This window comes from Panthera leo, chromosome F2, assembly GCF_018350215.1.
Source record: "Panthera leo isolate Ple1 chromosome F2, P.leo_Ple1_pat1.1, whole genome shotgun sequence".
In the NCBI taxonomy this organism is placed as follows: Eukaryota; Metazoa; Chordata; class Mammalia; order Carnivora; family Felidae; genus Panthera; species Panthera leo.
Window position 1 is genome coordinate 54,466,677 of NC_056695.1, and position 144,179 is coordinate 54,610,855.

The following is a 144,179-nucleotide window of genomic DNA, read 5'->3' on the forward strand; positions in this document are numbered from 1 at the left end:
GAAGGAATTCAAACCAACCCTAACATGGTTACATGGCCCCATATGAACTAGCTTCCTCTCCACTTCTCCCAGTCGCCTGCTTACTCCACTTCTTCCTCCACTCTAGCCACTCTGGCCTCCTTGATGCCCCATCACATGCCCAACCCCTTTCTGACTCAGAACCTTTGCTTTTGTTCTTTTTGCAACAATTTACTCCCATATCTGCACATACCTGGCACTTTTTAATCCATCAGTACTAATGTTATTTCTTCAGAGATTTGTTCCTTACCATTATTCCTGTTACTCTTGGTCAAAACACTTTATTTACTTGGAAGTACTTAGCACTTAGTACTTACCTAAAATGATTTTCTTCATTTATTGGCATGTTCTGTGTCTTTCACAGACAGAACCTAAACTCCCTGAGGGCAGAAACCTTATCTGTCCCCTTCAGTATTGGTGACTGATCCAGTGAAGTGCCCAGCACCCAGAAGTATTTGTTGGGTGAATTAATTCATTCAACGACAATTTTTAGAACCCCTACTATGCATACTGTTTTAAGTTCTTGACATACATCTGTGAACAAAACAGAACACAGATCCCTGCCCTCAGAGACCTAGTATTTTAGTGGGGGAAATGGGCAATAATCAAGACATAGAAAGTCAAAATACAGTATGTTTAAACGTGGTAAGTGCTATGGGAAGAAGAGTCTCTGGGTGAGAACTTAGGATATTCTCTTCGCTTTGTGGTAGAGTGGAAAAAACCATTTGCTTTGCAGACACTTGAAATCCTGGCTTCTAGAGATGAACCATGAAACTGTGAGCATTTTACCTCTTTGAGGTTTAGCTCCCTTATCTGTAAAATAGAATAATACCCCACCTCACAAGGGACAAATAAAGTAACAGAGATCAAATATTACCTCATCCTTCCCAGCCACCCTATTATTCCAAGGGGAGGAAGCATACGGTGCTAGCACATTCTCCCCCTCTGCATCCCTGACATGCTTAAAGAAAATCAACCCAACTTTTCTGAAAATACTCAACACATCTTAGTGAATAAATGTATGAACAAACAAATGTATCAGTAATTTCAGAGCAATCAAAGCTACTTTCAGTCAGAAACAATGCTTTTTTAAAGACAGAGTAGGAAATCCTCGCCTCTTTTAATCATTCTTTTCCCTCTTTCTCATTTCTTAAGTCCATTTTTTATAGACCCCTACTGATAAAGAAGAAAGTATCCATTTAGCCTTTCTTACCATTTACAGAAGTAAAACCACACAGGTAATTATTTTACGGGAGGATAAAACATTTATTTAAATGTAAACACTAATCTTTATTTTCATCATGCTGAAGTGTGTGGTTACAAACAATTTCCAATAAAACACTATATAATAAGCAAAAAATAAGTTAATACATCGTAAACTTACATACAGTCTCATCAATTAACAGGTTTAGGAACAAACAAGCCATTTCACGACTTTGAAGCTACATTTAGTAAAAAATTGCAAACACTCAAATCTTATCAACCCCAAGTAAGACGCTAAGGAGCTATTCAAGACTTCTTCAAACCAATTACACAAGTACAGTTTTATTTTTGGTTACAGTCCCCTGCTGTGCACAAGACCATTGGAATGCTGTAACAATTACACATTTTAAAACGGCACAAAGCAAAGCAAGGAGATAACATGCCAGCCTTACAGAAGCTGTCTTGAAAAGTGCAAACTCTGCATTTTCTCTTCCTGAACCACTAGGATAAGAACGGGTACCTCAGACGACACGGCAGGGTCATGAGCATGCTTTCTCTACCACTGGTGGGGCATTTACTTGAACCAGGTCTCCATGCCTTTGAAGATACCTCCGGTTTTAAACAGTGAACAGGCTTCAACTAAATATAGTGCAAATCAAATACCGAGGAGCAAAAACGACAGACTAGAGGCCGCCGCAAGTCGACCTGCTGTTTCTCCACCTGGCACGACGCCACACGGGACAGATTGGCACACGGAAACGACGACTTCTATTTTAGGTTTTGATGTGAAAGGCGGAGCGGCGGAGCGAATGCAGGGCGACCACACAGCAGCCCCGGAGCAAGGCCCCGATGTTGTAGACGGGATCTGTCCCCCCTCTCTGAGTACTGAATGCCCACAGAACAGTGGGGACCACGGGGGCAGCCACAGCCAGGAGATCCACCAGGAAGCTGCTGCTCCAGTACTGCGTCCCGACGGCCCCGCGCGACAGCGGAATGATGCCGTCCAACCTCTCTTCCGTGGGGCCTGCAAAATCCAGCTCGCTCATGAGGCGGGTTGCGGGAGCTTCCGGATCCACCGTGGCGGAGGGGGTCTCCACGGGAGACAAAAGGATGGCCGAGTTGGGGTTTCTTGGCGTTAAATCCACCATGAACGCAGAGACGGACTCGGGGAAGCTTTCTGTCGAGTCAGCCCCGGACTCGTCAGGCGATGCTGAGCTCGAGGGCCACGGGTCCCGGAGCTGGAGCACGTGCTGGATGAGCTCCGAGACCGCGGGGCTGTAGGGCACCACGTCGGTCTGCACCGCTCGCTCCACCACCGCACTGCCCTCTTCCTCCCCCGCCGCCAGGGGGAGGCCGTCGAGGGCCGCTGCCGCGGGGGCGGCGTGAAGGAGCTCCAGGTCGCCGGCCTCTGCGGTGGCGGCGGTCACCATGCCATCCAGCAAATCTGTGCGGTCGGCCAGACCGTCTCCCACCAGCGGCTCGCCGTCGGCCCCTTCCTCGGTGCCCTGCTCCTCCGGAGACAGCCCGTCTGCCATCTTGCCGAAAGGGGGGCCGAGGGGGAAGCTGTTCTCTGGGGAATCGCATGGGAAGTCCAGGCACAGTTCATCCCTCAGGGAGCCACTGTGCGCCATCTCCATGCTCTGCAGTAGAGACTCCAGCTTCTTGTTTTGAATATTTATGTCCACAAAATACTTCTGAATGCCTTTATCTTTATCAGCCAAGCTGCTCCTCATAGTTTCGATGACCTGTTTGAGCTGTTTGATCTCCTTCCTGGCTTCCTTCAGGGCCAGCTGGGCCTCCACGCGGTGGCACTCTTCTTCAATCCAGTCTTCCCTCATCCGGGCCAGCTGGGACTTGAGCTCCACAATCTCGCTTTCCCTGCAGGGAGAAGGCAAGGTCAACTTCCAAGCGGGCGCCTAGCGATTCTGCCCCAAGGCCAGGAGCCCGGGCTCTTGCCCTTGAAACTTGGAGGTTAAATCGGTTTTGATTTTTTCTTTTCTCTCACAGGTATTAGCCGGGAACTGCCCCCCTTAATTGCAAAATAGCAAAAATGAGAAGAGTAACTAGAATCAGAATAAAAAATGTGACTATTGTCTGCTTTTCTTTTCGAGTGCTGTCAGGCGATGCGCGAAGTGTAAGCATTAGCCTCTATTCGGTATTTAATATTTGAAATTTCGTTAATAGGACACATTAGAGTTTCTCAGCCTCCTTTTATGTCCGTAGACCACCTTTTTCTTATATCTACACTTTCTGGAAGTAAAGTTCATTTCACTTTTAATTACCGATCAAAGATGGAAGGCAAACTGGTAAGTTTTAGCCTTGCAGAACTGTTCTGATCATATTCCAGTAATAATTTGAAATTTTTTTGAATTATAAAATGCATATTGCAAGGACTTTGTGAAAAGTCAATTATTCCCTCTCTTCTCAGGGGAAAATGCTAGTGGATCCATCCTACACTGAAGAAAATCTATCCCATTTTTTAGATCCTTCACAGGACCCTGATTTCAAGATCTTTGTTGGCGATTCCTCCTGATAGATAATTTCTTCACAGTCAATGTAAATACAAGTCCTCATATTCTCAGTGGATATGAAAACCAGGCAGTCAGGATCCTGATATACATGAGAAGATGTTGTTAATTTTGCTTCTCTAAGTTTAGACCGGAGTAGTCTCCAGTTTCATTGCCTTCCCGTGCTTCCCTGCCATGACTGCTCAAACCCTCACAGGGATTCTTCAAATCATAAACAAAGCCTTCCAGAAAGTAAGGTCTGACTCACGCCACCCCTGCCCTGAACTCTCAGCCACCCTGGTCAGAGCTCCATTCGTCTATCCCAAAAAGTTCCGAGGGAAATCATGAAGCAGAAAATCTGGCCTGCCCCAAGATGTCAAAGGTCTTTTCTCTGTGATAAGATCTCTTAAGCATCGGCTTTTTTTTTTTTTTTTTTTTTTTGGTTTTTGTTTTTTACCTTAACACTTAGCCAAGAATAATGAACCTCTTCCTTCGGCCCAGAAATAGCTTGCAGGAATCATAGTGCACATGGCCGTCCGCGCTCTCAGAGAGATAAACAGGACTCGATAGGGGCCCCATGTGTGACCCTTACTGCTGGAAGTATGGGATTGTTCCTGCCAGTGTTCCTGCCATTTAAAAATAGCCACGCACACACCCAACCCTTCATGTCCGAGCTGTACACACCCAGAAGCAGAGGTTCCTCTCAAACCTTAGAGGGTCCCCGGTGCTCCTGAAACAGCAAAATCACTGAGGAATAGGAAATGGCTCTTTTGAAAGGCTGATTTCAGGAATTTACCAAAAATGAAAAAAATTTTCTTTTCTATTTCTCTATAGTGTGGGTTTGTGTTTCATTTCATGGAAAAAGAAACCATCCTTAGCTCAGCGTGCAAGGAATGCAGATTCACCTTTCATGAAGCCGGCGCTCTGATTCCTTCAGCTTGGTCTTCAGGTGTCTCACTGTAACCTCTTTTTGCTGCAGAGGAGTCAAATATTGCTCTGGGTTTGGGGGTTTGACACCATGATTTTCACCACAGGACATGTACCTTCCAGACCGCCTGAAACAATCCAAGCAATGAAATGTTACTTTTTCTATAAAAAGAAAAGTGACGGCACAGCTCACAGCTAGGGAAGGAAAGACAGCTGGGTACCGGGGTCTGAAACCTCAATGATGCAGGATTCACTTAAGAAGGGGGTTGTAATGTTACCTGCTGATCTTAGGACTGCTCATCACTCAGGAGAGTGTGGGGAGGGTGTTTGTGGAGAGGGTGTACACAGTGGAGAGGGAGGAGTTTTCTATGGCTTAAGAATGACCTCATACAAAATAATACATGATTGTGCACAGGCCTGCCTGTGGACTGATTCGGAGTAATGCACTGTTAGAGGACAATGAGTGGGACGGGTGGAGGGGGGAAGGACTGGAGCGAGACGGCCTGACTTTCCACACAATGTGCCACTGCCTAAACATCCCGATTGTTATTAGTTGAATTCAAACAGTTCCAAAATCAATCCCTGGCAAGAGTGTGCTGATTTGGTGGAAAGTTTCCTCATTCCAAAGGGGAAAGGCCACTCCACTGTCACCAGAGCGTGTGTTTTGTAAGAGAGATGTCTGGTGTTGTAGAAATCTTCCTGAGCTGGAATGTCGGCCCCTCTCAGGCCTGGCCGGGGCTGGGCATCCCTGCTGGAAGACAGCTGACTAACGAGAATGGCCACCCAGAAGGAAGAAGGCCGAGGAAGGAGGGCTAGCAGCTTTCTCCCCAGCGCTGGAGCCCTCGCCCTGGTCCCGCTGAACCTGCACTCCATCCAGATGGCCTGTGTCCACCTCCCAACCTTCCAGTCCCCCTGTTGTGGCCCCTTTGGTTGTGGAGGTCCTTTTTTCTGCAGCCTCATGCCCCCCCCCCCCCCAGGGACTAATTAATTCCTTGCTTGACTTTCGGATTTCATTTCAATGTCATTTACTCTGATCCCTCCAGACTGAGTTGGACAGCCTCCTGACCTCTTACAAACACACGCAGCAACAGGTACTTGCAGAAAAGCCTTAACATGTCTTTGTTACTAGATGAGCAATGTCTTTGGTATCGTCTGGGCAGTTGGCACACGGACCCTCCCTGCTGTCTACTGTCCCATTTCCAGTGCTTTACACGGTCCCTGGCACAACATGGCACTCAACACATACCTGACATTTGAATGAACACGTGGATGATTCTTTCCTGTTCTGGGGACCCTCCCCCTGCCACAGTGCCATTTTTCCTCCCTATCCAGTCCCTCCCGGGGCTGCTGAGCCTTACCAGAAATCATGGTTTGAGTGCTTTCTGCAGCTGCCCTTGAAAGATCAGCTTAGTGCGGGAAAGGAAAGAGAAGTGGCTTTCTACAGAATAAGGCAGGAGCTCAAGAGATGCATAACTTTTTTTAAGTTTTTAAATTTTTTGAAGTTTATTCTGAGAGAGAGAGACCATGAGTAGGGGAGGGACAGAAAAAGAAAGATAGAAAGAGAGAGAGAGAGAGAGAGAGAGAGAATCCCAAGCAGGCTCCGCTCTGACTGGGCAAAACCTGATGTGGGACTTGAAGTCACGAACCTGAGAGAGGTAACCGCCTCCTCTTTTTTTCTAAGTTTTTTAAAGAAAACTTACCAAGTAGGACACACTAAGCCCCACGACCTGGGAGATGAACAGCACTCACCTCATGACTGGGCTGCAGTCACTTCCTTTGTAGGAGCCGGAGTTGCTACTACTTGGGGAAGAAGGCGCATAGCTGGGATGGATGTTAACGGGACTCAGCTGATTCCTGCACAGCATGGACAGGAAGTCCTTCTCCCGTGGGGAGGGGGGGCTGTTGCCAGACTTGTACGATGAAGCTCCATTACTCCGCCCATGGGGACCTCGGCTGGGAGAGAAAACATGAGAAATGTTAAAATGCTTGGGGCTCCCAGTGCTCAAATGCTAATACTTAACTCCTGCTAAAAGCCAGTTACTACTAAGGAAATCCAAGCTTCAGAGTCGAAAGGGGCAATATAATTACCGTCCTCAGGGACGGCCTTGTTGCCGCCTGACTGATACTTTCTTTCCTTCTGCCATTAGCACAGGCAACCTCACCCTCTGCTGTTCTTTCAAATAGTTTCTGACCATAAAGCTTGTTTTGAATTAATCCCAAATGCCTAAGAACACAAACCATGTAAAATATTGATTTGGTTTAGGTTCACTTTAGAGGCTGTTTTGAAGATGTGGTTTTCATTCCAGTACACCTGTTTTAGCTTAAAAATGTTTGGGTTTGGTTCATGCTGGTGGAAGAAAATGAGGGTGGTTCATTTGGAGTGTGAGGGAAAAACGGGGTTGCCCGTAAAGGAAGAGGAGAAAAGAGGACAGATAAACAGCTCATATAAGTGTGTCAAGCCTACAGTTTTAACCACCTATTTTCTTTCCATCCCCGATGACTTAACACAACCTTTATCGTTTAACTGCTGAAATGTTTTAAAGCTGTTTCTTCATTCCCTGGCCTGTTATTTTGCCCCCTAAGCAAGGAGGCTGACTCTCTGGCTGGAGTGGCCTTTCTAAAATGGAATTGGATATCACTGTCCTCAAAGCCATTCAACAGCTCCCCAGGGCCTCAAGGGGACCGATCCCACCTACCTATCGAACCCATCATCTGCCACTCCTCCCTTCCCCCGCTGTATTCCAGAATTCCAAACAACTTACACTTTCCTGATGATCCATGCTCTCCACCATTTTCATGTTTTTCAACTTATCATTTTCTCTGCCTAGAATGCTCTCCCACTCCCTACCCTAACCCTTGGGATACTTACAACTTCGAGACTGATGGAAATCCACTCCAAGCAGCCTTCTCTGGATTCTTCCTTCCCTAGGCTTGTATACGTGTGGCTCCTTAAAGTTCCCTAGTACTCCATGAAAACTTGCATCCTGGGGTTTATTGCATTGTCTCACAACTACACAATTGTTTGTCTTTCCCACTAGACTAGGGCCTTCTGAAGGCAGGAACACAGTCTGTTCTTTTATATCCCCACTACTTCATGGCACATGCTAGATGCTCCCTAAATGACAGCTAAATGAATAATTTGGGTTTGAGCCTTAGCAATGCCACTTACTAGGAACTTGAGCAAGTAAGCTACTAAATATATGGGGATATATAATAATAACCTTTTTTTTTTGTCCTCACAGAGTCGATGTGAAAATCCAATCAAAGAATGCATGTGAGTACATCTGATAAGATGTTAAGGGGAATTCAGCTGTAGGATATTATTACAGGAAAAACTTGTTCAGACATCCCTATTAATCTCGTTTCAGAGATGTGGCACCTACTACGTAAGGCAGCATCTTGAGAATGTTGAAATTACTTAAATAGGATAACAGTTCTGTGTCAGAAATATTTCTTGTTGACATTACAAGAAAACGAAAGAGAACAAGATACCTTTCATCCAGAAGTACTGCTTTTTGACAATCCCCTCTTTGCAATTCTGATTTACATCTGTACTCAACTGACACGTCTCAATGAGAAACGTGCGTAAATGTGAGTGTGCGTGTGGGTATACTTGGCTCCAAAACCACACTTACTCAAAATCAAATATAATTTCAACTAGCTGTCAACCCAGTAAATCACACATAAATGAAACATCACCAAATTCTAAAGTTAAAAAGTTCTTTCCTTTTGAAATCATCCAAAGGGACTCTGCCTCCTTTTTGTGAGAAGGGGACACTTTATATGGAACAGATGGGCTGATGGCTTTGTGACAAACCAACTCAGCAGCCCAGTGGTGCTGGGCTGAGCAGCAGAAAAGAACACGACGGGCTCTGGCTTGGATCTGCTTCTCCACACTTCACTTCCGAATCTACTGCAACCAGCCTATTTCTCAATGTGACAATGAGAAATATGCAGGATTCCACACTACAAGTCAGGAGAGACAGTAAGGAGCTAACCCTAATTTTGACCTGGGAATTCTCTTCTGAGTCAACCTTCACCAATGACCTTCTGTGCCCCAGCCCTGTTCCAGATGCTTTACGAACACAGTTTTACATTGATTTTGAGCTTCATGCTATAAAGCTGGTACCTCTCGTTTACATTATGTGAAGTGTGTGAAGTATTCAGTTATGTGAAGTGAGTGAGGTTCAGGGAAAAATCTGGTCCAAGAACACACAGCCAAACTAGGATTTAAATACAGATTTTTGAATGCTACAGAAATGCCTCCTTCTTACTTTACACAAATAGAATATATTGTTTGGAGCTTGTAAACAGGTATATTAGGTACTATGTATATGGTTATTACCTGAAGAATTCACCACTGACTTTTTACTACAGTGCAGTCACTAAGATACAAATTAAGTTAGATGGGAATTTTTAATAACTCACCTGCGATACTGAATAAATAAAATCTCTTCAAGTATTAAACATTACTATAGTACAATAAAATCTTCAAATATATTTCAGGAAATGAGTTATTAGACTATAATAGTTGACTTAAAAAAAAAGAAACTACATGCTTAAAAATATCAGTCTTGGGGGGGGTGCCTGGGTAGCTCAGTTGGTTAATTAAACGTCTGACTTCAGCTCAGGTCATGATCCCACGGTTCTTGAGTTCATGTTCCCATCAGGCTCTTCACTCTCTGATCTTCGGTCTCCCTCCCTCTCTTTCTGTCCCTCCCTCATTCCTGCACTCTCTCTATCAAAAACAAATAAACATTAAAAAAAATGGAAAAGCTTCTTTAAAAAAATATCAGTCTTGCTCTTTACATTTAGTTTAGTTCAAGTGCTAACACATATGGGCACAAAGTCATTGCAAAACATTTTCAAAGGAGAGGCTAGGGTTCCATATTTGTCATGGCCATGAACAGTCAAACTCGACGATACCTTCCTCAGTCCAGTCTAAATCCCTTGGTGGTGGCGGACAAGAAGAATGCCTTCCACAAAGAGGAGACAGAATTCTGTGGACCCTGCCCACTTCCCGAATACCTGAATACAGTAAATGGAAAGTGAGAGAAAGGGAAAAGGGAAGAAGGGAACCAACTTCATAAGGGGCCTAGGTGAATTTCAGTCCCTCCCCCAACATTGTCCTTTACTTCCCGGTAACATTATCATCATCATCATCATCATCACTGTTATGGGTTGGATCGTGTCTACCCCCCAAATTCATAATGTCGAAGTCCTAACCCCCCAGTACCTAAGAATGGGGCTGTTTTTGGAAACAGGATTTTAAAGAAAGGTAATTAAATTTAATTAATCCCAGTCCAGTCTGACTAGTGTCCTTATAAGAACAGAAAACGTGGACACAGGAACAGAGAAAGGTTACGTTGAGGAACAGAGACAAGATAGACTTTTATAAGCCAAGGAGAGAGGCTTCCGAAGAAGCCAATCCCGCTGACATCTTGATCTTGCACTTCTAGCCTCCAGAATTGTTGAGAAGGTAATTCCTGTTGTGTAAGCCTCCCAGTCTGTGATACTTTGCGCCAACAGCCTGAGAAAACTAATATGAACATCATCACCACCATCGCCGTCTTCTTCATCATGTCCACTAGTATCATTTTTACCACTACTGACTAAAACCCACTTAGGACGCTTTTACTAAATTCTGGACACCATGTTAAGCACTCATATATTAGCTCATTTAACTCAGTGAGGGAGATGCCACTATTAACCCATTTTCCAGAATGGTAAGTCTCAGGGCTCTGGGTCATGTACCTAATAAATAATGGAGGCTAAACTAAAGCCCATGTTTCTCTGACTCCAAATTCCAATCTTTTTTTTCCCTTCTCATTTCTATCTGCCTCTGATCCGATTAGGATTTTAGTTTAAGAAACAGAATTCTTCAGAAATGTTTGCAGAGTTGGCCTTCATTAAGAAGAGATCCTTTGTAAATCTTTAAGTTTTGTGTTTTAAATCCCCTGTCAAAAATATTCTCACCAACTCCACTTGTTTATTTCTCCCACTCCTTCCCCAAATGTTCCTGCTCACCTTCCTCCCAGGAGCTAATTTTCCACAGAGAAAATTCATTTATTACAGGAGAAGCAAGCCATTTAAAAGGATCATAAGCTATTATTATAAAGTTTGGCATGAAAAAAAAATTAAAAAAAATAATAAAGTTTGGCATGGATACCCGGCCCATCTAGAGGAGCTGTTCTCACTGCAAGATCCTACAGAGCACAAATATTACGTGAGATGCCCAAGATACCCCATCACAGAAATCTACTGACAGTGCTCTGTGCCTGGGTCAGATAAAAAGAAGAAAAAAAGTGAGGATCATGGACAGAACATTGTCAATTCCAATTTTCCATTGATGACGCCTGTATCTGATTTGCATGTAATTCTATTTAGCTATTTTATGATTAACATGTCAATTTTTAGTCACTTGGAGAAACCATGGATTCCAGACTAGACAATTTTCTGTAAGGCACTCAGTATTGTTGACATTAGCTTGGAAATTAACCACAAACACAAACTTCTTTGCAAGGCTTAATAAAATTGGCCTCTTCCACAGGCCATTTCTTTTTTCCTTTGCTTTGCTCTTTGATACCTTGTACCATGGTATGTGCTAATTTTCTTGAATGGGTTAGATAAATGGTTTATTCTCAGAGCAAGCCACATCTGATTTATACTGAGAATGTTTATATTCATGTTCTGTGATCCCAGAGGCACTTTATTTCCAAATTAGATTGTGTTTGGGGATAGAACAATTGTGCTTTTTCATTGTGGGCTTCACGCTTTTGTTTGCTTGTCTGGCTTCAGCTTTGTTTTTTAACAATAAAACTTCACCAGAGAGGGTCTCAGGTCCCTTTATAAACATCAGTTAAACGTTCTGCTCACCCAAGAGGAATGGGAAATATTTGCTTGCTGAATCCTGGGAATGCAAGTTTCCAGAAATTAGCTAGTTTTTCTCCAGGAAGAGACCTTAAAAATTATGTGGTCCAACCCTTTTTTTGCAAATTTGGACACTACGGCCCGGGAAAGTCCAGTGACCTGCACAAAGTCTAAAAACAAATCATCCCCAGTGTCTTGCTGCTCACTCCATTGAACTGTTTGGGTCCTGGCTCAGAGCTCAGCTTATCACAGAGCTGTCCTGGAACCAGCCTATTTAAAATGTACCACGTATCCCACTGCTCTCAATATCCTTTCTCTCTGTGTTTTTTTTTTTTTAATTTTTTTTAACGTTTATTTATTTTTGAGACAGAGAGAGACAGAGCATGAACGGGGGAGGGTCAGAGAGAGAGGGAGACACAGAATCTGAAACAGGCTCCAGGCTCTGAGCAGTCAGCACAGAGCCCAACATGGGGCTCGAACTCACGGACCACGAGATCGTGACCTGAGCCGAAGTCAGACGCTTAACCGACTGAGCCACCCAGGCGCCCCTCTCTCTGTGTTTTTAAAAATAATTCTATTATTTATGTATTTATTGTCTTTTTTTCCTACTAGAATGAATAGAATTTCCATGGAGTTTTGTTTACTGCCATATCTCCAGAACCTGTCTCATAGCAGAAGCTCAATAAATACTTGTTGAATGAATGAAGTCACTGACAGTAGGAGAGAGTCCTAGGGCTTACAACCTTTCCTACCAAATGTGAATGGTGGGTCATGATTTCCCACAGTTCCTCTCTTCCCGCAACCCAAATAGCATCCATGGTGAACATCTGTTGATGCTTGGTATGTTCTAAGCACTGACCCCACACTATGTGTATATAAACCCTATGAAGTAGGTATGGGTATAGTCCTATTTTACATATGAGAAAACTGAGGCACAGAGAAGTTAAGCAACTTGCTTAGGGCCACACAGCCTATAGGTGGTGGAGCTGGCATTCGAACCAAGGCAGCCTGGCTCCAGAGCACAGATACTTAGCTATTCTGCTCTAATGTCTCTTTATGGTGGTGGCCACCCACGCCATTAACTTTAGTCTTTTTTCACCCCCTTCCCCTAGTGACTGTTGGGAGTATTCAGGGGTCACTATGAAGTCAGAGGTTTCACAGCCAAGAGACGACACAGTCATGAAGGAGGGCAGGTAGGAGGTGGGTACCAGGTGAGTACACGGGTGAGCAAGAGAAAGAGAAAGCAGAGAAGGACGAGCAGACACACAACCAAGGACTGGATGAGAGATAGCCACCGGGTAGACACATATTGGTCAAGCCCTGTGACCACAGTTGGTAGGACAGGGGAAAGTTTCAATTTCAAACCATTATAAAAACCAAAACCTACTCACTGAAAAATAACAAAATCATGAACGGACAGTAATCCAGGTGGTTCTATAGAAACATAAAGTACAGGTGCGTCACCTGCCTAAAGCGTCTCAATAATTACAGAGCAGGAGACGGCGCCTACTTGCGTGAAAAGGAGGACCGCTTGCTTCCAGCAGCAGACATATGGACCTCAGGAGCGGAAATGCTGCCCGTGCTGCTCGAGGAGCTAAAATCAGCTTCGCTACCTGAAAAACAACAGGGGAGTGAGAGAGAGGCCTGAAGGAAAGGAAACCTGAGAATGTGCTGGCCAGCCTCCTGCCTCTCCGGTCCGGCTCCCGGCGCGGCGCGTGCACACTCGAGCGCAGCAAGTGGCAGGATTCCAGACCTTCTAGGCTCCCAGCCTTTCCCTCAAAGCAAACAAGAGAATGTGCAAGTACAACGACATCATGTCATAAACACAGCTTAGAAGCACGGTGAGGCCAGTTTCATAAAGACACCCATCATCCGGCTGATCCTGCACAGTGACCCAAGGTTGGGGCAGAAACGCACGCCTCTTCCTGTGTGTCGGGCACTCCTCGACAACATCAACGTGCAGGGCCCAAACTTTAGGCAGAACGAAAAGCAGACTTGTCAGTCCCAAAGGAGTTTTTCCAGGAGAGTTTATCTTTGGGCTTTTGCAGTCAGCTAGCCATACTTGAATCTGGCACATTAGGGTCTGGAGAGAATCAGTCTGTTAGAAGCCGTTGGGAAGAAAGCCTGGGTCCGGATAACTGCTTGAACCAGCACTATCTGATCAGTGACTCTCTGACTCCAGCTGCTGTTTTTCTATTAAGAGCACAACCCTAACAAAAAGCAGAAATGGAACATTTCCAAACAGAATGAAGAAAGTTCAGTGACAGTGATGGAAACTGGATTATACTGATATGTGAAGTTTTACTTGTTGGGGGGGGGGAGCGGGTAGGGGGATTGTTCATTACTTTACAAAAATCACATTCTATTTTGAGCGCAGACTACAGTTCAGTATGTAATTAGAAACATGCTGTGTTGCAGAATAATTAATATGAATTCATTTCTAACAAAAAATACATAGTTCTGGAATAGTAATAATGGAAATATTCCAAGGATTGCCTGGGGAAGTTAAGGAGAGTGAAAGATGCAAAAGAGAAGAAGTGGGAAGAAGAAAGAGAAGATTTAAAAAAAAAAAGATAATGTTCCATATGCTTTTGGAAAATAAATCTAGGGATACAATTTTATTTGACCTTATCTCTCAACTCCTACAACACAATTTATGACTCTTCTGGTCTAGAACCCAGAGCCAACTCACATTTTTGAGTTGAGGAAAATATGAATAATCTAAATCCTTTGAGATCCTAACAACAATTATCATCACAATAATAACACAAGGCCCTATAAGGACATGATTTCTATTCTTTGTTTCTGTTAATCTTGACAACTCTGTAAGGCAGACATATATCTCACTATTCTACACTGAAGAAGTCAAAGCTGATTTGTCCAATGCTTGTGGGGGAAAAGTCCTGGCCAGGACCAAGTTCCCCTGCCACTTCTCCATACCAGGCTGCATCCTCAGGAAGGCAGCGGGAAGGAGGGGCGCCAGGGAGATTCCTGGGTAAACTATATACTACCATCTGCCTAACTGCCAAGATGACCCATTGGTACAAGACACAGCCAGACTGGCCCACTGGTGAACAGATCCTCTCACTGATGGGTTGTATTTGTTTTGCCAGGTGATGGCAAGGCAGAGAGAGAAAAATCCCTTTCCTGGCTTCCAGGACCTCTCAGGAAGTGCAGCCTCTTGTGGAAAAGAGACCAAGAATGACCTCTTAGCACAGATGTCAGCAGTGAATCCCAATTCCCAGCAGAATTCTGGGAGAACTAGGGTGGCAATTTATCAGGACTGAGACCGGCTATTCCTTCTGGATTTCAGAGACTGTCTAACATTGTAATGAGCTCCCCAAATGTAATTAGTTGCCTCTGAGTAATGCACTGGCTAACCTGTAGTATTTTATAATCTCAAGGATTCATCATTGGTAGTGCTGTCCAGCAATACGCCAGTCCTCATGGCCTTAATCAACCAGCCTTGCTGGCTAGTAAATTATCAGGTTGGTTATTAAGTGATAAAGGCAGATATTTTTCAAAAATAGATCCTGTGGTTGCAGCCACCAGGTTTGAGATATTCTTTTCTAACATAAAATTATGGCTCTGAAACACCCCAATTTTCATTCCTTAAAAGAAACACAAAAGCCCATCAATTATAACTTTACTACCTGAATAACAAGAGAAATTCTAGAACAAAAACAGACAACTGCTGAAAATCCATTGTTTCCTCAAGATGACTTTGATCTTTGGTAATTATGTACTCTGAACCGAAGGGACAAGTCTGTTCCATGTTTTATTGCTATTGGAACTCAATATATTGACTCTTAGGTATGGGCAGGGTCCAAGGTCACTTTTTTCGTATACTTCTCTAACATACCTTCTGCACTCTGAAAGAAGTTAGAAGACTCTTTTGGGGTACCCAGTGGCTGCATTCAGGACTGAGTAATATTATAGAGAAAAATGTCTATGCTACTTACGCCATTTCAGTTTCCTATTTTTTAAAATACATTTCCAGTTTGGTTAATGCAATGTAAAGTCAATACACTCTTTTGAAGGGGTACAAGGAAAGGTCAATTTTACTACATCATTTACTAAGCAAGACAAATAAGAGGAAGACCGGAGACCTGAAAAGCCCCGATTTATCTACTAGCTGGCAACAAAGACTCAAGGAAGGAGAGGCACTCTGTTTCTTTTGAATTTGTATGCAACTAGGTTATTGTTGTGGGTGCTGTAGTTCAATGCTCATTTGTATTATTAAAATCATACAAAGAGAGTACCTAACCTAAAAACACAGGCCCTGAGTCAGACAGACCGGGTTCAAATCCTATCTCTACCACTCACTTTAGGCAAATTACTTCACCTCTCTGTTTCAGTCTCTAAATCTGTTAAACAGAGATGATAATCATGGCATCATGTTACTGTAAGCAATGAATGTGTGTGTGTGTGTGTGTGTGTGTGTGTGTGTGAGATGTAGTAAGGTCTCAATAAGTGTTAGCCATTATTACTCCTATGCAGGGGTTAAAAGGACAATTTTTATTACACATTTCCTTTGTAGAAAATTTAGAAAATAGCAATGATTCATAGGACAAAATGTAGTCTATTATTCCATCACCAAATAAATAAATAAATAACTATAGTTAACCTTTTGGTATATAATTACTCAGCATTCCTAGTAAATACATTACTATGCAACCTAATTGCTTTTCTTTTAATATGTGAGTATCTTTAAACATACTACATTTTGTTTTATTAAATCAATGAATATATAGGCTATGTCCAATTATTATATTATTAGTAACAAACACTACGTGCCAAAAACCATTCTAAGCATATTTACTTATTTATTTTTAAATGTTTATTTATTTATTGAAAAGTTTTTAACATTTATTCATTTTTGAGAGATGAAGAAAGACAGAGCATGAATGGGGGAGGGGTAGAGAGAGAGGGAGACACAGAATCCGTAGCACGTTCCAGGCTCTGAGTTGCCAGCACAGAGTCTGACATGGGGCTTGACCTCACGAACTGTGAGATCATGACCTGAGCTGAATTCGGACACTTAACCAACTGAGCCACCCAGGTGTCCCACATATTTACTCACTTATTTCTCATGACAGTACAGACTCCAAGGGGTAGGGGACAATTATCAGCCCCTCTCACAAATGAGGCCAAGAAGCTGAGTGACATGCACAAGGGGACACAACTCCCAAGAAGTAGGGGCAAGACTTGAACCCAGGTCATCTGACCAGAGTCCATGCTCTTAAAATACAGGCCTAATGTTTCATGGATATTCCAGGGAATGCAAATTTATACCCTTGCCTGCTAGTCTTTTTTTTTTTTTAACGGTTATTTATTTTTGAGACAGAGAGAGACAGAGCATGAACGGGGGAGGGTCAGAGAGAGAGAGAGGGAGGCACAGAATCTGAAACAGGCTCCAGGCTCTGAGCTGTCAGCACAGAGCCCGTCGCGGGGCTTGAACTCACGAACTGTGAGATCATGACCTGAGCCGAAGTCGGATGCTTAACGGACTGAGCCACCCAGGCGCCCCCTTGCCTGCTATTCTTTAGAGTAAACGCCTGCAGGAATTTTTAAGTCAAAGGATATGCTCAATTTCAAAACTTTTAATATACATTGCATCATATGTATTTTTGGATGGCATTAGCCTAAAGCTGTTTTTGTGGTCAAGAATGTGTTTGCTCCCATGTGCCTGTGAATAGATACCCAAAGGTAAATCTCTGATGTCACAGAGAATACTCTGACAAAGCAAAGGACACAATATTTGGCTGTTGAAGACTTGTGCTTGATCAGCTAAACAGGGTTTGAAAATATGCATATCTAAGTCATCCTCATCAATATTGTCTTCGATCAGCTGCTGGCATTTGTGGAGCAGGATTTCAGGACTGAAAAGGGGAGGATGAACTTGTTTTGTCAATGTCCTAGTGACTATACATCCTGCAGCAAAAGGCATTCTCCAACTATCAAGAAGCTCAGCTCGCTGGCCTCCAGAAGCTCTGGTGGTTCTTGTTTGGTAGGTAGTACCACTGTACTCTTGCTAGGGTAATAAGCATTCTGTGCATGTGATGGTGAGGCCAGGAGTTAGAAAAGGAAAAATGGAAACAAAAATAGTATGTGCAAAAACTAATAACTAGACTTATTGTTTTGAAACACTGCCTGCAATCTGGTCTCTTTGGACATTATTATTTTTGCCTGCTTTCAGGAGACTTTGGAGTCCTCCTCAAACATCAGAGCATCACAGGCCTCTGAAGACAGTTGACTAAGCCGTGTTAAGCCATTCTAAACCACTGATTGAAGCAACCCCAAACCTTCCTTTATCCTTTGTCATTACAAAGCTATCGAATTAATTCAGGTTGGCCACCTATATCCCCACCTCAAACAGAGGCAGCAAACTAGAAAAGAAAAAAATAACAAAAAAATAGTTCCCCATCCTTTCATCCTCCCCCTGTCCCCCCAACACACACACAGATACACAGATATTTTATTTCAAAGTCTCTAGGGAGGAGAGGAGCCATTTTCACTGAAGCCAAGCAGAGCGATTAAGGGGCAACTGGGGCGGTGGACACATGTAATTACAGAAGACACTCTAAAAAAAAAGCTTCTCTAAAGTAGATTTGGTAGAACAGACTCTGAGCTGCGAAGCCTTGGGGCACCTAGCCAATGAATCCAAGAAATGCTTCACAACCTAAAGGATTTTTAGTTTAGTTTTTGCAAACTATTCCCTAAAACCCCTATAGATGTTTATCTTAGAAAAGGAATATTTGATCAAAAGATCAATAAACTGATTGAAAATATATACACAAGTTTTCTTGCATTTCAGAAGTCTTTCTGAAAAATTTTAAGCATCATTTTCATTGAATTACAGAAAGGATTTATCTTCATTCTGAATGATGTTCAATAGATGGAGACACCGTAAATTTAAAAAAAATATATATATATAAACAATTAAAAACAAAAGGAAGTTCAAATTTAAAGTATTTAGAGAATAATTTTGTATTGAAAAATATGACTACATAACTGTAAAACTGCTTATGGGAAAGCGGCAGTCAAAAACAAATAATAAACTGAAAGAAAATATTTACAACATATGACAGACAAAGGGCCAATCTCTTTAATTTACCAAAAGCTCATACAAATAAGAAAAAAAAAAAAAAACTAACAGAAAAATGGGCAAAGGACATGAACAGGCAGATGGCAAAGAAAAATAAATGATCAACCTACACAAATAGCCATTCAATCTCATGTATAACATTATAAATGTAAATGTAAACAAGGGTTTTTTTTTCATCTACAAGACTGGCAAAAAATTAAAAAAACAGTTTGATATCGCTACTTCTGTTGAAGGTTTGGGAAAAATACTCCCATAAGAGTTAGCAAGAGTGTGAGTTGGTGTAATATCCATAAAAAAGAAAGCTGTATTGCTAGGAATTTGTCCTGCACCTAAGCATCAAAAAAACAACCTAACTGCCCATCAATAGTGACTGGTGAAATCAGATGATACAGGGACCTAAGAGTATAGTCTACAATCATGACAAGGAGTGAGTGACATGAAGCTGTGTGTGCTGGAGTGAAAACATCTAGAAGACCTGTTGCTACATAAGAAAACGAAGATGCAGAGGCGCCTGGGTGGCTCAGTTGTTTAAGTGTCTGACTTCCAGTTTTGGCTCAGGTCATGATCTCACGGTTTGTGGGTTCAAGCCCCATGTCTGGCTCCACACTGACAGCGTGGAGACTTCTTGGGATTCTCTCTCTTTTGCCCTCTCTCTGCCCCTACCGCATTCTCTTTCTCTCTCAAAATAAATAAATAAGCTTTAAAAAGAAAAAAAAAAGAAAACCAAGAAGCAGAATAGTGGGTATGGCATGCCTGATTTTGATAAACAAATCTTTAAATTATATATAACTGGCTACATGCATAGAACATTTTTATTGAGGGATAAAAAAGATCTGATGATAGTAGTTTCTCTTGGAAATGGGACAGTGGGATATAACAAGACCCTTATTTTCATTTTATATATTTCCGAGCTATTTGGCTTTTCTAACCATGTGCATATTACTCTTCAAAAAAAAAAAAATAGGAGGCACTACAATTACTGGCAATTTATTTTTCCTTTGAAACAATCTAATTTTTTCTAAAGAAAAAGCATTTTATAATAAAAGCAGTCATGCCATTTAATATAGTATTAAGAGGGCCCTGGAGTCTAGTCACTTGGGTTTGAATCATGCCTCTTCTAACTCTGTAAAGCCTTAAGCAAATCATTTACCCTCTCTCTCTGCCTTCGATGCCTCATCTGTGAAATGGAGATGAAGATATTAATAGTAAGTATTGTTAAGGGATTGCAGGAATTAGGTGAAGCATGCAGAGAAGTTAGAACAGTGCTTTGTACATGGCAAGCACTCAGTATATGTTAGCTATTACTATTTCTAGTTAGAACTACTGGTACAGTGGCTTGAAGGCCAGAAGAGAGCTTTTTAAACACTTTTCCCTTAAAAAGTCCCACAATAGGAAATGCCTTCTCTTATTTAAGTCAAACATTTTTCTTTCTTTTTTTTTCTTTCTTTCTTTCTTTCTTTCTTTCTTTCTTTCTTTCTTTCTATGTTTATTTTTGAGAGAGAGACAGAGAGTGAGCAGGGGAGCGGCAGAGAGAAAGACAGACACACCGAATCTGAAGCAGACTCCAGGCTCTGAGCTGTCAGCACAGAGCCCGATGAGGGGCTCAAGCTCACAAGCCACGAGATCATGACCTGAGCCAAAGTCAGATGCTTAACCGACTGAGCCACCCAGGCTCCCCTTTAAGTCAAACATTTTTATAATCACTCTTTACAAAAGGTGGCTCTCCTTCAGCCATTTGTCAGTGGAGAATATGTTTCTATTTTTTACTGTGTGTGTGTATGTGTTTGCATGTACAACAGAGTATGTCTAAAACATCTGTGGTTTTAAAACAAACTCCCTATGGTCTCCTCCAAAAATCTCTAGAGTTGCACCCAGGTTAGAACCTTGCCTTCAGAAAGCCCCCGGGAAAATGTACATAGGTTTGTACATTTATCAGAGGCCAATCCCCTGAGCCTGGTAGCTTGAAGGTCTGAGAAAAGGAGGGGAGGAGCATGAGAAAGGAGGCCCAAGAGGCCTGACAGGGTCGAAGACAACTTCACCTGTTCACTCCTTTATCTTGGGTTGCCTGAGCTGCCTGTCTTGGCAGAAATACAGGGAATACACCTGCTAACCAAGAAAGTAGATGAAAGAAATGAAAAACATAGAGGGTGTAAAGAAACTTCAAGAAAGCAGGAGAAAGTGAACATTTCTGACAGGAACCCAGGATACAACTAGTCTCCCTTTGCTTCACCCCCAGGGAAAATTAAGTCTGTGTATTGACCGACTTGAGTAAACTACAGGAAGGACACCAGGTGTTGTCTGGTTTCGTGAATGACCACCCAGCTTCCCTGGGCTTGCTCTCTTCATTAGTAATAAATAAATATGTGGCCCTTTTAATTTGCCAGAGATGGCCAGGAAGAGAACGCTAGATGAGAGATCCATCAACTCAACCAAAGGCCAATCAGGTGTCAATCTGGGATCCTCTATCACCACTGCCATGCACTACCCAGCATCAGCAGAAGGAGGAGCCAGCCTGCAAAGTCACACACCCAACAAGCTCTACCTAAAGAAGACACTATAACAGCCTGACTCCATGTATATATGTATGTATATATGTATATGTGTATGTATATGTCTATGTCTATGTATGTGTGTGTGTGTGTACGTGTGTGTGTATTTAACAAAAATTTCTTGAGCATGTGCCATGTGCTATGTGTCAGCCCCACTCTAGGTGGATAGCAGTTCCTATCTTGGAGGATTGTTGTGAAGCTAAAATAAATGAAAAGTGAAATGCATGAGATGTGCTTGACAGGCTCATAAATATTTATTTTATACTTATTAATAATGCAATGATTCTTAAACCTTACTGTGCCTAAAGATCACTGGAAAGTTGAATAATAGTGCAGACTTCTGGGTAACAGTCACAAAAATTCCAGTTCAGAAGACCTGGGGGGAATCCAGGAATCTGCATTTTCAATAAATCTCAGATGACTGTGCAGCCAGCGGTCACAGACCACACTGGGGAGGAGAGCTCCAAAGATAAAGAGCACACGGAATCTCCCTCCAGGCACAGTCAGATTGCAAAGACTTTCTTCAATAGGAAGTTGAAGGTAAGTAAGAAGTCGAGGTGAACCAGCTGCCAACAGGAGGAGTCAGTTCGAAGACAAAGTGCCCAGAAGAGAAGAATCTAACTTCCAGAGTGGCCTGTACCCTCCTGGCCTTCCGAAGGCACCCTCCTGGGCTAAATCCATCTTCAGAGGGTTGGAAAGGAAGACAGGGACTTGGAGGAGGCACACATTTGAATACTGGCCCAGGTCCAGTCAAACTCATGTGTACACATGTTGGTTTGCAAAGCTAGTGGATAATTAGTAGTGGGTCCATGGTTTGAAGTCTTCATAATCCTGTTTTAAAGAGGAAGGACTGGCCAGTTTGGAGCTGGGGGTGTCAAATACCATTCAGCAGAGAGAATAACTTCACAATCTAGAAAACTCTCCATCTGGGTTATGCCATCAGCCTTAACTTGCTGCCTTGGGTGTGGCCAATGTGTCCAAGGCTAACAGGCTGAATGGCACCAAATGAGCCACATAGGCAACACATCATCTTCCACAATGAATCAGCATCAGACACGAACCCTTTGGCAGGTGGTTCCATCTCCCACTGCCTTCCACCAAACAGGTCTGGGAAGGGTTACATCCACTGTGGCCATGAACTTCATCCTAACTGATTGTTCTGGGAGCCTGGTAATAAGGAAAGCAAATCCTCCCTGAAAAATTTTCCAGACTTTTGCACATTCCTTATCTTTAATTTCTTGTCAAATTCACAGAACTGAACAGACTTTCTGCCCCTTTAAAAAAGCTAGATGGGGAGTCTGCTGCTTCTATTTAAGGAGAAGTGTTGTTTATCCAGTGTTTACCAAAATGAAGTGCCTGCCCTCCAGGTCTGGCAGGAAAACCTAAATCAGGGAAAAGCAAACTGGAGGTGGCTGGTGGGATCAGAGTAGGGGTGTCAATGCAGAATGAGTTAACGGGGGAGGGAAGAGGTGATGAGGCCTGGGAGAGAGAAATGCGCACTGATTAAAGTCAGGGTCAGGGCTAGGACTGAGGTCTGTGACTTTAAGTCCAGAGTGTAAGAGAAAGGGAGAGGATGAGTCTTGTTCGAAGTCACCTCATTTTCTACTCTCAGTGAAGTGGTGTTGTCCACAGGCAGTTTGAGACCATGAATGGAACAAAAACACCCACTTCCTAGGAGATGACATAATTTACTACTCACGGCAGCGACCTGCAACAACACCCTAAGACAACATGGTGTTTCATTTCGTTTTTTAACTTCACTTTTGTCATAAGCACTGTTTTCCTAATTTACTCCAAGATCTAGGGGCACCTGGGTGGCTCAGTCGGTTAAGCTTCTGACTTCAGCTCAGGTCATGATCTCACAGTTTGTGAGTTTGAGCCCCGCGTCCGGCTCTGTGCTGACAGCTCAGAGCCTGGAGCCTGCTTCACATTCTGTCTCCCTCTCTCTCTGCCCCTCCCACTCATGCTCTCTCTCTCTCTCTCTCTCTCTCAAAAAAAAAAAAAAATTAAAAAATTAAAAAAAGAAAAAAGACTCTAATATCTAACAGCCTTGATTGCCTCTCTTCATCCTTGCCACCCCGTGTGACAGTCTCCAGGTCATACCACACAGCTCTTGTTCCGCACTCACAGGCCCCGCCACCTGTGACAGTGGCCTCACCTCCAGGGGTGCCACGATCCACATCTACACTGAAATTGCCTCTGGATCTCAGCCCACTCCCTTGACTTTCTCAGCAGCGCTGAACTTCCCCTTTCCTGCACTGAGACAGTCTGTCAGAGAGTTACATCAATGGACCTTGTCAGCACTCAGTCATGCTCCACTTCTCATATCTTAATGTCCTTTCCTGTTGGTTCATGAATGATGTATCCCCTTTTCTGTTTCTCTCTTGCATTTCAATTTCTGTGAAGTTGTTTCTCTTTGCTTTTTATGAGGTGCTATGGTTTAGTAGCTTCCATTACTAGCTGTGTGACCTTGGAAAAGCCATGTAGCCTCTCTGTGTCTCCCTTTCTTCTATGAGAGGAAAAAAATAATAGCATCTATCTCGTCAAGTTGTTGAAAAGATTAAATAAGTTAATATATGAAAAAGTAGTGCCTGGCATTCGGCAAACACTTTAAAATACTGCCTTCATTTTTATTTTTCTTCTTATGATTACCCTCCCTGAACCACATCTGGATCCCAACACTATGTAAGACCAGAATCAGGGAAAAGGACTTGGATCAGGAACCAGGAGTGAAGTGAGCTGTCCCGTGAACTGTGAGTAGCAAACCAAAACTAGCATGAAAATAAACAAACAGAAGATGGTTCTGATAGAGAATGGTAAGGATTCGTTCTCCTCCAATTAGATTATAAATCAACAAGGGAATCCTCAGATACGGGCTGTATCGACTGAATTCTCCAATTTCACGTGAGAGCCTGAAACACACGAAAGAATAGCCAACTAGAGAACCTTCTCCTAGAGACTGTGGGTCACACGCACGGTGGGAGATGACATTCCACAAGGGTGAGATGTCATTAGTTCATATTTGAATGCCCACAGCTCTTGGTACACCTAGCAAATGTCAGGCTGAGACACTGATCCTGCTGTCAGAAACAGGCAAATGCCTTAGCAGGGAGCTAACTTAGGTTCTAAAAGAGGTCAACAAAGGGAAGTACTATTTCCTGCTGGAAAGATTAAGATTCCATGGAAGAGGCTGACTAAACTAGCCAGCTTTCAAAACTACCCATGACCATTCAAGCCTGTAGCACGAGGGGCTGTGGAAACAGTCGTGCAGGGTGAAGGGAACAGCATACGAGGGAAGTAACACCAGAGGAAAAGCAATAGCAAGGAAATGAGGCAATAAAGGCACTTCAGAGGCAAGTCGTTTAACATCCTTCTAAGACACAGGCCCCCAAATTTGTGTCTGGCAACAGGTCTTTTGTTTTTGTTTTTTTTTTTAATTTTTTTTTTAACGTTTATTTATTTTTGAGACAGAGAGAGACAGAGCATGAACGGGGGAGGGTCAGAGAGAGGGAGACACAGAATCTGAAACAGGCTGCAGGCTCTGAGCTGTCAGCACAGAGCCCGACTCGGGGCTCGAACTCACGGACCGCGAGATCATGACCTGAGCCGAAGTCGGCTGCTTAACCGACTGAGCCACCCAGGCGCCCCTGGCAACAGGTCTTTTGTACTGGACACAGTCTTCCTCATTTTCTAAAATTCCTACTTTTGCTTCTCTGAGAAAAAAATGTAGACGTGTTACCTTTTTCCGAGAAGTAGGTATCAGAGAAAAGGAACCACATGTTTTTCCTACCCCAGTGATACTACAGCCGTGGTTTGTCTGAATGACTCTGCCGGCGATCTTCAGTGACCTACTGATATTTTCCCTCAGTGACCTTCATTTATAAAGAACCAAATGGACCAAATGACATGAGAGATGGGAGAAAGAGGCGAAGCCTTCAGGCCACAGTGCTGTGTGGGAACCAAGCATGGGCCTAGAAGGTGACATTTCATTATTTTCTCTGCAACTTAGAAATCGATTTCCTCACTCCCTCCTCCTCTTTTAAAAATGAGTCGCAGATGCACAGAATTGGATTAATCAGACTCCTTGGTTCTTGACACACTCTCATCATTGGTCCATGCAAGACTATCTTTGTTTCTTTACTGACTGGTTTGTATGAACCAGTATTTATGTTTATTTGTTTAGTATTCATTTATTGTATTTATGTTTTTGTTTACATTTAACATAATAATCAGGGAAGAAAACACCACCCATCACAAAAACTAGAACATCCACACTAACTTGTATTTACCTCCTCATCTTATACCTTGTTCACCATTTCCTTCCTTTCCTTTTTATAAAGAATTATCACATCTATAAATATTCCAAAAAAACAGATTCTTTTTTATTTTCTGTCTTATCTTTCACTTTTACAACAGGCTACCATGATATCTATAATCTTTGGGGACAATTTTAATTTAAAATCATATTGCTAAGATTCTCCATATATTTGCGGTACATTCACTTGACTGCTATCTAATATTCCATTGTAATACTCATACCATAATTTCTTCAATCTCCTGGTGATGAGAAAATGAATTGGGTTTATTCCAGTTACTCATCTAGCCAGAGTTTCCATTCTGATAAACAACTATTTGTATTTCCAGAGGCACAAGTCTCCCTAAGGAAAAAACCCAGAGAGCAAATCCACTTTAATGTAATATATTCCACAGACGAAAAGAAATGCTCTGCAGATCGTTCATCTTTCTGTACTCTTACCTCTTACTGCCATGGAGGATCAACAGTTACAAGTAAAACTAGAATGTCTGCCTTACCCTATCCCAATTTTAGGGTCCAACATGCCTGAGATGATCCTCCATTCTTGGGTCATTCTGACCCTGAGTAGCCCTAAACGATGAGAGATTACATGACGTCATTTTGGGTTTTGCTTAGGTTACTCCATGACTTTCCCCCTTAGTGTCGACAATGAGACCAGCCCAGAGACATGAGAAGACCCCAGAGTCACTGGACTATAAATATATCCTCACCGAGGGAGAAAATCCTTGCTCCATGGTGCTTCCTTAACATAGCCCAGAACTGGGTAAAGTACCTACTTCTAAAGCCAAACACTGGGTTTGAGTCACAGGTAAGGGAACCACCTGGGTTTTAAACCAGGCCCCACTGTTTGGGGAAGGGGAAGAGACTGTGTAAAAGTTTCTACATCAGAAAGCAACTGCCCTGCTTTGGAAATATTAAAGATAAAATAAAGATTTTTATATTTTGATTTTCATCTAACCATCTCCATGTTAGAGCTGACGATTTGTCGCTTCCAAGCGTCTTGGTCAAGTTAAGCAACGAGGTCTGTGGAGCAGGTCAGGCAATCATGGGGTAGATTTTAAACCATCCTCTGCTCCTAAATTCACCAAAATCATCTACTTATTCCTCAGAGATGGTGGTTCTCAAAGTTTGGTCCCCAAATCAGCAGCAGCAGCAGCAGCAGCAGCACCTGGGACCTTGTTAGAAATGCCCACATTCAGACCACATCCCAGACCTACTGAGGCAGCAACTCAGAGGCAGGGGTGAGGCCCAGTAATCTGGTTTTTAACAAGCCCTTGAGATATCTGTACACTCAAGTTGGAGAAGCACGGCTCTAAGACACCCTGACCGAGATGCCCTCAAAGATCATCTAGCGTAGCTCCTGAATGGCTGCCTCTGGGAAGTGGAGTGCAGGCTTCACTGTGATTTAACTAGAGCTGTATACCACAGAAAACATTTTGGTAATCAATTTTTACACATTTCACATTCAAGATGAGTCAATTTCTTAATTTACTTGGCATAAATCTGAGTGTTACTAACCACGCTTCACTTAACTGACAATACGTATCTAACAGCTGTAGATAAGAGCAGCGTCTAGCTTTGGAAGGTTCTGAGTTCAAATATTTGATCTTTTCTTGAATGACAATGTGACCACAGGCAATCACTTAATCTCTCCACACCTCAGCTTCCTCAATCCAAAAAGGGATCAAGCACGCCTGTTTGATGGGATCATCGTGAGAATTTAAGGACAGACTGGGACAACTGTAAGTGCACAATAAATATCCATCGTTATTATTGGCCTATTTATTCATATGTTTGGTACATGTTGCTAAACACTTATGTTTCTTTAAGAATTCTTGCATATGGGCACCATAAATGTGTGTGTTTTTAAATTACTATGACCGAAATAAGAAGGTGAAGTGCTTATTAATGACTAACCTCTAATTCAATGATATAAAGTTTTTACAGATTACTGGGCAGTAATGGTCAGAAATGGCTTATTATGTTCATACACTGTTCAACATGGTTTACGCGTTTTCTCATTCAATCCTCACACCACGCCCATGAGACAGGTGGTTTTATTCTCATTTTACAGATGAGAGAAGGAAAGGACAGCCATAGCCACAGCCATTGCTCGTGGTGACAGCCACAGCCATTGCTCATGGTGACACAGCTCATAAATGGTGAAGCTGGGATTTGAAACGAGGTATATTGGCCTGAGAAAGATCACAATAAAAAGTGCATCAAAATATGCCTTAAACACTAAGAATGCACACCTGCATGGAACTTCAAGGGTTGGGGAAATACTGTTTTTTCCATTAATGGTCGCTTGCTTGCTCTTGCAAAGGGCATGCTGAAAGCTTTGAAAATTCATTTACAAACAATCTGCAGCAGGGGTTTTAACAAGATTACAGCCACTCTGCTTGGCTCTGCATCCCTTTCCGAGAGCAAACAGGGAGGAGACAGCTCTTTTTTTTTTTTTTTTTTTTTAGCACATTAACCCTAGGGGCTGAGCCATTCCTGCATTTTCAACAGAGATAACAGGATTGAATCTTCATTCTTAAGTGAAAAGTGAACATACTGTGAATACACTTAAAAGAAGTACTGTCATTTTAAAACATCTAATAGAAAGGGGTTCCTCATGGTGTGGTCTGAGGACCATCTGCATCCATGTCATCTAGACTATTTGCTGAAAATACACACTGACTCCCATAATCTACATTTTTATGAACTGTCCAGGTGATCTTTTACATACAGTAAAGTTTGAAAACCACTATAATCAATGGCTCTTGTTTTTAATATTTAACCATAAACTGCAAGCCACCTGCTCAGATCTGTTTAGTGACTCTGAACTCCGTCTGCTTCTTCCCATCCAGAATGCTCCACCCCAGACCATCAGCATTTCTCGCCCAGAATTACTGAAACAGCCACACACTGTGCCCTAGCAGCTCGCCGTGGCCCTGAACACTCCATCTCCCACGCTGTTCCAGAGCATCAATCTCATTAGGTGGCTCCCCTGTGGAAACTCTCTAATGGCACCCCACATCCTTAAGATCAAGTCCAAATGCATGATTACAAGCCCTTTATAATCTCTTTAGGGGCTACTGTACCCCGGCCAGTGCAACCGCCACCATTTCCTGAAGGCAGCACAGTACTCTTTAGACTCCCAGCTTCCACACATGCTGTTCCCTCTACCTGGATTATTTTCCTGTCCCTCTGAGCCTGACTAACTACTACCTGTTATTCAGGTCTCTGGCCTCTTTGACCTTCAGGAAGGGCCCCTCCTTCATGCTCTTACCCTACCCAGAATTTAAGAAGCATTTATCACACTGCACTGCAATGCCTGCTTACAATTTCCCAGCATGTCATCAGCTCCTTGGGCACTCTTTTTTTTAAAGTTTATTTATTTATTTTGAGAGGTAGGGGGAGGGGTAGAGAGAGGAGAGAGAGACTCAAGTAGGCTCCATGCGTCAGAGTAGAGCCCAACGTGGACTTGATGTGGGGCTCGACCCCACAAACTGTGAGATCATGATCTGAGCTGAAATCAAGAGTCAGAGGCTTAACTGACTGAGGCACCCAGATGGCCCTCCTTGAGGGCTTTTGTTCATTGTATCCCAGTGTGTAATGCAGCTGTTAGCACACAGTAGGTGCTGTTGCCTCGACAGATTTAAAAGTTCCCCACTCTCAGCATTCAGCAGTGGCTCCTGAAAAAGCTCTCTGAGCTACCTTCCTCTTTTTCTCCCTTCAACTGGACTGACAGACTAGTATTACTTACAATTAGGATAGATATTCCCTCCACCCCTATCTCTACCCCATATGACCAAATCTCTTAAAACTCAAGCTTTCGGGCCAAAACTTGGCATGCAAAAATCACGCAGCCTAGGAAGGCCTGTGTGTCATTCATCCCTGTCTCCCTAGGGCCAAGCACAGTGCCTGGCATATACAGTAGGCTCAGAAGAATATTTGTTGAATGAAGGGGGAAAGGTACTGAAAGAACTTATAGATCTGGCTGAAATAACGCCACTAAATTTTTTTAATGTTTATTTATTTTTGAGAGAGACAGCAGGGGAGAGACAGAGGATCCTAAGTGAGTTCCATGCTGACAGCAGAGAGCTGGATGAGGGGCTCAAACTCATGAACTGTGAGATCATGACCTAAGCTGAAGTCAGATACTTAACCGACCGAGCCACCCTGGTGCCACCCCAACCCCGACTAATTTTTGAGAAACCACAAAGGAAGAGAAATAACAGGTTGGAGATGAACAAAAAGTATACAGGTATTCAAAGCAGACAGAAAGGTAAATTCTGAAAATTATAAACTGCCAAGTTTGGCGTTGATCTGCAGTAAAACTGTAGAGGCAAGTAGGAGCCAGCAAGAGTTCACTAAGAACCAGATAGGACACACAGTTCTCACTTCCTTTTCTGACAGAGTTAGGATTGCAGGCTACCACATAAATCACACGTGTGGAATCCAGTAGGCATTTAGTCACTTAGAACAGTCTTCTGAACGAGGTGGAGATGTGCACTGGGTGATGGCACAGTCCAGTACCCAAAGGATTTGGACTAATGGATTGCCTGTCAACCTTGAGGGAAATCTCCAGTGATGTGTCACCTGACTCTGCCCTTGTCCTTAACCTACTTAACATGCTTTATTAATGACATGCATGAAAACACGAAAGGTATGGTGTTGACAGCAGACTACAGATTACACAGGCCTTGAAGGGATAACCTACTCAAGGAAGGACGGGGTCAGGTACTAATGTTACCAGCTGCTGTGAACCAAAAGCTGAATGTGATAGAAACTCTACGTCTGCCATTTCCTTTAATTCTTCCTCTCAAAAACATTCAGAGTGTAGATGAGGAAACTGAGGTTCTGAGTGTGACGTGATTTGCCCCACGCCATGAGTTAGTAAACAGCAGAGCTGGTTGTCTGACTCCAGTTTCTTTTCCACCCTCTCTGCTTGGGACCTCACGATCAGAATTCACAAAGATCTAAGAACTGGAAACCAAGATAATAACATTCAATTTAGTCCATTTCAAATATGCAGTAAACCTTGCACATGCTAAGGCTTTGGGAATAGAGATTGGGGAGGAGGGGCCTGGAGAAGAACTCCAGGGCCCAAAGACCCTGTCAGGAGATGGGCCACACAAACAACTAGAATATGAGAGGACAAGATGGGTGCAATATAGACAGGGGGGCCTTGAGGGAACACAGAGGGAGAAGAAATACTTCTAGCCAGGTGAGGGTAATGGGGGAGGAGATATGTCATGGATGAGATGCCACTTAAGATGGGCCTCGAACACTGGACAGAACAGGAACAAGTGTTGGGGGTGCAGAAAGGGACAGACCTCAGGTGAAAGGGATGGCCGGACCTGACACATGGAGGAAGGAAAACACAGGGAATATTCAGAATATATTGGATCCCTTGTTTGGCTGGAGGATAGTGATCGGATGAGATAAAGCAGCCACAGAGGTGAGTTGTCCTGGAATGCTGAAGAATGTGAATGCTGTGCTCAGGGAGTTTACTTGGAAGGCAAGAGGGAGCCATGCGGAGTTTTGGATGGAATGGTGATATGAATACAGTGATGTTTTTGCAGATATAGTGACAGCAATATCTGGGGGAGAGATTGGAGGCTGGAAGGCAAGGCAGATGACTATGACAGTTAGGAGGTGGGTCATATGGTGAAGGGAGGAGAGCCCTGACAGTGGAGATCCTTCCCAGTTCTGAACCTAGTTGTTAGGTTCAGAAAATTAACTGCATTGGTTCAACGTCATCCAGGTGAATAAAAGAATTTAAAACAGCAAAAGCAGAAAGTATGTGAAGCATTAACAAACACCCTCACCTTGTGTTACATGCTTGACTGCAATGCCACTACATAAAATAACAATTGAATGAAGATATGTATGTTTTCTGCCCTATCAGAGTGGAAAAGCAAACCAAACAGGAACTTTCTCAGCCAAATGAAAGGAAGAATGGCTCTCATATTGCCTGGGGACTGTGCAAAAAATAAAATAATCTAATCAGAATGGATTGAGATGCTCTGAGATCAATGCTAGATTTAATCTAGTGCCGTGTAATCCACCTTTAAAGCAAATATCTTTTCTTTGGAAGCACAAATGTCAATAAAATAAAACAAACAAACTGGGTAAATTCTGGCCACTTCTGGCATCTATACAGAGTGTTGGAACAAAAGCAAATGGAGAAACAGAAAGGCTAGAGGGGTTTGTTTTAATTCAGACATGTGTTCAAGGAACTAAAGTGAGAATCAGGGAGAGGGAATAATAGGGTCACATGGAAATGTTTCCAGGAGAAAACCTGGCAGCACAACAGAGAGAATTCTGGATCAAGGGCCTGGCTTGGAGGAGAGCAGGTGCAAAGCAGGTGGAAAAGCTATTGCACTCTGCTCAGAGAGACCTGTTCAAGGCCTAACCCGCCCAGGGAGGGGACACTACCTCGGAGGCGGCCCTCCCACTGTGACCTTGCAGACAGCCGGGTGCATGCTGGGCAGGGAGACAAGGCATTCTGCAAACCGGCTCAGCTTCCATCAGCCAGCTCCAGCATTGCACCTCACACCACTGTTTACCAATTAAAAATTATCTGAACTCTCCAGCTTCTGAACAAAATGCTTTTGCCTGTCCCCCTGAAAAAATTCTCTACTGATTCTTAGGTGGTTTATAGTATTTAAAAAGAATGAAGCACACTCACAATTAGATTAGGCTCCACACACAAATTATGCTCTGAATTTCCATGGACTTGTTTAATGGAACCTTCCCCAGGATCTCCACTCAAAGTGACATCTGGCACGGAGCACAAGTTCCCAGGCCAACACTTTGCTTGCCCTGCTAATCTGCCCCACCCCCAGCCCTCCACAAGTTAACTTTTAAATTCAAGTGTACTCAGTGTTCTCTCTTCTCTCCACCCCTTTCCTCCTCACCCCACAACGTTCTTTGAAAAAGCAAAATGGAATGGAAAAGCAAAACAGACTGTCACAAAAATACTGAGGCCACTGTCTTCAGGACCACTGGAGAATAACTGCACAGTGGTAAGACGGAGATGATAGGTAGGGGAACGATAGTTTGAAAATATCCCCAAAGAACTAAATGGTATGTGACTAATTTCTGTGGACTATATCTATGAGCACCCCCAATGAGGCAAAACTAACAAGGCTCAAAAGGAACAAGCTCACTGAAGCTGAATTCCAATTTCTCCCTGACATACAGCACCACACAAATATCCTCTGGGCTCTGGGGAGCTTCCGTTCATTCACAAACATCTAGAGAGGACCTACAAAGTTCTAGGCACTGTGCTAACTATGGAGAACATAAAGGCAAAGAAAACATGGCTCCAGGTCTTTTAAATCTTACCCTTGTGTTCAGACATATTTTTAGAGACACATATGTAATAAGATGTTAAGATTGTTTTTGAAGTGCAAGGCAATACAAAACACATTTCGATATAGTGGTGACCTGTGGGGGGAGGCAGAGAATGGGATCTGGGAGATCACACAGACAGCTTTGGGGGTGGTGATTCTAAGAGTGGAAGGTGGGTCACAAATATTTGCCTTATTACTATAGTGAACGGCTTACATGTATGTTATATATATTCTCGTTATGCATCACATTTTATACATAACATTAAAAAGAAACAGGGAAGCAGCTAAAATGAATTTAAAATAAAAGATAATCAAATGATAAGGAAAGAAAGAAAGAAAGAAAGAAAGAAAGAAAGAAAGAGGAAAGAAAGAAAGAAAGAAAGAAAGAAAGAAAGAGGAAAGAAAGAAAGAGGAAAGAAAGAGGAAGGAAGGAAGGAAGGAAGGAAGGAAGGAAGGAAGGAAGAAAATGTAGTCCATGTCCTAGAGAGGCTCATACCCCAGCAGAAGAAAGAGCCATCTAAAAAATAGTTATTAAATATAACATAGTAATCATAACAACGGAATTTTTTTAAAACTCTAAGGGAGAGGAACCCCTGAGTGGTTGAGTGTTTGACTCTTGGTTTTGGTTCAGGTCCTGATCTTGGGGTTTGTGGGACTGAGTGCTGACAGCGTGGAGCCTGCTTGGGATTCTTTGTCTCTCTCCCTCTCTCTCTGCCCCTCTTCGACTCTCTCTCTCTCTCTCAAAATAAATAAATGAACTTAAAAAAAAACAACCCTAAGGGAGTACATAGTATTTAAATAAACAGCAATGGCTTGTGAAGTTCTGATACTTGAGCGTCTACACATTTAAACAGCTGGTTTAACCCTTTATAAGTGTCAGTACAACACTACTCCCCCTGGGATGATTTCCAGACTCCCAAAGTTTGGGTTCTAAGGTCCTCCTCTCCGCACTCACGGGACCCTGTACCTCCCCCAGAAACATGTTACACATCTTACAGGGAGCCCCATGTTTACAGTTATATCCCAGTACCTGGCTCAGTACCTGACTCATCAATAACTACTTGTTGAAAAAACAAATGAGTAGCATTACAGGTTCAGTACTGTTAAGAGGTGGCTGAGACTAAAGAAAGAAGGAAGGGTGGGAACGCTAAGTTGGAGAATCCCATCCAAAATTCAAGAATGCCCCAGCTTCGTGCAGACAAAACTCCTTACTATCCCTGGCAAGCCCAGCTTGGTGGGATACGACACCAGGGCACCACTTACAGATCCTAACCCATTGCTCAGTACGCCTAGAGCTTCTCAGCCTGTGGCCTGGATCCTTCTCCTCTTCCAGTAACTGAGGGGAGAAGCATTGGATGTCAGGCAGGATCAGGTTCAGGCACAACCTCCATCTCTCAAGAACAGTCAGGCCCGCCAACAGTCTCGGCAGAAATCAGATCGTCCTGGCAGAGGGTTGCAGAGCCTTACTATCTCAGCCACAGGGGTGAGGACAAGAAGCCAAAGACTCAGGAAGATCCAGTTTCCCCGAATAATGTTGCCGCCACACAAGGCAAGGAAGCATGCCTCCCTCTGAAACTGCCACAAACTCCCTCTGCTGAAAAAAAAGACTCAGCGAACAGAGCTGAGAGCTCAAAATGCTCCTCAGATGTCAACAAAAGGATGTGACCCACAACTCATGCCTGCAGCACCAAGTGCCTAATGGAACACTTGACAAACTGTGCACCATCAGAGCATCTGACTGTGTGGCCGATAACAATGGGAAAGAAAGTGGGGCATTATTTTGGTCACCAGACCAGCATTGTAAAGATAAAAGGTCACCATGCTGGTGGGGATGTTGCTAAGGATTTAACGTTTGCCTTGAAACATTACAACAGAGGGCTTATTCTAGCTCGATTATCTGAGTGATATTGCATATGAAATCATGTTTAGCATAATATATTTAACTATGTATTTGGACATACGTTGATTCTCAAGTTCCCAAACTCCCGAGAGCTCATTTTAAATCACATCGTAAAATGTCTTCCCCTTTTTTCCATTCGAGTGGATTGGTATGGTCCTTGTTCCACATGCCACGTTCTTTCCAGGGCAAACAGATGGAAAGAGAGGATATGCCAGAAAGAAGAAATGGAAAATGAAAATGACATAAAAATAAAAATAAAGCTGCAAAATGTAATCTGGGTCAACTCCTCATGCGTTTTTAAAATCAACACCAGCAGGCTCTGTGCATAGGGCATTGGTTTTATATGTACTTTTTTTTTTTGGCTCAGATGTCACACAGGATTAGTGCAAAAGGAAAAGTCCCAGCATGGGGCCTATTTTTATACAGATTAATCAATCATTCCTGTCTCTTCCTCTCCCATCACCCCCCAAACTTTCAACTTAATGAAACTGTTCTCTTTTCAAAGTATGTCATTTACTACACTCTGAACGGAAATCCTTTCAGGAAAGGAAGTGAATTTAAACTTTGAACCTAGATTTTTCACTGTCATATTTTTAATTTATTATAAATATTAACAACTTATGCTATGGCCTACCCCCTTTTATCTTACAGACCCATTGTGGAATGCTACATATCCACTAGTGGTAGCAAAATGAGTAGGCAAACGCTTTGTTATATGCACGTACAGCCATTTAACCAAAAGAGAAAAGCACACACTGGAAAAGAGAAGACTATTCTCTATCTCACATTTTGTTAGGTACATTATCTTGTACAGTGAATGCCATCATTCCCATCAGAATACTAAGCACATAGTTAGATTCTCAGTAAGTATTTGATAGAAAATTTGATAGGCTTAAGGGAACCAAACCAAAGAATTGTGCAAGCTCTGAGCCACAGCCTCCCTGGACTATATGGCATCACAAAAATGGTGATGATGATACTCACAGTATTCGTAATACAACAGCTAATAATTACTGTATGCCATGTGTCACTGATGATGTCACTCAATTTTCAAAGCAGCCTTATATCATAGGTCCTATTATTGTTCCATTGTACAGATGAGGAAACAGTTTTAGAGAGGGGGTTCACATATTTTGAGGTCGAAAAAAATCCCATGTTATGCTGGTTTGCAGAGAAGGGGACAGACACATCGAGATGGTGAAATGGGGCCCTATGTTACCAATCAGCTGAAAAACATTGGAAAAGTGTCATTGACATTGTTTCCATGTCTCCAAAAGCATGATCACAACAGAGTTCATCATGCCCCTTTATCTGTCCACTATTCCTTTGACAGATGGAAATTATATTTATAAAATATTAAGCAATGACCTAAAGCTTGACCTCAATGACAAGTCCAGAGTGTGTGGACTTGTCACACACTCTCACAGGGTGATATTTTTTCACCACTTTGGGCAATAAAAATTGAGCCATGACTAACAGTTGTCAGTCATAAGTACAGAAAATAAAAGAAATTTACAATCTAGCATGATATTCTGTGCTCACTCTTTTATGTGATTAAAAATGAATTTCTCTTATACCAATATAACACATACTCTGCTTTTTGTTTAGACCTGCTGGATGCTATCTACTGTGGATGGCCTAAAAATCTAAATTTTACACAATTTTAAAGTTATTGAACTACACTTAGGCTTACCATATGTATAGGCTTCCTTTGTTTCTAGTAATTAATTTTAACACCACAGACATTAATCATTTGCCCACCAGATGAAAATCGCTTTAAGATGACTCATTTATTTTACAACATTGCAAACCCAACCCTTATGCTCTTGGAATGTAGAGTAAAGAGGAAACGTTAGATCAAATCAGTCATTAAAAAGAAGAAGAAGAAGAAGAAGAAGAAGAAGAAGAAGAAGAAGAAGAAGAAGAAGAAGAAGAAAACTTTTCGACATCCCAATTCCATGTACATGAAGAGTTTCAGAGTTTCTCCTGGATGCCACGTGAGAAAAGTGAATTAAAACTGGTCAGAGATGTGCTCTGAATAATTTCCATGAACGGGCAGACAAGAGCACGGGAGCAAGCTCTCTCGATAATAAATACACTGCGTCTCAGCCTACACAGAGGCCCACTGCAACTATGCGCAGTGCCAATTAGCATTAATTGTGGTTGTGCTCAACTATTCCCAGAGCGCACCGCTGGGGAAGGCCAGGCTTTGCATTTACAAATGCAGCATGCGATGCTCAGACTTAGAAGAGCGTTCTAAAATGTAAATGTCCATGGTCAATCTATCTTCACTGCGTTGGCTTTGAATTCCACAAACAGACTCACAGATGACAAGGGGTATTTAAAACAATATATGTGTGTATTTTTAAAAGTTAGTTATAGACTCTGCATTCAGAATATCTGAGAGGCAGAGTTGAAATTTGCTTTTAGACTACATTTTTCGCCTACCACAACTAACTTTACACACACAGACATACACAAAGAGCATATCCTCTGTGATCCAATATAATTATTTACTTACTGTGACTAATACTACTTACTTAAAAGATAAGCTCCGTAGACTTTCATGGCAAACACTGCCTCTGCAAACAGCCTCCCGCCACAGGCTGGGGTATGTCTCGTGCAGAAATACAGTGTGAGCAGCTCATCTCTCCATGGAGTACAGTCTTAGAGTGGGGTATCCATGGAGACAGAGCCTCCTCCATGTGCAGGGCAAGGAAGTTCCTCTGCTGGGCACCATAGCAACAGGAGGCAGAGAGATGGCTGGCCTATCAGGGAAGAGGAGCTTCTCCCTGGTGACTGCAGCATTTCAAATGAAACCATCGCCCTCGTGAATGGACACAAAGCATTTAAAGAAATACCAAATTGTCAAATAGAAGGAAATGCCTGCACAAGTCAGGGCTGATCCTTTGACAATGTTGGAGCAAAACGCTTAGTCTTTCTACAATGACTGTATCCCAATGGGCAAGGAAGAAATTGCATCAAAACCCCACACATTCCTAAATTTAATGGCAAGAATGTGAAGCTTGGGGAAAAAATGCTTGTTGTACTCCATGAATTCCAGCTATTTAAATATGCAAGGCACTTCACAGAGCTGCCCAAGAAAGAGGAACAGGAGAGATCTGTTGTTCTGAAAGGAGGAAAGGAATCGAGGACTCCCTGGGCATAGTCCTTCCAAATGGATTTGCTTAGAGTAGACATGTTTATTAAGCTTTCACCAAAACCCTCCATTATATCAGAATAATTCTTACAAAACAGTTATCTGTGATAAAACCAGACCAATGCAGAGGAGATGGTGAGTAGACATTCCAATGCCTTAATACTGTGCTATTTGTCAACTTTCCCCATTTCTTATTTAATGACAATAATGACAGTGATTATTTATTGAGCACATACTGTGCACCAGGCAAACACCATCACTACAAATGCAGCTTCCTGCCAAATACTGACATTGGTTTTTACAAAGATACATGATACACATGTTTACCTCTAAAGCTGTGCTCTTTGTAAACTTTCCTCATTTCTTATTTAATAGCAGTGATAACAGAGGTAATTCAATAAGTTCAATAAATATATTGAACACATACAGCATGCTGGCAGACACCATCACTACAAACAAAACTTCCTGCCAGACATTAACAATGATTTTTGCAAAGATACAAGATGTGCACGTGGACCTCTCAGTGCTGTGCAGTATGCATATGCTATATACCCGACACATTTTACGATTCTCACAGCAACCTGCAAAAGCTAAGTATTAATTACTCCTCTATATTGTAAAGAAAAAGAGAAGACTTTCTTTTCTCCATAGGTCTGCAAGTGGCCTGGTTCACCCTATTCAGTGTCTAAATATAAGGTGAGGTAACCCTCCTCCCACAATTATCTCTCAGAAAAGGAGAAACCCCATATATTAGAGTCTTTCCATAGCCTCTTATTATAGAGCTCTTGCTCATAATTACCTTCTCTGAACAAAAAGTGCTGTTTGAAAAACACATCAGTCTGACTTGACCTCAATCAGTGCTAGTTTGGGCTGTCTATGGGAGGTCAACTGATGGGATTGTTTAAAATGAAGGAGGCTAAGAAATGAAAAAAAACAGATTATGTAATTATTCCTGTGATTTCCCCCCATCCTTTAAAAGAACCTTTTAAATGGCAATATGGTCAATGGTTAAATTGTAGAGATCACAAAAACCCATATCCCTTGCTAACTGAACTCAAGAACCAAATAGCTTTGGATAATGAAGGGTATTTGTATAAATCTACAGGAAAACAGAAAAATCAGCTGTCCTCATACTACAGTGGATGTTGTGACAGCTTGCAGGTTGTCTACCTCCATTTTCCCCTTTTTCCACAGTAACAGGTGCCTGTTTGGCCAAGTGTCCTGGGATATAATTGGAAATGACTTCTGTGTCCTGACCTTAAAGTGACTGAGTGCCCCCCGGTCCCTTTCTCCCTTCCTCTGCCTAGTAGGTCACAGCCAACCTGACATAGGTTGTGATTTGGTGATCAGGTGATTAGGGATCACCCAAATACCTAGGTTTTGTTTAGCAAGAGACAAATAAACTTCTGTCTGGTTTTAACCTCTGTATTTTATTTAATCTTTATATTTAACCTTTGTATTTATAACCTCTTTTTTACAGTAACTTCACTGATACCTTCATCGTACTTGTAGTCTTAAAGAAAATGTCCAATGAGAGCACTAGACGTGGATTCAAAATTGCTTCGTATCAAACAAATTGGGTGGAAGTGAAAATGATGTGTTCTAGAAAAGTCAGAGGAGTTGGAAAGTAGCTCTAGGGATGAGAAAAACTGAATAAAAATCTTACATTAACTGTGAACAAAAACACCCCCCAATGTTTCTAAATTAATAGTACAGTATAAGTAAGTACATTTAACTAAAATAACGAATAAAAAATCCATCCGAAACGGACTCTTCCATTCAGATCTCCTAAGATTTACTCGAGCTAGCAAGTGAAATAAAATTTTTTTATTCTCATTAGGGAAATGCGAGTCCTTCGATTCTGCCATATACACTGCATCCCTAGATCTTTCTCTGTTTCCACCGTCCTTCCTAGGCTAAGCCATCTAAACTTAAGTACATCTTCTTCCAGTTTCCCATCCTGATGATCCAAGCTCCACAGAATAGTCAAAAGGATCTCAAACATTTACCTTAAATTATGTCTGTCTTCTTGAAACCCTCCAATGGCTTCCCAGTAATCAAACGATACAGACTTCACCTGTCACCACTCTCTCCCTTCCTAACTCACTGCCTTACCCCCAACCCCACACGTCCCTAAATATGAAGGGATATGGCTAAGTTCTCAGCTCAAATGTCATCTCCTCAGACACTCCCTTGCCTCATCCCCAGTCACTGTCTATATAAATTACCTTGCTTCATTTGTCACTATCTGAACTCATCTTGTTTGTCTGCTTGTGTATCAGCCATCTCCCCATGTTAAAGGCAGACTCCATGAGAACAGGCATCTTGTCTGTTTCTTCCCTCTATCCTTACTGTCTAGAACAACGGTAGCAGCACAGACTAAATGCTTAATAAATATCAGCTGCATGAAAGCTGGTCAACGTACAGCCAGGATTCAAACCTAGGTTTAGCGGAAACCTCTTTGATGTGATGAAGTGCGGGTTCCCTTTCTTTTCTTTAGACTCTGATGTGAACCTCATGCTTCTGCTATGCCATAAACATTCTAGTCCATGCATCTCCAAGTATATGCAGCCAGGTTCCTGAGGCATTACCTCACTTAAACCATGGGCTGCATCCTTGGCTGCTATCAGATACAAGCTTAGGTGGCAGAAAATGTTAACGCAGTGAATTACCCAAGCAAACATACTATGTGGTTCAACGCATATTCTTTTTCTCTTTTTTAAAAATAATGTTTATTTATTTATTTCGTGGGAGACAGAGACAATGCAAGGGGGGAGGCACAGAGAAAGAGAGAATCCCAAGCAGGCTCCACGCTGCCAGCAGAGCCCAACGCAGGGCTTGAACCCACAAAGTCGTGAGATCATGACCTGAGCCAAAACCAAGAGTCAGATGCTTAACCGACTGAGCTACCCAGGTGCCTCTCAACCTATAACTTTTTGTCTATAGCCCTGCTGTACACCAAAATGCCACACAACGAATTGTACCCACAAAGGAGACAGAGAGATCAGGGTATTTAACTGTCTGGCTCTTCTCCTATCAGGGGTTTCATTCCTACACAGAAGCGCGTGTCCAATTGCTTCACACGTAGCCTCAGAGTTCTTTCCCTCTGGGTTCTGAGTAACTCCGCCCTCTTCTCGGCCCTTCAGGATGTAGAAATAACTCCAAGCTGCTGACAAGGCCAAGTATTTCACCATACCTCATTGGATCCCCTTAATTATGCCCCCACCTCTGCACACAGACAGTGTCTTCGATAAACTCTCCTCAGTTAGTACAAAAACAAAAGTCTAATCTAAAGCATAGATCTGCATGATTTATAACTCTTGGTTTCCACGTTTATGTATAAGGTTCCAGGTTTATTTCTCTTCCGTTGGCAGTCGATAAGTATGTTTAATAGTGAGTGTGTGGTCTGCTGGAACATCTGCTATGTATGGGAAACCAATAATGCTTCGTTCTCAACACATTAGAGCACTTAGTAAGCATTTGGCAGGCCCCCAAACTGGTGGCCATAACACTACACATGCAATAAATGCTAGCAGACCCAGGATTTGGATGGCAGTCACCTTTGGGAAGAAGGGGATTACAATTCACTAATTCTTAGGGGAACACCATTACCGGACCATTTGGCACCATTAGCTTGATTGGGTGCATCCTCAAAAGCACAGATGGGAGGAAGGCATGAGAGTGAATATGTAACCTTGCACAAAGATAAACACTTCCGTCCACTCATCACATTTCAGCTTTATTTTACTGATCTGGTGTCTGCTGGGGAAAAGTGACAGACTGAACAATAGTCTACCACAACATGTTCTCTGCTGCATTCTGGGTGAGCATTCTTGCTCTCGGGGTGAAAGAAAGGTTCAGAGGCTCATTTCCGTATAAATGCAAAAGCTCTTGTTTAAATTGACAAAGTCTAATGATCTCTGCTTAGGAAAGTATTCATGATATGCAGGGTAGCACAATAAACATTTTGACAAGCAGGAAAGGACTAGTTTATGATTAAGAGGAGAACACCGAAGATCTTAACATTCCTTTGATGTTCGTATCCTCATAGTTAATTGATCTGCATCCAAACAGTCTTATGTGTTCAACTCTGTGGACTTTATTGAAGCTATATTGAGGTTCATTGATTTTGTTATTGGCAACAACCAGCATAACCTACATATGGACTATATTAGCTAATTTATAAAAATTAATAAGAATTTTTAGAGTTTTACAGACATTAAAGAAAAATAATTTCTGTCTTATTCAACACATTTTTCTCAATTGTCACACTCCCTTATTGCAATTAAAATTATTCCTTTGAAGGCAGACCTTATAAGCAGGGCAATGGTTAAAAGCTAGTACCAAGACTGCCCTGTTTCAGTCTACTTACAGGCTGTGTGACCTTGAATGAGTTACTTAACTTTTCTGTGCCTCAGTTTCTCCATCTGTAACACAGGGGATAATGGTATCCTTTTCTCCCACTGATGTTAGGATTAAATGAGTAATGTGCTTAGAATTTTGACTGGGATAATCAGTGCTTGATAAATATTAGCTAAAAAAAATTTTTAGAGGAACATATTGCAATTCAACAGTTTTTATTTTAATTTTATTTATTTATTTATTTATTTATTTATTTATTTAGACAGAGAGTCAGGAAGAGGGGCAGAAGAGAGAGGGAGAGAGAAAGAATCTCACAAGGGGCAGAGAGGGAGAGAGAGGGAGAAAGAGAGAAACAGGGCTCACCCAATGTGGAGCTTGAACTCAAGCTCCTGAGCTGAAGTCTGATGCTTAACTGACTGAGCCATCCAGGTGTTGAGAGAGAGAGAGAGAGAGAGAGAGAGAGAGAGAGGAGAATCTTAAGCTGGTTCTATGCACAGCACAGAACTGGATATGGGGTTCGATCCCACAACCCTGGGATCATGACCTAAGCTGAAATCAAGAGTTGGACACTCAACCAACTGAGTCACCCAGGTGCCTCCATCCAAAGTGGGTTTTTTTTTTTTTTCAAGTAATTTAATTTTTTAAGTACTCTTTAAAGTTTTTTTTTCTAAAGTAATTTAATTTTTTAAGTAATCTCTACACCCATGTTGGGCTCAGACTCACAACCTTAAGATCAAGAGTCGCATGCTCTACTGGCAGAGCTAGCCAGGCACCCCTAGCTAAAAAATTTTTAAATCCAATTTCAGAGTGTTATCCAAGCCCACGGTTCCATCTAATATATCTTCCAGGTATTTTCATAAGGCCTTCAGTATCTAAAATAGATCACAGCCTTACTGCTGCAAGACCTTTGATTGTAACTGTAAGCTGTTAGAAAAATCATGCCTTGCCAAGAATGCTGAAAGTTTCCGTAGAACCAAAATCTTTTAGCTCTAAAATTTTAATTTTTTCCACTCTATGAAAATATTTCTAAAATGCTTAGGACATTTTTCTGCCCTCACACACATCATTTTCTGCCAACTCCACCATCACAATGACTCAGTCTGTTTCTACAACATTAATTACTGCACAAAGTGCTACAAAGCACTTACATTTAAGAGGCCACTGTGCTTTTTAGTGGTCTTTTGTCTGCTCTTTCATATTTTCCCATCTCCTTCCTCATTGTCAAGGCATCAGCTGTCAATTCACACTGTTGCCAGTGTTCTCCTGTGACAAACACTGCTCCCATTTTATGTAAACTAGGATCCCATGACATGCTAGAGTGGGGTTTCAAATAAACACAAGTTCTGTGTGGTGAGAGTTTTTTTTTTTTAATGTTTATTTATTTTTGAGAGAGAGAGATAGATAGACAAAGAGAGACAGAGTGCAAGCAGGGAAGGGACAGAGACGGGGACACAGAATCTGAAGCAGGCTCCAGGCTCTGAGCTGTCAGCACAGAGCCCAATGCAGGGCTTGAACCCACAAACTGCCAGATCACAACCTGGGCTGAAGTTGGATGCCTAACTGACTGAGGCACCCGGGAGCCCCTGTGGGGTGAGAGTTTTAAAGAGTTTTCTTGTAAAGGAACGTGCACAGAATTTGTGTCACCTATGGTAGCCACAAATGACCACTATGAACATGCACTTGAGGAATTATTTTGTGGAGGGTCCAATGTTGGGCACTTTACATTCATTAGTCTATTGAATCTTCGAAAGAACCCATTTTACAGATGCTGAATACAAGGCTTTAGGGAGATAAAAGTAGCTGAAGACCACACAGTGATAAAGTGGTGGTATGAAAATTTGAACCTAGTATGTTGGACACCTGAGTCTGGTGGTCAGAAAGTGCTCCCAACCCCGACCCACACTTTCTTTTTCCCAAGCTAAGTCAAGCTGCATAACCTAGGGGGCAGCAGCACATGTTGACATTCTCAAGCTCTCAAATCCCCTCCAGGCAGCTCAAGTTATTATCAGGATGGCCTGCCCCAGGTAAGTTGTCTAGCTCTCCTTTATTTCACAGAACTAACTTTGAAGTGAAGGCATGCTACTGATAAACACAGGAACATCTGTAGCTATCAGCTGTATGAGAAACAGCCTCCATCTACTGAGGGAACCAGTGTTGATTAATCGCTAACCTAGCTGGTGCCTTCTGAGTTTTCTAGCATCAGCCTCTGAATGTGGGAAATAGTCTTTTTAAAGTAACCAAGCCTCTGTTATTGTTGTGAGGTTATTATAGTTCATCTGGCCAGGTCTCCAATTTCCATAGCCCGGGTGGTGTCAGATGACAAGGGAATACTGCTTTAGTTTGAATGCTGATGGAGCACAGTGACATCTTTCAAATGCAGATTTCAACATTTCAGTTTCTAAATGTGGATTTCTTTTAAATTATTGTGACCCTAACCATTTGCTTTTTATCTGTCTCCTCAATCAGCAGGTGTGTTTTTTTTTTCTCCTTCCTTGTCTTCCAATTATTTGTTTAAATCTTGTAATTGTTTCCCCAGCTCTCCACCAAGCCTTGTGGGGAAAGGATTTAGTATTTCTTTTTGTAGAATAATGACACCAAGGTCTTTTTCTTTCTCAAACTAGGATAGACCAAGTAGTAAATCCAGCATTATAGGAGGCCCAGGAATGTTGTTTAATCCCATTAGGCCTTGCCTTTCTGGGTAAAAATCATCAGGAAAACTGCAAACCAAACTTTTTTTTAAATTAATTTACTTTTTAAAATATTTTAGTTAGTTAACATACAGTGCAATACTGGTTTCAGAAGTAGAATTTAGTGATTCCTCACTTACTTACAACACCCTGTGCTCATGGACAAGGCTCCATCACCCATCTAGCTCGTCCCCCACCCACCTCCTTCCATCAACCCTGTTTGTTCTCTGTTGTTAAGAGTCTCTGGTGGTTTGTTTTCCCTCTCTTCTCTTTTTCTGCAAACCAAACTTGAGAGGAGCACCTGGGAGAAGAATTGTTACCACGGCAGATTCCTCAGAGCCCCCAGTCGGAATGCCTTCATTTCTTTCCTTCTGATCTGCACTATGGGCCAGATTTATCACACGGTATTCTGTCTTCAGTTACAAAGCAGGGATGGCACTGAGGTCTTCTTTGCATCCCTCCGACACTCTTCCCATGCCAAACATAATCCCTTGCACAGAGTGTACACTCTATTTCTCGTTTAAATATTTATTGGACACCTACCTATAAAGACAGGCGCTGCATTAGGCTCTGGGGATTCAGTCTTGAATGTTTGCTGAACTGACTTGTAGATAAAAGGAAACCATGAAAATGCAAAGCCATTATCCAACTGGACCATAGGGATGTTTCCTTTTGCTCTTTGGTGGCAATTTTTAATTAAATGTGCATAGGCATTAAGTGATAGAAGCCAAAATGACAGAAGGCTCACTGCCTCCAAGAAGTTCCTGAACAGGTCCTGCCTGGAGGAAGGAAGGGCTTTCATGCTGTGTGTGCCACGGTGCCCAGCTGGCAAGGTGCAGGCTTGCTCAGCTCACCTTTCTAAGCCTTTCCCGGCATCCTGTGACAGATTTCCCTTCTCCTTCTGCATAGGATACATAGTGAGCATTATTAGCTCTTTATCTAAATGACTAAAGGGGCATTTCAAGAACTCCTTTTTGAGGTGAATAGCAGTTTTCCAGAATCTAGAACAACGGACCTAAAATTAAATGGGTCTGGGTTATTTAATGTTAAAGAGTCCTGGAACATCTGTAGAAGAGACACTAATTGCTTGCTATTTTAATAAATTGGTATTGGTTCTAATGAGTTGATTTATTTTAAAAAAGTAGAGCACACATCAAGGGCTGAAGATGGGTTTGAGCTGAGGGGAGACTGTCACTTGGGGTTAGGGAGGAGGCGGAACGTTTTAACCTGAGAGCAGAATCTTCTTGTGGTTTAACAGATGAGGTCTCTGCATTTTATAAATTGTGGAGTCATCCAGGGGCCTCGTTTCCAGGATTTCCTCTCTTCATATTTATGAGACCGACAGGTTTATTCTGCCGAAAGTTCAGAGAACTATAGGTCACGGTGCAGATTTTTCTACAAAGAGCTTACTGTACAGAACTGAGTCCCACTCAAAGGCTTGAGCAACTTTTTCGCTGATGACATTAGGAATTTTAGGCAACTAAGAAATAAGCTTTAGGGATGTCTCTGACTTTGGTTAAATGCAAATAAATAAAAACATTGTTAAGATAAAGATTGTTTAGGTGATATGAATGCCTATGAGCAAGTAAATCAGAATTCTGGTGACAAAAGTTGTTTTTTGACAAAAGTGGTGTTTCAGGCTCTGCCTCTGGGCAAGGGTCATTACACCAGGATTCATAATTTCTAATAAAGGAGGTCTAAGAAACCTCAGAAATAGGAAGTGATATTTTGTGCATATGGGTATTTTTCTGGAGTATAGGTTCATAGCCCTCATGATTCCCAAAGGATCCATGAACTAAAACAACATGAAGACTGTTCTTGTTTTCTTCCTTTTATCTTTCTTTCTTTCCTTCCTTCCTTCTCTCCTTCCTTCCTTCCTTCCTTCCCTCCTCCTCCTTCCTTCCCTCCCTTTATTTCTTTTTCTTAATTGTATGCATTTTCTTCAGGATGACCTAAGGCCTTAAACATTCTCAGCAAGCAAGTGGCTGGTCTTTGGCAAGTGGGTACCTACTACTGGAAGATTAAGGACTTGCTCAGCATGAATCCTGCACACACACATACGGATTTAAGTCTTATGGTAACGTATGATTATTCTTATTACGATTATTGAAACAAGGAATGATAATCTTAACGCCCATTTAACCTTAGTTTGTTCTTGCTGCACCATACTTGTCTCCTGTGTTACTCTTTCCTTGTATTGTTACCTCTATAAAATGTTTTTGGAATGAGGAGAGAGGTAGGGAGGGGGGGATGGGAAACCAAAATGAAATAATTTCACGTTGCATCCAAACCCTGCACACGTTGCATACAATGCCTGCACAGTGAAATCACTGTTTTGTTTTTTCAATTCACGCAGCTGGCATTCTTTCCTGCACCATTTTATCTTTTCAATTCCACAGCCTACCTTTGCTGTTGAGCCCCCACTATTCACCGGACTCTGTGTTAGGAATATAAAAAGAGGATGACAAGGCTCCTGCTCTTAAGCTTACATCCCATATGTTAGAGAAATAGATTCTACTGGGTGAGTACTCCCTGGTTAAAAGAAAACTGAGAAGATATTTCCAAAGAACATATACAAATAGCCAATAAGCACATGAAAAGACGCTCATAGTCATTAGCCACGTAAATCAAAAGCACTATGAAATACCACTTCACACTCACTAGAATGGGTATAATAAAAAAGACAGACAGTCACAACTGTCAACAAAGATGTGGCGAGACTGGAACCCTCATACATTGCTAGTGGGGATGTAAAATGGTGCAGTCATTTTGGAAAACTTTGGCAGTTCTTCAAACTGTTAAATATGGTTACCATATGACTCAGCAATTTCTTTCCTAGGTATATACCCAAAAGAACCGAAAGCATATTCATGAAAAACTGTTACATGAATGTTCATAGCATTTATATAATAGCCAAGAACCAGAAACTATGCAAATGTCCATCACCTGTGAATGGATAAACAAAATGTATAACCATACCAAGCAAGACTTTAATAAAGAAAAAGCTGGAGGTGGCAGGTGTGAAGAGGTAGATGGGAACTCTGTACTCTCCATTCAGTTTTTCTGTAAACCTAAAATTGCTCCAAAAAAAGTCCACTTAAAACTGTGGTATAGCTATACAATGGGATATTACTGAGCCACAAAAATGAGTGAAATACTAATGCATGCTACATTGATGAACTGTGAAACATTATGCTAAGCGAAAGCAGCCAAATACAAAAGGCCATGTACTGTATGATTCCATTTATATAAGATGTCCAGAATGGGCAGGCCCACAGAGACAGAGTAAGTTAGTGGTTGCCAGGGGCTGGGGAAAAGGGAGAGCAGAGAGTAGTTGCTAATGGGTAGGAGGTTTCTTTTGGGAGATGATAAAAATGTTCTGAAATTTGATAGTGGTGATGTTTGCATAACTTTTTGAATAAACTACAAACCAGTTAATTGTATACTTTAAAAGGGTGAATACTATGGTACGTGAATTATATCTCAATTTTAAAAAGAACCACTGAGCTGGAGGAGGGAGGGGGGTAGTTCCTGTCCTTGGGTACACAAGGTAATGGTTTATTTGCTGGCTCTAATCACATCACATTCTTTTAACTCATTGTCTCGGTCTTAAGCATTGAAGGTATCCAACACTTTTTCTACAATAATCATCTTTCCCTTTTATATTCTGACTTCCCCCTTTCTTTTTCATATTATTTCAAAGCAAAGGACTATTAACGAACTCATCATGACTACCATTTATCAAGAGCCTAAGAAAGGGGATTTTTTTTTTCACACCGTTTAAGTTGTATTCTGAGACTAAACAACATTGTCTTTGGTTGACCAAACGCAAGATGAAGAATAATCCATTAAGATGCGCTGAGCAAATCAGTTATTCAGGAAGAACAAAAGCAGACAGAGATGGAAGAGGACACAGGACCAAGCCTTGGCTCCAATGAAATAAAGCTGTCTATAGCTCCTTGCACAATAATGCCATCACCAAACAAAAATGAGAAGACAAACGTACAGAATGAGGACTCCTATAAGTCATTAATCTGTCTTTTCAGTCTCATAAATACGTACAGCATTCACTGTGGGTGTCCAAGAAAATAACTCAATATGGCAGCTCTCAATGCCAACGCTCAGAGATTTTTACTTTAAAGTTATAACTTTAGTTTTACTAAAACTGTACTTATTCATATAACGTATATATTTCTGGGATGTAAAATATTTATTTATATATTGCAAATTCTGAGAACTGACATTTTCTGGTGTTCATGGTGTCTCACCCATTGTAATAAAAATCTCCATTTCATCTCATATTTTACAATATTGAACATCTATATGTATACATATAACATCATATTCATATTTAATTTTTTAAAAGCAAATAAAATAACTAGGCCAGTAAGTATGCCCAGCCCTATAGATCTGCATCGAGATTTCCTGTTTTCATCATCTGTAGGCACTTTAGGTGGTTCCAAGTAATTTCATCGTATAATTTCTGCTAGAATTACATAGTATAAATGTGTTAGACCATCCAGTTTACATTTCTCCAAATTTGCTCTTTTTTCTATGTCTATATAATGCACACATGTCCCTACACTTACTCAATTATTAACAATAAGTACACAAAATATTCCACTCTCTGCCCACTTCCTTAAAAAAAAAAAAAGAGAGATGTTTCTGGGTAGTGGGTATAACATCAATATAGTATTCTTTGTCTTGATATACAAGTGCTTTGTTTCAAATGTGAAATCACCCCAGTCATATTGTTCTGAGAAAAACATTAAGAGTAAGTGCATTTACCTGGCTTTACAAGGCCTGACTTTGGTTCCTTCTTATATCGAGATGACTGGATGCTTCCTTCACTAACCATTCCAACTGTGCATTTCTTTCTGGAAAAGTCTTCATCACTTCCAGGGCAAAAGCCAACAGGGCTGTTTCCGGTATCCGAGGGTGTCTTCACAGGAGACACTGACTGGCTACTGGGACAGCCTGTGTCATCTGGAAGACAGGAATCAATAAGTGTTTAATGAGGAGGAGGAAATCAATGATGGCAAAGAGAAGCCATGCAGTGAGCCATGCACACGTGCACTCACACACACGTGCACGGCTCAGGAGGCTCTGGGTTAATGCCTGGGGATGCCTCTCCTTTTATTTTCCATATTTTGGCCAATTGTGTTAACAAAGAAAATATCAGCTATCATAGAACATATTTTAAGGCAAAATCTTCTAAGCTTTTTGGACCACAAGTATTCCTGTAGCATTCATGTTGTCAACACGTAAAGATTTGTCTGTTTTAACGCTTTAGGTAGTATCCTTTTGGGTCAAAACTTGTCTATAGATTTTTTCATGCAGTTAGTAATAAAAAGTTCACCATAGCAACTTGGGGGCATTAGTGGGAACTCTTCAGAGGTGTTTGTGTTAGGAAAAAAACGTTACTTGAATATCACTGACCACATCCAGTTTTCGATTACTTGGCTTATCAACTGGTCAATAGAGTTTGAGAGGTAACAGAGTTGGCTTTTGGAGTTCAAGGGAGCAGAAAAAAGTGATCCTGTTTTATTACCATACATACCCACCCAAAATATATTATTCCAATATCTTGCTGTCTGTGCTAAACTGGTAAAATGAAAATAATATTCAATTAGAAACTTTCTATAACCTATAACTTTCAAGTTATAGATTATAACTATGATCATTATTATAAGCTACCATGTATGATATGAAATGACCTGTGTAGATGCTTATTAAGCAAACAGGAAAGTCATAGCTGGCTCCTATAAATGCTTTCCATAATATTCATCGTGGTTGGTTAATTCATTTATACTTTGATGATGAGAACTGTATGGGAATTTAAAGTAAATCAATATTACTTAAAAGTATGTCAAATCAAAATAGTCAATTAGTGGTAAATATTCATTAATAAATAATTCTTCATTATACAGAAATATTTTGACGGCAGGGTTACTTTGGTAACTCATAAGAGAAAAAAATGAATAAAGACTTTTAGTACTAAACTTTAGAACTATTATATTTTTATGAATATTAAAAGAATTAAAATAATTTGCTCCCCATGAAAGACCATCTTAAACTCCATAGCTTTTTTAATAAAGACTGAAAGAGAACTAGGCATGAATAAAATATACTGGTTGCCTGAAATAAGATGACTAGAATCCATATAAAAAGTAATTGCCATTGTTTCATTTTTGGCTTTTATTTCAGTTTTTATGAAACTGATATTAAGAAATATCCTAGTTTCTGGAACAAAGTGAACTTGGCACTGCTAAAATGATTTGTTTCTCCTAATATCCTTTTTTCCTTTTTACTTTTGGACATACTATACACACAGGACCTCAATGGTCCATTCTTGGAAGTGGATGGTTTTTAGTGCACTGTTCATGCCTTCTGCCTTGGCTGCTCTTTTATTTCTTTTCTTTTATTTTTTTTAATTTTTTTTTAACGTTTATTTATTTTTGAGACAGAGAGAGACAGAGCATGAACAGGGGAGGAGCAGAGAGAGAGGGAGACACAGAATCTGAAACAGGCTCCAGGCTCTGAGCTGTCAGCACAGAGCCCGACGCGGGGCTTGAACTCACGGACCGTGAGATCGTGACCTGAGCCGAGGTCGGACGCTTAACCGACCAAGCCACCCAGGCACCCCTTGGCTGCTCTTTTAAAAATGCCAGTTCTTACCAAACTCCAGAAGAAATTTTGGCCCTGAATTACAGTGATGAGAACCCCTCTGGGCTGCTACCTCTCAACTATTTCATCAAGTATTGTCCCTGCCTTTTTCTCACATTTGCATGCCTCATGCTTCAACCCAAAGAAATCCTAGTTTCCCTCTAAAGGTGCAAAGCTGCTAATTACTCAGACAGATTCCAGCAATTTTACAAGGCTCAACAGGTCTGTACATTGCCTCAGGAGGTCCTCTGTTCTTGATTCCTCCGATCCCAAAACAGATAAACCCAAGCAAATGAGGTCTAATCATTCAAAAATACCCACTGCCTTTAAAATTATTTCCTTATGAGTCACTTCCATAAATTACTCCTTTGGAAAGAAAGATGGCCCAAATAGAAATCCATGCTTCAAATTCTCTACCCTAAAATGTAATTTTTCTTGAAAACTCTCAGACTCAAGGGAACAAAGTCCAACAATGTCCAGTATTGAGAAACACTGTCAAAATTATAATTTAAATAGATAGAAAGCAAATGTGTTTTGTTGGTTCTATTATCATTTTGCCAGGAATATGTATAAACCATGTTTTCAGTACTAATAATGTTAAGGATTAAGTGCTAGGTCTGGTGAAAAATTGGGACCTGAAATTATATAGAAAAGTGGCAGTTTAGGGAAGGCAGAAGTACATGGAATGTGTGCTTCACCTATATTTACAGCTAGTATCTCCAGGAGAAGGGATTTAGAAGATGAATACTTAAATAAATCTGACGTAGGTACTACATACAGCATCTGAATCACTACATAAACTGGTGTTCACCCACATCTCTTAACTGTCTAGTACTGCCCTTCATCTTGAGGGGGAAACAATAGACATGATCTTTCATTGGTTAAACAAACATATACATATATATAGCAAGTCTTGGCACTGAACCAGCCCACAGGCATTATACCCAGCCCCCACACTGATGGAGCTTATAAATAAGCAAAAGGGATTGGGTAAATATCACTTACAATACATAGTTCCTGTAAATTGGCAAGTTTGTTAAAGCAAATCCATACTCAAGAAAGTCGGTGAGTTATCAGAGAAGTTTGGGGGTATTCACCTGTTTTGTCTCATGGGATCAATACTAACAAAAGAATCTGGTTTTAGACAGGGCAAGGCCATTAAATTTCCTACTAGAGAGAATAAACTTTAAGTCATGCAAAGTAAGACCCTAGCAAAGGCAACAGAAGCCCCTGTACCAGGGAGTCATCCGGTAACCTGAGGCACCTGAGGTATTTTCCTCTGGTAGCACTGAAAAAGTCATTATTTTTTCAACAAGTCTTGCTTAAGATTCCTTTCCCCCTTTCCCTCCCCTTCCTTGCTCTTCCTCCTCCTCCTTTTTAACATCATGGTTTCAGTTGGAGGCAGACTACTAGTCCAGATGAAGATGATACTCCTTTCCAAAATTCTATGTAAAATATTCTCCCTTCACATTTACTGTAAGATTCTAAGAAGACTGCAGCCAAGTTGATGGTTTTTGGTTATTCATGTCTAATCTTACTATGTGCCAAACTACATGTGGATCAAGCACATACTTAAAGAGATTTATTTATTAAACCCACTTCAGTTAAACCCTTTGAGTACGCCTTCTGTTTCCTGCTGCTACTAGCTGAGTTTGTCCTGTGGAATCCATAGATTTATAACCACAGAATTTATAATTATGGCTTTTTTGGTTATGTTAGTATAAAGAAATTATCAATGACAAAAATTTCTAAGACAACGCCATGAGGAAACTATTTCAGGGCAGGAAATGACTGAAATCCTGAATGATCTACCCAAAAAGTGTGGAGTGTTTCAAATTTCCAGAAAAATGCCTGAGAAAAACAAGAACATTTCAGCCTGGCTTTGGCATAGGGAACCTTTCCTGAAAGGCTTTAGGAAAAGCATGTGGAAGACTGTCAGTCTATTGGAGAGGGAGAAGTTTTTCTTTTAAAACACACACACACACACACACACACACACACACACACACACCTCTACCACAGCGCTTACACAATTGAGCTTTTACACTTCTTTATTATTCACAGTAAGTATAACTTCATTAAAAAAAAAACATACAACAAGACCAAGTTTCATGTTTTACACATTGTGATCCATTTGAAAATACAGGATAACTTCCTTCTGAGGTAAATAATTTTAAATCCCACTTAAATAGGCCCAGGATGGTCCCTGGTGGAGCAGGGGTAAAGGTGACTCTTATCAAGGCTTTTGATCACCACCTATAATGAAGGAGACTAATTTACATTTCCTTCTTGATTTATATTAAGGAATAGGTTATTTTGTTCTTGTTCATTTGCTCTGAATCTGTCAACACACAGGATTAAGGATAAAGAAAGAATACTCATAGATCCAGGAAGTTCCACAAGCTGTGGCCTATCTAAAGTCCTGTAAAGAAACAGACCTACTAAATAGTTTCCAAATTGTTGTTAAGGAAAGAAAATGTTGAGGTCTATAAAGACAGATGAGACAAAATTATTATAATTTTGTAGCCTGGGGATTGTTTTAAAAAAATGTCCTTTAATCTATTTTTCCTCTTTTTACATTACAAGCTCTTTAAGAATATGGGACATAGTTAATAATTGTACAATTATAATTCTGAAAAAATGTGTATGTAAGTATATTTTAAAATAATTTGTATCTTGGGGCACCTGGGTGGCTCAGTTGGTTACGCATCCGACTCTTGATTTTGGGTCAGGTCACGATCTCACAGTTTATGGGATCGAGCCTTGCATCAGGCTCTGCGCTAACAGTGCAGAGACTGCTTGAGAGTCTCTCTTTCCCTCTCTCTCTCTGCTAGTGCTCTCTCTCTCTCTCTCAAAAATAAATAAACTTAAATATATATATATATATATTTAAAATAATTTGTATCTTATTTTAAATGCATTAAAGGAACTTGCTAAGTTAAAGGAAATCTGTTGGGGTTGTTAAAATTTTAACTTACTATTTATTTATTATTTATTTTAATGTTTATTTATTATTGAGAGAGAGAGAGAGAGGAGACAGAGCACAAGCAGAAAGGCAGAGAGACAGGGAGACACAGAATCCGAGGCAAGCTCCAGGCTGTCAGCACAGAGCCCGATGTGGGGCTTGAACCCACAAATGGTGAGATAATGACCTGAGCCAAAGTCAGATACTTAACTGACTAAGCCATCCAAGTGCCCCTAACTTAATCCTTAAAATCATAAAAGTAATAATTCTTAATGCAGAGGATCTAGATAGAGTACAGAAGAGTACAAAGAAGTAAAAAGAGAAAATAAACAGACAATAGTTTCCTATAACAGGAAAAATATTTAACAATTTTGCATATTTCTTATTGATCTTTTAATTATGCATATGGTTTACTTTCTCTCTTGCTTTTTAAAGCTCTGTTTCAACATATAGTATAGACAGTTTCATTACTCTGTTACTGAATACTTTCCCCAGGAACCTGTTAGGCTATAAAGAAAGAAGCTGTTAAAGACTGACAGGAGCCAACACAAAAGGGCCCACATTGGCCAAAGATGGGACAATTTGAGCATCAGAAAGAATACATAATTAATGCCAGCTGACTGATAACCACTGGATACACAAAAAAATTCTGTGAGCTCAGAGTCATAAAAATAGGAAACTACAGAGAGAAAGAAGGACCCTTTTCACCTAAAAGAATGCCAACACACTGGAAATCATTGGCAGTGATCTAGGGACCAATTCTTTATATTGAACTGTGGCAATTAAAAGGAAAGAAAAAACTAGCATATATCCTGATTGAAAAACCGTTCCTGTACAAACTATATTTCAGTATAACTGAAATCCCTCACTGATATTGGAGAGTTCTCCTTTACAGAAGCATCTGGTTAATGAAAATATGTGGAATAACAGAAAGTTACTTTTTTGTAACTATTTTTTAAATGTTTATTTATTTATTTTGAGAGATAGAGAGTGCGAGCATGCAGGGGAGAGGGGCAGAGAGAGGGAGAGAGAGAATTCCAAGCAGTCTCCATATTTTGCGTGGAGCCCAATGTGGGGCTCGATCTCAAGACCATGAGATCATGCATGAGCCAAAATCAAGGAGTCAGATGCTTAATTGACTGAGCCACCCAGGTGCCCCAATTTTGTAATTGTTTCTAATGAAAGAATTGATTTAGATAACACACATCATAGATGAGCCATGAGACAATAGTCTGATAGAGAATTTCCAGTGAAGAGATCAGACCTTACCCATCTCTACCCATTCTTAGCATCACCAGTAGTGGGATAACAGACATGATGTACCTTCTGATGGGATGTCCAGATGAAACACACAGATTTCCCCATGAAGTATTCTTGCCACAGAAATTTCCCCTGAATCTAACCAAGTTTAAAGCTAATGTCCACCTTATAAAATATATGGAGAACAGAGAGTAATGAGTTAAAACAGGGGCTGGCAAGCTGCAACCTGCAGGCAAATTCTGCTTGCTGCCTGCTTTTGTAAACAGAATGTTACTGGAACACAGCCATGCTGAATCCTTTAGGTATTGTCTACTGTGGCTTTCCAGCTACAATGGCAGAGTTGAATAATTATGACACAGATCGTCTGGCTAGCACAGTCGTAAATATTTACTATTTTGTTCTTTACAGAAAAAGTTGTTTGGCCTCTGGGTTAAATGATATGAGGAAGCAAACAGACACTTCTGAAACAACTGGAGCTATTTCAATATTCTCCATGATACCAAGGAATCATGGTAATTGTGCAGTAATGAAAATGGCACTATGATTAGGTAAGAAAATGTCAATTTTTTAAAGAAATGCTTGCTGAGGTGTATAGGTAGAAATGAAATGACATGAGGCCTGGAGATTTGCTTTTTAAAATGCTTCAGCAAAGTAAACAAAGAAAAAAGGGAATAGATGTAGCAAATATGACAATATCTTGTTATTGCTTAATCTTGTCAAAGTAGATAAGCAGTATATGGGGGTCACTGTAATATTCTGTTTCTGAGTATGTTTTTAAAAGTTCCTTGGGGCGCCTGGGTGGCTCAGTCGGTTAAGCGGCCGACTTTGGCTCAGGTCATGATCTCGCGGTCTGTGGGTTCGAGCCCCGCGTCGGCTCTGTGCTGACAGCTCAGAGCCTGGAGCCTGTTTCAGATTCTGTGTCTCCCTCTCTCTGACCCTCCCCCGTTCATGCTTTGTCTCTCTCTGTCTCAAAAATAAATTTAAAAATGTTAAAAAATTTTTTTAGAAGTTCCAAAATATTTGATTTAATTTCTCAAAAACTTACTTTAAATGAGTAATTATTTAAAATAAATACAAACATATCATTTTAAAAAGTCAATTCCATCTTGTGGGTTATTTTAGGTTGTTTCTAATTTTGTCACTACTGTTGAAATTGTTTTGAATAACACATTTTAAAAATAAATCTTTGGTCAATTTTTTTTATTGTCTTACAGAACGTATATCCAAAGTGGAATTACTAAGCCCTCAAAGAAGTTTGAGACAACTTATACTCCTATTATTATTGAATGAGAGTGTCCTACTTATAAAATCCCCACAAGTATTGAATACCATTTGTTTGCATTTTTGCCAAATTAATAATGAAAAACATATTTTTGATGTTTTAGCTGCATATATTTAATTATTAGTGAAGCTTAATGTCTTTCATATGTTCACTGGATCTTTTTACTTAGTCTATGAATTGTTAGTTTGACAATTTTTCCACTAAAATGTTATGGATTTCTTATTGATCTGTAAGAAATCCTTATATATATGAAGGGCACTAATCCTTTGTTATGTTTCACTGAGTTTGCTTGTTTTTAATTTACAGTATTTTTAAAAAAAATTTTAATATTTTTGAGAGAGAGAGAGAGAGACAGCACGAGCAGGGGAGGGGCAGAAAGAGGGAGACAGAATCCGAAGCAGGCTCCAGGCTCCAAGCTGTCAGCACAGAGCCCAACGCAGGGCTGAACGCACCAACAGTGAGACCATGATCTGAGCCAGAGATTGATGCCCAACCGACTGACTAACTCACCCAGGCGCCCCTTAATTTACAATGTTTTGACATACAAACCTTCTTCTACTTCTAGTTGTCAAATCTCTCCATATTTTCCTTTGTGATTTCTTCCGATGCTTTAATGATTAGAATGTCCTTCTTCACTCCAAGATCAATTAAACATTTACTTATATTTTCTTCTAGATTTTTATAGTTTCACTCTTCATTTAAATTTAATCCATCTAGAATTCATTAATTTTTTAATGTTTTATTTATTTTTGAGAGAGAGAGAGAGAGAGAGAGAGAGAGAGAGAGAAATCGTGAGTGGGGGAGGGGCAGCAAGAGAGTGAGACCGAGAATCCAAGCAGGCTCCGCACTGACAGTGCGGAGCCTGACTTGGGGCTTGAATTCATGAATCATGAGATTCGTGATCTGAGCCCAAATCAAGAGTCAGACACTTAACTGACTGAGCCACATAGACACCCCTGGAATTCATTTTAAGAGGCGATGGGAGGTTAGATGCCAACTTTATTATTATTATTATTTAATTTTTTAAGGAAATTTATTCTTTCCATATTACTTTGCAATGTTTTTTTGGTAAAAATTTGAAATCAATGAATATTTCTTGCAAAGCGAGTATATATACATTTAAAATCCACATTTAAAAATAATAAGCTTGCCCAGTTAAGATTGTGTGTGTGTGTGTGTGTGTGTGTATCACATAATTTCCTGAGATTTAACTACAGTGCCTAACAACCAATGTCATCAAACTTTTGGTGGCAATTATGATGACCAAGTCACTACTTCATCCTTGCACCAATTCCATACAAAAGTAAAACACAGGTTATAAAGATTACAAACAAAATATTTCTTCAAAGTCCAAGAAACATTTCTGAAACTTCTGGTTCATTTTTGAATTTAGATCTTGGAGCTCATTTGTTTCCCAAAATGCTGAACTAAACAATTCCAGAAGATGTACTTAAAAATAACATCAGGCAAAGGAAAACGTGGTTTTATGCCCTGACGTCTTGAAACATTCAGTTATGGTTTGATGTTCTTCAGTGTTCATTTGAATAATTTGGGGGAAAAAAAAATCATTGTTGTTCTAAGGAAACATTAAACTACATGGAAATTTAGTTGATTCTCAGGAATGACTGAAGCATTTACAGACTACTTACTCATCCATTCAACAAATATTTACTATCTATGTGCTGGACACTGCTGTAAGTGTTAGTATTATTTCTGTTCCAGATCTTAACATTTCCCAAGACAGTCTGATGGAGACATAAAACGTCACAGTTTAAACTCATGCTTAATCTGAACCTTGTGAAATTCCTACCACAAACCATTCAAATGCACTGAAAGGATGTAGGTAAGATAAGAAAAGTGATACTTATTAAGTAGCTATCAAGTAACACTAATTTTTAATAATATTTCATAGGTGGGAAAGCTGAGGCCCAGAGAGGTTAAGAATTCCACAGTCATACAACTACTAAGTAACTAACTCAAGATTCAAACTCAGGTTTCCCTGACTCTGAAATCTGTTTTCTTCACTACTACAAGCCAGTTTCTTTCTAAAATTTTCTACCTATGTTTGTTCCAAGAGGAAACAGCAGCAATTCTGGGAATGCTCAAATTAAAAACAGACAAAGTAAGCTGTTAGAAAGAAGCCATCCCATAATAAACAGACCACAAAAATTCGAGGCAAGAAGTTCTAGCTGGTTCTAGTTTTCCAATATTCTTGCTTCAACACTGTAACCATATAATGCTTGCCATTCAGAGAATTTTGTTTCTAGATTTGAACAAGACATTTTAAACTTCTTTTCCTTTACCTAATTTTAGCATTTTTTGGAGTGAGAATTCACAAGTCTACAAGGCTTTACACTAATTGCTTCAGTATTACACAGTGTGACACTACCCAACAGCCAATGTTGAAGTGTAAGAATACCATCCATCCATCCATTCAACCATCCAATTAACCATCCATCCATCCATCCATTCAACCATCCAACTAACCATCCATCCATCCATCCATCCATCCATCCATCCATCCATCTACCCATCCATTCCTTCCACAAATAATTACTGATTTCCTATTACATGACAGGTAGTCATCTACATATTAAGGATGTCATGATGATCAAGACTCTCTAAGAGCCTTGTCCTGAAGAAGTTCACATTCTAGTGGTGGAGAGAGACAGTTAATAAACAAGTAAAAAAAGAAATACATAGAGAAGATATCTGATTGTGTTTACTATTAATGAAACAAACTGGGTGATGTTACATAGACTAGCTAGGTGGGGGGGTGGGAAGTATTTCATCAGACAGGATGTCATGGAAGGCCCTAAAGAGGTAGTATGAGCTGAGACGAAACACATGAGAAGACACTAATCATGGAAAAGGCAGGGAAAAGAACTCCAGGTAGAGGGAGCAATAAGGAGTTAGGTATATTGAGGAAACTTAAGGAAGGCCAGGAAGGGTGATAGGGAGAGAAGGACTAATGATGAGGTTGGAGGGAGGCAGAGGCCAGAGCATGTGTAAGATTATAGGCCAGGAATCCCAAGTTTATGTTAAGTGCGATGGAAGCCTTAAAGTGCATTAAGCAGATGACAACAATTTGGTTTGCGGACAACAGACTGTATTAGTGATGATATATCTAGCTAATATTTACTGAGTGCCTACTAAGTACCAGGCATGTTGTAATAAGTCTTATTAAGTTAACCTAATAACCCTTCAAGACAGGCACTAATATCATCCTGCTTTGCAGAAGGCATACGAACCTAGCACTAGAATTTAAGCCACCTGCTCGAGGTTGTAGTCAGTAACTGGTAGAGCCATGGTATGAATCCAAACAGGCTAACTCCAGAGCCTCCTTTTTAACCATTATGTAGTGTGGCCCCTTTAGGAATGAATGAGCCCAAGCATATAAACATGTGGAGCCCCTGACATGGTGGAAATCAGAGATGATAATGGTTTGACTAGGTGGTAGCTGTGAAAAAATCGAAGAAAGTAGATGGATTTGGGATTTATTTTGGAAAAATAATTGGAAGCATTTGATTCACAATAATGAAAAATAGGAAGGGATCGAGGATGTCTTCAAGTGTTTTTTGTTTTTGTTTTTTAGAGACAGAGAGAGAGCACTAGGGAGAGGGGCAGAGGGACAGAGAAAGAAAGTAAGAGAGAGAGAGAGAGAGAGAGAGAGAGAGAGAGAATCTCAAGCAGACTCCATGCTCAGTGCAGAGCCTGACATGGGGCTTGATCCCATGGATCATTACCTGAGCTGAAATCAAGAGTTGGATGCTCAAATGACTGAGCCACCCAGGCGCCCCTCTTCAAGGTTTTTTTGTGTAAGCAACTGGTCCGTGGTGGTCATTTCTGAGTTGGAGAAAAATGGGTTTATGAGCATGTAGGTGCTGCAACCAAGAATTCTGTTTTTGATATGTTAATTATGAGGTACAAACTAACCGTGAACTGGAAGATATCAACTAGGCAGTTGGATATGAGAGCCTGAAGCTCAGGGGAGAGGCCAGAAGCATCACCATCCTACAGCTGACAAATTTAGAGGTGGGAGCCCTTGGGGAGGGCAGGAGGAGGAGGGGGCAATGTGACAAGTGAGGACAAGGAGAGGGGGGAGCCAGCAATGGTGCCCAGGAAGTGACTTGAGAGGCAGGTGGAGCCTCAGAGGGGTGGGACCACAGAGGCTAAGGAGGAAAATCCTTCCTAAGGGAGGGGCTTGTTCATTTGTGTTGAGTGCTGCTGGGAAGTCACAGAAAATGAGGGCAGACAAGAGAAAGATTGGCCAGCAAGGCCACTCACATGCCTGGCAAGGGCAAATTATGGAGTTTTGCTGTGAAAAGGAGAAACAGGATGGCAGGCACAAAGAGATGAGGGGTCAAAGGAGCCTATTTCCTTTAAGGATGTGTCTACTCGAGTGAGTGTATGTGTGAGCTGGTGGAAATGAGCTGGGGAAAGTAATGCAACGAAGCCCTTCCACCAACACTTGTCACCTACCTCTATAAAAATGGAGAGTGGAGTAATTATTTAATGAATGTCTCCCTGGTTTCTTGGAGACAAAATAATCATCTCCCATGCAAACATTCCTGGGATTTCTGAGCTATTTTGGAGCTTTGAGCGCTCCCTAATGTCATTCTGGTGCATACTTCGGCGGTGGGGAAGGATGAGAGTAAGTGAAGTAAAGGAAGGCAGGTGTCCATTTCTTCATAGGACGCACGCTGTTTTGGAAAGAAGGGCCCCTACTTGGTTTTTCACCAAGCATCAAGATGTTTGATTTGTGTTAGCAGCCAGAGAAGAAGTTTGGAGGGGAAAATATCTCGGTTCCAACTAAACAGTTAATGTAGTGTGAGAAAGGACACTATGGAAGGGTTCTGGTGAGGGGGTAGCAGGTGCAGAAACAGGGGCGCAGTGTGGCTCTGTCACTGCCCCAAGACAGGGGTGCCCAGCAGGTGGTGTGTCGAGGGGATCTGTCCTGCAAGCTTCCATTTTCCATGCTTGGTCCTTTCGGAACGATGGTTCTGAAATAGGCATGTTACTAATACTTCTGATTCCCTCTCCTTAGCAATAGGGGTTTATTTGCAGTTTCTGATGCCATGCCTTTTTAAAGACTCAGTTATTTTTTTAAAGGTTCCTTGGTGGGAGAAGATGAGAGAGAGGGAGATGGGGAGGTGAGGGAGGAGCACTGGAAGGACCATCAGAAGGAAAGAGGAGACAGACAGAGACAGATCAAGAAGCTATCTCATCATCTCTTGAAGACTCTTTAACAAGGACACTGCAAACCTCTCCAAGGACACCTGAGTTAAACTTAGCTGTCTTGTAGCAACGTAAATATCGTTTCCCTTTTGTTCTATTTTTCTCACACTGAGAATCTGAATATAGTGATGGTCAGGAAGGAGGAAGGGATACAAATGAAGAAAAGTTAAGGAAAAAGCGATACTCACATAGTTCCTGTAATTGCTACTTTTGGGTTTTATCTATTAAAAAAATAATAATTGTTTCAGGTAACACATGTGTAGCATGGTTTTACTTTGTTTAAAAAAGGGAATAAAGAGAAAGAGAAATATGCTCACAAACAGTCTAATTCCAGTGACATTCATAAAATAAGGTTCTGAATTTTGAAGGTTAACCCTACAGACAAAATGTCCACCTACGAAGAATGCATTGAATAGTGTCCCTCTCTAGAGTGGAATATGTGCTGTCCTTACAATGAACGAGGGGACTTCTCTGTGCTGACAAGCAATGCCGGGAACAGGTACTGCCTGAATACACCTTCCTGGAGACCGGAGTTCTGTGGGTACTGTTCATCACTCTACATCAGCTCTCAGCACAGTGTCTTGCTCACAGCAGATGGTTCAATAAATATTCACTTAACAAATAAACAGAAAGGATCACCGATCAATATAGCATGATCTCACTTTGGCAAAAAGCAAAGCAAAATAAGTCCTATAAATGTGATTACATCTACTCTATGGGTTTGCACATTTTTATTACTTTGGAATTTTAAAAATACAATAATTAGCATTAAAATATAATCCTCACAAACACCTCAGAATAAATACAAGGGTTGGTTAGGGTCCACAGACACATGAATTCTGAGGGTTGGGTTAGAGTTTGTGAGGAATGCTAACTGTATGGTCACCCACACAAAAGGAGACAGAATAAAGACAGAGCCAGCCAGGAAAAAGGAGGAGCCCCGGGAAAATTCAGACAGCAGCGGAAAGCTGAAGGATGAGTTTCTGCAGGGAGGGGGGGTGAGTGCTGGATGAGCCCAATGACAGCACTGGGAGGCACTGGGAACCTTGGTTTGGGTTCCCTAAAAAGAAAGAGCGGTCATTCAGACCTACAAATGCAAAGAACAAATCGGTGGTTGCCAGAGGGGAGGGAAAGGGGAAGAAGGGAAAATTGGGTGAAGGGGAGTGGGAGATATAGGCTTCCAGTTAGAAAATAAATCACAAGAATAAAAGGTACGGCACAGGGAATAGTCAATGGTACTGGAATAGCGTTGTGAGCACAGCATACACAGAGGGTTCTTGAAACACTATGTTGTACACCTGAAACTAATGTAACATTGTGTGTCAACTACACTGAAAATTAAAAAAAAAAAAAAAGAGAGGAGTCAGCCTGAAAAGGACTGGCCTCCTTCTGGAACCAGAGCAGTGTGACCCCAGGCAGTGGAGCCTGGGGCACTATGACTGTCCAGCAGCTGAGGAGCAGCTGTCACTGGTGTCTCTCTCCCCTCTGGCAGAAGAGGGGCTGCACAGTATCTCCAAAGCAGGAGACAGCCAAGCCGAGCAGCAGGGGACATGTGGAGCAGTTACTGTGCCCGGGAGCCAGCAAAGCCACCTTCCAGTACAGGCATACTCAGCAGTCTTGTATAGCTGAAGTGCACCCCGTCTCCCCCAGGGTCAGTGGGAGGAGACCAGAGCTTTCTCAAAAGCACCTGGGTGGGGGAAGGGTGGGGTCGTGGCTAGTGTCCAGTTGTAGTGCTGGGAAATGTGAGTATGTAGCTTTGTGCTAAATTCCTTCTTGACTCTAACCTGGGCTGCTTTTTTCTCATGCCTTGCAAGTGCCGATTTGTGAGTGGAGCGTTTTCTGATTTTCTTAGCAAGAGATCTCTCTTCTAGCTACCCAGAGCACTGGAGTCACGGTTCTATTACAGAGATTAATTACTCTTTTTGACATTTGGAGATGCTAAACCGAGATGCCAAACTCTCAAGGACAAGAATGTTTCCTTCATTTAATAAACCCATTAAGTTGAGTATTAGGTACCATTCTAGTTGTTATTCCCCCAACTACTAAGATAGTACCTACTCTCAGTAAATTTTATTAAATGAATGAAAATACTTCACTTGTCTTACTCATAATTATGCCTTCTATCAAATTTCAATAAATACTTATTAAGCAACTGCTATATGTCAGGTATAGTGCAGGGAACTATATTGTTCCTGCCTTCACGGAGCTTAGTCTACTGGAGAGTCAGGTAACTAACTATGAAATCTAAAAACCAGGTGGGTCATGTGGTATGACAGAGGAAGCATATAGTGGCACCTAACCCAGCTGTGAAATGTATCCTTCAACTACCTACCCTATACTTACCTATATTCACCTCCAGCCTTTCTTTTCTTCCTATACATGTCTTTTGGGGTCCACCCCCAGGTTTGTTACAAAGCTAAACCTTTTCCACTCATTCTCTCAATCTCTGTGTGTGTTTATTTAATTTCTTTCTTGTTTATTTCCCCTCAGCCTAACAATCTTATCAAAATACCTGTCATTTGATAAACACTCTATCTTCACTATAAATAACACTTTTCTTAAGTTTATTTATTTTAAGAGAGAGAAAGAGAAAGTGAGCTGGGGAGGGGCAGAAAGAGGGACAGAGAAGGAGAGCAAGAATCCCAAGCAGACTCCGTACTGTCAGTGTGGAGCCCAATGTGGGGCTTGAACTCATCAACTGTGAGATCATGACCTGAGCTGAAACCAAGACTCCATTCTAACTGATTGAGCCACCCAAGAGCCCAAAATAACACTTGTTTTTATTCTACTTCTTTCCCATCCCAGTTAAGCTTGTTTTAAAAAGCTGTCTACACTGTATTTGTCACCTCCCATTCACATCTCAGCTTGATGCATTTTGGATTCCATCCCCACAATTTCCTGGGATTGTTTCTGCCTAAAATCACTGATACCCTAGTGGTTTTATCCTTGAACATTTTTTTGAGAATACCTTCCTTCATCTTGTGTGACAGGGGAACCTGTTGGCTACACTCTTCTTCACTGTCACTCCTGACTCTCCTCCTTCCTCCCTGAACTCTTTTTTTGGGTGCCTTGGTTTCCTTTTTCTGTATACTCATGCTTGATCTCAGAAGTCTAGCCTTGGGACTCTTATCTTCCTCCATGCACTGCCCTTGGGTAATATTATCAGCTCCCTTGACTTCAGCTACTGACATCTCTGCCTTCTCTCTGGAGCTCCAGACCTTTCGCTTTACCTCAAATGCAACCAAGCTTAATCTGAGCTTGTTAACCTGACTCACTGTCCTTTTCCCCCAGTCCTGCTGCTCCATTTGTGTTCAACCAGAGGAAATTCAGATAGAACTCTTTCCTGCCCCTTCCACTTGTAATTGGTGGACTCATATATGTATGTTCTAGCCCCTAAATCCTCTTACATACCATTTTATTGGTCTTCAACTAGACTGTCACAATGGCCTTCAAACCAGGCAGGCTCCTCGCCATCATTCCTACCTCCTTCCATCTATCGTCCAACATATAATCTGAAAGATTTTTCCAAATTGTAAATACAGTCATAACTCTTCCTTGCTGAAAACCCTTTCATGGCTCTGCAAGATCTTTAGGAATTGCCATATGGCAGCCCAGGAGCCACACCCAGCCATTTATACATGCTACTTAGCTGGCAGTTAGTTAAAAACCTGAATTTTTAGGGGTGCCTGGGTCTCTCAGTCGGTTAAGCCTCTGACTCTTGATTTTGGCTCAGGTCACAATCTCTCGGTTCGTGGGTTCAAGCTTGGGATTCTCTCTCCCTGTCCCTCTGCCCCTCCCCCCCTCAAAAATAAATAAATAAACTATATTTAAAAAAAAACACCTGAATTTTTAAATTTGAATATTGTGAGAAGGGGCACATGCTGTCCAGTTCTAGACTCCCCTCTATTGTGATCTATCCAGGTGGCCTCACCCTTTGCATTACTAGCCTAGTTTCTGTATGGATCTTTGATCTCGTGGATCAAGTTAGCATAGCATACAAAACCTTTCCTGATCTGACCTGGCCCACCTTTCTAATCTTATTTCATGCTTTCAACTCTGGTCTAGGATGCCAAGGCTCATGTTTATCCACTACACCACACTAACAAATGCTACTTCTTTGAATCCTTGGGCTTATGAAATGTGAGAGGCCAATGCAGATAATAAACGGACCAACAAACTCAAATTACAAGGAAGAAGTGTGTGTGGAGTGGGCGTAAGTAAAAGGGACAAGGAAACAAGTAAGTAAAAGTAGTCGCGTGGGAATCACATCTACAGACGTGGTATCTCACTTATTTTTTGGTGCCAGGGTGAAGGCAGTAATAGAATTGATTTTTCCGTCTCTCTGTTTTATTCATCATCATGACTTTAGCACAATTCCTGATCCTCAGCAGGCATTTAATAAATGCTTAGTGGACACCACATTTTTGTGGAAGCTTGCAAAAAGGTGAATGTTCTGCTACTCCCAGGCTACAGTTTCTCTTTTTCCTCATTCAGTGAATCCACTGGTTATTCAGAAAGAGTATATCCAGTGTACCTGCTTTCAGAGTACCCCAAATCCTCCTAATATCAAAGAAAGTAAATGCAAAAGAGTTAAAAGTATGCTAGAGATAGTAAATCCAGTGAGAGGATTACATAGGAAAATAAAGGAGGAAAATACTTTCTCCTCCTTTACTTGTCTACCATTTGAACACAAGTTACAACAATAATGTAGATATAAAGAATATTAATGCTAAGACTAATGACACAGGAATTATAAATGCAGAGTGAGAAGCTATCATTTCCAGGGAATGTGGAGGCATTTTCCTTGCCCATGCCATGAGTTTAAACAGCTTGGTTGGCCACCACTTCTGTCTTCTTTGATCTTTCTTCATCTTGCAATGCTACTGGGGCATACCCTTCACGTCCCTCATACAAAATTCCCAAACACACACAGACCACAAAGGATTGAGGCTCAGACTTCAGTAGGTATAAGTCATCTAGAAAGCCTATAAAATACAGATTCCTGGGTCCCTCCCATTCTGTGATAATAGATAATAGGTTAGGGTGGGGACAAGGCATCTGCATTTCAAACAAAGTTTTCCTGAGGATTAGAAAGTAGACAAATGCCATTCTCTGAATTGCGAAACAATTCAGATCATTTTAGAACAACCTTAGTATTTTAGAACATAAAAGATTCTCATGGTACCATAATCTGCTCTCAGGCCTGGTCCAATTCCATCATGGTTACTATTCACCATCCCCACTGCTCAGTAGGTCTTTTATTAAATGGCAAAAATTTTTGCTCTTGCCCTCCTAATTGCAGTCACCACATCTTCAAAGAAATATTGCCTATATTGTGACCCATATCATTAGGTGCTTATTTCTGTGGCTGAGGCAGTTAAGCACTTGAAATATCTATTATGCAACTGTGCCTGGGTCCTGTACTCATTAAAATAATACTAAAGTCTTAGGGTCTTTGTTTTTTTCTTCACAGCAGGTTGGCAGTCATTCAATTAGAGTGTAATTCAGATTGCAGCTCACTTCACTTTAAAATGTTCATCTCAGTTCTGATGATTATGTTCAAAGATTTACTCTATCCAGATGCCAAGCTTCCTCAACTGGACAGAAGCAAAGCAGAAATATTTGTTTGGCAAGGCCTGGCAAATTTTTGGAGGTATTGTCATGTCACAGCAGGGCACTAGTCAGGTTGTAATTTGCCTTAATTGTTCTTCCCACAAATAGCAACGATGATTACCTCTAGGTCACTGGCACTCAAAGAAGGATTTCTTCCCAGTCACTGTAAAAACCAGAATACTTTCCACAAACACCTTCCTCAGGATTCCACTGCAAAGAATCCTGGATTTTGACCATTTAGTGTCTTGACCTGATACAGGTTTTTAAATTTTTTTAATGTTTATTTATTTTTGAGAGAGAGAGACAGAGCATGAGCAGGGAAGGAGCAGAGAGAGAGGCAGACACAGAATGTCAAGCAGGCTCCAGGCTCTAGGCTCTGAGCTGCCCGCACAGAGCCTGATGCAGGGCTCAAACTCACAAACCGCAAGATCATGACCAGAGCTGAACTCAGATGCTTAACCAACTGAGTCACCCAGGCGCCCCACCTGGTACATGTTTTAGTGGGTTAAGTCACAAACCTGCCTATATACCTGTGTGTGCACATTAGCAACATGGAAATAACTCCGAGAAATCACTGGTCTCCCATAAAACAACCTGTGTTCTCTACACATAATTTGTTCCACCTGCCATATTTACAAGGCACCCTAAGGAGAACTAGAGTAAAACCCAGCAATCCATCTGCCTCCCAGCCGTAAGGGGTAATTATTACCTCAACTAAGCAAGGAGGAAATGCACAGCAGGCTGCTAACCATGGCAGGTGACCGATGGAGGTGACTGACTGACTCAGCCAGGTCATGGGCTTTTCTAAGAATGTCTGGAGTCACGGTATTATGACAAACAAAATTCACTACCAACAAAGAAAGGGGAGAAAAATGGGCAGAGGCCTAGATTCAATGGGCCACACCCAGAACACAACTCACAAATATGAGCTTTGTCACTTCTTGTGGGCATGTTAAAACAAGAAACAAGGGGAAAGAGGGTGGGGGGGAGGAAGTTGGGGTGATGCTATACCAAACCATTGGTTAAAAAAACTTTAAAAGTGCGAGAGTGGACATGAAAGCAGGTGTTTTGTTTCTATTAACCTACTATTAACTATACTTCTGTATGTATTCTTTAAAAAAAAACTTTAGTTAATATTTACTAGGAATATATAATGTTTTGTTCGCCATGCACACAAATAGGGCCTGGCTTCCAATACCATATAAACTTTACTGTGCCCAGTTAAGGTCACAATGATGAAGACCAAATACAAACTGTAAAGAATAGACTGTTTTATCAGAAGAATGATGTTGGAGTGCACAAAACACATTCATATCTTCAAAGAAATTCTGTTACTAAAAAGCTATTAAAGGAAGCGCTCTTTGGGATTATACCCCAAATGAATTGCAAAAGGTCACACACAACTCCTTCTTTCTGAAATGAGATAGATACAACACACAAATTAGCATATAGAATATCAAGTCATTAAATGTTCCTTGTCAAAGCTCCCGTGGGAAGATAGGGGAAAGGCAGGGAGTGGGGGAAGGAATACAGTAGGCAAAAATGGACAGGCCACTTTGCAAAGACATGGTTCCCAGTCCTGTAATTTCACAGATCAGTAAAATTAAAAGAAAAACATATGGTGGACGTGGGGAACACATCAACAAAGAGTTGTCATTTATTCTGCTCAAGTTTAACCACCATCCACTATCATGACATTCTGTTATAATATAAAATTATAAAATAATAAAATAATATAATACAATATATAAAGGATAAAAAGTCAGACTCTCAAAATAAAGGATAATTCTTTATATCAAGTAACTTCATGTAAACTCACCACATCCTTCTTTTAAAAACTGAGCATCTTAGAACATATGAAGCTCTTCACAATCAATGCCTTTGATATGAATTTGGGGAAAAGAGTCTCTAGCTTGCAGTTCTGAAAGTGTAATTTTCAAATTAAATCGCTTTGTGTTTGAGGACCATTTTCCTCCACAATTTCATACCTGATGGTAAGAATCCCCCTAGCTCTGCCTGTCCCTTTTCACATTAGTCAGTGTAATGATTTATAAAGAACACAAGCTAATGCAGAATGATCACCGTAAGGCAATGAAGCTATGGCAGCAACAGATCTCTCTAAATTATTTTAATTTAATCCTAACAGAAGATGGCATTTTTAATGTTTGCCTGTACCTTGGTCTCTGACTTAACTGCCATGATTAAGCAGCCAACACATATTCTGGCCTCAGTGTTAAAGTGGCTGGATTAAAACCAGCTATTTCCCCCTGCTGGCTGGACGTGTTTTACATTCTCTACCTCACTGCCTGCAGCTTTAATGCTCCCCATAGTACCAAACCCATTTATTTTCTATCCCCAGACTGACCTCCTAAAGCATCATTAACACGCCCCCAAAGGGGGCTCCTGTCAATTTTAGCGCAGCACTCAAAGCTGTCTTGGGGTCTATCGGGGCTCCATAGGAAAGGAAGGCACTGAAGGAAAGGCACCAACCCAAACCTTGGGGAGCCCCAACACAGAAAGATGAGGCCTAGGAACAGGGGGAATCCTATTCGGAGACTGCATGCAAGGCTAACGATGGAAAGACAGGTTTATAGACACCCATAATTAGAAGCTTCTGCCACTCAATTCTCAGCTAGTTAATGGCAGAAGGATCAATATCTACTTTAGATTTTCATGTACAGCATTAGGGCCTTAGTGGGAGACAGGTCTCCTGGGAAGGAGAAATCACCCAGGAATGGGTCTCGGAGAAAGTGATTCATGACCAAAATTTATAATTTTATTGATTTGCCTAATATATTTTCTAAAATATATTTGGAGTTTCTCTTTTGTTTTGATCAACTTCCTTTTTTTTTTTTTTCCTTGCTAACACTACTCACCTTGAAGTCAGTCACAGAGAAAATGATTATGTGGAGAAAATATCGGGAATAAATGTGGAATGGAGTTATGTAAACAAAGCGTGTCAGTTTGGAATGATATCCCCTGGGTTCATTCACACTCAAACACAGTGATTCCTGAGCTCCAAAATGGAGTGAAAGCAAACAGCACTGCCTTCTGCAAACACGTTTCCAGGTCCTAGGGATCTTTGTGTTCTCTTCTTGCAAAAGTACCGAGCAAAACCATCAGTGGGTCTCCACTTTAAATTAGATTCATAAAGTCCAAATGGTAAGAAATAAGCTTTAAAATATAATATTTTGATAGAATTTTTTTTTTCAGAATCAAGCAGAGCATCTGAGGCTTTACAAAGAAAAATAAAAAATTGTCAGTACAGTATTTCTAATGTACAATTTATGCATGGGATGGGGATTATTTTGTCAAAGTATATAAGAAATCCAAAGCTGCACTTAAAAGCACACTGAAAAACATAGTTACTGATACTAAAAATAATATTGAATCCTGCTAAATTGGGGCATTAATCATAGCATCTTGATTCCTATGTTCCCTCTCATACATGTGTTAATAGAAAATTACATTTTCCCTGAGTAAGCCCTAAAAATTAGCCACTATGAAACATTCTTCATTACTAACAAGACAGTCACTCTTTTAAAGTTTACCCAATTTCCAAATACTTCTCAAAGAATACAAGTCTTTCCAAGTCACATGTTTTAATGGGTTATAACAGGCTCTGTCAAGTGATAATGGTGGCATCTTCAGAAGCTATGAAGAGATTTATGCCTTTGCCAAATGAGCTTACAACTTTAAGGAAACTTCCTTAATCATGTGCCAAAACTGACATCCATAGTTCATCTTATTAAGAACCATCATTTATTAAGTGCTTCTATTAATCAGGTACTGCATTAGGATTACCTTTAGGTCTCATTCAATCTTACAGCAACTCTACAAGGTAGGTGTTATCATCCCATTTTATGGATATAACTGAGGCTCAAGGAGGTTAAGCAACCTGCCCAAGGTCATTCAACTTGTAAATAGTGAAAAGATCAGGGCTTCCAGCTCAGGTCTGGCACATGACAAAGCCTGTGCTCTTTTCCTCTAAACTACAAGGTCAGGCCCAGCCCTGGGATATAAACCTCCTTGATCCTGACCTCATTCATTAGAAGTTGTTTTATCTTTGGGGATTCCATAATTGGAAGTACACAGGTTTATAAAGGCTGTTGGTATAAAATGCAAGCAAATACATTTCCCAGAGTGAACAAAGGAATAGTTTTTTAAACGGTCAAAGGAAAAGAAGTTAGATTTCACATGGTAAATTATAAACCAGAATAATATGTAAAAATAGGTATGAATTTCCATCAGGACTGAGCCATATGAAACTGCTATATGTGAAGGTCAAAACAGCCAAAAAGGTGCAACCTCAGACAATTCATCCTAATAATAGAAGTGCAGATCTAGGCTCTAAGGGGCATGCTCCAGTCCATTCACAGTGCACCAGCAGAGCACAAACTTGGTGATCGTGTGTGGCTCCCATGGGTACTATACCTGAGCAGAAGCTGTTGCTGCTAATGGTCCTCGCTGAGCGCCCAGAGCTGCTGGGGTTGAACTCTCTGCTCTCTTCCTCAGAGAAGGGAGACTCAGAGGCTGGGGACACTTTGTGCTGTTGCTGGGGCAGATGGGGCCGAAGAATCAAACGGGGAATTCGGCTTCTGGAAATCTCCTTCTCATGATGCTGCACTCTCTGCTCCTTCTTAAAATCGGACATTAAAAAGAAAACAATAGGAAACTTGTTTCCCCCTCTTAACTCCTGTTTGTTCCTTCTGGGTTCGGTTTCTAAGAAATCACCTTTCTGAATACTGTATCTTTACAAAGTACTCCTTATCTCAGTTGCTTCAGTGAACACCAAAACTCTGCCACTGAGCTAATCCTTCAAATCTTCTGAAGACCACACACTTGGGCGTGGGTGTGTGTGCACACACACATGTGTGTGCATGCACACGCACACACCTCCACTCATTAGCAGGAAAGCCATTCCCTCCTCCCATGCGATTCCTAACTCACCTTCCCTCTCTGGCTTCTTCCATCACATTCAAGCTTTTGCTTCTCTCAAAGGCTCTTTATTACTCACAGCACACTCCAGCTTATTACTTGATTTCCTCTAGACTTCCATTTTGCTTTCCCTGACTTGTTCTTTCCTGTCTCCTCACAAAGTAGCCCCCTATACCTGGAACAATTCTTTCTTGATGGATCATTCAGGCTTATCTTTCAAATCCCTCCTCTTCCGGCCAGGATCTTAATTATTCATTAATATCCTGGTACACAAGGCTTGTTGCCAACAGAAAAGCAAACAAAAACCCAATACCCAGTAAGATGGCTCCACCTTTTACATCCTGGTTAGCTTTTGTTTTCCTTACAGAACACCCATGAGAAGAGAGTTTTCTCTCTCTCTTCTTAAAAACACAGCATTAAATACAGAACCATGCCTTGGTTTTAAAAATGCATAAAAAAGTAATATTTTGGCAGGGTGTTCCAATTTTTCAAGTGCTTTCCCAACCATTACCTCATTTGATCTTTACAACCCAGACCATAGAGAGGACACTAATTTAAATCCCTATTTACAGATGAGGAAACTGAGGCTAAAAGAGCTAAAGATGCTTAGCCAACAAGGCATATCATCTAAAAGCAGAACAAGCTTTAAGTCCAGTGTTTTTCGGGGTCACCACCACCCTGCCTTATTAAAATGGATTCCTAGGAGGAGCTCTTTGCAAAAAACTGACTGCTTCCTCCAACCTCTGCAATCGAAAAAGGCCTTTGGATTAGTAACAAACACTATTTGGAAACATGACCTCCTGCCCATTTCCACCGGCTTACCAGGAAGGGTCGCTGCCAAAGTAAACATCTCTGGGAGGTCTGCACAGTGCAGGAATTGAAGGGAAAGCCTCAGTCGCGGGAACTCCTGAGGTCGCTGAGGCATCTACCCCATCCAGGGCGAAAGCCGCACCCAGCCTCTGGATTTGCTCTGCACATCAGTCACCCAGCAGGTATCACACGTCAGCCACTCTCGGGCACACTGCAGACCCTGAACCAATGCTGGGTCGCTGACCTGCTGGGGATCTTATTTCTCAGTCACCAGTACACCAAATCCTTTTTATTCACATCACTAACCGGGCATCATTTGAGAGCTAGATCCCAAATCCCCATTTTCAGGAGATGGATTAACCCTCCAAAGTCAATCTTTTAATCCTCGTGTCACCCCCTCAAATCTTTTCCTCCGGTACCATCTCTCCACCTCCTGGGTCTCATCGTCACCTGAACAAATGTCCTCTGCCTTCCCATCGTCCCCACCACCTCCTCGTCCCTGTTCCCTGCGACTCGTACGCCACCCCTCCAGCTCTCACCTGACCCGCTCGGGGGCCCCGCGGAGCGCGCGGACACTGCCCCCCGGCGCCCCCACGACGTGCCTTACTTACCTTGGTCTCTCGAAGGGGTCCCATCGCTCCGCTGCCCGCCGGGTCTCCGCGCCGCCGCCGCCGCCGCCGTCCAGGAGGAGGCACCTGCGGGCACGGGAGCGAGGACACTGCGCTGAGCCGGCGCGGGGTGCGGGCGGCGGGTGCTGCGGGGCCGACGCGCCGCCGCCGCGACCGCCGCTCGCTCGGCTCCGAGGGCGCGCCCGGCCGCCCCGCCCCGGCCGGACACGTGGTGCCGCCGCCTCTGCCCGCGGCCGCTCCCGGGGCGCCGCCGCCTCCTCCCCGCCACCCCCGTCACCTGCCGGACCCCGGGCGGCTCGTCGGGTCCGCCCGCCCGACCTCATCGCCGGCACTTGCCCCTAGTACCGCGCGCCCCTCCCGCTCTGCCGAGCCCGACCCGAAGCGGGCAGGCCGGGGCTCCGAACATCTCCAGCCTGGAGGTGCCCGACCCCCTCGCTTTGGCACCTTAGGGTCCGGTTTGAAGGGGGTGCACGTCTGAGAGAAAAACGGAGAAAAACTGCGATACCACGAAGAGCCAAAATGGAGAAAGTTTTTTCCCTCGCGGCCCCTCCCTGCCCTCTCGGTTTTTAGTCAACATACGGCTCCCCACAATTACCTCGCCCGAGAGAGATGGGGCGGGTCCCCCTGCACCCGGACCCCAGCCAAGCCAATGCCAATGCTGCAGGACTGACACAGCAGCTCGTGCAGGGATCTCAAAGGCCGAGATTCTCCTTGGGGGATTTACATCAGAAAGTGCAGGGAAAAAACGACGGGGCCGGTTCCCAAGGGCTTGGAGAGCCAGGCTGTTTAAAGGCGAGGGCAGCCTTTTTTCTCCATCTCTGCCTTGAAGCGGTGGCCGGGGATGCGCCCCGGGGCACACTGCTATGGGAAGGGCACTACACCTGAACTCAGAAACCCAGCGCTCTACTACTCTCTTCCAGCCGATGCCTTTACCTTAAAGTTCTTGACCTCTCTGAACCTCAAGTTTACCCTCGTTTAATTGAGGGATAATAATAGTATCTACCTCGAAGGTAGCTGTGAGGATTAGATGAGGAAAATAAAACAGTTGTACCCAGCTGACTGAACAGAACTTTCCAAAGGGCAGTTGAGTCACGTTCAGGTCACCCATTCAGTATTTGCTGAGGCCTCTCACATGACAGAAAAAGCATTTGTGAGACATACAAATTTGTTCAAAAAGCTTAAAATCTGTCCAACTGAGGACTTAAAATAGACATCATCAGCTGGGTCATGGGCCTTACTTATTACAATTACTACAGTTAATCTTACGCAAGTCAACATATATAATAACAGATGTCCTTTACTCAGAATTGGAGGATATTCTAAGTAGCAATGTGGACAGGACACAGTCTGATCCTTACACACAGTGTTGTACATGGGAGGACTATAATCCTTGAAAATTATATTTGAACCACCACCATCCCCATCTGTCTGTCCTGCAGACAGCATTTTTCCGAGTCCTCAAATCTCAAATCTAGGAATGCGCAGTGTGAGTCCAAAGAGAGCCTGAAATCAGAGCATTAGAGAAATCAATTTGCCTTTTTCCTATATTCCTAAAGAAATTTTATCGCATACATCTTCATGACTTTTCAATCTACTTAGATTCCTTAAGCAGTGAGCCTGGTAGTCTTAGGGTTCTTTATTTGGAAAGAGGGGGTGATTAATTCATACTTTCTATACCCACATTGTCTTGGATAAGGACTTCAGAAAAGTGATGATTCCTACAGTCTATTATTTCCAAAATTATGTGCCCAAGGACATATAGTATGATATAGAAATGCACTGTTAAGGCCAAAATGTGCTTCTGAATTCACTACTGAGAATTGAGAATTGAGTCTGGGGGCCTCATAGTAGAAACACTCCCCACTGAGCTGTCCAAATCAGAACCTCAGAGTCATTCTTGACTTTTTCTTCTCCCTCATAAAGCCCCCACATAGCAGAAACCACCAAGTCATCTCCATGATACTCTAGTAATAATATCTTGAATCTGATTTCTTCTGTCTACCGTTCCACTCTATTATCTGCATTTAGAGTCTAAACCACAAACATCCCAGATGATTGCAGTAATGGTCTAACAGAAGTTGTCTTGTTCCCAATCGTGCCTCTTATTCCTTTCTTGCCAGTTTTTAAATTTTTCCACAAGGCCTTTCTGAATGGCCAAATCAAGCCATGTTTCTTCATTAAAACTCATTAATCACTTCTCAGGTGTCCTCTAATATTCAAACTCTTGAATGTGGCACAGAGGCCTTTCATGATCTGGCCTTCTTTACCTCTCTGATCTCATTTGTTACCATTCCTCATCCACCATCCTCCCTCCTTACCTACTCGTCCTCTCTGTCCCCCCTTCCCAACCTCTGCTCCACCTACAAATGGATAACCCTCAAACTGTAGAACTTTCAGTTCTCTGGAGGTGTCATGTTTTATTTTTCCTCGAAACTGTTCACATGCTGGTCCCTCCGTCTAAAGCATTTCTTGCATTTGACTCCCCTTAACCCCCCTTCAACTCCTAAAGATACATTAAGTTTCATTTTAGAAACAGCTTCTTCCAGAAAACCTTCCCTGACCCTCCAAGGTCAGTCCTTACATATTTCCAGGACACCTGTTTTAAATTCACCCCAGGAGAGCTGTTAAGATCTTGTATAAGAATTCCCTATTTATTGGTCTGTCTTCGCCAGGGATCACAGGCAGTACCTAGTACAGGTCCTGTCATACAGAAGGCACTCAATATACAACAGTCAAATGAATGGTGATGAATGAGTGAGTTCTATAAGCCCATAAGGAGTCCATCAGTACAGGGTAAAGAAAATAGGCAACTTCTGTTTTGCAAACGACTCAGATAAAGCTGCTTCCAATATGTCTTTGTATTTGATGATGGGGTGTGTGCCTAAAAAATCCAACATGTGTTCAGTGAAAGCTTTTACTGCAGAAGTGCAGGCAGTGAGAGGCTGTGCAGTAGCCCCGCTGTCACCATAGCAACCCTGCCGAGGGAAAGGCTGATGATTTAGTGTTCTAACGTCTCTTAGCTCTGTACTTTTGGAACCCAAGCCTGTTTTTCTGCTGTTCTAAAAGGCAAGTTTTACAAATGATAATATCTATGCTGCCTTTAATTTCATTCAAGTGTTTCTCATGTCATTAACAGAAATGTCTTATAACGTTTGGATTATACCACCAAAGACATATAATCTATTATAGCATATTATATTCATCTTTCATCTGCTTTAAAATATTCTCATGCATCATTTTCCATTTCTACTTACTTATTTTGTAGTCTCATTTTGTAATTTTGTGGTTTCTCCTTTAGAGATGAGTGTAATGCTAGGTTTTAGAAAATATCAGCTGCTTTAGAAGACTAGAACCCATCTAGATTATAAATAATATCCATGCCCAGGCCTGGGAAGGAACTGGAAAGATAGGGTGTTATAGTTTGGGGAGAAAAGAAGAATGTGCAGGTAATTATGCCCCCCAAATCTAGGATATATTATTTAATTCTTTGTTTATGTGAAATTTATAGTTATCAAATGAATAATCTCTTTCATTTATACAAAACTTTATATTTTCAGAGCTCTATTTTTAGAACCTCACTTGAACCTCACAAAAATCCTATGAGGTGCATGTGGCCAATTCCTGAAATTAAAGAACTGAAAAAGGACAGGTTTTTATTGATAGGAACCCCCCAGCCTGCAAACTTAAGAGAAAAGACAATATATATAAATGCACTGCAAAGAGAAAACATCTCCACCATACAACCGAGACCTACTGCAGTACCCCCCACCTCTGCTCTCCCTCACAGCTCACCTGCGTGTGTATGCTGAGGGCTTCTCCGGACTCAGTCAAGGCTGACAAAGCACCATCTCCTAATCCTATCAGCTGTGTGAGCTAGCGCTGCCTTCTGTCTCAGTGACCCGATGTTGGGTGATCTGCACAGCAACAAGGAGCAGCTGACGTGCTTTACAACACGTCATGAGGAGAAGAAACTGCATTCTGGGGCATCCTGGGATTTTTTGTGGTGGGGTGGAGACCCATATTTTTCTCACCAGGGAGAGAGCAGTCCATTTCCCCTTAGAAGTGTGTGTTAGTGATCAATCCTCCTCTTACATTATGTGTGTTAATGTTACTTTATGGTTAAGGGATTTTGCTGTTGTAAAACTGTAATGAGTAGAATTCTACAGATCTCTCCCTGAGGAGGGGGGCCAGAGAGTACCTGGGTCAGAGAGGGGAGTGGGTAGCCTGAAGTAGGGCCGGCTAGAACAGCCAATGGGTTCAGAGTATGTCACTTATTTCTGCTCTGCAGAGCCCTCAGTCAGAGGCATCTCACAGATGAAGAATGGGAATTAAGGAAAAGTCCAGCTGAAGAGGCAGAGAGGTTGAGGGTTGGGGGCTTTGAAGGATGGTACAGATACCATCTTCCACTTGTCTGATGGGGGAGCAAACATGAGGTAATCCTCCCCAAATGCCATCTGCTGTTTGTGGCCTTTTGCCCATTTTTAAGAATAGGGACAGATACCAGCCAAAGACATAGGGATGGTGATTGTATTGAACAAATTGGGGACACGTGGTTGGACAAGTATGTGTATACTTATTGGGGCAGTAGATTCAAACAACTAAAACTAAGATGCTCTGGAAAGTGTGAGTGTCAAGGTTGTCACCAAATAGGAGAAACTGAGTCTTGACATTTACCTAATGAAAAGCTTCAAATGACTGGACAAGACAGCAAGATGTGTGGGTCTTACAGATTCACAGAAAGGGCAAAGAAAGTTATCTGTAAGGTAGACATAGGAAGGCCTAAATCCAGAGGCTGAATTCTGGGTGGAGAGAAAATCGTCTTCCACTCTTAGGAGACCAAGAGACCAGAAAGTATGAGAAGCACAGGCTGTTGAAAGCTGCCTGAGCCCAGGGCGGGGAAGCAGCGACCTGGAGAGAAGATGAGGCTGAGAGTCTTTTCACACATGGAATGGGCAGAGCAGGTACCCCAGTCTGGAGGCTCTGAAGGATTCATGCAGCATCCACACCAGTCTAGGTTTAGAAAAGAAATGTATGATCTAAGTTCCCAGAAAGCAGATCTGTGGCTAGATTTGAGTTACATTAAGATAAAAGAACCTGTTTTCCATTATATCGTTTATTTCCATGATCTTTCCATTTAGCTTTCTAGTAAATGTTCTTCTCCTTCTCCTTCTTCTTTTTTGAAATTTTGCCTTTATTTCTGCTAAAAGATGGGGGAGTGGGGAAGGATTTTGAGATTGTCTACTCAAGGGGCCAGAGCAGTATAGCAAAATGGAGCAGAGCACCCGTAGAGGCCAACTCCTGTGATGGTAGCTGCAGGAGTCCAGGGGAAATCTTGAAGCACCAAGCAAGCCAGTTATACTTTTGAGAGTCCTCCTAGGACACTGCTGTGAACACCTTTCCCTCATCACCTGAAATCCTGTGACCTAATGAGTAAATTTAGCCCCTGTTATGTAGTTGTAGCCACTTGCCTGCAGAAAAATAAATCCAGAATTTGGGAAACTAGCCAATGTTGTTTCATCTGCCTGTGTGTCCTCTTTAGCTATTTCTAGAATACTGTTTAATCAAAGGGGAAAAGAAGTACTTTTTCTTTAAAGATAGCTTTAATGTTTTCTTTTTAAAGATATAAAAACCACATCATCAAAATTTGGGAAAAGAAAAATATTACTCACCATCTCATTGCCCTAACCTCAGTTATCCACATTCCTTCTGTTAGCATTTTTGTGTATTTGCTTTCAGGCTTATCTATTGTGAATCAAAAACAGGACTGTTGAAATGAGAATAAAATTCTCACTTGGGGCCTCTTGAGGCCATCGCATCTGGCTATTTCTGGATGGCTGTGGTAAGCTCCCATGCCCATTGTTTTCCCAGAAGTTATTCCCCTCTGTTTTCCTATGATTGGGCACTAATACAGGATATTAGGCTCTTGGTCCTCCTTACCACTGTTGACAAACAGCTGGGGCTGCAGCCAGACAATCAGAAGCTCAAGGGTATCTTCCCAGGTTCCTGGCCCTAGTGGTTGCTGGACCAGCCAAATGTTTCATGAAGAGCTGCCAGCAATATGATGGAGAATTAGCAAATTCAAGGCTTGAGAATGACCTCAACTCAGAGGGTGGTAGAGAAACATCTGTGTCCCTTTCAAATAGAAGCCCAGCTAGTGGCCTGCCATGATACGATGCTGATTCAAGGGATAACAGGAGAGTGAAATGAGTTTCCTGAAGTCTGCAAAGACATCTGTATTGAAAAGAAAGTAGTTTAATAAAGGACATGGATTCTCCTGTCCCACAGGCCCTTCTTTGCCTCTTTCTGACTGGGTAGCCTTAGATTACCTTAACCCCTCTAGGACTCAGCATATGATAAGTGCATATTAATTAAAAGAAGGAAGGAAGGAAGGAAGGAAGGAAGGAAGGAAGGAAGGGAGGGAGGGTGGGAGGAAGGAAGGAAAGGAAAGAAGGAAGGAAGGAAGGAAGGAAGGAAGGAAGGAAGGAAGGAAGGGAGGAAGGGATGGAGGGAGGGAAGGACAGAAAGAAGAAAGAACATTTTGTACAAGTTAATGTCTTTGGGGAAATTAACTTCTCTGATCCTCATTTTCTCACCTATAAAATGGACTTAATAACAGTAATTACTTCATAGTGCTATTGTAAGGATTAGATAAGAATAACTGCAAAGCCTATCATTTATGTTGGGCACATGGTACAGCTTAATAGATACCTTCTCTCCCTCAGGATCAACCACCATTTCTATCTCCTGCTTGCTTTTTTCATATTCTCCTTATCCTGAAGATTTTTATTTTAACTTTTATTAAAGGGAAGCACTAAGGTTTTCCCCAAGTGCTTGCTTCAGGAGCACATACACTAAAGTTTCTCCTCAGGTGACTTATGAGATAGAAACTTAATTTTTCATGGGAAAAGATGTTGACAGGACTTTTCTTCCCAAAATAAGATTAAAAAGGTGGAAGGCATGATAAATGACCTGATACCTATCATCCAACAATCCATCCATCCATCCATCCATCCATCCATCCATCCGTGTTTATTTCATTCCTATTCTGAGCCACACACTGGCTCAGATACTGTTTCCAGAGTATTCAAAGATGAACAGCTTCCTGTCCTCAAGTATCTCACAGCCCAGTAGAGAAGATATGGGCATGGCCATAAGCTGCTACACTACTCACTGTGTTAGCATCTTGATAGATCAATATCCTGAGGGCTTGCCAGTATCCCCATTAGTCTGGGGTCTGAGGCTTCCAGGGGTGTTTTAAAACGAATTTCAAAGGACGGATAGGTCCTATTATAACTTTGGCCCATGTAGAGTTCCTTTCTCTCTCTCCTGTCCTCTTCTGTTTTCTCTTTTCCCCTTCCTTCCCCTTCCTAGCCCTTCACTCCCTCATTCCCACCCCCACCCCCACCCCCCCTGCCCCCACTCTTCTTTTTACTTGGAGAGACCTGCTACTCTACATACTGGCCTATGATGGACTGATAGAGAAGCTTTAGGTTTCCCCTTGAATCTTTACTGTTTGACTGTAATCTTCTGGAAGAAAAGGGTTTGTTTCAGAGTTTTGATTACCTAATACAGCATCAAGCACATATCTGGTGCTTCAATCAATATTTTAATTAGCAATATTATTTAAAATTTCAAGAACACCGTGTTATACTGCCACCTATTGGTTCATTAGTGAATTGTTTCCTGACAGGTAAAGTCTTTCCTTTTGGTTTGCAACCAAGTCTTCATAACAAACCTTAACAGTGGCCTTATTCAAACTTCCATCACTTACAGAAAATTTCTAAAGTTTAAGGCTACACGTAACTGAATACGTGGGCGTGATAATGAGTATGTACTTTGTGGTCTGACATACAAATAGTTCCAAATGCTTTTCTTCTCTTAATCTGCTGAGCCACTGTAGACAAGCAAGGGAAGTCATATTTGTAAGTCATATTCAGATATTCCCTACCCTTTATATTTCCAGATCTATTTCTTAAATTATTAGACTCCATCTTTTAGCAGTTTTAGGTTTACAGAAAATTAAGCAGGAAGTACAGAGTTTCCATTTACTGTTTCAAAGATCAAAAATAGATCTCAGAATTTTGGACACAATCCATTCCTTTTTTTTTTTTTTTTTTTTTTTTAAATCTTTGGACACAATCCATTCCTAATTAAACTCTACATCTGAAGAGGGTGCAAGCAAGTGCCTATCAAATGGATCTACATCCCTCACCTCTTCCATACCCCCTACCTGTTTGGTTTGCCTCCAAGATCTTCTAACTTCATGGTGGACTCAAGGCCAAGACTTCTGGATCTTTCTTGAATACTCTTTAAAAAAAAATTTTTTTTTCAACGTTTATTTTTGAGAGACAGAGGCAGAGTGTGAGTGGGGGTGGGGCAGAGAGAGAGGGAAACACAGAATCGGAAGCAGGCTCCAGGCTGTCAGCACAGAGCCAGACACGCGGCTTGAACTCAACAGAACCACCCAGGCACCCCTTTGATACTCTTAACAGCACTACCTCTCCTCTGACCTGAAGCTGAGCACAGGGTAGGTGGTAAGCCCCACATGCCTGCAGATGGATAACACAGCCAGACTTGCTCTCCAGCTGCAGGGGGACTTCAGTGCTGCCTGGCAATCATTTTAAGGCCCTTCATCAGCATGCTCTCCTATTTTCCACAGGGTCTATCTGAAACCCCCACACTTTAAATCTACTGGCCTACCAACTCCACCTTCATGCTATTCAGATGCCCTTATCTCCTGACTAACAAAATAAAAGCTATTAAGAGAGCTGTCTCAATCTTTTGCCTCCAAACCTACAAATTCACTTGCTTCCACCCCAACTTCTCCATTTCTGGTCCTTCAGAATGGAAGTTATCCCTCTTCTGTACAAGGGTAATTCTTTTACTTGGGCTTTGAGTCCCACTTTTTCCACATCTTAAAGTTATCCCATCAGTTAGTCCTTCTAAGACTCCAGGTTTCTATTTCTTTATCTATAAAATGGGGCAACCATGGTACCTACCTCATAGGGTTACTATGAACATCAGAAGAGTTAATACATGTGTAGAACTTGGAAGAGTGTCTAGGGTACATCAAGCACTCAATGGCTGTTCACTGTGATTATTAGCTATTATTATTTTTGATAACTTTAACTTACTTTTTCTATCAGAGAGTTCACATCATCATTTAAACATGATGAGTCCTTTCCCAACTAAATAAATGACTCTCTTAAACTCTTATATCTCTCTAGTACTACCCAGTAGCTTCTCCCCATTCATCATCAAACCCCTGAAAGAGTCTATGTTCTCATGTCTCACATTCTCCTTGCCCTTTCACTCTACTCATGGATGTACCACCACTCTGTCAAGAGCTCATGCCCAAAGTAAAAAATTACCTCCATTTGGTTTAATCTAATGGCTAGTTTTTATCTTAATCTTGACCTCTCAACAGGCTTTAGGATAAACACTCCCACACTTTTGAAAACTGCTTTCCTTCTGTAACTCAGCCCTCTTGTTTTTTCCCCACTTTTCTGTATCCTTTCTGGCCATTCCTTAAATGTTGATGTTCCTCAGTTACTAGCTCTGACCCTCTCATATTTTCATCCTATCTTCCCTCCCTAAGTAATATCTTTCCTTTTAATTGCTTCAATTATTACTTATAGGCAGATATTCCATAAATTCTACAAATTCACATCTCTATTGCATGACTATCCCATAAGCCATCTGGGTATCTTGAGTTTTGTATGCTATAGAGTCCACAAACTCACTATATTCCAAACTGAATCTATCATATTTCCTCTAAAAGCTAATCTTCCTTCTGTGTTCTCTATATTAATAAATGCTATTATCCTGCAGACCCAGGAAGCTGGGTGGTACTCTCAGCTCTTCTCTCTCCTTCTCCTTTACAACTAATTGGAACTGAAGTCATAGCTTTTCAACCTGTTAATTATCTTTAAAACATGTTCATTTCTTTACATCTTTTCCTGTCTGGATTTCTAACCTGGCCTACAGACTTGTCTCCTTCAGTACATTTTTAAACAGTAGCCACAGTGATCTCTTAAAAGTGCAGATCTAATCACTCTCTACCCCACCCTGCATCTCCTGGCCCCAGTGGAGGCCTTTCAATGCTCACCATTGCCTTGAATATAACATTCATACACTAACATATGGCTTGCAAGGTCTCTCATGATCTAATCCTTGTATTCTACCTTTGACTTTCACAAATGTTGTTTCTTCCACCTACAACACTTTCCAATCTCTAACTTCCATCTCCCACCACCACCATCTGGTTACTATTGCCCTTCAGAGAGATTCATTGAAAAATATGACTTGTTAGAGTCATGAATTTACTCCAGTCTTGAGTGTGAAATAGAAGAGAATGATTTCTGGCTTTGAAAATGCTTTCTGCTGTAACCATACGGGTGGATAGTATTATGGAAAGATAAATCCATATTAAAGACAAGATGAACATGGGAGTTGTGTTAGCTTTTGGGCTAGTAACATGAGTTGAAGGGCAATTCAAAAGAATTTTTTAGTGATCAAGTGAAATAATGACTTCCAAATTAGTATAACTTGAAAAGCTTCTGCCAGAGATAATACATATGTTTCATCCTATTTATTATAAAATATTAATCTTAGCTTCATTATTCTAATAGACTCACTTCTCTCAAGTGAGAATTCATAGCATGCTCTTTGAAAAAGTATTCCCCTGACTCCTTGTTATAGTTTTCCCTCCTTTCCTCCCTACCACTTATTTGACTTTAAGTATTAAAATAGAAAACAATTTTAGATGAGGATTTATTTTTTAAAAAGACAATGGCATTTATATTTTTAAATACTCATATGGTTGCATTGCTGTATTTTTTTAAAATAATAAACTCAGGAAAATGCAACTTTTTCAACTGTATAAATGCCTTAAGTAGATCTATGTTGAAACTTGGAAAATTTATAATAAATAGTTACTGGGACAAGAGAATACTAGAACATCCCACACTATAAACCCTTCTTATATACACTTGAGAGCAGACGGTTTCCTAATGCTTGAGATGCTAAGTATAGAAGCGTGAGTTTGTTAAAACCAATGTGCTTGCATTTCTCATAGTAAACATCTATAATTTCTGCATATAAATTACGATTTTTTTTCTGTCTACCTTAAGGCCAGTAGTTCTCTCCCCAGAGTTCTAAATTCAGAAACACGTCTATGGGAAAGGACCATGAAGTGCTGCAGATGGAGAATAAATATAGACTTAAGAATCTTCTGTTTTTCATTTTTGGCTTTTAATTATGCAATAACAGATATCCGAAATGGTATTTTTTAAAAATCACACTGGAGCTGAAGCAAATAAAAATTAGGCAGTTTCTGTAATATTCACCTAAGAACTGCCTTACAGAGTTACACTTTCATTGTTATAAATCCTATCCTGTGAATTCCAGACTTTTTATAAATAACTGATTTTATTTATTCAACAAATATTAACTGAGCCTTTCCTTGGTATGTGCCAAGAACCCTGGTAAATATTAGTGGACATTTAAGTAGTTTGGCTTGGCAGTCGAAATAGATATAATTTTTAAATTTTACTCTGTGCCCTCAACAATGCTGGGACTGTTGCCTGGCCATGGAAAATAAAGGCAGAACAATGAACCCCATCCAACCATGCTGCATCCTTTTGGGCAATTTTTAAATAATAACATAAAACATGATCATTTTACATTTATGGGATAATGACATGACCTTAATATTAATAACTTCAATTTCCACCTTTAAACAACATTTGAAGATAAATCAAAAATAAAAATGCAAAGCATAAACATGACAAAATGATACTATTTATTAATGCTGGACAGATGTGTATTTTTTTCTCCGAAATTAAGAAATGTGGTCAAGTGAAAATACAGCAAATCTTTCTTCCCCTTGGTTGAGTCCCATGAATCCCTTTTCCATAGAGCACTGCTATTTCTACACACATTAAAAACTTGGGGCACCTGGGTGGCTCATCGGTTGAACATCCAACTCTTGATTTTGCTTCAGGTCATGATCCCAGGGTCGTGGAATTAAGCTCCACATCAGTGTCCACACTGAGGCCTAGTGTGAAGCCTACCTAAGATTCTCTCTCTCTCTCTGCCCCTCTCTCCTGCTTGCACACTTTCTCTAAAAACAAAAACAAAACACACCTAAATGGACACACAACAACCCCTTAATGATAAGAAGTGTACTCACTTTTTCATTCTATTTTGCCAGAATACTTCTATTAATACACTTTACTGCAAACCAGTCCCGTCTCCATAATTTACAAATAGAGTTAGAGATAATGGCGATTTACAGAGAGAATTTGAGTAGAAAATTCTGCTTCCTTTTTTGTATTAGAAGAATATGGTTCTTCTTCACACCTGAGGTTTTCTGAGGGTCTTTTGCCTAAAGGTAATTTGTTTGTTCTGGTGAGCCTGAAAAGAAAGAAAAGGTTGACAGCAGGTCTGTGTTACATAGTCCTGACACTGGGCCTTCTGCAGAAATCTGCATTAGATATTCAGGCCCTGCTGAAGTATTTTATTCCTGTAACCTGACTTCATCCTTTCCTTTCCACTGTTGCCATTGAAACTGGAAATGACTGCAGAATACAAATCGTATGATAAATATTTGGAAATTTGTCTTTGTAGTTTTTCAGCACCGCTGCCAAATTTCTGGCCTAGAGAGCTGCGGGAGGCTTTTCAACCTGAAACCTTTGAGCAATCCCATTCTCTAGCCAACCGGGAAGCATCCACATGATTTAATTGTAGTAGCCTTTCAAAGGGATTAATAGACACTTCGAGTTCTTTGCATATTTAAGGCTTGCTCATTTGTGGGTCGTAATTTATATCCAATAATTTTAAACACTAAGATGCATCTTCTTTATGGAGCCCCCAAAATGTGATTTGAATAGCATCAGTATAAAAGCATTTATACTTATCAGTATAGGAGTATAAACGAGGTCTCTTTCCCTAAAAATTTTAATCACAATATGATCCCTCATTTAATCTGATCCTACTGAAAGATGCTACTTTTGGGTTTCTTTCTGTATTCATTAGTACATCTCCGAGTGCACCGCACAAGGTCCCTTTATAGATCCTCTTGAGAGTGAGGTAGCACTTGTCAAGAAACAAGTGACAGAGAGCAGATCACACTGTCCCTCAGAGAGGCAACACTATCTGGAGAGTAGGTTTAATACCTCAATGAGGAGAAGAAAGTATAGGACAAAGTTTAGACTAGTCAACATCTTCAGGAAGCTCTGGTTTCTCATTTGTAGGACTGGACTTCGGATCTTCTCAGTGACCAGGCTTTTAAACTGAGGCAGTAACACAAGAAATAAAGGCTTTGCCTGCCCTGTTTTCTATGCTATAACTAGTGCATCCCGTCGGTATTCTTTAGTGTTGTTAGACCATCTTCCACAAATTCTGCTAAAGTTTTTAATTCAACTAACAGTGGTTGTTTGATAAAAATTATAAAGGGAAGTGTGGCAAAAATGTCAACAAAGCCAGTGTTTTCAACGTGTTCACAGCTGCTAGCTCTCTAAGTGGTGAAGACAATGTATTGCAACCAGGAAAGGCATTTCCTGCTTGAGCAGGTTGGAAACTTCTCTCTTCATTTAGAGATTAGAGCTAATAGTGTCACCCACTAAACTAATATGCTTGTTTTCACATCCACTCCAAGTACTGAGTCTGTGTTAAGAATTATTCCTCAAATCTCTGTATTCGTCTGCTTGGCCTCTTTTAAGCTCAATAATTTAACATTTGGCAAAGGAGTCTTACCCACACAGAACTTATACTTCATTTTATAGGCACTAGCACTTGTGTTTTTGGACCCAATAGTAAGGATGGAAAAGTACTGGGTTTGCTGAACAGTGATCATGAGATCATGTCTGATGGCTTTTCCAATGATGTGGGTGAGACTTATGTTTACTTTCAGCAGGGTAGTCTTGCCCCAAGTCTGCTCCATGATGGACTTGTAGTTGGGCAATGAGAGAAAATTAGCCAAGGGAATTTCCAGTTTGGCTAATGTGACGTGACAATCTGGTACCCCTTGTTTGCTTCGGCACCTGTAAGACTTCTATTCAGGATTGTCAAATTGAAGTTCTCCATTGTAACAGGGTAGGGACTTTTCAAAGCTGATAACCCTTTGTTGCATTTCCCTGCCTAGGTGTTTATTTATGCTGTCCTTTTTTCAATGAGGAATGCAGAATGTTAGAATGTATTTCAGAGTGGCTCAATTTGAATTTCTTCTTTTGTACACAGAGAACAATAAATTTTACCAACCAAAGCTCCACTGCTAGATTCATAGGGGCTCTTCACCTCTGCTCGCCATATTTAAACTGAAACTTTAAACAATAAGTGCTATTTGTAGTTCCCTTCTGCTTTCACTTAGACTTCCCCCTCTCTTCCAAACCTTATAGCCCTTTTGCAGTTCCTTGTAAATAGGTGCAATCTAACAACAGTATGAGAAGGGAAAAATACATATTTACTATTATTAATCAGTTTTAGAGACTGAGGTGGGTGTTTTTGTAAAATGGTTGCACAAGTCAGTTTTAAAAAATTACATTGCTAAACTCCTAAGTATACTGGTCTTGTGAAAATACAAATGCTGCATGGAAAAGAACAAAAAAAATTGGTTTTGCTCTTATGTCAGTTGTAATGTTTATGAAGCAAGCAGCCAGTTAGTCAATTAGCCAAATAGCTCTGATGAAATGAGTCTAAAATATACCTAATTCTGAGCCATCGTGTGGCAATATCCATTTGGCTTCATTTATTTTAATAAGAAATAGATAGATATCTTTCCACATTGATTTAAAGTTTATTTTTTTTAACGTTTTTTTTAAATTTATTTTTGAGACAGAGAGAGACAGAGCATGAACGGGGGAGGGGCAGAGAGAGAGGGAGACACAGAATCGGAAGCAGGCTCCAGGCTCTGAGCCATCAGCCCAGAGCCCGACGCGGGGCTCGAACTCACGGACCGCGAGATCGTGACCTGAGCTGAAGTCGGCCGCTTAACCGACTGAGCCACCCAGGCGCCCCTGATTTAAAGTTTAAAATAAAACCAGAACCATATTTTTTTTGCTTGTTTGTAAATCAAAAAGTCAAAGCCCTTTTTCTTGTGAGGCTAGAAATAAAGCTGGTCCACAGTTATTCACAATTATAATAAATTGCTTCCATCAGAACTATGGTAGAAATTACAAATGATTTTAATGTCATTTGGTTATTTATAAGTATTGGAAAGATGAGTACATTAGAAACTTTGTGGACGTGTACTTAACTATGTCGGGATCTCAAATAATCCAATCAGGATTCCCAACTATTGTCTGATTTTTCAATGCTAAGGTTTATTTTCTATGTCTCAAATGAGAATATATTTCCAAGTGTAGTGTGGCCAGCCTATTGGTGAGATCATTAGTGCCCAAGCATAAGAAAACCTTTAATTCAAGTTTTAAGAAAACAATAACATGATCAAGGCTTAAGAAAACAATAACATGATCAACAAGAAAAAACAGAAGTTAGAAATAAGATAAAAGCAATAACCTGAGTAAAAATAAAATAAGACACATTAACTGATGTTATTTTCTGCTCATTTGACAAGGATTAGTAAATGTTTCTGACATTACCATTTGACTCTCATCTCCGAATTATTTCACACTGAGCAAATGATCGAGAAGTTCTGACTGTGTCACTACTTTAACTTTTGACAAATAAAAGGCAGGTACTCGTTTCACAGTGAATGGAACTAAAAAAACATGAATTTATGGGTATTCTCAAATGAAATTCTGGAAACGTACAGAGAACATAGATCTTTCCACATACAACTCTGTAGTGGCTTACTCTGAAAATAATTATGAAATTCTCAATATCCTATCCCAAGAACCATAAGATAAAACAGGAGAAAGTTTAAGCTGAAATTATTTAAAGAAGAAAGGGAAACTAAGATGGTAAAAAAAAAAAAGTGAGGATGTTGCATAAGGAAACTAAATCTCCAAGGCCTCTAATCTGGGAAGGAAAAGATGGAGAATATTTTGGACAGAAGTATGTACACTATACAGTGTACAGATACAGTGATCTCACACCCATCTACTCAGCAGGTGCTGGAACAGGACTATTGAAGAAGCACCTTCTGACCCTTGAGAAGTTAAGACAAAGTCATTGGTCTCCAAGGTACAGAGAAGTTCCCTGGCCAGGTGGAGGACAGCTAAAGAAATGATGGGGGGTGTGGCAAAGCTAGAGTGGCAAGTGGTAAATAAAACATTATGATATTTAATAGGTGGAATGAAACCAGTGCCAAAATTTAGTTCCTAAATCAGATGTTTGGCGCCACCTATGTAAATGCAGTGAGGAGGAGCGATCTATAATTTGTAATAGTAACCGGATGTAGTTTACATGTGCCTGGATAATACAGAAGAGTTTTAACTCAATGAAATGGAGAAATGGCTTTAAAAAGTATTCTGCAAAAGAACTGCAGGTTGAAGTTCCTGCTGATAGTGCCTGCCTTATCTCCCGGTATGAACTCATCATTAGCTACATTATCACGTGAAAACAACAGAGAATAAGTTACATACATAAGGGTGTATGCTCAAAAATTGTGTCTTAGAGGTATGGGATCAAAGAAGTTTGTAGAGCTCGTCTAGGGTCATATAGAATTAAAGACCAATATACAACCTTATCAAATTCATTACCCGTGAGAAATAATATCTATGCAAAAGTGCAGTCTTTGATGTCTTTGATGCATTCTTTTCTCCAGCGAACTTTCAAAATCTCTGTAATGTGTGCTCTCAAATTTAAGACTTCCACCTTGTACAAGCTGAGAGCTTTCATCTCCAAATCTCACCTGGACACGTCTACTTGCAAATACTGTTATTCCACACCCAAACTTTATTTCAAATGTAAGTCATTTCTTACTCTCTTCAAATTAGCTCCTCATCCCAAACTTATCTATGTCTCCCTCATTTCTTTAGGACATGAGACAGAGATTAGCACAGACGTGAAGAGAATGGGATTTGAATCTAGGCTGCCTGGGTTAAAATTTCTGCTCAAGTTATATTTTCTCTATGAATTTGTTTCCTCACCTATAAAAAAGAAGAAATATTAGTACTTACACCAATAAATGCCTCATGAAATTTAGGAAAACCCATGGTAAGCTCATAAAACCCTGGCACAGAGCAAATACTCAAGAACACTGGCTATTATTATTTTTTATCTGTGCTCAAAAACTTGGGGTCATTTATTGCCATCTCAGCCACATATTTTTATTGTCTGTTTCCACTCTGTCACCAAGTCCTATCAGTTCTTCTCTCAAAAGCTGCTCCTGGCCTAGTCCCGTGGTCACCGCCCTAGAGACATGCATTCTTTCAACTTAGGCTAAAGCCAACAATCTCTGACGTGGTCTTCCTCTCCCTGCCTCTCCCTGCTCTAATCTCTTTTCATACTGGCTGTAGGAGTCTCATCTTGCCATAGGACTCATCTTGTGGGCTCTCTCCTCAAAAATCTTCCTGGGCTCTCTGAGGTCTACCAGAACATAATGTAAACCATGCTTCTGGTTTTAATAGCATTCAAGGTTGGCTTTATTTTGCCAGTTCCTTGGTTATTCCAGCCTACTTTCAGTTCCCCTTTTCTGAATGGAACTATTTGTTCCACAGAACTTAGCACTCACTCTCCATTGGTTTCTTAATATCTCTTTGTCTTTTCTTCTCAACCCTCAATGCAAAGGAAGCATTTTCTTTTCTTTTTACATTCCCAAAGCATCTGGCCCAAACACAGTAAATAGATTATAAACACGTACTTGTTGATCTGAGGTCAATTCAAATATTTTACAATATAGAAAAAGTCACAGGTGATATTTATCCTGGGTTATTAAGGGAAACTTGGATCTTCAGATATGCTCTTGATTTTTGAGATGGAAATCAAGAAAAGAGCTACCCTCTTCTTTAACACAATGCTTAATACCACTGCCGAGGATTCTGCAAATATCAAGTGAATTGTACCAGGCACTAGAAATACAAAGTCTCTTCTCTATCCCCTTCACTCATATCTCATTTGGGAATCAAGTTTATAAAAAATATATGAATAAAAACAAGGGAATAGGGCAGAGATAGGACTGACTTTGATAGGACAATAAAGGATGAAATGGATAGGATTGTCTCTGGATTAAACCTAACATGACATTTCCTAGGCATCATCTATCACATTTAACTCATAGCTGGCTTAAATGTTCTTATTATGATTAGTCAATGCATGTACATACAACAGTAATAAATCAATTACACTTTTGAATTTGGTCACTGAGTGCATATTTTTGACAAAAGAAGTTAGAGTTAATATATGACCAAACCAATATTTGATAGAAATTCTTTCTTTCTTTTTTTTTTTTTCCAGTGTCATTTAATTAAAATATTTCTGGTAGTACTTTATTATTCATCGTTGTCTTTCCTTCTCCCTAGTATATTTTTAAAGTTCTCTTTTTCACTCTTATTTTCTAGTCTTTTACTTGGCCTCTAGTTTATATTTTTGCAGTAATTTACCCCTTATGCCCTTAAAGAAATACTTGAGGTACTTATTGGCTTTGCTTAGTGTTGCTGACGGTTTTCCCTATTGAACATGTTGCAGATTATCCTATACTTCTACCACTACTTAGAGTTTAAATTTGAAAGTAAGAACTATGAGGTTTGGTTTATTGTAATGTCCACTTAGTATTGCTATTACCACTAACAGGACTAATACACATGTAGTATGACCCCTTAATATATGAAGCTAAATCAACAGGTAATTTGTAATTTTGCATAGCATTGACCAAAATAATTTCTCATTCACTAAGATTCTATAATGGCTCAAATCAAGAGAAACAAAACCGCAAAAGAGTACGTGCTGATTCATGGTATAGGCATTATTTCTCAGAGTGTGTTGCTAGTACGTCAGTCCTGTGAAATGCACGGAGAAAAAAAATGCACTCCATCCATTGTCAACAAGGACTGAGAAATGTTGTATATCAAGTGGCCCTTTAAAAGTTCTCAATCCAGGGTAGTAAAGAGATGAATTTGACTGTGTTTAATCTAGTATTTCCCTAACTCATTTGACCATGGTACTTTTTTTCCCTTAGAAAACCATACTCTGGCAGTCCCAGTGTTAGAAGAAACATACTTCAGGAAAGGCCAGTACAGAGTAAGTGCTGAAGATTTCAAAAATGAGAGAGACCACTCATAGTTGGGAAAGACCATTATGGAAAAGGAATGTTTTGAGTTCGATCTTGAAGATTGACAAAGGGCACATTGTGAGAGTAAAAACAGGAGAGAGAGCCCAAGGTGTTCAAGGGAAGTTTGGAAGAACCTCTTTGGGAGAAGCAGAAGGTTCCTGCAGAGTAGAAATTAGGAAATGAAAGGTTAACGCTATGTAAATGATGCTACATAGTAGAATGATTAGCAAACTATATATACGTTTCTTCTCATATAATCACAATTTCTCAAATGCTTATTTGATCATAAAACTGATTACTTAATTAAACCTGGAAGAGTCAAAAGAAAAAAAAAACACTTGAGGGGCACTTGAATGTCTCACTTGGTGAGTATCTGACTTTGATCTCAGCTCAGGTCATGATCTTCTCACAGTCTGTGGGTTCAAGCTCTGTGTCAGGCTCTGTGCTGATACTGCAGGGCCTGTTTGGGATTCTCTCTCTCTCTCTCTCTCTCTCTCTCTCTGCCCCTCTCCCACTTGCACATGCTCTCTCTCTTTTTCTCAAAATAGATAAGTAAACTTAAAAAAAAAACCTGAAGGGTCTAGGCCAGTACTGTCTAATAAAAATAATGAGCTACAAATGTACTTTCCAATTTTCTAGCTGCAACATTAAAAAAGTAAAAAGAAACAGATTAACTTAACAATATATTTTATTCAACCCAACATATCCAAAATATTAACATACCACCATGTAATCAACATAAAATTATTGGGATTTTTCTCTTTTTTTGGCCACATATCTAATACTACAATACTGGATAGCACAGGTCTACCTAATAGGATAAATTAGTTCGATAAAATAGTCAATTTGGATACTTGTTTCTAAGAACATTGGCTGTGACCGAAAGTTTTAAACTCTTTAAATTGGTAAGACACATTTGCTTTATTGGTTTCTGAAATTGATGTTTTATTTTTTAGCTGGTTTTGATATAGGCAATTTAGGTGTCATTATAGATTAAAAGCGCAAACCTCAATTTTCCCTCCAAATTAGCTAATTAATGTAAATAAATTACCTTCTTGCTCTCTTTTAACTATTAATAAGTTAAGAGAAGTTAGTGGCTTTGTGACAGTTAAACGCAAAGGCTCTACTACATATACCAGATGATTTGTAACCATATACATGTTCTATGAAACTATTTTTCAGGTTTTCAGAATTTTAAATGATTCCTCCTGCTGGTACAATTTCTTCACACTTCATCACATTTCTAAATAAGTGATCATGTAACTGAAGATTTCATGTCCTGAAGGCATTATACCAATCCTTCCAAATGCTTCAACATAAAATACAAAAAAGCAATTTTATTCGCACTTCCCATTTTTGGATCCACTAAGACCATTTGGGGGAGAAAAAACTAGAAACCTGCTCTTCTGTTTTTGTTTTCTATGAATTCTCTTTACTGAGAGCTTGTACGTTTTTTGCTAAGTTTCCAAAAGCACATTTAATCCCCGTCAGAAACTGAGTGAATATGGCACATCCTTTAAATGGAAGCTCTGGAAAAATCTGCTGCTTTAAAAAGGGAAGATGAACGCCAAGGCACCTGCTGTGCCTCTAAGCAGAGAGCTCTTCTCTAAACGACCAGTGTGGACACGGGATAAGAATGGAAAATATCCAACAGCACAACACAGTCTTTGAAAGTTCATGGCTTTATTCCAGGGTTTCTGAGTGTCAGCACTATTAACATATTGGGCCGGATGATTCTTTGTTGTGGGGGGCTGTGTCCTTTACACTGTGCCCTGCACTTCTGGCCTCTACTCACCAGATGCCAGTAGCACCACCCCCACACCTGCTCTCACTCTGGGCTTGACAAACCAAAAATGTCTCCAGATATTGTCAAATGTCCTCAGGGGGACAAAATTATACTTGATAGAGAACCACTGTGCTGTTCAAAGTCTGAAAATTACAGATTTAAAATTATACTATGAGCTCTGGCTTCAGAGTACAAACCCATTAATATTATCTATATCTGCTTTACCTAAGAGCTTGCAACTCTGGAAAACAGATTAGTTTCACATACTATTTTCTTGTGTCCCACCTTCTCAATCTCAAGGATCTTGTTTTAGCTTGCTCTCTAATTTAAATTTAAACGCCCAACCTCATTTTTACCTGGAATCAATATACCATCATAATATCATATTGGTATATCAACATAACACATATCATTATGATATGTTGACTTTCACAGACAATCATTACATTCAACAGTGAAAAAAATGCAGCAGATTAAAATCCCTTAGATATATTTCAAGGGTATGTATTGAAATTGTTTCTCTAACGACCTGTACTCCCTAAATAAACAAGGACACTAAAACTTCACCGTCTTCAATCTGGTATTCTTCAGTAGTACCACAGAGAAGACGCAGTAATTCATGTTTTAATTAGTATGTAAAACCTCTCCAGCCACATAAAATACCATGTATGAATAAAATACTTCAAAGCAAGATGCATATTTCTCTACCTCCTTTAAAATAGTTCAGAAATGAAGCATCTTATACTTAATACAGCCTATTTCTTGTCATATGTAAAATCTGGATATTTATGAATAGTAAAAACATACTCCAGGTCGTTAAGCTTCTGTATTTATTTTGGAATGACAGAACAGGCAGGTAGATGTATTATGAGGACAAGAACATGGTAATTTCATAGAGATAGCACCTGGAACAAAGCATACACAAGATTTGTTCTCTACTACCCTCTGGTGGCTTGTTAAAAAAAAAAGTAATAGTTAAAAAAACTTTAAAAAAATTCTAATCACTGATCATCTCAATAGTATTTATTGGTAAACACTTGTGGTAGGCTTAATGAAAATTTCTCATTTAACCATGAACAGTTGCTTGAGGTGGGTATTATGACCCACATCTGATAAGGAAACAGAAGCTCAAAGTGTTGAAATAACTTGCCCAAACTGATGTACCTGGTAGAAATGGCATTCAAATTCGTACCTTTTGAATGCCAAGGCTCAAGTTCATTGTGTGTGTGCTGCTGCTGCTTCCTGGGCAACTCTTAATGAGAGCTGGCCTGATACCATGGGCCTTGTAATTCCAGAAGGCTAATGGACTTTTTGGCAAAACAGTCAAGTCTTGTCATATTCTCATTTAAATTAATCAAATTCCACATTCAGTTTGAGAGAGAGAGATTTTTAATAGTGGAGCCATTTTCCAGCTTAGGCCTGAGAGTTAACTTGGGCCTAAAAATGTAAGCAATGTGTTGTTTAATACTGCTTGCTTTTGAGCTTTCTAAAAATGGTATCAAACTGTAAAAAAAACGTTTTTTATTTAAAAAAAAATTTTTTTTTAACATTTATTTATTTTTGAGACAGAGAGAGACAGAGCATGAACGGGGTAGAGGCAGAGAGAGAGGGAGACACAGAATCAGAAGCAGGCTCCAGGCTCTGAGCCATCAGCCCAGAGCCTGACGCAGGGCTCGAACTCACGGACCGCGAGATCGTGACCTGAGCTGAAGTCGGACGCTCAACCGACTGAGCCACCCAGGCACCCCAAAAAACGTTTTTTAAATAGGTGATGTGAATCTGTTATTTCTTTCTTTCTTACATCTCACTGGGCCACGTGTGTTTCTAGTGTTTAGGGATACAAATACTTTTATTCAGGGTTCTAATTATAAGCCAACAAGTCACCCAGTATTTAACTAATGGAAGTGACCTGTTCTGATGCTAGAAGGAAATTGGCTAAATAGCGAACTTACAAACAATTTAAAGCAGTTTCAAAGATAATTTGAATTCTATTATTATTGTTGTTTCTATTCTTATTTACCTTGCATGCTTTCTTTAAAACTTCAACCTAAAGTACGGCGTGATCGCGCCCCCTTTGTAGGTGTGTATGTGCTGGGAGAATAGGAGGTAAGAGGTGATTTTGACGGGGTATCACACCATAATTTTCGACAGGAAAAACGAAGCTAAAAAACATATTCATTATGGTATCATTTAAAACTACAAAATAGTAAACTGTCCTTTCAGACCACTGCTGGCAAAGATGACTATATTTTAGAGGTTCTCGAGATGACTGAGCCAGGGCAACACTGAATGATAAATGTTTTATCTTCAAATAAGAGAGTCCTTCAAAACAGCCACAGTGAAAAAGATTGTGCTGATAGCTCAAGTTTGATAATTTATAAATTCAAATTCCTCTTAATTTTTATTGTGTGTATTTTGTGAGAAATAATAAATACGTGTATTTAACTCCATTACATCAGATTTTAGGTACAAATGGCCTGAGATTCGTCCACATGTCAAATATCTGAGTGCCTATGAAAGGGCAGAATTGAAAACAGAGCAAAGTTTTCACCAGGCGTAGAAATGCAGGTTTATTTCCCTGACTTATTTAATTACTTTATGAAGCAACCGATCTATTGAAGATAATTAGTGACCCCGGTGTAAATACCTATAAAATGTGATGAAGTCAATTACATTTATGGAGTATTATTACATAAAACATATCAATGTGTTGAATTTCAAGTGGAAAACATCTTGTTGTCATTTCTGATTTAGTACCATGTGAGGTTTTATTCAAACACTGTATGTTTTAATTTCTGGAATGCAAGTTAGAGATTCTACCAACGAAAAGCTCCTTTGGGTTTATTCTTTCCTCATCCCACACCCCTTTCCTCATCCCAACCTGTCCAAGAAAATGCAAGGCAGCAGAGGCTATCATTTCTTAACAAAAAAGAGCAGAGCCATTGATTTTTAGTTTGCACACAAAGGACATTTCTTTGTTAGCTTAAATCAGTGCTTATGCCTTGACTACAACTGTCTTTATGTAAGTTCTATTGACTGAGCCTGGATCCTAGCTACATATGTAACACGTGGGAAATTCATGCACACTTACACTGTCCAAGTCCTTAATAACTGATTGAATGTTCATCACAGGTACTCTTATTTTCAGTAGAAATGTAGAGGACTGGTGGGTTTAGTCCAAATGAAGGAAAGATTAGTGATAATAGAATTGCGAGCAGAACTCTAATAAATACATTAATTTCCATGATGTAGAAATTAGATTCTGTTATTGTCTATAACATATATACACACACACACACACACACACACACACACACACACATCAATATACCAAGAAAAACATCTAAACTGAACATGAAAATATAAAATTTTATTTTAAGGAAATTTTAAAATTCAGACTTCTCATATTTACAAAAAGAAAATTCCAGAAAACTACAATGTTACATATATTATCTTATAGATTTTTCATTTTGCAAGTCCTCCTCCCTGTCCATTTGATTTCCAAATGCCTCTTGACCCTTACAATGGTGTTTTTCCTGTAATACTGTTTTAAACGAGCCTATTGTGTAATTATTTTTTGGTTTTATGTGCACTACAGAATGAGGATATAAATGGTGGTTCATTTCTGTCATCAGTGTTTAAATATATCTTCAAATAATATTTTAAATTGGAGAATATTTGTCTTATCTCTGCCAGGATATCAGTTTTTACCAAACAACCCTGATCCCTTCCTTCCTTTTCTTCTTCCTCCCTTCTTCCATCCTTCCTTTTCTTATATATAATATCATTCTGGGTATAAAATATTTTTTTTTTCTTTCTATTTTTCTCTACGGAAAGGAAAGACAGACAGAGATTGGTGGAGGGGAGGGGAGAGAGAGAGAGGGAGAGAGACAGAAATTGGCTTAGCTTGTGCAGGTTATCAAAGGGAATCTCAGTATAGACTTGCTCCTCTTTGACTTCTAAGAGATAAAAGAACCTACAGGTTCTTTTTAAAGGACTGGTCAAGACAGCATCTCTCAAATTATAAATCTTCTAGATGAAGCTACTTGCTCTTTGCAATTCATAGCACCGTAATTAGGTATGAAATTCCTGACTTCAAATGTGTAATGTTGGTTTTCCCCCCATAATAATTCTTTTTGATAGAGTGGATTCAAATTTTTATGCAGAAAAGCATTCTTTATGGTTAAGTCATATAAGTTCAAGACAAAATTTATTTCAGATTTCTTAGGTTTTCTCCTCATTATGGGTATAGCATAGTATTTTTTTTTAAAGAGAGGAAGGCTATGTGAGTGCATATTTCATAAGCTTCTTATTCATTATTCATACCATTAGAGATAGAAGGAATATATATATACACATGGAGAATTCTCTCAGATGTGTCCTCTGAGAAGTATACTCAGTCTAAACCTCAAGGGTCTCTTTCAGTGAGGGCTGGAGGGAAGACAAGAAGACAGCAGACGGCCTTCCTAGGGATATACTGATAGTAATGCTCCAGTGGGTCCAGTGTCAATGGAATTTAATTTTTGGCCACATGAATTAGGCCAATAGCACTTTACCCCAAAATACTTTGAGTAATTGCAGTATTTGAAAAGTTTCAAACTAGTTTTATTCTATGTTTCAGAAATATTATTTCTTGAAATATGAAAATAAAACAGTCTCTTATTTCGAAGGACTCATGTCACTTATTTATTTACTTATATAAACTGGACTCATGCTTCTTGAAAGAATGTACAGCTGATTTAGGCCTATGAGCTAATTAATATGCATTGAAGATGCTGTGGGTACTTTATAAATATTTCATTATAAAAATGAGGATAGCATATTCCTCCTCCACTTGAATTAAAAAGAACTTATTAGTTCTTTTTGAAAAACCCATTTATGAAGTCAAAATGAGTCAATAAACTGAGTGCTAAAATATACTACATAATTCAAGAATAGGAAGGAAAATCTTTGTCCTTAATATCAGATTATATTTTTACCTGAACAATCTATATAATTTCAGTCATAAATGAAATATTAAAAATAAAACTAAGAAATAAAAATGAATTTTAGAAGCAACCTTTTTCTGCACCTTGTTTCTGCATATACCTGATACAGATTCTTAGTTATTTTCTTAGAAAAACACTTACTGACATTAATAAATTATCATGTAGTTGGTTATCATTATTAGAAAGAATGTAACAAACACAAGTAATTTTAAGGTTGCTGTGCATTTAATAAACTGTAGTTGAGCAACTTAGAATCTGGGGTCTCAGTATCAATGGCAGGTGTCTTAACTCTAAGTTCACAGTACAGCATCAGGTTCTTTACACACAAAATATAAATTAGCAAGAATTCAAATGAAATAGAAAAAGCATAAGTAACTTCAGTATTAAGATTTATAGCTTGATTTCCAGAGGTTGTCTGATTAAAAATGATTTAAATATTTTCTTAATAAATTGGGCTGTGGACATGGCATCCAACAGGGAATGGGATTTTTTTGTATAATTAAGAATGTGTCAGTTTGGCATTTAGTGGATTGCTTTGGCAGTAGTTAGTTGTTATCAACATTTAAATTGGCTAAGATCTTAGAGTGTACATTGTGGAAAAATCTCTCTCTCTCTTTCTCAATCTCTGTTAGGGAAGACAAAGAAAAAAAAGAGCAAGAAATATGTATTTGGAAAGAGGCAAGTGATATACATGTATATGAGTTAAGATTTGGGTCGGAAGCTTTTTAAATAACTTGTGTCAATAAATGACAATGTTCATAAAACTAAGAGAATTTAAGACACTTTAAAATAATATATACAAATTTATCCCTGAGAACTTTTCAATCAAAAAATTTGAGAGAACTCAAATAATTTTAAATGCTTTATTTAAACTTGAAATAAGGATGCTTTTTAGTCATTTCTCTTATTTTTAATGTTTAGGCAAATTAATATACCTTGTATTTTCTGCATGATTTCTTAGTTACTCTGAATTCCTTAAATTATTTTGAAGTGAATTACAAAGAAAAATGCATCATATTCCACACAGAGCTCTGAATTAATCCACTTTAAAAAACAGAAGAGGAATAAACACAATAGATGAGACATGATAGCTTTTTCATACCTATTGCCTGAAGAAAACCATTCTTTATGGTTAAGTCAAATAAATTTAAGACAAATTTTATTTCAGATTTGGAATAAATATTTGGAAAAAATAAATTTAGGATGTTTTAATATTAAAATTAATCAGCTAAAGAAGGAAGGGGAAAACTAACTTAGATCAAGCATAAATCATGCTAGACATTTAAACATCCATTATCCCATTAACTCTTTCAATAACCCTCTAAGTAGTAATCTAGTCATTTGTTCTAGATGAGGAGACTGGTTGGGTGTTGCCCAAACTTCCTGAATGAGATGCATCACAGGGACAGGAGAAGTGTGATAAGCATTGCTGAATAACTCACACTCTACTTTTTATCTTTAGATATAGATATACTGAGATGTGGGAGAGTAAAATTAAACACCCTTTTACATTTTACTTTTCCATACCTGCCTCCAAATACATCAGCATTTAGATAAAACATCTTGTTTTACAAGTTAAAACTAAATATACTTGCACCCCTATGAATTTCATGCATCATTACCTGCAACTCAAGAATGTTGGATTAACTTTGATATCTCCCTACTTCTCTCAAAAGTATATAAATCACTCTAGTATTTGATATTGTTGTCTGGGGTGGAGAGGAGAGCAGTGACAAAAGGCTTTAAAATATCATGCAGGGAAATAATTCCTTCTCAGGCAGTGGTTCTCAACCACTGAGTAAATCTTAGAATTCCCTGGGAAACTAAAAAATACTGATGCCTGGGACCCATCAGGTGATTGTAATGTGCAGCTAAGGTTAGAAAACATTGCTTTTAGTTTCCATCCACAACAAAGGTACTGTTCTTTTACAACTGCTTTGCTCTTTCACTCATGTGACCTCAAATAAGATGAGCTTAGGGGCAACAGGGGGTGTGGGGAATTAGGAATAGCTTTCTGTTATTAGTTAGCAATGAGATACCTCGGATAGTAACAATAATTACCATCTCTCTGGCATAGCTTTCAGAACTTTTACTACAACAGTCTACACCTTAATGAAATGCACCATAAGGCGCCCGACAACAACCCTTTTCCCCCTTGCTGAGGTGGGAGTTTAACGGGCTTTCACTTAATGTCAACAGGGATCAGAGCCCCCAGGAAAGCAGCTATATTTAAATACAGATTCACCTGCAAGACTCTCCATCAAGTTGTAAATTGTTAAATTCATGGCAGCTACTTTTGAAAATCTACATACTAGATAATTTAGCAATAAAAAATACAGCACTTTTACTTAACAGCAAACAGAACATTTTAGTCCTGATTGTGAACGTTCTCAACCAGGGGAACATGTATAAATGGTCATAGGCTACAGAAGCACTCAATCTATACAACCTCAAAACAACTAACATAACACATTCAAAATAATTTAGTCAAAATGCTTCTAGATCAAGAGCATTATTTTTCAGTTACATTCTAAAGCAAAGTCTGCAGTATAAAATTGTGGAGTCTGGAATAAACTCTGGATAGAAACTCACTGAGACTAAATTACTCACTCAACTGCTATCTAGCTGGCAAGTGTAGGAATGGCCACATGCCACCGTAGTCAGTTTTCTCCTTGTCAACCAGATCAGAGATACTCATGGTGAAGAACACAAGTAGTTTTACATCGTTGGATAAAAGGAGAGCCGCATTCTAACAAAATGACAAATTAAAATTTCATAACATATGTGGTGTCTGGGTGGCTCAGTCGGTTAAGTGTCAGATTTCTGCTCAGGTCATGATCTCATGGTTCGTGGGTTCCAGCCCCACACTGGGCTCTGTGCTGACTGCTCAGAGCCTAGAGCCTGCTTCAGATTTTGTGTGTGTGTGTGTGTGTGTGTGTGTGTGTGTGTGTGCGCCCCTCCCCCACTCACACTGTCCCTCTCTCAAAAATAAATAAACATTAAAAAAATTTTTTTTGTAACACATGATTTGTAATTTTTTTTTGCAGTAATCATAAATCAAGCAGTATAAATTCTTCACTGTTTAAATGCTCACTTGGAAACTTAAATTGCCTCCAAAACTAGGTTTTTCTGGAAAAATCAGTGACATCTCATAAAATATGGTTTAGTTAGCCACAATTTAACCTTGAAAGATCTCTGACAAAAATATAACCCCTTACCAAAACAAATATTCCTCCCTCATCACCAAAAGCAAACTTACCTATTGGGAAGGGGAAGTAATAAAAAAAAAAATCACTGCTCAGGCAAATATAGTTATATCAGGCTTCAGTTCAGGAGCCAATGGTTGGAGACTTGTTTAAATGAACCCAAGAGTCAAAATGGCTGTGGTTACCCTCTAAAGGGAAACCAGAGCAATCTGTACTGGTAGGTGGTGTTTCTGGGCACTTCCACTTTGTTCTAAGTAGAATGCTAATGTTAAAGTCACACTTTATATTCATGCTTGCTCAGGGAACACTGATACAGCCTGACAAAGCTTCCAGCTTAAATATCCTGATGGGGAAAAACTAAGACCTAGATATGGAACTTCCCTTGTGTACTAGTAAATCTGAACAGTTGGAAATCTGTGGTCACATTAACATGATCTCATCTCCTTTAAAAGATAAACTGGGGACATTGAGAAAAGAAATTTCCCACTTCTTGTAAATGTCCACTAAGGAAGTGAAAGATATGTCTTTGAATTTTTTTACCTCTTTGTTCTCCTTACTGTGCAAAATTTTCATTGGCAGATAAAAGCAGGTGGTGTAAAAAGAAAAAAAAATTCCTTAGGGCAGTGAAATATAGATCAAGGCATAGCATAATGGGATAAAAAATGCTATGAAAAAGTTAAGGCCATGAAGAAGAAAAAAACCCTAACAATGTAATTTATTCATGTGTTAACATGATATGTTTAAAGTAAGAAGTTTAATTTCAAATCATTTTTAATACTGTTTTTCACTGTACTGGAGGAATATAAAGCAAATCAAAGAGATAAGGCATTATCATGGTCCTAAGAAAATCCAAAATGAAGTTTTTGGAAAAACAGAAATTGACAACCGTTAAATATTATTGATGTTGGTATATCCTAATGAATAATGAAGTGTGGGAGTAAAATACGAAAATTCCCAAGCTCTACTTCAAATAGGTTAAAAAGAAATATTTGCCAATTCAGCCTCCATGATGCACATTATTCAAATACACAAACTTGTAATGTGTGCACATTTTATTGATATGCTAATTATAAAGTTGAAAAATACATTCATTTCTAAGTCAGTATTTGTATTCTTATATGTCATTAACTGGGAGAAATATCAATCCTTTCCCCCCTCCATCTGAGCCCTGTCATAGGGCTACTGAGGGAAAAGCCCATTTCAGCACCATGGACAAAGGAAGAAGCACTCAGCCTTACTCTTGGGATCTACAGGAAATGTTCCCCTTAGGTTAAAATGTAAGAAATAACTTCATAGTAGCCATCTTCCATTTTAATATGTTTTAAGGATCAAATGAATACAAAAGAATGTTCAGCTCGATAATACAAAGTTTATACTTTTAAACCCCTTCTATCTTATGGAAAAACATAATGGCACTCCTAAAGACATGCATCATTGTGATAAATCCATTTAAGTGTCATTAGGTTTAATGGTTCCTACTCAGTCAGACTATTATACTATACCTTTTAGAGTTAACTTAATGCGTATTAATGGTGTGAAATTGAAGAAATTATGAACCGAGTTTCCCTGGGCACAGGTTAAACCAGAGAAGAAGGCAGAGGACAGGTTAATTATGAACCGAGTTTCCCTGGGCACAGGTTAAACCAGAGAAGAAGGCAGAGGACAGGTTAATATTACCTTCTACCCCATTCTTCATTTGCACTACAAAATATGGCAGCTATGCCCTTGGGAAAGAAATGCTCACTGTTAGTAAGTTGAACTTAAATTGATTTTTATGGTTTTAAACTTAGGTAACTGTCTTTGACTGGGTCACCAAAGGTTTTCAGTTTTCTTCGGGGAATAAGAAAATAGGTGCACTTCTGAGATTAAGTTCATATTTTATTTCATAGTTTCAGACAAATAGATAACTTGCCACTTCCTTCCCTTTCTGTATTCATATTACAAATTCAACTTAGAGGGTCATTCAGGATATTTTTATATGTATTATTTAGATACACATTATTTTATAAGCTCTCCTTCACATTATCACCATGTATCACACAAAATAGTGGTATTTATTTAATCCATTTAAAATTTGAGTTAAATATTATGATAATAAGTACTATTACTATTAATGTAAAAAATTGAAAAAGCCAAAGTTCTGGTCCCAAGCACATTTGATACAGCAAAACTATGGGTCATAATATCAGGAAGATGAGAATCGAATTTTGAACTATAACCTCCAAAAATATTAAGCTTCTGATTTTGGCTCAGATCATGATCTCACCATCAGTGAGTTTGAGCCTTGTGTCAGGCTCTGTCTGACAGCTCAGAGCCTGGAGCCTGCTTCAGATTCTGTGTCTCCCTCTCTCTCTACCCTTCCCCTACTCACACTCTGTCTCTGTCTGTCTCTTTCTCAAAAACAAACATTAAAAAAAAAATGAAAACAATATTCATTTTAATTATGTTTGGAGAAAGAAAAGTATAAAATCATTACTTGTTGCAGTTTATCTGTTATTGATGGGTGACTAAAATAAAATACAAAATAGAACTTTGTAGTTACTCTTTTGCTTTTCTATCAAGCAAAAATGATTTCCAAACTAAAAAGGATAGAATAAAACTTGGCAAAGGAGACTAAATCGCAAGTCAAGTGATGCTACTAGTGTCTCTGAAGGTATTTAGTTCATTTGACAGACAAATTATGTTCTAGGTTTTATAATCTTACCATTTACAAATAGGATTATAACACTATTAATGTTTTTCAAGAATCTTGGAGATGAGGAGAGATGCCAAGAGGGAACAAATCTAGAAAGGAAACCTATGGTTTTGAGTTTCAAAAATTAAAGAGTCTGTAAAACATTGGTGAGACTAAAATAAAATATTAGGCAATATTCTGTCACAAATTAATAAAAAGATGGTTTGTGAGTTCTTAGGAAAGCAAAACGTAATAGTTAGAAATTAGCTTGGGCTCCAAAGAATAACTTGGGTAAGCTAAGTTCATTTTTCTTTTTTTTTAAAGATGGGGTTAAGACTAGTAAATCTGAAAAAAATATTTAGGACAAAAGTCAAAAACTTAGAAGCTTACTTAATCCAGGTAATTAACACAAGTGAGCTAAGTGGCCCAGTATGCCAGCGCACTATCAAATGCAATGGCAATGGGCACTGTGAAGAAAAGAGATTATGCTCTCTGGGTTATACTCAACTCTAACCGTATTATTTATTTTCCAGGGAAATCATAAATCCGGGATTTCTTTATAAATCCTCTTGATTAAAAAAAATTCTAACTGCAACCTTTTATTAGTGAATACTCCCCTGATTTTTAAAACAAAATACATCTGCAGACTGAATCTGGCTCATCGGCTGCCAACTTGGGACACGTGGCAAAACATATGGAACCCAGTGAGGCATCTGGCAAGGTTTCACATGATATCATTATTGAGAATTTCTGGTTGGGTGACAATAGAGATACTGCAATTAGGTATGTTCAAATTTAATCAATATTAGGATAGTTAGATCTTCCCAATGATGAAATAGACTGCCCTTAAACTAGAAGTATTCACCTTAACTACAATTTGGCAATTCACAAAATCATATGGAAGAATAATCTGGGGCTGAATTTTGAATTTAATGCTAATAATTTCTCATAAATGTAAATACGTTCGTGTGTATATGTACTTAGTCTTTCATTCACTCATTCATTTGAAAGTATTTACTAAAAACCTAATATCACCAAGCGTTGTTATAGGTGCTGGGATACAACAGGAACAAAAATCTCAGTTCTATGGAGTCTGCATTCTATATTTGCCCCAGTTTGGACATTAAATTATATAGGCACTCTATGAATGTTTCCCTTTGTGGGTTAATTTTATACTGGAATTTTCTTATGTATTCAGCATGGGACATGAAATTATTTGGGTGAACAGCACATTACAATGTGACAAACAGGTGTTGTTACCTAATGCGTTTATTCATTCATTTAAATTTTCTTCCTAAAATATTCACTATACAATTGTCACTCCACATGCACGTACATGGTGAATACTTTGCTGACTCAGCCCAAATGCCCTATATTATCTTTGATTAGCCTTTCATAAACTTAAATAAATTAGAGAAGAGGTTGAAATCATCTGTCATCTAGCAGTGACTGTTCCAACAACAATATCATCCTCTTTAAGGAAAAACATCTTGTCTATTTTTTAGTCTCTTTGTGCTGTGGCCAACTGTAATCCCAAAATGAGGTGGTCTAGTGATAGACCTATGAATGAATTTGTCCTACTCCAACTTCTTGTCTTTCTATTTGTATTGGTGATAGGGTAAAGAAAACATTTTTAAAAATGTTTTATATCTAAGTATCTATATCTAAGATATTTTATATCTAAGCAATTTTGACATCCAACACGGGCCTTGACTATAACACCGAAATTAAGAGTCACATGCTCCATCAACTGAGCCAGCCAAGCACCCCAAGAAAAGATGCTTTTAAATTACCACATATTAAAAATAATCCAATCTGATTTTGTTAATAATTCAGATTTTTTGAAATAAAGGGTCAGGAAAAAATGGGGGATTTAGGGTGTGACTGAGTTAATCTCTCCTTACACCAATTTAGTCACGCTCAAAGAATGAACATTCTTTTCTCTCAAATGTGGATTTTGTGTTAGGTAAGCTTTAGGAAGATATTTTTCTATGGTCCAAGAGGCATGCCAATATTTCTTGAGAAACAAAGTTAAAAACAAAGCAACAGATCCTTTTAATACTTGCAAATAGGTTATTTAAATAAAAAAGAATCACAGCCCTGATGAATGCCTTTGTAAGCCACATGTTGTTATGGTAAATGTTTGTCTTTTCCTTTTAAAAAGAAAGATTTTATATTTAAGTAATCTCTATACCCAATGTGAGGCTCAAACCCACAACCCCGAGATCAAGGGTTGCAGCTCTACTGACTGAGCCAGCCAGGCACTGGTCTTTTCCTTTCTGGTGAGTGAATATTCTCACTTAAGTTTGATGGTCATAAAAGCTCATTTTGGAACCAGCAGAAGCACAAGGAGTTGAAAGCAATTTTAGGAATGCTGTTATATTTCTTCCATATTCATCTACTGATCTTTTCTCATATAGTTTTTCAACTTCACTTGAAGAATGCGAAGGTTTTCTCATCCATGGACATTTTTTAAAGGGATTTCTATACCAAATCAAATGCCTTATAGTTTAAGTAAACTGAGTTAATATACTCTGAGAGACTGAAAAAGCCCACAGACATATGACTTGGTGATTAAGCCTGAGACACAGCTTGTATAGTCATTACCATAAATTATAGAAATAAAAACCAAATATTGATTCTAGTTTCTACAGAGCTAAATATATTTGCTGAGATGCTTCACTCCAATAAAAAATGAAAGTACTTTTAGGAATCGTTTATAATTTAAAAAGCTTAAGAAGGGGTGCTTGGGTGGCTCAGTTGGTTGAGCATCCAACTTCAGCTCAGGTCATGATCTCACAGCTCATGGGTTCAAGTCTTGTGTTGGGCTCTGTGGTGACCACTTGCTCAGAGCCTGGAGACTGCTTCGGATTCTGTGTCTCCTCTCTCTGCCCCTCCCTGGCTCGTACTCTCTCATTCTGTCTCTCAAAAATAAATAAGTGTAAAAAATAAAAAATAAAGCTTAACGAAACTGTTTTTTTCTAGAAGGGATAAAAGGCCATTTTTAAATGGCTACTAGGACGTGAAGCAACCTAGTCTCTCTCCATTCTACCACTGATCACAGGCTGCTCTGTGGAGCTAGGTGTGCTTCCCTCACCACCGCCTTGGCACCTCATGGAGCTTTGCCATTGTACCACATCCCTGGTGCACTGAATATACCACTGGTGGGAGCCAGGATGATTTTAAATGGCTCATGGATAGGTCTCTTTCAAATTTATACATTTATTTTTATGTATTTGGAGAAATATAACACACACATAAAACTTGGTATTTCATGGATATTATTGCCTAGATGAAGGCTAAGTAAAAAAAAAAATGTATCAATATCAATTTTGGTGATATTAAGCAAACAATAGTACAATTTGTATTTAGAAATGGTAGAAATTATGACATGTACTAGAGTAACTGAAGTTCTGGAAATAGTGCCTCCCCCACTGGAGAATGGTATTTCTTTGGTCAGAAGTGTGTATACGTGAACGTTCCTTTCCTCTGCCAGGACCTGCGAGAACCTCAGTCTACAGGACCACTGAAGCTTTAGTTTTCCATCTCCTTTCAGAATGTGTTCTAGGGCTTCTGCCATTGGTGGCCAACCCCGTAAAAGAAACTTCACCCTGAAATCGATAGGGTAGCTCTAAAAATCTGCAAAAAAACCTTTTCAGATATTTTAATTAGCTTACACTCCTGAATTTCCACAAAGAGAAAAGTCATTATGAGCATCGGATTCTTTCTAAAGGAAGCCTATGTCCTCCCCTCACGTCTGCTTGGTGATATCTCTCCATTCAATCACTTGAAGCACAGAAAACATCCTGCTAAGAGGAGGAAAGACCAATTGTAGACCTAAGACCTCAGTATTTTCATGTAGGAATAAATAAGAAAGAAAAACACCTGGCTGTTATTTTAGCACAATAACTATTTAAAGACAACACTCTCTCCCTATTTTCTAAAATTTTAAATAAATTACCTATATTTACTATCTCTTGCTAAGATGCTATTTAGTATCTCCAAGGATATACTGATATCCTAGCATAAGCAGTAATACCTTAGGAGTGTATATGGTCTTTTTAAATATCAAATCAGCAAATATTCAGGCATTAGTTTGTATCACATACTTAAAAATGGCATATACAGTAAAAAGCAAGGTATTTTGTATACAATTCAGATTTAGCAAAATAGCCAATGTTGGATTTTGAAACACTTACAAAATTACTTTGAAAAGACCTTTTTAGGGGCACCTGGATGGCTCACTCAGTTGGGCTTCTAACTCTTGATTTTGGCTCAGGTCATGATCTCAAGTTTCATGGGATTGGGTCTCCAAGTTGGGATCTGTGTTGGCAGTGTGGATCCTGCTTGGGATTCTCTCTCACCCTCTCTCTCTGTCCCTCCCCTGGCTCCCAAATGCACATGCTCTCTCTCTCTCAAAATAAATTAAAAAAATAAAATAAAAATAAACCTATTTATTCTGAAATAATTATAGATTCATAAGAAGTTGCAAAGACAGCAAAAATCCATATATTCTTCACCCAGTTTCCCCCCAATGACTGTATCTTGCATAACTATGGCATAATATCAAATCTAGGAGACTGACATTAGTGCAATGTGTGTGTATAGCTCTATATTTTATCACATATGTGGATTCATATAACCATCATCACAATCAAGATACACAGCTATTCCATCATCACAAAGATCTCCTTCATGATACCTCTTTATAACCACAGACCTCTATACCGCATCTCTAAGACCTGCCAGGCACTCATCTATAAAATTACTCATTTATGCTTATCTCTTACATATTTTTACTAAAATATGAGAAAACCACAGGACTGGGTATTGGGAAGTAGCTAGTTCTAAGTTTGCCACTAGGTAAGTCATGCCCTTGGACAATTCACTTACTCTCTATAACCTCAATAGCTCATTTATAAAAATGAAGGTTCAGACTCTTTTTACTTTGGGGTGGAGGAGGGCATCAGCATTTAAGAACTCGTGATTATTGCTCTTAATTATGATATCACTTTAAAGATTATTAAATGCAAACCAAGTTAAGAAAATGTGATTTAAAGATGTAAAGCTCAAAAAGAATTAAATGTATTTCAATGTATTCTGCATTAAAATAGTGTCGTTGTCAAACAACTTCAGTAACCAAAAGTTGCATTATGATAATATATTGCTGCTCTAAAATCTGAAGCAAATAAAAACATGATGTGACTTGTACTCATCTCTCAAGGGACAAGGGGCCACTGTTCCTCCAAATGTACAGGTGGAGAAAACTTGCCACTGGGATTACCAGACTCCCTTTGCTCCCAAGGTCACCCTTTGGGGAAGAAGCAGCAAAGATGCCTAAAATGTGCCTGGCCAAGTATCTGAGCTGGCAATGCTGCAGCAGAAAACTTAAGTAGAAGATTCTGGACTTTGGGGTTCAAATTCGGCCCTTTTCTGAGATGGGAGATTCAGACAGAGCTGCTCTTTGCTTCTGCAACCAGAGTCTGGGGCCAGGGGTTCAAGGACCTGTAAGGAACCTAGCAGTGGAATTTTCTGCTTTCCTTGAGGTCACTCCTTGCTCCACACTAGAGAACATAAAAACAACAGAAGAGCAGTTTTTCCCAACTGACTCATTCCATATAAAGCTTTAAGAATCTCTTCTCATGCACCATTTTAAGCTTACTGTTGTCTTCCTCTCTACAATTTACTCATCTTAAATTCAAGCCTGCTGATTTGAGCTCATCAGCTGTGCCCTTCAACAACATATTGATGAATATTCGGTCCTCACTCTTCACCTCAAATAGTCTGTATGAAAAATCCCCAAGGAAGCAGAAACTTGAAAGTGTCGTCTGGGGACTATGGGCCATCCATGTCTTTGGAGAGATCTACCAAGGCTTTCTTTTGGGATAGCACCAATTCGTTACTGAAGGAACCTTCCTTATCAAAAGGCACCATTTCCAAGCTCCACTCTCGAGGACAATGAGTAAAGGGGCATCCAAAACCTATGGCCTGGCCAACCTTGCCTGTTGTCCCAACCACCTCAATGATCAAACTGGGCCACTGTGGTCTCTATCCGCGTGCTACGAGTCCCCTTTTTCCACGACCTCTCCTGAGCACCCTGACGCCCCACCTCATCCCATGGGGATCCGGGGAGTCCTCCGCTCTCATTTGACCCAAAAGCCCCTCTCGTGCCCGCGGGCACTGGCAACGGAGCCCGCACAGACGCCCAATCTTACCCTTTCTCTCCCAGAAGGGCCCCATCGCGCCGTCCAGGAGGAGGCATCCACGCGCGCCCGGGAGGCCGGGGCCCGGCTGGGCCGGGGTCGGGCGCGCACAGGACCCGGCGGCGCCGCCGGTGCGCGCTCAGGCTCCGGGAGCCCGGCCCGGCCCGCTCCGCCCGCGCCAGCCCGGGCGGGACACGTGGTGCCTCGGCCGCCCGCGCTCTGGGCGCCCGCGGCCTCTGGGCCTCGGCAGCCTGCTTGGCCGCAGCAGGGGCTGCGGACGCTGCGGGGAGAAAGGCGGGGACCGAAAGGGCGGGCTCCGGGAGGTGGGGCGCCGCGACGTGGGCGCCGTGAGGGCCGCACGCAGGGGGCACCGGGGGCCTGCTTCCGGGGCTCGCGACCCGCGGGCTCCGTCCGGGTCTCTGGAGAGCAGCGGGTTGCGCCGCAGGCTCTTTCCCGGGGCTGCTCCGGGCGGGGGCAGCGCACTGCAGAGGCTCCGGGTCGCCGCCCGTTGAGGGAAACGGTGGGGGGCCGGAGCGTCTGCTCGCACAACCCCCTTCTCGGGCACGCCGGGGATCCCGGAGCGGCTGCGGGTCTGGGGCCGGCGTCCGCCTCGCGGTCTTCACTCACCGCTGAAAACGAATACCCTGTCCGCGCGTGGAGATGCACAGCACTGAAAACCGCAGCGGGGACCCGAGTTGCCCTTTAGGACGGACTGTCGCTCCCTGGGAAGATTCCTCTCGCGACCACAGCCTGTTGTCTGGGGACAGCTAAGGAGAACACTGCCCAAAACTGGACCTGAAGCCACAAGCTCTTTCCAACTTCACCAGTGACCTTGGACGCCTCTGCTAAACAAGGTGTCTCTGTTGAATTTCCTGATTCTGGGGATAAACGTGGCTATTCACTTTCTAACTCTACGGAGGTAATAGCGATTGGGTTAAAATAATAATAAAGCACTCCAGACTTCTTTATAGCAAGTGCAATATAGCTATAATTTGTATTGACTTTAGGTTAAGATTCTTTGCTCAGAATTGCCAGAGCCCCAGGTAGCCCCATCTAGGACTTTCAGCTTTACTAAAGAGCCTCATGATGAGACTGATTGCATCATTTTGTCTTACCTTAGTTGAGGTTCAAAGGGCAGCCACCACAGTCTGGCTAAGGGCTCTTCCTGGTGAGTTTCTTGTTGTGTTATTTGTTCACTCTTAGATCAGTCTTCATTTTTACCCCTAAACAGATCTTTCTGTACAGAAGAATCCTTACCCTGACTGTTTTCTCCTTACCCTGGCTCCCCTTCTCAACCATATTCACTAGAGTTTAGCACACATAGTCAGCTTGAAGTGTAACAGACTTCTATTTATGTGTGAGAGAACTCAATACAGTTGAAACCATCAGTCTCACATTACTTGGCAAATGTTAAATGCATGAAACATCTTATTCTGTTGTCCCAGCTTATTTTCCTTCGGTATCGCTTCTACTTCTGTCTGATCATAAGGCTCATAAGGCTCATAAGATTTCTTCTCTCTTACATTTCCTAAGTCTTGGAAAGCCCCTCCTTCATGAAAAAAGAAGGTTCCTGACACAATGGAACCGCATCACAAAAGAAATCTTCTTTTGCCAAATCTTGACTTTACTAGATCATAGTATGCACCCTTTTCACCTCCATTCAAGGTCCTAGTGGTTTATGCCTCCTTTGACCTTCAACAGAGATAAATCTGCCCCTGTGGCTTCTTGTCAAAACTGCTGTCTGCACCAGCGTCTCCTTCACCTGCTTGGCATATGGTCTTTTGGGACAGCGTCCCAGGAATTTGTTTTTTTCTCTTCCTTCTCATAATCCAGGCTTCCAGGCCCTCTGCATCAGACATTCCTGTATAATTTCCATTGAATCCCTTTTAGTTCTTTATAAGATTGTTGTAAAGATAAAAAGGAAAGTACCTGGAAAGTGCCTGGAAATGTAGGACTATTGGGTTAAAGATAACCGGTCTCATGCCCTTGCAGGTTTACAGCTTCCTTTAGAACAGGGATTCCCACCCATTTGGAAGGAAATATTACTACATTTTTATTCTGAAGCCTTGTGAGCACAGGGAATGTGTGTGCGCGCACATGGATGTGAGGGAAAATGGGATGATTGGAAGGTAGAGACAAAGAGTGGTAAAGTAGGGATGAGAGAAGGGTGGATATGGTACCGATGTGAAGTTTCTGAGCGGGAAGTGTCATGGGCTAGAAGGTGGCAAGAGAAGAGAGGAAAATCCTATTGGGAATGGTTTTCATCGGAATGGGTCTCCCAGTACTGCCTCCAGTGGAACAAAATGTGATGCTTGTCCATAGGAGCTTAGTTTCTTACTCATTGTCAATATACATCTTCCATAATGCATCTTCTATAAGATGACCTTCTGAAATTAAGAACACAAGAAATATGTAGACGGTTATCAAAGCACGAACTACTGAACTCAATCTTTCCCAGACATTTTGCAAGAATCCAGTGTAATTATAGAAACTATGTAGAATTCATTTTAGAAGGAAGGTTTAAACAGGGAGGTTTATAGAATCTTGGAGCTTAAAGAGGACTTTAAAAGATTATCTAATCATGCCTTTGAGATGTTGCATCAATCACGCTTCTTGGTTCCTGAGTTCTCTGTTTCTTCTGTCTGGCACCCAAGTCCTTCTTAAAACCCATATGTTTGCAAGCCAGGACATTCCTCATGACTACTAAAATGAAAAAAATCCTCTCCCTTATCTAGTTGTTTCTTCTGAGAGTCTGGATTTGAATTAGACTAGAGAAAATTGTCTTTTTATTTCTTCAGACCTGAGTATATTAAATAACCAGCTTACAGGTGGGAGGATTCAACTGGTGTCCAGAAACCACATGGTCCTATAACAAACTCCAATCCATTTATTTACAGGAAAATAAATTCAGTTAAAATATTTACAAAGAAATGCCAGCTTTTCTTTTCTGGGACTAAAGTGTAATTTTCTTGTGCTGAGAATATTTGAAGTTTTTCACTGCTTTTATCAAAATATGTTGAGCTAGTAGTACCTGTCTATAATTAATTTAGTCATTCTGCAACATTTACCCAATACCAAATTCTAAACCTATCTTGGTTTTCTTTTTCCTCTTTCCATTTCCTTAAGGCTTGTTTGTTAAAGTGTGATTAGATTCACATGTTACTCCTCCCAGTTACCAGGATGAGAAGGAGTTCTCATTCTCTGACTTTGTACTGTATATCTGATACCAATTTACATCATTTAATTTAATTTTACACTTTTCTTAAGTTAATCTTAGTACACTTTACTGATGGAGGAACAGAGGCCCATGACTTGTTTACAGTCATAAAGGTGGTAAATGGTAGAGTGGGGATTTGAACCCAAGTATTTTTTATTATTCTGTATTCCTATTAACTGCAGGGGCTTTCTGGAGGCAAAGCCTTTACTCAAAGGAATAAGTCAAATGGGAAAAATAGTAGATGCAGGATGGACAGGGAGTAGATTTGGTCATCTTCTGTCCAGTCAACTAAATCATGCTAGTAATGTTCTTTTTTCCTATAGAAAGGGCTGGCTGGAGTCTAATCAAAGGCCTTGGAAGACTTGAAAACTATGTTCCACTCCATAAACCACAATTATGATGATTAATATTTCTTAAAAAATATTTCACAGAAAGATTATTTTTTATAATTCCTAGGTCTATAGCATAACTATAAAAATATTTAAAGTATTAGCCAAGATAACAACTTTTATTTATCAACAAATTGATTTAGTGAAATAAGATGCATGGTGAATTTGAGCAACTCATATACCCCCTCTGAACTTGTAGTTATTCATCTATAAAACAGAAATAATAAATGTAAGTTTCCAAGAGTTTGAGGTATCAAAGGAAATAATGGAAACAAAAGTGCTTTGAGAACTGTAATTACATATACATTATTGTATATGTCAATAAGAAAAAAGCTAATGGAAATCACATAGTGAATTGAGTGGACAAGAAATATTTTATGCCAAATAAGCTTTGATCACAGAGTCATGAAGTTTCAGCATAAATCGGAAAATCATAGATTAATTTTCCCCATTTATAAATGAAGAAACAAATCCCGCCTCTCCCAATAAATTGTCCACAGTCACAGCACATCCTTAAAAATACTGTTGAAAATTCTAAAATAAGAAAGTGGTATCATAGGAATAGGCATAGTCAGGCAGTAAATTTATTGAGTACCCACTGTAAATCTGACACTTTTTTAGATGCTGGGAATGCAGTGGTGAACAAAACAGATTGCATTCCTTCCCTGAAATAATTGATAGTCTTTCTAAAGGAGAGAGTCAGATAAAAGATGTGTGAACAAACAAGATTATTGCAGGCAGGCACTGATGAATGTTTAAAAGAAGTTAAAGGTAATAATGCCAAGGCTTTTGGTCTGAATAAATGAGTGGACGGGGGTGGAAGGGGCAGGATGTGGTCATGATGGAGATGGGAGACTTAATTAGTTCTGTTTTGGTCATATTAAATGTCAGATAATGATGAGGCATCCGCATGGAGCTATGGAATGGAAGTCCAAGCTCAAAGGAGAGGTCCAGGCTGGAGATAAACATTTCAGAGTCTTTATCTCGTAGTTTACCTCCAAGCCATGGATTTCAAAAAAAAAAAGTGACTAATTTGTTTTTATGTAAAACGTTTTCTTGGTCAGGTTGTGGTGTGAGCAAGGTGATTCAAACACGTCTTAGCTTGTCCACTCAAAGTAAAGCCACCCAAAGCTGCTCAGCCATAGGGTAGCAGACCATCACCATAGCAACAGTGTCCTGTCAAAGGGGGTAGGGAATCTTTTCTCATTTTGAGGCTAGAGTCATGTCTACCATTTTAAAATGAAAGTGTTCATGACCACACAGTTATTCCTTTTATTAAGGCCCAAATGTATGCCTCAGTTCCATTTCAGTAACTGTTGTGATGAGAAGAGACTAGAAGCTCCTCTGCAGAAATGGATTTTCATTAGTACATTATGTGTCCAAATAACCCCAACTTCTGAGCTGAACTTACATGATAATGGCTTCCTATTTCTATGTTAAGACATATATACAAAACTTTCACTCCATTTAGATTTTCTTATCAAAATTATCTTAGCAGCCTATTTTGCTTATTTTTTAATTTTTATGGGGTGTTAGAAAATTTTTCTTTCAATGCTTTCACAATAATTGTTATTTATTACTCTGGTAACAGTTGCTGTAATGTGCCAAAGGAAGTTGTTCTTGGGTAAATAGTCTTTTAGAGGAAGAAATAATGAGGCTAGAGATGATTGATTTCAAGTATAGTGTTTCTCAAGGTGAAGTCTGTGATTAAAAAAAGGACCTTAAACCCCCAAATATCCAGGTTTCACACTGACTTAATGTTCTACCTTTAGAGAATAATTTCTGTTTATCCAGCTCTGGATTTTCTTTGTAGTTCTGTTTAATTTTTTAAAGTAAAATTATACATACATATTATAGAAAATTTAAAAAATGAAAAAGCACCAAGAAGAAAAACATCATTTGTAATTTCCCACTCAAAGATAAATACTAATCATATTTGTGTGCATGTTATTCCCATATAACTTTTCAAATAAAATAGAAGCATACTGAAGGTACTGTCTTGTTGAATAATAGCTTACTCTGGGCACAATGTAGAAAATTTAGAAAATATCTAAGTGCAAAATCCCAGAAAATGATAATTACTTATTATCCTATTATCTGAGGGAAACATTAGTACAAATATTCCTGCATTTGAAATGAATATATGTATTTTATATGCACATATATGTATGATATATGTATATATATTCTATTAAAGTGGGATTTCCTATTTTGCAATTTAATTTTTCCTCAGAATGTCACACATGATTTTGTCTATAATTATTCTGCTACACAGTTATTTTAACAACTTTATAGTATTATACGGCCACATAATGTAGTTGTCTGCTAAAATATAGATACTTATGAGGTGCCTGGGTGGCTCAGTTAGTTAAATGTCTGACTTAGGCTCAGGTCATGATCTCACAGTTTGTGAGTCTGAGCCCTGCATTGGGATCTGTGCTGACAGCTCAGAGCCTGGAGCCTGCTTCAGATTCTGTGTCTCCCTCTCTCTCTGCCTTTCCCCCCACTCACACTCTGTCTCTCTCTCTCTCTCTCTCAAAAATAAATAAACACAATGGGGCACCTGGGTGGCTCAGTCGGTTAAGCGTCCAACTTCGGCTCAGGTCATGATCTCACGGCTCATGAGTTCGAGCCCCGCATCGGGCTCTGTGCTGACAGCTCAGAGCCTGGAGCCTGTTTCAGATTCTGTGTCTCCTCTCTCTCTCTGACCCTCCCCCGTTCATGCTTTGTCTCTCTCTGTCTCAAAGTAAATAAACGTTAACATAAATAAATAAATAAGTAAATAAATAAATAAATAAACACTAAACAAATTTTAAATATAGATACTCATGCATATTGCCATAATTTCATGCAAGGGAGTAGGTTCATATCAAATTAAAATGAATGTCTTTAACAATTTTATGCAAGGTAAATCCGGATGGTAAGGTTATTAAGGTAGTTGGTAAAGGAAAAATAACTAGCAAATGAGCAAGTTTGTAAGATATGGGTATGAAAGGATTAGGGTAGCGCTTCCCCCCAGCTTGCTGATGATGCATATATGGGCATAGGGGTGTGATAAAGGCATTTTACTGCCATTCAGCTATAGTTGTAAAGGTTGTTCTAAAGGTATTGAACAATGTTAAAGCACTAGTGTATTTGCACATTATGATTATATACACCAGCATTGGTACAGATACAGGAGCAGATATAGGTATAGAATATCATCACCAACTTGATGAGGTTTATGGAAATTAATGTTTTCAGTTTACAGAATGCTTTAAACTGGCACTGAACATAGAGGACTGGATGGAAGAATACCCTATAAGTATTCATTCTTTTGGGGACCAGCAGACCAGGAACCAGGTTCCTACATTTTATGCAGCCTATGTGGCTCTTTGAAAGAGTTAATAATGCATTTCATAGTGAAGTGCATGGACCAGTACTTGCATCAGGGATATTTTGGAGCTTATTAAAAATTCAGATTTCTGGAGCTCACTCTAAACCAAATAAATGGAATTCTCACATTTAACGCACTTCCCAGGTGATTTGTATGGAATTCAGATTATTAGAATGATTGGGCATTAATTTAGGGAACTAAGATAAAATGCCTGTGAGTTCCTTAGCATTAGGGATTGTTTTTTTCTTATTTGTATTTCTGGCACCTAGCACAGTGCCTGGCCCATGGGAAGTGATAGTTATACACACACACACACACACACACACACACACACGCACACACACACACTCATTTTTGCTTTTAGAGAGAGAATGTGTGTGTGGAAGCAGGAGAAGGGGCAGAGAGAGAAAGAGAGAGAATCCCAAGCAGACTCCACACTGTCAGCTCAGAGCCAACAGTGGAGCTCTATCTCAAGAACTGTGAGATTGTGACCTGAGCTGAAATCAAGAGTTGGATGCTCAACCATCTGAGCTACCAAGGTGCCCTGATAGTTATATATTTATTACATTGATTATTTGGCTTAATACTTGTAATGCTGTAATAAGTTCTTGTATTGTACTATAACATTTTTCTTCAAAATGTCTTTTTTTTTAGTTTGTTTAATTATTTTGAGACAGTGTATGTGCCTGCACGAGCAGGGGAGGGGCAGGGAACGAGGGAGAGAGAGAATCCCAAGCAGGCTCCATGCTGTCAGCACAGAGCCCAACACAGGCTCCATCTCACCAAAGGTGCAATCATGACCTGAGCCAAAGTTAAGAAGAATCAGATGCTCAACTGACTGAGCCACCCAGGTGCCCCTCTTCAGAACATCTTGTAATAACTTTTTAAACCACTTTCATAATCTCAGTGATTGCACCTTATATACAATAGGAACTTAATGATTGTTGATTACATGAATGAGTAAAATAATGCGTGGTAACACTTTATCACTCTTACCTCAGAGCAGTGTGCCACCCCTAATTACTTGGGACACTGACTTTTGTCCCTGAAGGTTATCACAGCTGAGAGTCAAACCCTCTGTGTTCAGTATCTGCCACAATTTCCACATGACCATGGATGAGCAACTGCTAATCCCTACTGACTTGGGCCTTGTAATCTATAAATAAAGAAAACTGCAGAGATTCAATGAGATAATACGCATGGGGATACTTTGAAATAAGTAAAGTGCTTTGCAAAATATAAGTTATTATTCTTATTTTCTCCATCAAGGTCATCTTCATCAAGAACTTTCCACCTGCCTCAGGTCTTGGGAGAGCCAATCACTGCCCATTTATATGTGGTAAGCTTGGGACAAGAGTATATTTAAGAAATTTGTGAATGTGAGATCCTTGAGTGTCAGGAGTGGCAAATAAGTTGACCCATGTCCACCATTTCACCTCTGGTATCTACAGCCAATGTCACGAAAGAATTATAGTCCTCTAAAAAAAAAAGAAGAATTATAGACCTCTTGTTCTTATGTGCTCAGAAGTTCCCTCCCAGACTTTCTCAACCCAGTGTCACAGGCAACCCCTGTGATTAATTGTCATTGACCCTTCAGTAGAACCTATTTGCCATCTCTAATGTAGGATAAATTTATATACAAGTATGCATGTATTAGATTTGAGTTTTGCATATATTTCTTAAAGATATGAGATTACATTGTATGTATGAAGGATGTGGGGGTTGTATATACATATTGTGTGTATATATGTGTAGATAGAGATGTACATATTATTTGTGACATAATATTGAGTCTGATATGAATGTATGTGTATGTGTAAAATAAAGAGAAACCAAGAAGATATTAAGGTCATCTTTTTAGCTAGGCTTTAGCATTAAAAATTCACAATAAAGTCTTCTGAAAGAAGTAAGAACAATATAAAGATTACATAGGTCTCCCTGCTGTCAGCAAGTGTTATAGTCAGCCTCTCAGGCCCCAGAACCAGATTTTCTTTTTTATTGCTGGGGAGATCCCAGCTGGAGTCTTATTGGGGAGATCCCAGCTGGAGTCAGAATATGAGCATGAAACATTTGGATAATTTAATTTTACAATGGGATAACTGGAGTTTAGTGTCCTGTAGTGGAAATACCAGTAGTCCTTTGGAATAATGTCCCAGCTATATCTCTTAGCTGCTTGCTCAAGTATTTCATGTCCTAAATGAATTCTTTCCTTCAACAAAAATCAGTTCACTTATAAGCACCTACTAGTATGCCAGCCAGTGCTAGATGCTAGATCAAAAACCCTGATCCCCCAAAGTTTAGATTAAATCATTCTATGTGCTCCAATAGCACTTTTAATTTCTGCTCTCAAAAAACCTATCACATTGTGGGATAATTACCTGTATCTCCCACTGAAGTATAGACTCCCATAAGAAAGGACTGATTCACTATTGTATTTCTATTGGTAAACCAGGGGCTGGCAACCTTTCTCTGTATAGAGTCATCTAATGAACATTTTAGGATTTTCAGACTGTACGTTCTCATCTGTCTCAATGACTCAACTTGTCAATGTAGTGAGAAAGCAGACATAGACAATATAAAATTGAATGGATGTGACTCTGTTGCAATAAAACTTTATTCACAAAAGCAGGTGGGTTAAAATTTGTTCTCTGTTGCTTGGCATGTGGTCAGAGCTCAATGGATTTTTAGTGGTAGTAGTAGTAGTAGTGCTATGTTAATTTTGTTGAATTCATAATAAAATTCTAATGAAATACAATGTTCGCTTTCATGGATCTTACATTCTCCTGAAGACTAAACAATTGCAACAGAGTATGAAGAGTCCATGGACCGTGGGTGGTGTCTTATGGAAGCCCAGAGAACAGGCATCCTGTGAAACTAGGGGAGTAGATTAGAAAAGGCTTTCTGGAAGAGATAGATCCAGAATTCTATTTTGAAGAAAACATAGAAGATAGAGAAGACAAAAGGTAGAAAGGCTGTTCTGAGCTAAGAGAAGAGCACCAGTACTAATGCAGAGCAGCACAGAAGTCCATGACACATTTGGAGAGCTGCAGGTGGTTCATTCTGGGAATCTTGACTATGGAAGATGGTGTTGCAGTTTGCTTCCTCCACCTGTGTGCTAACCTCCTTGTCTATTTCCCTTTGGGACCCATTCCATCCTTTGTTTCTTTGTTCTCTTTCTCTTACTGGTTCTTTCACCTTGGCAGATAAACATGCCCAACTATTTTCTTTATCTAAAACTACTATTTCCATCTCTACTGTTGCCACTACCACCACCATCACCGCCTGCATCATCACTTAAACCACTGCCCCCACTGCCACCAGCATCTTCACCACCACTATCTCTGCCACCTCTAGCATCTTCATCACCTCCAAGACCACCACTGCTACGAGCACCTTCATATCTGTCATCTGCACCATCACTTCTGCCACCTCCTTCACCACCTCCGCCACCATCACCGCCATCGCCATATCCACAATGAAACTTTCCTTCAGTCTTCCGTCCCTCTAAGTCAGTCATGACATCTCCCTATTTCACAGACAACCTTCTTGAAAGAGTACTATACACTTGCTTTTTTTTCTCTTTGACATTCTCATTTACTATTCAGCCAACCACAACCTGGTTTCATTTCTCATCACCCCATTGAAATTATTTGAAATAAAGTCACTACTTGCCATGATCATCGTATTGCCATTCTCAGTGGACTCTTTGGCCCTTAACTTAGTTGACCTCTCCATGGCATTTGATTCTGTTTGAGTTTTGTAATGCTAAAATGTTTAGTTGCCTCCTGATTTTTTATCCTTTTCTTTTCAGTTTTCTCTAAGGGCCACCATCATCTAGTTACCCGTTACATTTGGGCATTTCCTTGGCTGTCCACTGATTTCAAAATCATTAGCCAACTGTGTGTAACCTCTCCTACTTGGTTCCTACATCCAGTGAGTAGGAGCAAGGCAGTTGGCTGCAAGGGAGTGAGAAAACCTGGGCACCGATGTGTTTGGCATAGCTGCTGAGGGAAATGAGAAAAAGAGTTGGCTAAGATGTGCTGGCCAGGGCAGGGAGCCCAGTGGAAGTTGCAGATCTTAAATTTGTAATGTCTTGAAACCACTCAGTGGTATGTTATTTCCACCATGCTAAGAATAGGAAAAAAATTGATTTGATGGATATTCGTCTAGAAAAAGAGATAAAGTCCCTAAATAAATTTCCTTACGATCTTCACTGGGACTGTTCCCTAAACTGACATCATATCCTCAAACAACTGAGAGTGTAGGGCTATCAAAAAATAGTAATCTCTAACTATTTTGTAGTTAAATCAACACATCCTTCTTATATGACGTGATAACTCTTTATTCTACCCTTTCTTCATTTTCAGAGATGTAAGGTTTATATTTATTTTTTTTAAATAATATGGAATAAAGTTAGATCTGTCTATAGCCCTTGATGTAATCTTTGTAGACTTTAAGATGATTTTTTTTTAATACTGAATCCTGGAACAGGCAGAATACATTTTGATGTAAACATTTGGAGCTATCCCCCTGAAAAGGGGCTCCCCTGTATTTTTAGGACTGGTCTAAACCAGTTCATTCTTAACCAGAATCCTTACTTGACAATGCATGGATATTTGCAAGTCTGAATTCGTATGTGTTATTTGGTTTTCTATTTCATGTTGCATTTTCTGTTGCAGATCTTTGAATATACTACTTAAAATTGTTAGAAGTCAGAGGGAATTATATTTTGGACAAAATCCAAACATTTTAACATGGCTTTTCATTAGAGGTCCCAGTCTGTCTTTCCACCTGCAGCTTTTCTAACCTCACAACATATGCTCTAGCCATATTGAATTACTTCTGAATCTTCAAACATGCCTTGCCCTCTCTTACCATCTCATCCTTGTGCATGCTACCCATTCACAGTAGATTATGTTCCCTCTGACTTATTTCTGTGAACTTCGCAAAGCTTCATATTGGGACATCTTTCCTGACACCCTAATGTTAATTGTATCATAGGACTTCATGAATCACATTGTAATAATTCCATTTTTGTTACTCTTACTAGACAATGAAATCCTTGGAGATCTGTTTTTGTCCCAACATCCAGTACCTAGCACAGGGACTTGACAATTGAAGGCATTCAATAATTGATATTTGGCTGAATGAATGAATGAATGAATGAATGAAGTTACTCTTTGTGTTCCATTTTTCTTTTTAAATCACATTACTGTGACATTTTCAATCATTAGTCACAGCTTCTTGAATATAAAATTATGTTTTAGTAATATTTAATATAAATATTGTTTCTGAGTGTTTTTGTGTCTTTGTAGTTGTTTAGTATTATTCACCAGCGATCTTGTTCTATTCCTGCTCTCCTAGGCTTTACCTCCTCTATTATCATGCATTTACTTGCTTCTGCCTGCAGGCCTAGACTGACTTGTACTGCAGCAGGAAGTATAGAAGGCTTCCTGCCAGGGACTGAAGGTTGCCTTAAGATCAAACTCTCCTTTTTGCTGGTACCTGGTATCTTTTCTTCTGCTCATCCTGCTTGTAGATTATCTTGTTGCTAACCTGCCTTGGCTTTTGACCATCTGCCTTGCCTTCTAGCTTTGAGAATCTTCAGTTCTTCTATGCTTTCTTGTCTCTTTACTCACCAGCTGTTTGCTCTGGCCTTCCATTGCAGGCATTGATTTTTCCTTTTCTTCTTGGTTTCTGATTTTACTGTAACATCTGACCTCTGACTTATTTGTGTGTTTGAATTATGGACTAAGCAGTATGGTTGCTATTTTATCACCTCACTTAGATCCTTTACTTTGAATATACCTAGACTTTCCTGGTCTTAGATGCATGCATTATTATCTTGAGCTAACAGCCTGGCTCTGTACAAGAATGCTGTTCCTGTTTCTTCATGTTGACTTTGGAAATTGAGGCACAGGGGTTTATAAACTCCAAGTCAACTACTGTGCTATTTATGGTCTGTAAACAAAACATATAATCTAATGAATCTGAAAGTGGTGTTTAATCTGTGACATACTAAGTAGCCTTAATTGTGGCCGTGCATCAGAATTACTTGTAGAACTTACAGTATGTTCAGGTGCTTGGGCCCTCCCACAGAGGCATTGAATCAGTATCTTGAGGTGGAACCTCAGCATATATATTTTTGAAAGTTTCTTGATTTATTTTAATGGACACCATGGATTGAAATTGAGCAGCACTGCTACACTAATGATTACTCTAGATGTTGTACATTAGCTATGACAATGAGGATCTCAGATGTTAGAGGACTAATAAAAGTCAACGTTATCCATTGCTCACTGTATGCATCTAATTTCCCATGTAATTAATCTTCCAATCAACACTATGCACTAGGTACTATCTACATAGAGGGTTATTAAACTTAAATTTGAGAGATGTTAACTTAGTAGACGAAGGTTACATAGCTAATTGCAGAGTTAGAGATTCTTACACTTAGACATTGTGCTATATGGGATACCAATGGCGCATTGATTGTGTGTCATCGTAAACAATATATTGTAACTGTTATTAATCCATCAGTTTACTACTAGAGTTAATATGTTCAAAACAAATCTGATCATTTTATTACCTTGCTTGAGGATTCCTATAGTCTCCTCATTGCTGACAAGATAAAGTAAATTTTCTTTGCCATGATATAAAATATCAATCCATTTTCCAACTCCCTCTCCAATTCTATCTTCTCTGTCATTTCCTCTATACATTGGTCATGCTATATTTCCCACCATTTTTGTAACACATCAAACTCTGAAACAATGAAATACCTTTGTAATTGGGATTTGAGACTCCTTTGAAGAGGAAATCAGTTCTTTCCAAATTCTGAAATGACTAAAGGGTCATAGGAGTCAAGGATGGATAGATCAGCTTTATTATGAGTAAAGCAGACTAGGAAGAGGCAACCTGGATCCAGTGTCTTGAATTGAGCCTACCCAGCTGGTCATGGATGAAGCAGCTGGATAAGTGCTGGCGTCCCACAGAGATGGGGAATCCAGGAGCTGGCAGACCACACCCCTGCTTCCTGTTGGAAGTGAGCACATGAACTGAGGCTTCCCAGTGTCATCAGTCCCACAGTCCCATCAGCCATAATTTCATCTAGGGTGGAATGAGTGAGAAGTCAAAGGAGTCTTTCCAAGATCTCTAAGAAGATTGAAGTCCTGTTTATGACTTGAAACAAGAACTTGGAAAGAGAGAGTGGAAGATTCCCCCTATACTTTTCATGTGTAGTTTCCCTTGCTTTGAGTGGCCTCCTCTGCCTTCACCACCAGCTCATGTATTGCTTCTTTGAAACTTTCTTATTTTTATAATGTATAACATGTGACTCCCTCTCTAGCCATAGCATTCAGTTCATACCTCTTTTATGATACAATTATCCCATAGCATATGCACTTACAAGCTTGTCCATTCCGAGGACTGTGAGCTTTTCTGAGGCAGGACCCTTGTCTCATTCATTCTTATAACCCCCAGTGCTAAGCACAGTGCCTGGAACATTGTGTTCGTTCTTCACAGATATTAAGAGTATTCCAAGGTATGGCCACTCCAAGTTGCCCTGCTCTCTAGAGGTGGCCTACAGTTATTTAGCTTCTTTATCTGTGCCTAGTACAGTGCCTGGAACACAGCACTTGGGACATCACACCATAAAGGTTGAGTGAATGATTTAGTTACAGCAGATCATTTCATACGGTGAAATTTATTGGCTGCCATTTTGTTTCGAGGTGTTGGACTTTTTTGGGGGGGCATTTTTTTAAAGTTTGTATTTAAATTCAATGTAGTATTAGTTTCAGGTATCCAATATAGTGATTCAGTACTTCCATACGTCACCCGGTGCTCATCATGACAAGTGCCCTCCTTGAACCCTATCACCTGTTTAAACCAATCCTCCTTCCACCTCACCTCTCTTTTGGTAATCATGAATTCTCTATAGTTAGGAGTCTGTTCCTTGATTTGCCTTTCTTCCCCTCACCCCCCCTCCCGCCCTTTGCTTATTTCTCTTGTTTCTTAAATTCCACATATGAGTGAAATCATATGAAATTTATCTTTCTCTGACTGACTTATTTTGCTTAGCATCATAATCTAGCTCCATCCATGTCATTGAAAATGGCAGGTTTTCATTCATTTTATGGCTGAATAATATACTGTGTGTGTGTGTACATAACATCTTTATTCATTCATCAATTGATGGACACTTGGGCTTCTTTCATAATTTGGCTATTATAGATACTGCTTCTATTCACATAGGGGTTCATAGGCCCTTTGAATTAGTGTTTTTGCATTCTTTGGGTCAAGTACCTAGTAGTGCAATTGCTGGACATAGGGTAGTTCTATTTTTAACTTATTTAAGGAACCTCTATACTTTTCTCCAGAGTGACTGCACCAGTTTGCATTCCCACCAACAATGAAAGATGGTTCCCTTTTCTCCACATTTTGTTGTTTCTTGTGTGATTTTAGCCATTCTGACAGGTGTTGGGTAATATCTCATGGTAGTTTTGATTTACATTTCTCTGATGATGAGTAATGATGAACATTTTTTCATGTGTCTATTGGCCATCTGGATGTCTTCTTTGGGGAAATGTCTGTTCATGTCTTCTGCTAATTTATTAACTGGATTATTTGCTTTTTGGATGTTGAGTTTTAGAAGTTCTTTCTGTATTTTGGATATACTAACCCTTTATTGGATAGATCATTTGTGCAGAAGCTTTTTATTTTGATATAGTTACAATAGTTTGTTTTGCTTTTGTTTCCCTTGTCTCAGACATATCTAGCAAGAAGCTGCTATGGTCAACGTGAAAGAAGTTACTGCCAATGTTCTCTTGTAGGAGTGTTATGGTTTTAGTTCTCACATTGAGGTCTTTCATCCATTTTGAATTTATTTTTGTGTATGGTGTAAGAAAGTGGTCCATTTTCATTCTTTTGCTTGTTGTGGTCCAGTTTTCCCAATACCGTTTATTGAAGAGACAGTCTTTCTGCCATTGGATATGCTTTCTTGTTTCATCAAAGATTAATTGACCATATAATGATGAGTCCATTTTAGGCTTTTCTATTTTGTTGCATTGATCTATATGTCTGTTTTTGTGCCAAGAGTGTTGGACTTTTAATAGTAAAAGATGTATATTTTGAGAATGGACCAAATATGGATAAAATCAATCAAATGTTACCTTGGAACAAATAAAAAAAAAACCCACTTAAATATTAATGAAAAGCTACTGAATTGGGAATCTGTAAAATTCCATGGGCTGTACAGGATTAGTCTTGTAAAATATAGTCACATGCTTTCAAAAGTGCTATTTATCATGCTATATAACTGATGTGAATGGTCACATATATGCTAGACACGAACTCATGGGAGATTTACTCATTTGTAAAGCCCACATTCTATTAAATGGAAGCATTAAACTTTTTTTGGAGTTACTTATGTCATCTTACTATTTTCACAGTCCAGCATTACAGCTTTGCTCATGTTCTTTCAGACTGGTACTTTATTTGAAAAGTTCTGGGGTGCCTGGGTAGTTCAGTTGGTTAAGCATTTGACTTCGGCTCAGGTCATGATCCAATTTCTTAGGTTTTAGGAAATAAATTTAAATAAAAGTTCCTATTAGGTTTTGTCATGTGAAATAATAAAATTAAACAAATATTGGCATGGAATTTGTAATTATGTTTCTGGGCCTGTGAATCAATTTAATTCATCCCCTGATCCTTGGAACTAGTTGATGAAATCACTGAAGATAGTAGGTCAGCATGCTTATACTTTATATTTGCCCCTCTAGACACAGACTCTGGAAGCTGGAAGCAAATTTCTTTTCTTTCCAGAAAATTTCATTGTATTTTCCTTCATACCATGCTAACCCTTTACTGAAGAAAATAAACCTAATATGAGAATATTTTCTTGAATTTGTTAAATGTGAGAGAATGTAGGTAATGCACAGTGCCTAGTATGTGGGTGACGATAAATTATTGTTGCTAGTCCTGCTTCACAGCATATTTCTCTTCCAGTGTTTAGTTCCACAACCTCCTAGGGGCAGTGACCCTGTCTTATTAGCCTTCGTATTGTTTGCATCACCTCCACGGCCCCTTGCACATTGAGATACAATAAATTTTGGTGAACAAATGAGTCCATCAGTTGATTAAAGAGAGAATTGAATGGGGCAACATGTGTGAAAACGGCTTGCAAATTAGAAAATGCTGTTCTAGTAGGAGATTACTATTATTTGTTATGTTGAGTAATTTTTAAAAGTTTTTGAAATATGATGACATTCAGAAAGGTGTCAGATCATAAGTGTGAATTTCCAAAAAGTGAACAAACCCAAGTAACCAGCCCCCAAATAGAAACAAACCAACATCCCAGAAGCCTCTTTATGGTCCCTTCCAGTCACTATCTCCTCCCAGACATAACTACTATCCTGACTTCTAACATGATTGATCATTCTGCCTGTTTTTGAATATCATAAAATTGAATCATACAGCTTATATTCTTTTTGCTTACTTCTGCTCAATATTGTGAGATTCATTCATATCTTAAGATGTAGTTTATTCATTCTCATTGCCATATAGTATCCTTTGGTGTGAATGTATTTTAATTTGTTTATCCTTTTTACTGCAGAGGGACTTGGTTGTTTCCAGTTTTTGATTCGTCTGAATAGTGCAATAATGTTCTTCTAAATGTCTTATGGTAAAGATAAGTACATATTTCTTTTGACTATAGTATACTTAGAAGAGGAATTGCCTCTGGGTATAGACATATTCAGCTTTAGCTGATGCTGTCAAACCATTTGCCAAAGAATTTATACCTATTTACACTGCTATTAGCAACGTAGGAGAGTTCCAGTTGCTCTTCATCCTAGACAAGACTTGATACTTGTCTGGCTTGTTCATGTTAGCCATTCTGGTGGGTGTCTGGTGGTATTCCAATGTGTTTAATTTGTATTCCTGTGATACTAATGAAAACAAAGATCTTTTTTTTTATTGGCCATTTGGCTATTCTCTCTTATGAAGTGCCTGTCCAAGATTTTGCATTTTTTAACGGGGTTTTCTTCTTTAAAAAAAATTCACAGGGCGCCTGGGTGGCTCAGTCAGTTGGGCATCCGGCTTCAACTTTGGCTCAGGTCACGATCTCACGGTCTGTGAGTTTGAGCCCCGTGTTGGGTTCTGTGCTGACAGCTCAGAGCTTGGAGCCTGCTTCAGATTCTGTGTCTGCCTCTCTCTCTGCCCCTCCCCCCACTGGCACTCTGTGTGTGTCTCTCTCTCAAAAATAAATAAACATAAATAAAAAAATTTTAAAAATTCTGTAATAGTTCTTTGTATATTCTAGATATGGGTTCTTTGTCAGATATGAGTATGGCAATTATCTTTTAGGTGAACAGTTTTAACCTGCAGTCCATTTAGAGTAAAGCCACTCCATAGCACCAACTACAGGTGGTGTCAACTTGAAATCTACTCCAATTTCTTGAGTAGATTTCACCAGATACCGGTGCCAGGGCCTCATTCCTGAACAACTGAATCAGAGTCTCTGAGGATAGGGACTAGCTCTACATGTTGTCCATCATTGTATCTCCAGTGCCGAATAAACAGTATTCTTGATATTGAAACAGATATTTAAATTTTTATCTTTAGTTCAAGATTCATTCTTCTGCAAACAGTATACAATATAATTTGAATGCATTTTTTCACATGGTTAAAGGAAATTACATCATTTATAGAATTTGATAAATAGGGAAAGATAAAAATTTATCTTGCATGTTTGCTTTGTGTTCCTGATTATAATAAAACAAACCTTCTAACAGAATGTTTAATGATATCCTCATATAAAATGGAAGAGTCATTTAAAATTACTTTTTTTCCTATTCCTCATAAAATGATATCATGATTTAAAACAGTTTAAGGGGGGGGCGCCTGGGTGGCGCAGTCGGTTAAGCGTCCGACTTCAGCCAGGTCACGATCTCGCGGTCCGTGAGTTCGAGCCCCGCGTCAGGCTCTGGGCTGATGGCTCGGAGCCTGGAGCCTGTTTCCGATTCTGTGTCTCCCTCTCTCTCTGCCCCTCCCCCGTTCATGCTCTGTCTCTCTCTGTCCCAAAAATAAATAAAAAAACGTTGAAAAAAAATTAAAAAAAAAAAATAAAAAAATAAAACAGTTTAAGGGGGATTATGCAATTTTATATTCTAGCAAAGAAGGTTATGGTGCAAAATCAGTTGGGGTTTGTTTCTCTGGAGGGGCAAATGGGTAGAAATTAAAAGTCTGTAGGTTGTGGCTCATGATTAAGAATTTGAGGAGAGGGGCGCCTGGGTGGATGAGTCCATTAAGCGTCTGACTCTTGGGCTCAGCTCAGGTCATGATCTTGCAGTTTGTGAGTTCAAGCATCACATCAGGCTCTGCACTGACAGCATGGAGCTTGCTTGGGATTCTCTGTCTCCCTCTCTCTGCCTCTCCCCCCACCTGCCCTCTATCTCTCTCTCTCAAAATAAATATATAAACATTAAAAAAAATAAAAAGAATTTGAGGAGAGAGCTGCCCAACAATGCAAAGGACTCCTTTCAGGAGGCCTTGAAAGACCCATTAAGAAGAGTAATCACATGGAGTTTGAATTTCCATTCAAATGGAAATTTCTACAGTAAGTCAGATTAGATGACCTTTAACAATGCCTTGCACCTTTGTATCCTATATGTTTTTTGCAATGTAAGACACTTAATATGGGGCAAACACACGTCTTCCCAACCCCATTTCTCTTGATACTCTTGCCTTGTATGCAGAGTCATGCACTGACCTTAGGTTTTTGGAAGTCACCCTTTGAAGGAGTTTTCACTGAAAAGATACCTAACTGTTATTGATTTAGCTGAGAGGTTCTTATTAGACTTCCGTCTTCCTTTCGCATTTATTTTTGCTCTATATTTTTAGGGACCTCCCTCAGCTAGATTCAAGATGTTCTGTGAAATGAAAATGTAGCCGAATGGAAAGCAAGATTGACAGTGAGAATCCTCAATCTGCCATTTATAAAGGATAATTTGTTCAACATTAAATATAAAAAGCTCTGCCTGATGGTTGCATTATAACCAGTGGGGTGTCTTGTCAACCAACGTGCTGGGAAGCAGGTTTATACAACTCACTCCTTTCAATAATTATTGCCTTTTAAGTGAGAGCATCCAAGCATGTTAAATGAGACTTAGTTCATAATTGTCAGATATTAGTATAATGGATTCAGCTAAAAGGATTTTAGACATTTGGGCCAATTTGGCCCTCTGTTCTAGAAGCTGCATGTGGCACGGTATGAACCTGCCTCTTGAAATTGGAGAGAGGACAATGTGAATGACTGACTACCTGGCTTTAGTTTTGACTATTTCCTGACTCTTTTCCCACCCAATCCTGCATCACTGCATTGAAGCAGGCCTACCTCTAACAGACAGAAACACATGTAGTAAGTTATTGACTCTAGGATGCACTAAAATCAGAGCTTAATTCTCAGGCTGAAAACCCACAATCAAAAATATTTTCATTTGGCTTCTTAGCTTGCATTCCCAAGTGTTACATGGGATTTGTTAGGCAGTTTTTAGTCTTATGTCAGGAAGAGAGCTGTGCTGAATTCCTAGGATGTGTCCTGAACTGCAGCATATTGTACCAGTCCCTACAACCAGCATATTGTACCAGTCTAATTGTGACAATTAAACAAAAATTGTCAGTATTTGGAAATATGTCTCTGTTTACAAACCGAGACTTGGACAAGTTTTCCAAAGGCCTCACATGTGACCCTGACTGTACTATTTCACCTCCCCCCACATTGTCTTTGCCATTGTCTCACAGTCCAGCTGCATCAAGAGGGATAATATTCCATTCAGTGCCTTCAGATTAAAATATACATAAGAGTTTTGAACCAGCAGGGTGAGAAAATGGAAAGAGTTAACAAAGATTCTAATTAAGAGCTAAACAGTGTACATAGATAGTCTGCTTAGGCAGCAAGGAAATATTTCTCATAGCCTCAGAGATGGAAATGGGATAATTGCTAAGAAAAATGGGTCCATCTAACCTATTATCCCTTATTTCTGCCAAATTCTAGCAGCTTCCTTAACCCTTTCTTTATGACCACTTGACAACCTAGCAGAAGGCAAGAGCTCTTCCTGCAACGTTGAGCTTGATTGCTTACAATCTTCTGCCCCTAGGGGTTCTCCCCCCCACCCTTGATTAGGAGAAATGGCCCCCTGCTCATCCTGTCAAGACTACCCGGCTGCACAGTGAATGGGGGAGAAATCTCATTTTGGAGACAAGCATTTTCTGTGAACTCTATTAAGCAACAAAGCAGTCAGGCTTTCACGGGGGTCACATTTCCAGGATATAATCACCAACTTCTTGGGTGCAATATAAGGCCCCTGCCGGAGTCCACTCTTTCCATGTTCGTCAATGTGATTATTTCACGATAACAGCTTTCTCAAGGGAGTCAGAGATGCATTCTGCACATTTTAATGAGCCTGTCATCCGGCCTCAATTTTTTCCCCCTTACTCTTTATTTCTTTTCTGATTCCTTTCTTTCATGTTGTGAGCCACATGTATTTGGGAGGCCAAGAGGACACAGAAATTTTAAATGTCATCCAGCATAGATGAAAATCCATTGTCTTCCCTTCTTGAAATTTAGCAATATTGCAGGGTTTTTTTTTTCTTTAATTCTATAAGGTTAAAAATATTCTGTATCTGGGTTCTGAGAAAAAATAATGTATAATAGTCACGGAATTTCAGTATTTTCCTAGGTAAAGAATAATGTTATTTTTCATGAAAAATTGAAACATGTTAAGTACAATTATAATAAAGAGCATTATGACAAATATCCCTGTGTAATAAAAGATTTCAGAGTCATACCCAAAGACCCAGCAAATTCAAGATTCCATAGTTATAGTTTTACTGGAATTTATTAAAAGAGCTAGATGATCTGTATATAGACACAGCGGTTTTAATGCTAACATTTTAATGTTTAGGTGTTATTTATTTGGTAGCAAATACTGAATTTGGGATCCATAAAAATTTGGTTTTGATTTTTAAGAACAGGAAAAAAAGAAAGAGTAGATTAAGGCTGGTCAAAATATTTGATTTCATTTCTGTTTTCATACCATCTCATATTTTCTAAATTTATACTTAATTTTCAATATGTTTAATTATTTTTCTCACACTAGACTTTGTTTTTTTAATAACTAAATATATCCTGAGGTTTTCTGTAAAAGGATAGTAGAGTAGAATTTGATTTTATAAATGTTTACCTTGAGATTTGCTATGTAAAGAATATGGATTGGAGTATATTTTAGTGAGTTTCAACTAGCCATTGATGGTTTTTTTCTTCTAGTTTTTTCAGATGGCTTTTGTTAATGAATGATGTCTGTGACTAATGCTCCCTGTAGCTTTACCTACTTAAATTAATCTGGCTCTTTATCCTTTGTAAACATATTTATGATCTGCTTCAATCAGATTTTCTGAAAACAAAGGAAAGTATTCTCCCTCTTTTCTCAGGAGGCTTACAATGATATGCATTGAACTAATCCAGTTGGATTAATATGATTATTTTTGTGTGTATATGCAAAAGGGCATTGATTGCTCAATAACATATGAGAAAAGAGTGATGACTATTTTCCTGCCAGCTTTGTTGCATCTGGAACCGGGGGAGAAGTTCTCTGTGGGCCAAGAACCTATGTGGCTGCTAGCTCTAAGACTTTTTCTTAGGAGCGGTGCTCTCCTTCTGGAACCAAGGATACATTCCCCAATTCAGACAAAGAAGATGCATTGGCTCACCTTCACTTATACCCTTTTTCTATCAGTGATGAGGGGCTGTTAGGCACAGACTTATGCTCCCACTTGGCCACCAGGTGACAGAACTGAGGCCTGGGTATCAAGGCCAGTTGCCCTCTGTCTGAGCCTGGATATGGCTCCATGAAGTTATCCCTTAAACAACTTCATGTATGTGTGTTTTGGTCTGTTTTGGCTGCTACAAGGAAGTATCTTAAAGTATCTTAGACTGGGTGGCTTATAAACAACAGAAACTTATTTCTCATAGTTCTGGAGGATAGGAAGTCCAAGATTAAGGTGCTGGTATGGTTGCACTCTGTTAAGAATCTTCTTCCTGGTCCATAGCAGGTACCTTCTTACTTACTCCACCTACTTAGGGGTAGAGGCTTGGGATCTCTGTGGTTTCTTTAAGAGTGCTGAATTCCATTCAGGAGGACTCCACCTTCATGACCTAATCGCCTCTTAAAGACCTGCCTCCTGATACCATCACCTTTGGGGGTTAGATAGCAGTGTGCTTCCTTCCTCTGCTCTCTCTCTACTCACCGGAATTCTCAAAGCTCCTGTCAGGGGCACCTGGGTGGTTCAGTCAGTTAAGCATCTGACTCTTGATTTCAGCTCAGATCTCATGAGTTTGTGAGTTTGAGCCCCACGTTACACTCTGTATGGACAGTGTGGAACCTGCTTGGGATTCTCTCTCCTTCTCTTTGCCCTACGCCCCTCCTTGAAAATAAATAAACTAAAAACAAAATCTCCTGTCTTCGTTCTCCTCTCTTTTCATTATACATAAACTCCCAAGTAATTTCACCAACGCCATGGTTTTCATCATCTCCTGTTGACTCTGAAAAATATATCACCAGCCTGGACCCTCTCCTGATATCCAGACTCAAATATTCAACACTCTATTGGATATTTTCATTTGAACATATTGGTTCCTCAAAACTATCAAGTTCCAAGATAAACTAAGTATCTTTATTCTCAAAAGTTCTTTTGTGTTTCTTATCTGAGGGAGTGATACCACCCAATTGCCAAAAATGGAGCAGTAATGTATTCTTTCTTCTTGTCATTTCCCACAGTCTAGGTCACTAAAATCTATAAATTTCCTCTCTTAAATATCTCAGATTTCTCCTGTTTTCCCTGGCACATTATTATATATTATATTATATAATATATATATAATATATATAATATAATATAATATATATTATATATATATTATATTATATTATATCAGTTGCTGAATTCATGTATGATTTTGTGAAGAAGGGAAGTGAATAGATAGTGTTTTTCTTAGATGTGGTATATACTCTGTAGGTTGGGTTAGACACTGAACATATTAACATTCCCATTTTTCTTCTTTTTGCATAGCTTTTGTGAATACAGTTTTAAGACTATAAATTATATTACTTTGAGTAAGACACACCATTTACCTATTGTTGTTATATTCCCTGCATCAATTTATTGTTCCACTAACATTATATGAAAGTGTTCACTCTTTCAATCCTAAATACTATCAGTTTTTAACAATCTGATGGGCAAAATGCTATACTTCATTCTCTTAAAGTCATATTTTCATGATTACCAATAACTTCCAGCATTTTCATGCATATATTATAGTTTTCTGTTTTTTTATGTGAATTAAAACATATATTTTACATCAATTACCTGTTTTCATGATTTGTTCATGATAACGTAATAAAATTTAAATATTTCTACTGAGTTGGAGGAGCTTTTTATGTGTTAAGCATATGAACCTTTTCTGGGATGGGGGTAAAAGGTTTTCCTTTTACTCTGCCACATGCCTCTTAAGGATATTTATGTTATCTTTGTCATCCAGAAATATTTTGCACATAGGTTTTTTAATAGAAGTAGAGCTGAAATATGTTGTATTAGTTTCAGGTGTACAATACAGTGATTTGACAGTTACATACATTATACTATGCTCATCATGACAATCGTTAAACCATCTGTCACCGTACAATATTGCTAACTATATTCCCTTTGCTGTACTTTCCATGCCTGTGACTTGTTTATCTTCTGACTGGAGTATGTAGTTTGACTGTGGTCTCCCGGTCTTTTCCTTTATGCCCCCACAACATTGTCTAATTAGTCTCTCTTTCATGGTCCTCTTGCCTTCCTCTGGGCTCCAGGTTATTCCAGAGATATCTTTCACAACACAAATCAGCCTGTTACTTCTTGCTTAAAATCCTTCGGTGGCCTCCCATTGTCTACATTGATTTTAAAGTACATATTGATTTTCGTACAGCAAAACAGATCTTTCGTGATCTGGTATCTTGCTGCCTTTCTGACTCACAGCCTCTCGCTCATCCCTACCAACCACATGAACCCACCAGTGTTCACATATGCCACGTGTAGAGCTCATGTCATAGTCCCCTTTGTCTGGAACGCCTTTCCTCTTTCCTTGTCCTCTTAGGGATTTCCTACTTATCCTTTCAGGCTCAAGCACAGTTGATTATTCCTTTCTTTATGCTACCATATGATGTATATTCCTCTCTTGTACTGTTTTCCCCATTTTTGCTATAATAGTGTATCTGTAGTCTTATTTACTTAACAGCCTTCTTTCACATATATCCATTCTTAACTTAAATAAAACTATTCAGAAAGGAAATGTTTGATCTCTACAGTAAATGGACATGCAGTGCTTTTTGCGATAGCTATGAGAAAACATAAAAATAAAAATATAACTACTACAAAAATCTAACAATTGCCCATGTGAAATCAATGAGCATCAGTGGCAATGCACATGTTACCTTTTGGAGCACACTGCTTAATTGTACAACTTACCAAATTATCCAAAGATTTATAGACCATGGTACAATTATGGCTTACAAAAAGATATAAATTTAAAAGAGTTTAGATGAATTTTTAAATAATCACATTTTTTTCTAGTTATCACCATAATAAAAAGCATTACTCTTAACCTTGTGCAAATGGAGTAAGTCTTGGTTGACTATACCTCCACTGAATTCTAAACAGAGTGTGGTGGAAACCCTTAACAGTGTTTCTTAGCCCATCTTTCCTCTGGCCTTTGTCTTAATTCAGGAGGGAAAGTATTAAATACAGATAAAAGGAAATGAGATCAGCAGGGCAATGAAAATGGGATGTTGTGCCTTAGGGGGCAGATGTCGTAGTGGAAAACTCTGTCAGGCTGAGTTTGTTAGATTATATGGTAGGATGAATGTGAACTTGGAATAAAACACAGAATTATATTTAGATTTGAGAATGGTCAAGGACTATTGCTAGGCTAGACTTAATTACATGTGTCATTTGACTTTGTGGCACTCTATACTCACAAAAATCTCCAAGGGATGCCTTATTTATCTTAAAAGTTTAAATATACAATTCACATTGCTTTACATTATTCTCTTTTGTTCTTTTCATTGTAGTTGCTGATTTGTGCATTTATCAGAAATGCGGGAGCAGTAGTCTAGTTTCAAATGCTTTGATTTGTTGAAAATGAGTCAACATAAAAGCTGAACGTTTAATAAATTGAGAGCTGAAAACAAAGAAAATTATTATTTAAAACTTTTCAAATTTGTTACATTTCACATCCCAGGATTTCAAAGTACCAGTTTTTTACTAAATGCATAAAAGTGCTGCCAATACTAGAAATTTCAGAGAGAATAGTAAGCCTTAACTGGTAGTATAAAAATAGAACTTCGTGACCAGTAATGAAAGGGTGTTTATTTCTCTGAAATGTATAATTTTAGTTGTTCCTTTTCAAATTACAACCGGATACAAAAACCTTTTCATTCAGAAAGGATGTTATTAAGTTTTCCTTAAAAAAAAAAAGACCTGAAAGATGAATGCAATAGCTTATTAACATGATTCTATATTTTAATGAGATGAAGTTACTGTTTAATTATTTATTCTTTGTGTTGATTTTATTACTATTCACCGTTCGTGATCTTAGGTTGTGATAAAGGCATTTATTTTAGACAATGCTGAAATTGCACTCATGAGTCCATGAGCTATTGGACTGATAATGGTGTCCTTTTGTTCTGTTATCCCATCTGCGATTTCAGTTTTTCTAGACTTCTAGCTGAACTTGGAGATCACATGCCATTGAGGCTTCCCTTCCTTCACTGAAAGCTGTCTGACATCCTCAGTGGTCTTGTTGAGTCTCCCATGACTGCTCTGTCACAGAGGCCAGTGGGGGCACTTCAGGGGGCCATCATCCCTGTCCCCCAAATTATACACAACACAACGGTGTGTTTTTTTCCTTAGAGAGGAGTTCCGTAGCTTCCAGAAGATTCTTGAAGGGTCCATTAATTTTAAAAAGTTTGAAAACTATTCCTGTAATACCTCATTTTGTTGTCATTTAGAGTCCTAGAGCAACTCTTTCCACATTGTTTGACTCTAAATCTTTTTTTTTTTTAAATTTTTTTTAACGTTAATTTATTTTTGAGACAGAGAGAGACAGAGCATGAATGGGGGAGGAGCAGAGAGAGGGAGACACAGAATCGGAAGCAGGCTCCAGGCTCTGGGCCATCAGCCCAGAGCCCGACGCGGGGCTCGAACTCATGGACCGTGAGATCGTGACCTGAGCTGAAGTCGGACACTCAACCAACTGAGCCACCCAGGGGCCCCGACTCTAAATCTTTTGATGGTGATATTGGTCAAATTTCTTTTTTTAACATATTATGATATAATACATACAACTTAATATTTATCACTTTAACCATTTGTAAGTACATCATTCAGTGTCATTAAATATATTCACAATGTTGTGTAACTATCATTACTAGCTATATCAAACACACTTTCATCTTTCCTAATAAAAACTCTGTACCCATTAAACAAAACTCCCTCCCCACGCCCCAGACCTTGTTAATTTCTATTCTACTTTCCGTCTCTATGAATTTTTTCAGTTCTAGCTAGACATCCCATATAAGTGGAATCGTACAATATTTGTCTTTCTGTGTCTGGCTTATTTCACTAAACCTAATATTTTCAAGGTCCATCTATGTTGTTAACATATATCAAATTTCATTCATTTCTATGGGTGAATAGTATTCTTTTATGTGTATATACCACATTTTGTAATTCATTCATCGTTGATGGACACTTGGGTCATTTCCATCTTTTAGCTATTATGGATAATGCTGCTGTGAACATGGGTATACAAATATCTATTCACGTCCTTACCTTCAGTTATTCTGGAATAATTCCTAGGAGTGGAATTGTAGGGTAGACCTCTTTTTATTAGATTAAAAATCTAAAATTAGTTTCTTCTTTTCACCATCAAGAAAAGTTTTTGCCACACTATTCAAAGTCCATTGTTATTCCCTAATCAATTTGCTGTATGTAAGTTCTCTGATATGAATCCACCTGAGTAGTTAACACCCCAGTGTTGTCTTGTCATACACTTGAAAACAAAATTCATCAAAGAAGAAGATAGTTTCTTTACAAGTTTATAGTTTCCCTTCAGTATAGATTCTGTAGATCCTGTTCTCTTGCACCATGCATGACACAGAGAATATTTTACTTCATGACCAAGATATCCTAGACATATTTCCATACAGGTTTCAGAATTCATTTTGCAAATTACTTGGAATGGCACCTTTCACCAACGAACAGGAATAGAAAATAAAGACACGTCATTTCCCTTGTGGAAATGATTATTCTGGACACGGTGCTAATTTGCCAACGCTGAAAAAGTCAGTTTTGTTTATAAAGACCTTGACATATCCACAGAATTGAGAATTTTAAGTAAATATCATGAGCTTGTGTTTGCTGGTCCTTGGGGTAATCACTTAATTCAAGTTCCTCCAGAGTTCTTTATCCTTAGAAATCATATTAAAAGAATGACATTAGCAAGGTGTTGGAAGATAGGAGAAAAAAAAATCAAAGATGGATTTATAGTTGGAGCTCAGACTGAGGGATTCATTTTCATAGAGGTATTTTGTCATTTCTCCTAAACTCACCCTTATGTCCATCAGAGAGGCAATAGAGAGGGAATGGAAATATTCCTTTGAGACTCACAGTTAATTATCCTAAATAATGTGGTAGGGGCTGCCTGTTAATGGGAATGGAAATCAAGTAATCTGGGGAACCTGCAGTGCCCACATCACCTCTCACGCTTCGTGCTGTCAGATGTGCTCCAGATTAGCTTATGTTCTTTAGATTTGCCCATATTCTGGAGAACAACAGAACACAAAATTGAAGCTTTTGGAGGTGTTCTTATTCATGTGTTTGAATACTCTCCATATCTCTGCCAGGTGGATTTCTGGATCCCAGAATTGTTCAGACAGAGCAATATAGGGTGATGGTTCAAAGCGCCCCCCATGTGGGGAGTCAGGCCCATTTGGAGCTGATTTCCAGCCCTGCCACTTATTAGTTGTGAGCCTTAGATAAGTCACTTAAACATCTGAGTCTCAGTTTCCTCACCGTAACACATTTTTAGAAACTTTTTTTTTAATGTTTATTTATTTTTGAGAGAGAGAGACAGAGTGTGAACGGGGGAGGGGCAGAGAGAGGGAGCCACAGAATCTGAAGCAGGCTCCAGCCTCCAAGCTATCAGCACAGAGCCCAACGTGGGGCTCAGACTCACAGACCGTGAGATCATGACCTGTGCCGAAGTCAGATGCTCAACCGACTGAGCTACCCAGGCACCCCTACCGTAACACATTTTTAATAACACCTTGCATGATTGTTAAGAGAACCAAGTAGAATAAAATTTGTAAGTTCCTACCATTACTGAATGGCCTCTTTGTTCTCATCACAGTAGTGAGTACCTTGCATACATGTTGTCCCTTGTTGGAACAATAAATAGGCCAGTATCATGTAGGCCTTGAGTTACCACTCAGGCGGATTACTCCAAGAGTTTCTCAAACAGCATCAAATCACACCTCACCCCCACCTTCAATTCATTCTCCAAAATGTGTTTGCAGTGACACTTGAAGGAGTTTGATCATCTTGTTTCCCTACTTGAAATAAATCAGTATCATCTTATCACCATCAGGACTATGTTTACTTGCCTGCTGGCCAGACTCAAATGTCACTTCTAGATTCCTTCCTGGATACCTGCACATAACGTCACTGCAAGCTTACCTGATCGCCGTAGACACAGAGCTCTGGCTCCCAGTGAGCAAGAAGTCTCTTTCATTTTCTGTATGAAAACACCAAGCATCTATCCTGGCCTTCAGTAGCTCTCAACTAATATTTACCGAATCAATGACTAAATGCATGTCAGTCCTTTGAGAGTAATTAGCATGTCTCCCCCTGTCTCTTGCTCTTAACTTTTTCTTCACATTAAACCAGAGACACATATCTAGTTACCCTTATTAATATACCTCAGTGGACCCAGCTGCCCACAGGATCAGTCCAAGCTTGGCTTATGACTCAGCTGCTAAATTGAACACATGGGTTCATCTCTCCTAAAAAAACATTGACATCATGGTAGAACGTACAAAGGGTGAGGCAGTCTCACAAATACAGAGACCTGGAATAGGGATATCAGCAAACCAAAAATTTTCACCCAATTTCTGGGTGACTCAGAATGCATGGGTTCACATTGCTGGTTAAAGCAGAAAAGAGGGACTCCCGGCTCAATGTATGTAGAATGAAACAAGCGTAAGGTAAACTGGGTTTTGTGTGTGTGTATGTGTGTGTGATAAATCTATCAGATTAAGCAGCAGGAGGAGGGGCAGAATCAGATGACCGAGGTCACTAAAAACTGAGGACCAGCAGCTCCTGTTTACCCCTCCCTCTTCCTCTGCTGCTGCATGTGCAGTGCTGGCATTTGCCCATTGATTGTCTTTCCCAAACGATTTCCCTGCCTTCATGATTTATACAGATTCTCTCCAGTGAACTCCTTTTATTCTTCAGAATGCCACGTGCACATCTTGGGAGTTCTGGGGAGAGTTGGGAGGTCCACAACCCCTTGGGATTCCTTCTATTAGAATGCTTAACGCATGATGTTACAATGTCTGTAACTGCTATCCTCATGGACTACAAGCTTCTTGAAGAAAGGAATTGTATCTTATTCATATTGTATTTCAGAGCCTGGTCTTATGCTTGCAATAGTGTAGGTCTTCAATAAATGTTGGGTGGAAGAATGAATGAATGACCAGGACAATGTTCTGTGCTTCTTACAGATCTGGCCTCCCTTTGCAGATTATGCTACAGTTGGTTTATAGTTTTCCAGATACAGTCTGAGTATACGTAGGGTTAGGCAGGGAGTGGGCAAGTTACCCAACTGAAATTATTGATTTTCAAATTTATTTACATAACAATATCGACAACAATAATAATACCATTTGTTGATTATTATGTGACCGTCACTGTGCTGTAAACTTTGTGCAGATAATCATGAATTCTCATAGCCACTCTATAAGATAGCTGTTATGTTTCCACTGTAGTAGTTCCCTATAGCTTCTGTAACACACGATTTACAAAGTCAGTATCACTGGGTGCAAGTTAAGCGTGAGTAGAGCTAGCAACACTCCTTCCAGAGGCTCTACGGGAGAATCCAATCCTTCCTTTTTCCAGCTCCTGGTGGCTGCTGGCATTCCTTGACTTGTGACTGCATCACTCCAAGCACTTCTTCTGTGGTCACAAAGCCTCTTCCTCCTCTGTGTCAAATCTCCCTCTGCTTCCCTCTTGTAAGGACATATGTGATTGCATTTAGGGTCCACCTGGGTAATCTCCCTATCTCAAAACCCTTCTCTTAATCAGATCTGCAAAGACTTTACCATACAAGGTAAAGATTATAGCTCCAGGGATTAGGACACAGATCTCTTGCTCTCTTTTTGTTTTTTAAGTTAATGTATTAATTTTTTGAGAGAGGGGTGAGAGGGGAGGGGCAGAGACAGAAGAAGAGAGAAGATCCCAAGCAGTCTCTGCACTGACAGTGGGGCTCCAACTCATGAACTCTGAGATCATGACTTGAGCTGAAACCAAGAACTGGACGCTTAACTGACTGAGCCACCCAGTCACCCCAGGACACAGATATCTCTTTGTGTGTGTGGGGGGGGGGCATTTTTTCAGCTCACCATACCACACTTTGCAGATTTGGAAACAAAG

The 144,179-nt window shown here is 39.9% G+C and overlaps 1 protein-coding gene across 4 annotated transcripts; it reads right to left on the reverse strand.

Moving 5' to 3' along the window:
* Positions 1–1,464: 1,464 nt before the first annotated feature.
* Positions 1,465–74,868, reverse strand: SYBU (syntabulin). Of its 4 annotated transcripts, XM_042923834.1 has the most exons (8): positions 74,804–74,868; positions 74,342–74,425; positions 72,417–72,621; positions 49,747–49,944; positions 13,036–13,138; positions 6,405–6,608; positions 4,634–4,783; positions 1,465–3,099 (listed from the first exon to the last, which is right to left on the reverse strand). In XM_042923834.1, exons 2-8 carry the CDS (start codon positions 74,363–74,365, stop codon positions 1,995–1,997), a joined length of 1,989 nt encoding a protein of 662 aa, XP_042779768.1. In that variant the 5' UTR covers positions 74,366–74,425; positions 74,804–74,868; the 3' UTR covers positions 1,465–1,994. The 4 variants fall into 4 exon arrangements, with proteins under 4 accessions (XP_042779768.1, XP_042779766.1, XP_042779769.1 ...); XM_042923832.1 differs by lacking the exon at positions 74,804–74,868 and having other exon boundaries at positions 74,342–74,478; XM_042923835.1 differs by lacking the exons at positions 74,342–74,425; positions 74,804–74,868 and adding an exon at positions 72,933–72,977.
* Positions 74,869–144,179: the final 69,311 nt, after the last annotated feature.

Excerpts from the sequence above, each read along its gene's own strand:
- SYBU (XM_042923834.1), bottom strand. The coding sequence starts at position 74,365 with ATGGGACCCCTTCGAGAGACCAAG. Across the intron at positions 72,622-74,341 it reads GACCCCTTCGAGAGACCAAG|AAGGAGCAGAGAGTGCAGCA; the intron begins GTAAGTAAGGCA and ends TCCGATTTTAAG. Across the intron at positions 49,945-72,416 it reads CAGCAACAGCTTCTGCTCAG|ATGACACAGGCTGTCCCAGT; the intron begins GTATAGTACCCA and ends CCTGTCTTCCAG.